The sequence below is a fragment of the Leptosomus discolor genome, chromosome 7 (assembly GCF_034619465.1).
Source record: "Leptosomus discolor isolate bLepDis1 chromosome 7, bLepDis1.hap2, whole genome shotgun sequence".
NCBI classification, from domain to species: Eukaryota; Metazoa; Chordata; class Aves; order Leptosomiformes; family Leptosomidae; genus Leptosomus; species Leptosomus discolor.
The window spans coordinates 24,837,839-24,982,017 of NC_141397.1; positions in this window are offsets into that span (position 1 = coordinate 24,837,839).

A 144,179-nucleotide genomic window follows, 5' to 3' on the forward strand; every position below is an offset into this window, starting at 1 on the left:
GTGCATGGTGAAGAACTTACCATTTTCAGTAACTGCATCATTAAAGAGGTAAAAAGCTTTGCTAATCACTGACCATTGTTAAATCTTTATATAGCCTAAATACTTTCACAGAATTTTAGCAACCTGCCTCTTCAATTAAAAAAAAAAAAAATAAAAATGCATCAGAGCACAGAGAATGATCAAGTGCAGAAAAGTACGGTTGAAAGTGGACATTGTTACTTATTTGAAAAAGTCACCTAATCAATGGGATCATTAAAGTAATGTATAATCAAGTAGCAGGGAGTGTTCAACAGCTTCCCTGTGCATGGAAGTTGTGAATAGAATTTAATTGTTCCAGGACTGCCATCTTGACCTGAAATCAAAGTGTTTCTTTAATAATTTTCTTTAACCGCCTTGACTCATGTTTCAGCCACACTATTGTATAGCAATCAGCCTAAGGAAAGGTTTGCTGATGCCTGTAGAGAAGAAGCAAACAAGAGATGAATTTCATATGTGTGTATAAAGTTGCTTTTGCTCAGAGAAGCTTCTTAAGAACTAAAGGGTAACACTTAAAGCTATCAAATCCAGGAATGTCAGTCGAGGAAATATATTGAGGAATATTTACTCTTTGTGCTGGATCGTTGCAGTATTTGAGAGCCATATAAGGAAATTCTAATGCAGAGCATCTTCTGCTGAAACCCATTAAGTTTTGGTTCAGTAAAGGCCCTCTTGATAAAGGCTGCTGTTCTGAAACAGTGGCTGTGGTGCTGCCTTTGTAGATAATCTTATGATATAATAGGTTATATATCCATTTATGTCACACTGAATTGTACCCTTGGAGTAAGCTCTCCGGAAACAATTCTGCTGATTTTTTTGTATAACGCTGCCACTGATTTGCATGGGACTTATGAATCTGTATTAAATATAGGATTGGTACCGAAGGAACCTTATGGTATTTCTGTAAAGCACTCTCTTCTGTAATGGCTACAGGAGATAACAGCAATGCTACCCACTTTATTTGTTGTGCTAAGCAACAGAGGTTTCTTTCATGGTTTGTTTTTTTTTTTTTTTAAGGTGCCCTGTGTTTCCAGCATTGAAGTCAGTATAACTTAATGGTAGATTCAGTGGATGTTCTAACTATTAAGTCCTATTGATGCTCTAGTGTAAGCATTCTGGTGGCTGTGCAATGCATGGATTAAGGATTTGGAACTGAAGGAGTTCTAGGGCAAGGAGTGTGCTTTTTATTGTTTTTTATTGTAAGTGGCAGATGTGGTCACAAATGGGCATTACTGTTATTTCAGTATATCCCCCCTGAAGTCTGTCACTGGATGCGGGAGGTATTTGCAAGGAAAAGATTGATGTGTACAACAGGCATGGCTCTGAGACGAAACTATTTTATAACTGGGAGTTACCAAGCTTGCGGTTGTCTGTCTCTTGTGAAGTAGTTATCAGAGCTTTTAGAAGACAGATTTTTCAGATATGGAAATGGAACTGGATATTAGTGGAATATATCATATGGCATTAGGAGATGCCTCTCTGCCTCTCAAAGCCACATCTCAGTAAGGTTTTAACTTTATCATACCTTGCCTTTATTGTGAACTTACCTATCAAATGTTAGCACTTTACTCAGAGTTTTTTTTAGTCAAAATGTTTCTCAATATTTTAAGTATAAGCGGGAGTAGAAAGGTGATTCAGTATTCATTTCTGAATGGAAAACTAAACTGCAGCAGTTTGTCTTCAGTGTGCAAGCTCTGAAGGGCAGAGAAGCATCTCTTGTTATGTAAAGAAATTTTTTGGCTATTGTGATTAGATTGTTATGAAAAAGCATCACAAACTGTAATGTAGAATTTTGTTAAATGCTAAAGCGCTTTTAAAATGCCACAAAAAAGTTGTTTGTTCTCCAATTAAAAGTTATTACTCTCCAGTTTTAGCTTGTCTGTGGAGTGAATTCCTTGGAACCTTATTTGCTTCATTCTATTAAATTCATCTAGACTCCTCCATAACGTGAAGGAAAGGAGACCCTAAGGAGCCTGAACTTACTCTTGGCTGCTATTTTTACCCTATCGGAGACTTTGAGTGAGGTGCAGTGTTATGTGCTGAGAATGAAATCTGTCAAGCAGTTTGGAAAAACGTGGCTAATTTAGCAATGTTAGATAAAACAACTCCTTTCGCTTTTTCCTCTGAGAGCAATAGTCTCTATTTTCAGCACAATTGGCCTTTGGCAACTGTTGGTAACATGGGAGGGTATTTTTGGAAGAGAAAGGAAATAAAAAAGGATTAAACCACAGGGAATTGTGAAGGGGATGGAATGATGAAGAACAGTACTGCTAAGGAAGAAATAGCTTTACAGCAAGTTCGTGGACTATAGATTTTTATTTTTCATGTCTTTCCTATATGGGTTCAAAATAGGTCAGTCAGACACAAAATGCATGCTTTATCTTACACACATACTCATAAGTAATACAGATATTAAAAGATATGTGTCTATACACAAACACTTAAAGAATGTATACGAGCACACTGTAAGAATATACTCAGCCTTTAGACTGTCATGAAGTTTTGCATCCTATTTCTCTCTTCGTACTTGCTGTTTGAACAACCTTTAAAAGATAATTTCATAGTCATCTGAGTTCTTGTTTATACAGAAAGTGTAGGTGCACTTGTCCATTCAGGGAAACTTTCAACTGGTCGCTAAGAACTAGCATATCCCAAGAAGTAAATGCGTGTAGACTACTGTTTCCAATCAGGTCATGGGTTTGTTTACTTTTTTTTTTTGACTGCACCGTATTTAATACTGTGAATAATGAATATGCTTATAGAAATAGCCATCTGCTCTTAGATGCTCTGGAAGTTCGAAAAGGCTATTTTAGTATTTGTCCAGTAAAGTATTTATTGAAAAATATTTCTTACCATTTAAACGGTAGTAAGAAGTGACGGCCAAACCAATTATGAATAGATTCAACAATCTATACTAGGCAATTCATATAGTACCTTGTCCTTAGTGAGGGAGGGATTGAATTGAATAGGGCAAATTTTAAAATTATTTCTTGAAAGTCAGTTTGACATAAGTTAATTTCTTATTTGCCGTGAATGTCTGCACTGAAAAATAACAACTTTTAGATTTGTAGCCATATTTTAATTCTGTTTTCAGGTTTCCCAAAAGACATCTTAGAAACTCCTGCTATTCTTGCACATTAAACAGCAGACTTGAAATGATAGCTGCATCTGTACTTTTCTTTTTGTTGTTGGAAGGGATTCAGCTGTGTAATCGTGAAACAGAACTTGTCCATTTTGTAGCTAGGTCAATGTTCAACAACTTATTGGGAGAGTTACTCAATTTTGTGGACTCCCAGTCTCCATTTTTCGAAGCACTGTTGTTTTTGTGATAAACTTCTTTTCTGCCAGAGAAAAATTGAAAGGCTTTGATGGATGTCTTGAAATTAATTTTCATGAACCATCTCTTTAAGTGAAGTCATTTTTAATGATCTGCTGCTAAGCTTGTCATTGTGTAAGGAGAATTGTATTAGGTGGGGAGACCATTTCCACCCATGGGCAATTCTGATGGACTCCAGTCTTATCAGTGCATGATTTTCCACTTTTGTTTCTTTGTCCAGAATTATGCTTAAAACAGCATACAGTATAAGTGGCCTGGATAATAGGCAGATATGATGTGAAACTGATTAATCTTTTAACAGTGTTTCATTGTCAGGCTTCAGTATTGCGACTGGAGATGCCTCGTAAACCCGAATGCGAGTATGCCGCTGCAGGATAATGATGGGAATCTTGGGCTGGTCATTTCCTAGTTGTGTTTTACTACATAGGTACAATTTACAGGTATTTTTACTACTTTAATTGGTATCATCTTCATAAGTACATAGTGATGCTAGTGGCAAAATCTGGCCAAATGTTGGTCATGGTAATCTCTCAACGAGCAAATCTGTCTCACTAAGCCCTTCTGTAAATTGTTATAAAAGATGTGTAGATGTGTCACTTAAGGACATGGCTTAGTGGTGGACTGGACAGTGTTAGGCTTGCTGTTGGACTCAATGATCTTAAAGGTCTTTTCCAACCTAAATGACTCTCTGATTATATCTCTTGAAAAAGGAAGGACCTTCACATTTTTTTCCCTTTTATTTTCCCCTGATAGATATACCAGTCATAAAGCAGAAGTCAAAGATTTATGTAATTCAGGTTTGTTTCTGGTTGGTTTTTTTTCCATTCAGTTTTGAAGTTCATAACAGTGCAGGTTTAGTGCAGAACCTGAATGAAGAGGAAACAGATGAGCAAATAAAGAGAAAGGAATTAGTCTTTTCATTGTTATGGAATGTGCAACTAGGACATCTTAAATTTTTAGCTCAGTTATGAACTTCTGGCATAATTCCATTTTGTATGTTTCTCAATCTTCAAAAATATGGATAATCTGATTTAAGATTAAAACCTATTAATATTTGAACAGCATGTTAATAAAGAATTAAATTCTGCTCTCAGTTCTGTCAACATGAGTCCAAAATAACCTTCTTTATTGGGCAAATATTGTAAGAAATCAAGCAGTACTACAAAGAATTGAAGGTAATTTATGGTGCAATGCTTTTGAGCTCTTCAAAAGTACCTTCTTGTAAGATTAGATCATTTTATTTCCATCTCACTAAATAGTTATTAACTGCACTTCAGTTTACACCAAATTTTTTTTATGAACAGTGATTAAATTGAACTTTCAACCAGAATGGGACTTCCTAGTTCCATATCCAGCAACTGTGGCTGAATTTAGAAATTAGCTTAATTCTGCAGAATGGCAATTTAGTGACTTATCTACCTGCTTCTATGTGGAAAAGAGGTATAGGATTTGACTTGCACGCTACAAGTAAACATGGCCTGATGCCAGATAAGCTTGGACCCTTCAAATTACTTTCATGTTAGCATTAAGCTGCTTTTAGGCTTTTATAAGAGTAGTAAGGGTCTCTCAATAAAAACAAAACCAAACCCCCAAAAACACCAAGCCCATCAAAATCCATGGGGAGACATCTTTTCTAGGCATTTTGCTTTTTGTTTTTCTTTTATTCCTTAGCAGAAGCAAGGCATACTGTCTCATTAGTCGACAGCACTTGGGTGTCTCCAAGTGTGTAAGCTGCTCCTGGAGTTCCAATGGCTCATTTCTTGCCATCTTGATCTACTAGTAGGTCTCAGCCTTTTTCCTTAAGGTTGCTCATTCTGCAAGGTTCAGTTACAGAATTGGAGTTGAAAAACTGCAGGAGTGAGTTACAAACAAATGGCTCTGTAGAGTTGGGACCATTTTCAAAGTAAGAAAATGAACCTGCATGGCTGCCCAGTGCTGGCAGCTCTGAGAAACATGGACTTTTTGCACATTCACTGTTGGTTGACCCCTGTCTCAACCGAGGTTAACAACGTTAATGGCTGTCTTTGGAGTCAGTATCATATGATTTAGGGAATTTCTGTCTTAGTCTACAAATGGCAAGCAGTATGCCCTCGTAAAGGTGCTGTGCATTCACAGGTTATTCTACAGCACCTGCACAATCGGCCACTCATCTTCATTGTGGATCAAAGGCATTTTTACAATGTAAATATTAAATATGTAATAACAATAAAGAGCTTCATAGCTTAGGCAAACCAAAAAATGTGAACTGAATTTTTCATTTTATCATGAGTGACTGACGCCTCTTAAAATTGGACAGGACCATCATGACTTAAACCAGACTAATCTATTTAGTGATCAGAAGCAGAATTACTGTTTTCAGTAAGAGATAATGATGTTAAATATCATTAGTGCAGAGCTGGTTTTCAGTACGAAATCCTAGTGTAGTGAGGTGAAGTGATATTTGCATATGACCTTCAACAAGATCTGCTGACAAACTCACCTGCTATTTCTAGTGATTAAAATAAATGCAAGATAATGATAAATAGGAATTTTAACATGTTTCTGATGTATTCTAGCTGTCTGTCATGATTGTGTTGGATGGAAATGCACTGATTTCTGATCTGGTCTCTATGCTACTACCTGAGCCTGATTTTGAAACTGGGTTATGGCTTAGTAAAGTTTCTCTTGATTAGCAGAAGTAAATTTTGTTCCCCAAATAGCCAATAAACTGTTTTTTTTGCTGCTACTAGAGATTCTCCTAGTAGTTAATTTCTCAGGGCTTTGCCTGCGGCTGAAGTGGTTTCTAACAATCCATCATTAACTTCTATGACAACCACAGGTAGGCTGTCATTGTCAGAATTAGTCATGACATACTGTAGGCCTCCTACTGTCATTCTAAAAAATGCAGTTACACCGCATTTTGCATTATTGCCAAGTGACCGGGTATGAGAATGAATGTGGAACTAGTTTATTTTACATGCTCTTTATGCTGTATTTGTTCAAACCCCTCCTTAATGTCTACTAGTGGAATAATCCATTCTTCAGTATCAGTGTCACATTGTCTTGCACACATCACAAGTGCTCCCATTTTTACCTGCAGCCATGTGCAAATCACTAGAGGGGAGTCAGAATCTACAAACAAACCTGATGAACTGGAAACAATCATAAGCATAGGATGGATTGCTGATCTCCTACTGAGAAGAAAATATAGATATACAGCTTTAGCTCCTCAAATTTAAAATTCATTTTTAAGCACATTTTGTATAAATATGTTTTAATAACATGTCATATAAATTGCTCCAGCTGTTAGTAACTTATGTATTGACTGTGTTTATATGTTGTAACAAGGACAGAGTTAGCATCACATACCTGATAATTCCTCTCTTTTCTGGAATAATTTCATAAGAAAACTCCAGTGTACTCCTTTCCATACCTCCCTCCAAACCCATCCAGATGTTTTTATTACTAATAGGTAACTATATCTCCAATGTGGTAAATCATATAATGTCATATCAAAAACATAGATCTGGCATCAATCATTTGAGTGGGAATCTTGCTTGAGAAAATGTCTTCATAACTGTGTTTATACTGTGACTTACTATATTTTACTTCTCTATTGCACAGGAAGGAAACCTGTACTTTGCTAGACTGACTTATTATTAATAAACAAAGTGTTCACACACCACAATCTGAAGAAAACAGTTTTTAATTTCTGTAAATAAATGTTGATATTTCAACATTTTACTTCAAGTTGAGAATTTGGTGGGTGCAGAAAACTTAGTACTTCTGTTTCTATGTTTAGTCATGATTGATAGGAAGGTGGTGCCTTTCTACACTGCTAGGATGCAAAACTTTGTAGTTATTAATTTGTTTGGTCCAGTCGTGTATGGTGAATGGAAAATACCTGAATGATAAAGAAGCTCTGGTATGATAAACTGAAGAACAAAGCATGTATTTGAGGAAAACAGAACACTTCAAGGGCAAACTGAAATACAACTGCAAGTGATGTGTCACCTATGTCAATTAACTGGAAATTATAAAGAGTAAAGATCGTGTTGGTATACAGCACCATAAATCAAAATAGTTCTTTCTGGGAAGACACGATGAGCTAATGCAGGGGTAAAGAGGTGGCCTTGAAGGCAGCCAAAAGTTCAACAGGCACAATTTTCCTATCTGTGTAACAAGTGCTGAAAAATCAACTACTTACCCACGGGAATTTTTAGCCATACTTGTAACTGTAGTGCATGAAATTGCCAGTTGTGAATCATGTTAAATTTAAAAAAGTAACACAACAATAATGTGAGGTATCAAAGGACTGTGAAAGAACCTTGAGTCTTCTAATCCGTACCTTTGTCTCTAAAGAGGATCAAATCAACTTAAAATCATTCCTGAATGCTGTTTATCTAATCTTTTTAAGAACAAAACCTCTCCAGCTGGAGATTCCATAAAGTCTTAGACAATCTCTGCAATACGTAACCATCCTTACTGCTATAAAGTTGTTTGGTTTTGTTTTTTGTCTTTTGGTTGGTTGTTTGGTTTTTTTTGGTGTGTTGTTTTTTTTTTTTTTTTCCCCCCCTGTTTTCCCTTTTGCTGTAATTTGAATTCTTCACTTACCCTATCTGCAATTAGGACAAGGAGACCAATTTATTCTCATTCCTTTCAGCTGTGCTTATATTATGCCTCTCTTCAGCCTTTTCTTGTCTAGGTTAAGTAACTACTATTCCTTCCCTTTTTCCATATAGGTAATACTTTGCAGACCTCTCACTTTCTCATCGATCTCTTCTGGACTTTGTCCAGCTGGAACGTGTAATACTCAGATGAGATCTTACCAGCTTCGCAATAAGCAAGATGATTACTGTGTGACTTGCCAACAATAGTCTTATTTATGCATCTCAAGATAGCGTTTGGCTTTTTTTTAAAAGCACAACATTCTTGCCTTATGCTATCTTGTAATCTAATCACTGACATCCTCTCTACCCCTTCTGCAAAACAGTTAATAAACTACTTTTCTTTTCCTATATTTGCGCAGTTTGATTATTTTTATAAACAGTTGACTTTCTTGATTAGCATCTTGTATTTTTAAATAACTTCTCCAGCTTGCCCATATTTCTGAACATCAAGCACGCTTCAAACATGCTTAAATCTCCTTTACGCTGATGTCATTTGCATGTTTAATGAACATACTTCTTATTGCATCATACAAATTTGATAATCTGCAGTAGTACGGGACCAAGACTAGTCTCTTGTGGAGTTTTATGTTGCTATGCTTTCTGATTTAATGCTGAGCCACTGATAAATATTCAGAGCATGGTTTTCTGTGGTATATACATCTGGTTTTAACAGTTTCATTTAACTCCTATTTTTTTAGCCACATAATATAAAAATGTTACATGAGAAAATGTCAAAAATCCTACTAATGGCTAAATGATGTTTGCTGGTTCTCCCTGTCTTCAGGGGATGCCCTGTATTCAGATATTTCTATCTATATGCATACATATACAATAAGATGGTATTATGCATTTATTCATAAATAGCATAAAACAGGGAAGGTGGTATTCCAAGCAGAGGTTTCTGCTCAAAGGGGACTTCTGGAATTGCTTTGTTAGTGGGGAAAGTAGTTCTGATAGAATATTAGAAATGCTGTTTTATTTTTCCAAGGTAAGGTAGTTGAAGTTCACATCATACTGCTTTGTGAAGGAGGGCAGCAATCTGATAAATAACAGCAGTGTCATTTTCCTGAGACACACATCTCTCTCTGTTTTTCTGTGTGTATTTAGAACTCCTGTTGAAACAAAAGAATGAAAAGTTAATGGGTTAGATCTAGAAACAATATCCTCTCTAATAAGTGCAGCTAAAGATACATAATCATTAGAAAATGTAAAGGGTTCTGTTTTTTTTTCAGCTGGGAACAGTTTTAACAAATATGAAGTAAATAGCTGGTTGTATAGAAAGAAGGCATTTGAAAGATGCAGTATGACACGTTAGAGTCTTTTCACCTTTGTACCTTTAGAATAGTACAGCTTGCGCACTGCACATATTGACCATGTGGTGTCACGGGCTTCAAGCAGCGCTGGACAGACATGGTTGCATGTGTGCAACTGCTCAGAAGTGGCCCCGGGGAGGGGACATTTGGCCATATTTGCTGTCTGCTCATCACTGCCGACCCACTTGGGTTGCTTCTTAGCTTCTCTGGGAGTACTCCAAGGGAATGTGTACACTATCCCCGCCACCCCCTGATGCTTTTAAACTTGCTACAAGTGCATGTATTTGCTATTTGCATCCTAAAGTCTGATCTTGGTCTAGAAGACTCTACTGATCTCCTCTGTATTTGTAATGATATAGCACCAGAGATTGGCAGGAGTGGCTTCGTGAGCCATTTTGTGAGAAAAAATGGGGCTTGTAAATTCATGCTCCACAGAGCGTCTTAATGAATGTTGAAAAGGTGGAGCTGTAACCATAGCAGTACGCCTCCTCCAAGCCTTTTCATAGGGAGCTAAATGCAGGTAATGTCTTCACAGCAATCTGTCCCTCACTAGAATTTCTGTTCTAGATGTGCTGTTGTTTATACAGATTTCTGTTAAATCAACATATAATGTACAGTAAAACGTATAAAAAGAAAAATGGAGGGGAAAGTCCACAAAATCTCTATAATATTTTTGTGAAATATACAGTGACATTATTTACAATAGATAACTATAGTTATGAAATCCATTATTCTTATGTATTTTCATTCAAGAAATACTTAACCAGGCACCAAATATTTATGATTTTTTTCTAATCTGGTATTTTTGGAGGTACAAATACTGCCATGCCCTTTCAAATTGTCATAGCAGGGAATCAGTCCAATGATCACTACTTATTTGGAAGAAATCGTTCTAAAAGTGCAAAATTACTTTTATAACAACTGTGATCCAGATAAGAGTGCTCTTGCTTATGTGGCACTATCCAATTTTAAAAATTAAATACAAGAATTGCAAAACCTAAGCTTTTCTAGATGCAGAATATAATTTTGCTAGTGTTCTAAAGTGCTGTAGCAAAGGTAGTAACATGAGTTAACCTCCCTGCTAGTGATAGTACTATGTAGGTAATGTAAATACTGGAGTATTATCTGGATTCATGTAGTACGCAGCTGGGTAAATCAGGTTGTTTATAAGGTACTTTTTACAGAGAGCGAAATTTCCCTTTCTGCTATAGAGAGTATCATAATTTGGTAGAAGTACTTTGGCTGTCCCAGGTGATGGGTTGGTGTGAGGGGAGAATTTTCCTGAGGGTGAATTGAGATGAGATTGGACAAACCTGCTGTTTCTCTCCATTACCACACTCTTTTTGAAGATGAGGTTATCTATGGGCAGGGGGATTGTATGTTTAAAGGGTATGTTGGCTTTTTTTCCTTTTCCTAGTCACATGAGTGTGTCTCGTGTATCTTCTAGTCATGTGGACTCTTCTTGTTTTAGATTTGATGTGTACCAAATCATAGGGAAATTCAGCATGGCACTTGGAGCTGTCCGATGTCATCCAGGAAGAACTGAAGTTGCAGGATAGGATCATATTTTTGAAACTGGTAATAGAGCCGAAGTGGTTAGTGTGGGTTTAAACCCTGGTGATTAAAGCCTAATATTGACAGAAGGAAGTGGTGCCATTGGCCTGTGGCTGTTGGGGACCCCATCTCAAATTGTGTTATTTCTGACTGGCAGAATCCCTGGTATGAGTGTGTCTAGTCTTTATTATTACTGATTATCATTACTTTTATTTTAAGAAGTATAACTTCTTTCCATGCTAGAGCAAAACCCAATTTTGAGACCTTAATACTTCTTTCAAATAGAATTGAGCTACAATTTCCCACTACACAATTTGCTATCAAATCACAGAGGGATTTATATTTGGTAGGAACTAGCCTTTACATGATGTTTAAAAGAAAGCTTTTTTTGCCTTTGATCCCTGTCTGTATTCCCCAGACCCATCCACAAGGGGGACATAGTTCTAAACAAATACACAGCTCACGGTTATTTTTGAATATACACATTTCTAACCTTTCTTAATTTAAATTATTCTCTTGGAATGCCTTGGGACAACCTCAAAACTGCGTGCTGTCAGTGGGGAAACTCTTTGACAGGAAGACAGAAAAATGCACCGTGGTTGGTTGGTTGGTTGTTTTTTTCTTTTGGGGAACTTTTTTGTTTACAGATGGAGATCTAAGTGCTGGGGGAAAATACTTTGCTCACCTGAGTGTCATCACTGACTTCATATTACTCATGTATATACATGTGCTGAAGAGATCATTATGATTTTTTTTTTTTTTTTAAAGAACATTACCTCAGTCTTTCTGAGAATGGATTGACATTTCTCAGTTTGTTTCAGACCTAGCTGAAGCTATGGAGTAATTAATCTAGAGGCTGTTGTAATGAGCATTTTCCCCTCCCTATGTCTGTCTGTCTCTTCTCTCCTAGTAATTAGTACTGTGTGAAACAAAGATTTGAATTAGAGGAAAACAATATATGGGTTTATTTACCAACTTAGCTTGACTTCGGTATTCCAGAAATACAGTTTTCAGTTTGCATTACAACTGTGTTCTAGTGCTCCTAGAAAAAACAGATGTGTAACTGAGGCAGAGTTCACTGCGGGTTCCACAACTCCTTCTAACCTTCTGGTATTAAAAACCAGTCCTACATGCAAGCAGAACCTCCTGAAAGAGAGGGGAGGTGAGCTAAAAATGCTATCTCCATTTTATGACGAAGTTTGAGTGGAACCCTTTACTTCCCATTGTCTGGCTAAGTTTGAATTTTGGAAAGGGAATTTGATATTTGGTTGAGCAGAACTGCCTTGACTACTGACTAAATAAAGGAAGCTCTCACTGTGGCCTGTTTCTTCAGCCACTAGCAAGCTTTGACTTTTCTTGCACAGTGTTAATACCAAATACCCTTGTACGCTTGGTATTCAAAGTGTAATTCTGCTTATATAGCTATCCAGTATCAGACATGAAAGAGCAAGATACTAACTCTCTTTTCACCTAGTTGTAAATATTATATTGATGAACGTTATTTTCCAGGATAAATTGCTGTGAGTTTACGTAAAATTACTCCCCACGCCCACTTAGATGACTCAGACATCATATCATCCACCGGAGACCAAATTAGTTTGTCATAAATAATGTGCTTCACATTTACGTTTATTTCTCAGCATCTTACTTGAAATTGTTCTTGTGAATGAATGATTTTTTTTCTATGTATATTTGAAGTTTGCTTTATTAGTTACTTTTCTACTTAAAAATCCCAAACGTCTAAGTACAGGCTTTTTCACCACCCTCAACAGGGTAAAGATGGCATTTAGAGAATTCTAGCCATGTGGGATTTCATGAGGTTATATAGCCCAATGCTTAAAATCTGGCAGTACCAAGCGTGTTTAGAATTGACACCACCTTGGCAAAGGTTTGTTAAACCTCTTCCCAAAAATCCCTATGGGTAAAAATCCATAGAGCCCCAAGTATCTTTTTTAATCCTTTGTAATCCTTGCAGTTAAAAAGCTCTTCCCAGTAGCTAACCTAAACCTTATCTGCTCTAAAAGTAGCTAATCTTTCATTGTCCTGTCTCCCCACTAGACATAGGAATGACTGGTTACCTTTCTCTTCAAAGCAACCCTTTGCCTTCTTCGTTGTATCTCTTCTCCTGTGATCCTCTTTAGTTTTCCTTTTTCCTCACAGATCTTAGTTTTTTTGTAGCTCCCCTCTGCTCTCTCATTTGGTTTCATCCTTCTCAGATCTGAATGCAGCATTGCAACCGAAATCTCAACAGTACTGAACAGAATAAATAATTACTGTCCTTATCTTGCGTAGGGTGTTTCTGTTAGTACATCTCAAAGTGATATCTGCCTTTATGTATCATCCTAGAAATGAGTCAGTGGTCTATGATCCTCTAATGCTTCAAATCCTTTTCTTCAGAACAGTTGCCTACGCTGGTTTCTCAGTTTTGCACTTGATTTAGCCTTAATAAATGCAGTACTTTACATTTGTCTTTACAGATTTTTTTTTTCCCTGCTGACATGAGATTATTTTTTTTTTCTTTCTTTCCAAGTAATAGCAAACCATTCCAGCTTGCTGTCATCTGTATGTTTTGTGTGGACTCTCTAATCCATGATCTAACTTCTTGATGAAAATAATTAATAGAACTGGGCTTCTGCAGGGTCTGAGCTGAAATGCTCTCCCAGCTTGACACAGAACTGCTGACAAATAATCTGTGTTTTAATTTTGGCCCTTTATTACCAACAGTAAGCGCTCTGCAGCATAAACAATTTCAAGCTGGCAGCAGCAAATCTTCGGTTTGTCGTCTGTGTCACCTAGTGCAATATTTCAAGATGGTGTTCTGCATGAAGGTACGTTTTATAGTCAACAGAATGACTCAATCAAAATCTTCATCATCAGTGGTTTGTTTGTTTTGAAAAAGTGTCACAGGCAATCTGAAGACAATAAGCCAGCCTAGATGTTCCTCAAGGGATTATGTTTGCCATGTGTCTGTAAAGTGGAGATTTGGCTTATTCAAATGCTTTTCCTAGCCCACGTTCTAAAAAGACTTCCACACTTCTTTTTTCTTAGCTCAATGACGGAGAAAGTTACAACGTGAAGAATGTAAGAACAGCTGTGCCAGGTCAGGCAATGTGTCCCTCTAGCCCACCATCCCATTCTAAGAGTAGTCAGTAGCAGTGCCTCAGTAAAAGCACAAGACAAAGCATACAGTAATGGTTGTTCCTCCTCACCTCTTTTCCTCAGGTAATCTCTCATCTTCTGATGGTTTATGGTCTCAAGAGCTTTCTTAAACAGAAGTAATATCTATTCCTGCTTTTGTGCCACTGTTTTGCTTGATTCAAATGCACAGTCTCGCATTTATCTGGATAAATCTTTGCTCATTTTGCTTTAGTCTTTGCTAGACTGATCAGAACAAAAGGTAGGATGTGTGAGTTTGACATTTCCAAAATAGGCAGTGTCAAAAATCTTCCCTCCCTGTGAATCTTTGCTCTATGCACTACATACTGCGGTCTCAAATTTTGCCTATTGATCTGGCCTGGCTTGTTTAATCTGAGCACAGGGACAGCAATATTGATGAGGAGAATATGAAATACTTCCTCCATATATGGCAGCTGCACCAGTAATTACACTCCCTTTCATCAAAATATGTCTGAATATTGTCACTGTAAATCCTGATTCATTGTCAAACGATTTCCTTGTTACTGTTGCTGCTTTCCTCCCACCTTTTAGCAACAGCTGTAAAGGGAGTGTTTTTTATTGAATTAATTTTAGACACTCTTTTGAACTTGTTTTTCCTCAGTTCCAGACCTTTTTGAATAGAATGTGTCATGTATTTTATACTGAACTTAGACATGCAAGCTTGAACTATCTGTGAAGAACTCTTCCCCGCCCCATCAAATTAGCAGTGAGACAGGGTGGCAAAGGCTTGTCTCTAGCTGGTCCCACCATTACAACCACATTGACAGAATCTTCCTTGCAGAGCTACCACCCAGGCAAAGGGAAGCAGACTGTCTTCTAGCACAGCTATATGCCATCTCTGACTGTCATAGCCTAAACTAAATCCTGCTATTTTGCAGGTGATTGCTTTGCTGGTGGGGATGTGGGGGTTGTGGCTTGCTTTTTTTTTCCTTTCCCCTTTGTTTCATTTTTTCCCTGCAGATTTATACTTTATAAACCTATCCTAGCAAAAGTTTATGATGGGGACCTGGTATAAAATTCCCCATGTTGATGATAAAATTACTTTCAGGTTATTGCATCTAATCACATTTTTTCTGTTAGTTTTCTGCTGGATTAGTTAATTGAACAGGCCCACTGAGGGGTCAGAGAAGTGCTAGAGCCAGAGCAAAAGGAAGGGAAGCAAAGCAAAATGTGACAGGGGAGAAAGGTAAGGAGCTGCCTGCTCCCATACCTGCCTGTGGTAGCAATAAAACTAAACGGGCTTTGCAGTCTTGTCAAACTGCACCCTAAAATATGCTGATTTACATGTTGGTTTTCCCAGTCACTGGAAATAATGATCTTCCAGGGAGTATTAAGCCACAGTGAACTTTAAGCCAATTTGCTTCTGAATGAGAGCATTCCCATAGGTATGTAATGTGCTTTAGCTTCTGCACGCTAATTTCATGCCTTTAAACTTGTAACTTCTCAGTGGTCCCCCATGTAGATCTGTCCCAGCTATGTTATTGTTTTCATTATTTTGAATTTAAAAATAAAGGGGAATCTGCAAAATGCAAATGCAGCTAGCGAAGTGCTTGAAAAGTTTGCAGCATTTACCACACCTCATCTTCCTCAGTGTCCAGGCACCGTGTCCAAGATGAACTCTTAAGACAGCAGCGGCAGATCACTGCCATCACGCTCTCTCTAGACAAATGTAGATTTCTGCTCAGCACAGATGTGCGTTACAGTATCTACTTAGGTTATTTTGACTTGATGCCATGTACTCCCTTTAACAATGGAATTCCAAGGCAAGTTAATCTCAGGATAACATGACAACAGCACTCAAAAGGCACTGCTGACCGGTGGTGTGTATTGTGCTCCTACTCTGCTTTTCTGCAGTGTACCCGGGTGGAACGAGGTGGGGGTGGTGGCAGCGGGCACTGAACCATGGTGACAGATTTGACGGCTGTAGAAGCAAGAAGCTTAAGCTTTGAGACAAAGCTCCGCATCCCAGCCATCTGGGAGGCAGCTCCTTTTCCTTGGCTTTGCTGGTGGGTGTTGCCACTCCAACTGCTGGGGCATGGTCTGCTGCCTGCGAGAGTGTGCGGGCTCTTCATCTGCTATTAGGTTGTGAGTATCTGCTTGCTACCATATGGCTGCATTAAAAAGAGACAGAGAGGAGAATAAGCTGTAAAGCAACTGTAAAAATTCTGTTCAATGCTATTCCATGGTGAGAGGGCTGCTGGCTCACCCTCTTCTTCCCCCAAGTCATTTTAGTTAAGGGTTTAAATAGATACACCTGCATCCATTCAGCCCCTATCATTTCCCCACTGAGCTGCTTGAAGCAGAGACACACTTCTCTGCTTGACGCTCTGAATCCTGTATAATTCAGGGTGCTTAGATAAAGGCCCGGTTGTATTTTTACTTTTTTTTTTTTTTTCCCCTCTGCTATTGATAACAGGGAGGCTAAGGATGGAATTAAGTGAGATGGGATTTGCTTTGATGGAGATGTTTTGGAAAAGTTGCCAAGCTTGCTGGATTGATCTGGTGAGGAAACGGGGGCTCTTCTGTCCTCTGCAAGAGGCTAATTCCATCACACCACAATAGGAGAGAATCATGTAGCAGCACCACCAACAATAGAAACAGGATATTTTGCAATATAATAATTGTCTGTATGGTTGAAGAAGAACAAATGCTTTCCTGGCTCCCAATGGAACTAATAAAGAAAGGCAAGTTGAGAAGCCTGGGATAATTATTTAGTCATCTTAAATATTTATGAGCTACAGAATGTGCTACATGCAATTTAACAGGGACTTGACAATTGCAGCATACATCATCTTGTTTTACAGGGGCTAAAAATACTTAATCTTACTCCTTTAAAATAAAAGCATTAATTCTAAATTCTAAATATGTCTTAAGCTGAGAACAAAGCTGTAAACTGGAAGAGGAAGGAAGAGAAGGGGTTTTTTTCCCATTGCAAAGGTGGAGGTTGGGGAAGACACTGCAGGAATAGAAGTTTTGTTGAGAGGATTCTATGTGAGCTTTCTGGGAGTGGTGATGGTGGTAGGGGGTGTTGTTCTTGGTATTAAATAGTCTGCCACTGGCTTCATCAAGATCTGGGGAATTTTGCTCTGCTTAGTAGGCTGGAAAACAGATAGACTTTCCAACATTGTTTTGGTGAAAATAAAATCATTGTTGCAAATCCAAAGGACCAGTTACAGTGGGATAAACTCTCCCCATGCCATCTCTTTACTGCACTGTGGAGCCACAAATCCAGAACACAAAGTCTTTTCTCTCACTTTCTCTTGCATTCACATGGGTTTCTGTTCCATGTGCGACTTGCTGATGCATAGTCAGTAGTAGATATTTCTGTAAAGTTTAAAGAGAAATTAATGTTGAGGGACAGATTCCATTGGCCACTGAATTTGGGCAAGTAGAACCTACATTTTCTGGAACATATTGGTGTATTTTATGTAGTAAATTTAAGTGCTTAAGCAGACGTTCTGAATTTGGGATGTCATAATTTCTGTATGCATCTGAATCTCCAAATTAGTAGCAGTAGTAATAATAAAACCTCAGTTACGTGGTCTTGTACTAGGTAGAAGAATGCTCTGTTTGTTCAGTTTGTTTTGGTGAGATTTACACTGTTGTAGAAGAGACCTATAATGTCTTTGTTTCTGATTTCTTCAGAAGTTGCATAATAGACAAGTTTGCAAGCATGAACGGATTCGGTCTTACGTATTTTTTCCCTGTTTGCAGCTCTCTGTGCAATCAGTATGCTTGAAAATGTTTCAGTAATGCTTTTGGCAGCCTACTTAAATTTTGGCTCTTAATTTTGGCAGTCTTCTTTATCCATTGTGATAGCTCAAGAGTGGCCAGGATTAGAGATACCAGGCATTTGGGTTTCCTCAGACATCTCTCTTCTGCCAGGAAATTTTGTCTAGGAGGAATTTCAATGCCTTGCCATTAGGACAGGATGCATCTCTATGTGTTCTCCCAAAGTAAATCCTCTTGCTTTATGATACATGGGATTCAGTGTGCACATGCAGATTAAATGTACAGAGGCATGTTCAGGAGGCCAAATGCTTTCAGACCACCCTTGCTGAACAGATGTACATTTGCTACTCAGCATCACAGGACATGTGCAAGCCGTGCATGCAGCACGAGCACTGAGGAGCTGCCTGATACTAGAATTCCCTGGCTGACTGCATATAGTAAGCACGCACATGGATTTATGCTCAGAAATCCATGGTCATGTTCTGAAGAACAGTCTCTATATTACATCAGCTATGACTTACACATATTGAACAACCTGCATTGGAAATGATCAAGGAAAACAAATGTTCTCTGCCCTAGCATCTAAAATACTTAATATCTTTCATGCGTAATGTAAAGTGTCATATGCAATAGCAGAAATTTAAGGGGTTTAAGTTATTGGAATGAAAATGTAGACAGCATGCTGTAAAGGGAAAGAGGTTGATTTTGGATCCAGTGTAAATTGTGTAGGTGGGCTGAATATACTGTAAACTGAACATCTCAGAGCAGGTAGCCTGGGAGGTTGCTTATGTTGCAGCTCGCTTTTCATTGCTGCAGAGTGGAGAGTTCCAAACAGGACACTTGCTTGGGCTTATGCTGGCTGCATGCTACGGTACATGCTCTCATTTTTCTGGCTCAGTGGCAGCAGCAATAGTAGAATCTGGACCTGTGAAAAAAGAGATTGGGGGGTGGGGGAGGGGGAATACGAGGGAAAGGGAAACATGCTTTCCAATTAGATAATGGCAAATATCATACTTTTACTTGTGGAAGGTCAGAAAGGTAACAGCCGAAGGAGTCAAATAATAGACACATTGATGATGGTAACTAAGAAAATATAAAAGGAACTCAATCTCTCTCTTACTGATAAAGCTGTCTGAGGTGCAGTAGATCAATTTAGCCATGGCTGTTGTTAGGAAATTGCTCTTGTTTGATGTTCCACAAGCAGATCATGCAGTTTCCTAGGAAACATCTTTTTCCACTTAAAATCTAATTTTCTTACATTGCTAGAACTGATGAGTCACCCTGCCTGACTTTTGCTTACTTCCCCTTACCTATTAAAATATACTCACCAGGTGGAAATCCAGGGATTTGTTAGTCTTTATCACCTGGCTGTTCGATTAACTCTTCTGGTTCCTCCCTGTTGTCAGACAGTGTGCTTGATATGACAAGACAGAAGTCATAAGATACATGATTTCTTTCAAATTTTGATTATCATCTATCTCTTAATGGGACATGCCTCCTAAACTGGGAAAAATTCCTGTACAGAATGGCTTTTCCATTACATGCCATTATGAAATGGTCTGTGTTCCCAGTAACATGCCACCATATTTTTATTACTGTTTTGTTAAATATTACCTTTTTCAACTGATTTATAGATTGGCTTAAATTTAGCAACAACAGTTACATCCAGTTACTGCAAGAAAATAGGTGGATTTTGTTACATACAACAAACCATGGTCAAAATCTAAAGCCTTAGTTCTTGGTTGTGATGCTGAATGTTAGGTTCATGTAATGAATGGTGTTTTGCCAAATGGAGAGTTGCCAGAGAAAGAGGCAAGGCTGTGGACAAAGGAACAGAGGCCAAAGAACAGGTTGGCCGCTGGAGGTTTTAGTGACTGATGGAATTAACTCCAGCTCCCTGATAAAAAGGCAAATGTTATCATTTACAGTTACCTTTTGTTTGGGTGATATATAAAGTCCTCGTAGTTTACAGATGCCTAATGAGCCCCTGTAGCTACACCATTAATAAAACGTTGGTCCAGCAGAATACAGCTTCCATGAAAATTCTCTGTGGGCTACATTTCTTACTCTCTTTCCATATGCAGTTGTGCCAGAATCAGTATTCCTGCCACTTCCCAGTGCCTCTGATGTCTCAGTTGTCAGTATACCACTGATGTGCCAAACACTACTTACTAACACTATGAAGCTTCAGCTACTGACAAACAGCTTTCTTAAAGGGCAATGTCTCTGCACGGGTAAGAGTGTGGCTCAGTGTGACTCTACTATCCCAATAAGATGGAAAATAGTTCCCAATCCTAACTTTATTTTAAAACTTACAAAACTTTTTGGCTTAAGATTTTGGTATTTACTTATAATTTGATTATGTACTTGTATCTTATTGTGTATCTATTTGTACTCTGCTAGCACATGGCTTGTTCAGCCGCAGCTGGTAAGTGGGTGGCCTTATCATCTAAAGCCATGCATAATGCTTAAAAAATTTGGTAGGCTTGTCACTTGCATTGGCTTGCACTGGTTTTTGTTTATGTTTCCTAAATACTAAAAGTTAGACAGAATGACCATGGGTTTTAAACAGCAAAGTTTCAAACTATGGTTTGAAAGCAGTTTCTCTAAATATCACCGAAGTCCATTGAAATGATACTTACATATCTGTGATCTTGTAGAACCTTTAGAGTGGTTTGCCTTTTTCTTAATGAAGAGCTTTGCAGCTTCATTTCAGATTATTAGTTCAGTTAAAATAGGCCTTTCAAGCTAAGTTTCAAGTTGTTGATGGTAGTTTTGAGGATTTAAGGGGCTAGGAGACTGAGTTTCAGCAGGACACAGGTGACAGAACTTCACCTGGCACAAGCAGTAGCAAGGTTCAAGCCATAAGCTTCTGGTTTGACTGCTGTGTTTGTACCTGAAAGGCACAGGCAATATCGACAAAGATGTTATGTGACCTAGACTACACTGAGTGTAAGTTGTTCCAGTACAAAAGAGCTGTCTGTATAGATTACACGTCCTCTTTGAAACTTGCAAATGTGAAAAATGACCTTCATTCAAAGTCTGGACTCTTGGAAAACTTCGTGTGGAAATGTGTCGGTGGCTTGGATTTTTTTTTTTTTTAATGAGTTACTGGCAAGGAGAGGCCAGACAGGCAGGGGAATAATAAAAAGGACATGCTTTAATGTTTTCATTGCTAAATGAAGTATTTGCCAAACATAAATATTCACCCAGGCTCTGGGACTCACCCTTGATGAGGCAAATACATTTAGCCACATTCAAGCCATTGACTGCAGACAGTCGCTGAGGCCTTTTCCCATGGATTAGCTTTCTGTGCTGTGCTACAATAACCTTCCCACTCTTTTGAATAAGAAAGCAGGATATATCAGAACTCTGGCAGCAGAATCCACTGCTTCCTAGTAAAGTGATGAAACTAATCGAAATTTAGAAGGAACTGGCTGCTGCACTCCCCTTGCGTTCTGCTGGTGATGTGTAAGTGCGCTTCCCTTCCTTTCATTCCTGCATCTAGCCCTCTGTCCCCTCCTTGATTAATAATTATGGTATACCACTGTGTGCTGCCTACGCAGCATCTGGTTCAGGTGTGTGTAGCTTCAGAGGCTGGCTGCATCTGAATGCAACATAAAATGCCAGCCTGATATCTTTTGTCCTGGTCAGTGGCTCTTCATGGTCTAAAAGTGAAGTGAGTTGAATTATAGGATTTATTTACTTATTGCTAGAAATGTGCTGAATGGCTCAGTGGAACATTCCTAGCAGGGAATAAAGGCTTTTTACTGACCTATGGGTCACCAGAGTAATTCACAGTCAAAACCCCTGATCCACTGCAGAAGCTGAGTCCCCAGATCACAATTTGTTATCAAGGAACACAGCACAGAAAGGAGGATAATTTATAAAACTTGTGCAAAACTCAGCACTCTTGGTTCTCCAGTTCATGCAAACTTTTTCCTTGTTTTGATTTACAGGAGTCATCCCTGTGTGTTAAGATAAAAATAAAACTGTTGATTTTCTCCCGATTCCTCAGAGAAAAATCCTCCTTCGTTTGCTTATCAAACCATTTAATGAGCTTCAGATTTGATGTTGCAAGACATGCAGAAGCCCCCAGCTTCTGCAAATTTGGGAATATTCATGCAATTGTTGACTGAGAACATACACCATGAATATGTGGGTGTAATTTATATGTATAGAACATCTAAATCCTCTTAAGCCGATGCAGTCTATTGATGAAAATTCTTACCATTCATTCCTGTCTTTTTGTCTACTCTGTTGGCAGGAAATCATTTAACCTAACACTAATGTAGCTCATGCCATCTGTGTATATTCTTTACCTATCTCACATTTCTGTAGTGAGAAGTCATTTTTGTCCAGAGACACACTGAGATTCTCAAGCTAAAGCCAGACTTTGCTCTTATGTATGCAGTATTGCTTGTGGAGAAAAATGGAACTATGCTTAGTGTGCTAATGATATAATTATGGGGTCTCTCTTCCAGGAGTAGAAGGAAGATATTAGTTATCATAATGTGCATGAGCTTGGACTTCAATGGAAAATTTATAAAGATTATATAAAAGGTTTGCTTCTACAAAATAGGGTAGGTCTTGGTGAATAATAGCATGGAAAAATACACTCAATAAATGTAACTTTTACACTCATGGAAGTGCTCGTTTTTGGAGGAAGATTGCCACTTACTTTTTTTTTTTGGTAAAGTCTTTTGCTGTATTGCTGATTTTAAGTGTTTGAAAGGTAGTTACTGAAATTTGATCTCTAGTTAGGGGTAGCAACAAATCACATACTGCTGTTTCTGCTTCCTGACTATATCAGCAGAATCCTTGTAATCAGTGTCCTGCCTTAGGAACGCTACTGGGAATTTTAATCTGTCCTGGATAACAGAAAAAACAGAGGTTTTGAAAAAAAAAAGTCAACCAATTTGTCAGTCCTGAGAGGCCAGACCTTTCCTGAAGCATTGCACCTTGAATATTTTGACTCCTTTCTGATATATTTATTGCACACGGAGTTTAAAATTTACCTTGTCATCATATTTGTACAAAAACATTACATAAGCAAGTATGGTTCTAATTGAGATAGATCTTTTTCTACCTTTTTAATTAGTTCTATAAAGGTCTTTAAAGGTGTTTACAAACTTAGATTATGCAGTGTCCCAATTGCATAAAATCTATTGCTTGCCTTGTATTCATATGCATGCTTAAGGTTACTTGTCTTCGTGTACATATGAGAATAGGTATTGATTCCTTGAAAGACCATGTTAAGCAAACAAAACCCCAAAGGAAATAAGTTTTCTAGCCTTTGTGACAGGCTTTGCTGCGTTTGCTGTGTTTAGAGATGAATAGTTTGAGATGAAATGGAAGAACCTCAAAGAATTAGTGAGATACCTTAGTTTGCGGCAAGGTGAAAAAGTTCAGGTATCTTTCTAGGTTTGTCCTGGAAGAAAACATTCTGAGTCTGCATAACTGAATGACAAATTTTACAGTTTAAAATGGATGCATTCAAAACTTTCTGCTTTTGGGATAGAGTGACAATATACATCAGCATTATTCTTCAAAATTTTGCTCTTAGCTTTTTTCACATTTCTTCCAGCCCTAGCAGTTGGAAGGTAGCATGGATTATGATCTCACAGGAACAACATGCACAGGCACCATACACAGATAATGCTACCATAAAGGATACGTTAAGGTTAGTACCTCAAAACCACTTTCAGAATTGGAAATTACCAAAATTAAGGATTTCCTAACTCACGAGGACTGACTTTTTAACCTTGATGACGCTGTTTTAGTAGTGTCCTTCTGACTTAAGACGTGCTTTTAAGCTTTTGCAACAGCAAATCAACTGTCTTCCTTAATTTTCTTTTCATTCTGTATCATCATACTGACAGCCATAAAAACCATCACCAGAGATGGGCTCTTCAGGCTGACCGCTCCAGAGCCTGCTACCAGAACAGAGGGGCACAGAGTCAGATCACTATTTCCTGTGTCACAAGTACCCAGGATGGGGGTGGAGCAGTCTCGGTGGAGTGGAGATCTACTGATGGCTGAGGATGGTGAGCCTCAGTGCTCTTTGTTTCTGATCCATGCCCAGGAGGAACATGCTGCTTGCATTTCTGCTCATTTTCTCCAGGTTATCTCTCTGCTGTCTCTTGTGCTTCTAGATTGTCTGAGTCCTCTTTATTCTAATGCCTAGCTGTATGCAGGGGACCCATATCAGCTCTTCAGTGGACAGTTTTCACTGCTTAAACCTTTCTTTCTAGTCTTGCCTTGCTCCTACTTGTCTGGAGGTTTCTTTTCTGATCACCCATATGTTGTTCCCCATTGCCTTCATGAAGTTTCTTCTCTCAGCTCCCTCCACTCTTTCCTCTTGTGTCTGTCACGTTCTACTTCCGCTTACCACACTAGTCATGTTTCTGGTTCGCATTTCTCTTGTCAACCTCCCTTCCCTTCTTGTTCAGTTACCTCCTCTAGGGACACCTCTTGGGTATGATCACCAGTTCTGTGTGTGATAAATGTTTATTCATTTACCACCTTAGATGGTTTGGTCTGATTTTGGTGAACTTGGAGGTGATCAAAGTGAGAGACCAAACTTGAATGAATTATTATCTAAACCTGTCTATTTGCTGCTACTAAGAAGCTGATTGTGATTTTTACTGCTTCGTTCTTTTTGCAAAGTATTTCACCAACTGTATCGTTTTATGTGGAGGCTGCTCTCAGTGCAACCACTTGTCTTGTCAATAGTTTTATTTCCCAGCCCAGATGGGAAATAAATGTCTGGCAAATGACCTTCCCCTAAGGGTCTTTTAATTTCTGCTGACAAAGCTAGAGTTGGAATTACAGTCAACATACCTACCAGGACAATGCTGTACCCAAGTTAACAGTGACCTACTAGGTAATGTGGCTATACTGCTATTTTTTCTCCATATGGCACTGCAGCAAATGCATAGTCCAGGTAGCACGGGACCCTTGCCCTATGCTCTGCTACAGGGTGTTGCAAAGTGTGAACTATGAATATTTCTTATGGGTGCTTCACCATTATCTTGCTTTAGGATTAGTGCAGTAGATATGTACTGAAGGCCCAGTATTAACAAATAATTCATAGCATAGGTGAATTATTAACAAAACATCCCATATCTCTGGTGCTAACTGTGCTGCAGAGACAAATAGGGTTAAAATCCCCAGGGCTCCCTTACTTCCATCCTGCCAAGTTCATGAAGTGGAGACCTTACTACATGTAGCATGACCATGTGCCTTTCCCCTGAGCCTCCTTGCAGGCATTGGGACTTTGGTCATCCTTTTGCCCAGGAGACTTTGTAAGCTTGACACCTCCATTGGAGGCACAGCATATGGAAATGAACTGCAATGCACCATGTGGTATGAAAAATGTTTTTAAATTCTGTCATTATCACAGTTTTTAGCATTGTGGTGTGAGCTTTCCCTTAATTACTCCCTAGAGGGAAAAAACTGCTGATACTAACTAGACTGAGGCCATCTACTAAACCCAATGCCCTTTTTTAATTCTAAAAATTAAATATTTATTGTTCACAGGAGCATTTTGTTTAAAAGTCAAGGGAAAAAAAAAAAAAGAGAGAAAGAAAAAAAAAATGGAGATTTAGTTCATTGCTTTATGGGTGTTGGTGGCAGATATGGATGTGCATTGCTTCCAGAGGCCAGACTCCCTATTGGCAACAGCAATCAGAGGTCTGACTCCAGGCCGCTTGAGAGGGTTTCAGGTGGAGCTGAGCAGCAGTCACTTGAACACTTGTCTGTACTCTCTCACTTTGAAGAGACTGTAATTATTTAAACCTCAACTGCATAGGACATTGCATACTAACTCCATAGACGGCAGAGCATTAAATTCACTCTGAATGTCTTTGCAAGAACTTAGGCCAGTATATTCTAGGCTTTATATTAACCTCTGCTTTCATGTCTCTTCCTGTATGATGATGAAAAGTTTTCCTGACTCTTCTGTGCTGCTCTGTTCATACCTTCCATTCCTCTATAATGCCACATACTCTTTTTCTCTCTGTCCTTTAAATAGTAATGCAATGAATAACCATCTTAACAAGGTGCATGTACTTTCCAAGTGAGAGCTGTCTTGTGGTTATCAGCACAGTCTAGCACTCTATTACTCTGAATTCTGCTTCTAACTAGGTGTACAATTTTGGGCAAATCTCTTCTGCTGGCATCTGTTTTTCAATGAAGGGGGAACTGTAACTGTAACTTGATCAGCAGTGCTAATTTCTGACTGTGGAATAACCTGGCATGGAGGGCAAGACCTGTCATGGAAGGCAAGAAGACCCAATTATAAGAAGGGGTTAAACTATCTGGAAGTAGTAATGCCAGAGACAGAACAGACTCCTTGCAAGGGAGGAGAGTTTCACTTGGTGATAAGAAACAGCCTCAGCGTTGTTTTGTAGCCATCTTGGAATGGGAGCATTCTTTCTAGCTTGGTAGCCTCATGGACATCAGCCTGAGGGAAGAGTAACAGCACCGGGTTTGTCCTTGGGAGCTGAGTGGCAGAGAAGGCATCAGGGACACCCAGCAGCTGTGCCCAGTGCTTGGCCACCAAGGGCAGGGACAGCCCCTGGGCCTCCTGGGCACAGGGCCTGCCTCGGGGCCAGCACCCCAAAGGCCTTCCTCCCAAGGGTGCTGGGCAGAGGGGCGGTGGGCGGGGCGGCACATGGGGGGGCCTGTCAGTCACCCCACGTCACAGTGCCGTCACCCGGCAACGCGGCAGTCACAATGCCCCGGGGCAGGGCAAAAGGGAGCACCCTGCCCCGTCCCCTGCCAGAGCTGGCCTGCGGGCAGCCCGAGCACAGCTGAGAGGAAACCCTTGAGGAGCCGGTGGGATCCCTTCCTTGGGGGGGGCTGAGGGAGGAAGAGCAGAGGCTGGATGAGGCTGCTGGATGTTCTCTGCTGCAAGGCCACCTCGCACCAGGGCCACTTTCAAAGCCCATCTGATGGATGGAATCCTTTTCATGTGGATAGCAGTGGCCAGACCAAGGGAGTGCCTTCTTGAGGAGCATTGCAGAGCTCGCTGGCATCCCCCATGGAGCCCAGGGCAGCAGCTGTAAGAAGTACAATGCAGAGATGTGCAAGGTGTCCCAGCGCTTTGGAGCACCCACTACACCCACCAGGCACAGGAAGGATTCTTGCCGCCAAGGTCGATCAGCCCGGGGGCATTTGGCCACTCTGGGGAGCCCCTGAGGTGGCTCCAGGCTGAGGGAGAACAGGGCTTGGGCATCTCTGGGGAGACGCGACCAGCCTGTGGGACGAGGGGGCAGGTCTTGCTCAGGTGCTCAGGGAGTAGCCGATCGCCAGCCAGCGCTGGGGTCAGGAAGGAATTTTCCCCCGGGCAGATTGGCACTGGGCCCTGGGGGTTTTTTGCCTTCCTCTGCAGCACTGAGCACGACCACTTGTCAGGGCTTCTCTGGTCCACTGTGGCTGCGTCACGGCCTGCTGCTCGTGCCCCACGAAGATGGCCTCTCGTGCCCTGTAGCTGGGGGGGGAAGGCTTTTTTTCCCCTCCAGGACTAGCAAGTGTCCCCGGGGGTTTTTTGCCTTCCTCTGCAGCACTGAGCACGGCCCCTTGCCAGGGCTCCTCTGGCCCATTTTGGCCAGGCACCTGCTGCTCGTGCTCCACGAAGGTGGCCCGCGGGCCCCGCATCTGGGGGGGAGGAAGCTTTTTGAGCCCCAGGGCAAGCCTTCGTGGTGGAGCCCGGGAGCCGCTTCTTTTCCTCTGCAGCATTGAGCACCGGCCCCTGTCAGGGCCCCTCTGGGCCCTTTCCCTTCGGTTCTTGCCCACTGCTCTTGCCCCTCCCAGGCACCACTCGTGCCCTGGCTCCCTCGGGCTCTCTTGCCCTGTGCAAGCTGGTAGCAGGGGCGAGCTCTGCTCTTCCCTTGGCTCCACTTCCCCGGGGCTTCTGGCTTGTGCACAACAGCCTGTGCTTGGAAGGGCTTCAGCCTTGCTGCCCCAGCCGCAGCTGCCACTTTCGAGCTCTCCCCTGCGTGCAATACAAGCCCTAGGCAGGCACGAGAGCCCTTTTCATGCATCACTGGTCAAGGAAAGAGAAAAGAAAAGGGAGAAAAGAGGAAAAAAAGAGAAAAGAGGAAAAAAAGAGAAAAGAGGAAAAAAAAGAGAAAAGAGAAAAAAAGAGAAAAGAAGGAAAAAAAGAGAAAAGAGGAAAAAAAGAGAAAAGAGGAAAAAAAAGAGAAAAGAGAAAAAAAGAAAAAAGAGGGGGAAAAAGAGAAAAGAGGGAAAAAAGAGAAAAGAGGGAAAAAAGAGAAAAGAGGGAAAAAAGAGAAAAGAGGGGAAAAAGAGAAAAGAGGGAAAAAAGAGAAAAGGAAAAAAAGAGAAAAGAGAAAAAAAGAAAAAAGAGGGGAAAAAAAGAGAAAAGAGGAAAAAAGAGAAAAGAGGAAAAAAGAAAAAAGAGGGGGAAAAAAGAGAAAAGAGGGGAAAAAGAGAAAAGAGGGAAAAAAGAGAAAAGGAAAAAAAGAGAAAAGAGAAAAAAAGAAAAAAGAGGGGAAAAAAAGAGAAAAGAGGAAAAAAGAGAAAAGAGGAAAAAAGAAAGAAGAGGGGGAAAAAAGAGAAAAGAGGGAAAAAAGAGAAAAGAGGGAAAAAAGAGAAAAGAGGGGAAAAAGAGAAAAGAGGGAAAAAAGAGAAAAGGAAAAAAAGAGAAAAGAGAAAAAAAGAAAAAAGAGGGGAAAAAAAGAGAAAAGAGGAAAAAAGAGAAAAGAGGAAAAAAGAAAAAAGAGGGGAAAAAAAGAGAAAAGAGGAAAAAAGAGAAAAGAGGAAAAAAGAAAAAAGAGGGGAAAAAAGAGAAAAGAGGAAAAAAGAAAAAAGAGGGAAAAAAAGAGAAAAGAGGAAAAAAGAGAAAAGAGGAAAAAAGAAAAAAGAGGGGAAAAAAAGAGAAAAGAGGAAAAAAGAGAAAAGAGGAAAAAAGAAAAAAGAGGGGAAAAAAAGAGAAAAGAGGAAAAAAGAGAAAAGAGGAAAAAAGAAAAAAGAGGGGAAAAAAGAGAAAAGAGGAAAAAAGAAAAAAGAGGGAAAAAAAGAGAAAAGAGGAAAAAAGAGAAAAGAGGAAAAAAGAAAAAAGAGGGGAAAAAAAGAGAAAAGAGGAAAAAAGAGAAAAGAGGAAAAAAGAAAAAAGAGGGGAAAAAAAGAGAAAAGAGGAAAAAAGAGAAAAGAGGAAAAAAGAAAAAAGAGGGGAAAAAAGAGAAAAGAGGAAAAAAGAAAAAAGAGGGGAAAAAAGAGAAAAGAGGAAAAGAAAGCAATTAAACTAAATTAAAATAGAATAGAATAAACTAAGATAAGCTAGGATAAAATAGAATAAATAAAATGAAAAAAAAAAGGAAAGCAATTAAACTAAACTAAATTAGAATAGAATAGATTAAATAAAATAGAATAAACTAAACTAAATAAGCACAGAATAAAAGAAAAGAAAAAGGAGAAAAGAGAAGAAAATAAGAGGAAAAGAAAAAAGAAAAGAGAAAAAGAAAGCAAATAAACTAAATTAAATTAGAATAGAACAGATTAAATAAAATAGAATAAACTAAACTAGAATAGAATAAAATGAAATACAATGAAAAGGAAACAGAAAAAAAGAAAAGCAATTAAGCTAAATTAGAATAGAATAGAATAAAAAGATAAGAGGTGAAGTGGCGAAGGGAGAAGTGGCGGAGGGAGAAGTGGCGGAGGGAGAAGTGGCGGAGGGAGAAGTGGCGGAGGGAGAAGTGGCGGAGGGAGAAGTGGCGGAGGGAGAAGTGGCGGAGGGAGAAGTGGCGGAGGGAGAAGTGGCGGAGGGAGAAGTGGCGGAGGGAGAAGTGGCGGAGGGAGAAGTGGCGGAGGGAGAAGTGGCGGAGGGAGAAGTGGCGGAGGGAGAAGTGGCGGAGGGAGAAGTGGCGGAGGGAGAAGTGGCGGAGGGAGAATTGGCGAAGGGAGAAGGGGGAGAAGGGAGAGGAGAGAAAAAATAGGAAAGAGGTAAAAAGAGAGAAAGGAAAGCAATTAAACTAAATAAAAATAGAATAGAATAAACTAAATAAAAATAGAATAAACTAAATAAACTAGAATAAAATAAAATAAAATAAAAAGAAAAGAAAAAAGAAAAGAGAAAAGAGAAAAGAAAAGAAAAAAGAAAAGAGGAAAAAAAGAGAAAAGAAAAAAAAAAGAAAAGAGAAAAGAGAAAAGAGAAAAGAGAAAAGAAAAGAAAAAAGAAAAGAGGAAAAAAAGAGAAAAGAAAAAAAAAAGAAAAGAGAAAAGAGAAAAGAGAAAAGAAAAGAAAAAAGAAAAGAGGAAAAAAAGAGAAAAGAAAAAAAAAGAAAAGAGAAAAGAGAAAAGAGAAAAGAGAAAAGAAAAGAAAAAAGAAAAGAGGAGAAAAGAGAAAAGAGAAAAGAGAAAAGAGAAAAGAAAAGAAAAAAGAAAAGAGGAAAAAAAGAGAAAAGAAAAAAAAAGAAAAGAGAAAAGAGAAAAGAAAAAAGAAAAGAGGAAAAAAAGAGAAAAGAAAAAAAAAAAGAAAAGAGAAAAGAGAAAAGAGAAAAGAGAAAAGAAAAGAAAAAAGAAAAGAGGAAAAAAAGAGAAAAGAAAAAAAAAGAAAAGAGAAAAGAGAAAAGAGAAAAGAGAAAAGAAAAGAAAAAAGAAAAGAGGAAAAAAAGAGAAAAGAAAAAAAAAAAGAAAAGAGAAAAGAGAAAAGAGAAAAGAAAAGAAAAAAGAAAAGAGGAAAAAAAGAGAAAAGAAAAAAAAAATAAAAGAGAAAAGAGAAAAGAGAAAAGAAAAGAAAAAAGAAAAGAGGAAAAAAAGAGAAAAGAAAAAAAAAAGAAAAGAGAAAAGAGAAAAGAGAAAAGAAAAGAAAAAAGAAAAGAGGAAAAAAAGAGAAAAGAAAAAAAAAAGAAAAGAGAAAAGAGAAAAAGAAAAGAAAAGAGAAAAGAGAAAAGAGAAAAGAAAAGAAAAAAGAAAAGAGGAAAAAAAGAGAAAAGAAAAAAAAAAGAAAAGAGAAAAGAGAAAAGAGAAAAAGAAAAGAAAAGAGAAAAGAGAAAAGAAAAAAAGAAAAGAAAAAAGAAAAGAGGAAAAAAAGAGAAAAGAGAAAAAAAAAGAGAGAAGAGAAAGTAAGACAAGATAAAATAAAATAACCCCCACCTCCAACATGGCTCGGGCAGGAGCCTGAGCTGGGACATGTCCCCTGGGCCCTTGGCAGGAGTCAGTGGGGCTGCGGGTCCAAGGGGAGGCCGGTCCCAGCCACTGAGGCCTATGAGCACCCCCAGGACCCCGACAGAAGTTGACCCACACTGCTCACGTGCTCTCCTTTAGACACTTATTGTTGTCCAGTTTGGAGACCGAGTATTGGGCCAGACGGACCTTCGCTCTGAGGGAGTGCTGTTGTCTCAAGCTCTTGTGCTTTCGTACATTTTTCAAGGGCAAACAGCTCAGGCATTTCTGAAAATGAGCTGAAGAGGTACAAGTATCACGCACCTCTTCTTTTGTGTGTGACTGGTACTGATCCTCGTTCTCGCTCTTCAGGAAATGGGGACTTCTTGGCCTGTGGTCATGCTGCCACAGTATTGGAGTTTTTGCATCCTAAGTGATACATGATGTTGGTTATTGTCCTTTCTTGTCAAAGGCTAAAGAAAAGAATAATTTAGAAATAAAAGAGAAAAAGTAAACTAGCTGTTGAATTTTTGGGGGGTTGTTTTTTTTCCAGTGCCAAAATACAAATTCTGCATGACAAGCTCTGGCCTAGGCCTGAGGTCTCTGTCCAGGAGAGCAGCTCTCTGCAGTGCAGGTCCCACACCCATCTGGAAGACACGGGCAGGGACGGGCACATCTCCAGCGTGGCTCAGGCAGGGACTGGAGGCCCTGAAATGAAAAAAGTTCGTTACTGAAAAAGGTTCATTACCGAATAAAGAGAGAAAAATCACATTCCTAAATGTTTTGAGATTTTTCTGCTGAGAGCCTTCTTTGTGCATCAGTTATGTGCTTTCCTGTTTCTGGCAAAGGTCAATATTTTATAGTTAATTTTTGTTTTTTCAATATCAGTTACATATTTTCAGAATTGTTGTATCATCTGTGGGTTGACCTAGAGTAGAGTCTGTCTCTGATTTGAAGGAGACTGGGTTCAGCTGGCACCTTTTCTTTCGGCTCCAGGCAGTCCCATTGTTTGGGTTATTCTATATGGCAGGCTTCAGGAAGGATGTGTGGTCAAAATACAGTATGTCATGTGAAGGAATGATGTTTACAACCGGCATGTTCCTTCCCTGCTGCGCCTGGGTGAAGGACATTCACCAGGAAGATAAACAGCCCATAATTCATGATATTGCAAGAAACCCTATGGACAAATTTGCCTGGAGAGGTGGGTTCATAGTAACCGTGCTGCATACTAACTGTGCCATAGTAACCGTGCTGGATTCTAACTGTGCCATTAACTCCTTGTCACAAGAGACATGTGAGTGAGCCAGAAATTGGTATTCCCCATGCAGTCTCAATAGCACACGGCTCTCCACAAGATGTAGGGGATTTGCAACTTTCTATGGCTCTCTGACTTTCCTTTGCCAGACTTCAAGCAACGTTTTTCAAGCTAAACTGAGGATTGCATCAGCCTGCTCCTGGCCACGCTTGTGCATTGTGTTCATGCTTGTGAGCATCAGCTCTGAAACAGAGTCAGAAAAATAAAATAAAATCCTGTTTCCACTTGTATCCTTTGGTTTATGCATCCTTGAAAGTGTTTTTGGAGCTGAAAAAAACCCCTGGCATTTCAGGCAAATAACAGTCTAATCATTATTCAGCTCCTCGTGAGTGCAGGAGAGTAGAACAGAGTAGTTCAGTTCAGTTGGAAGGGACCTACAACAATCACTTTGTCCAACTGCCTGACCACTTCAGGGCTGACCAAAAGTCAAAGCATGGTATTGAGGGCATTGTCCAAATAAATGCCTCTTAAGCCCTGACAGGCATGGGGCATTGACCACTTCTCCAGGAAGCCCGTTCCAGGGTTTGACCACCTTCTCAGTAAAGAAATGTTTCCTCATGTCAAGTCCTCACCTCCCCTGATGGATGTAGCTTTGAGCCCTTCCCACACGCCCTCGTACTGGGTACCAGGGAGAAGAGCTCAGCAGCCCCCTCTCCACGTCCCCTCCTCAGGAAGCTGTGGAGAGTAGTCGAGGTCACCCTTCAGCCTCTTTCTCTCCAAACTAGACAAACCCCCTGTCCTCAGCCACTCCTCAAAGGACATGCCTGCCAGCCCCTTCACCAGCTTTGAAGCCCTTCTTGGGATGCTTTAAAGTACCTTAACATCCTTTTTAAGTTGTGGCCCCCAATTTACAGGATTGCATTCTGGCAGGAAGGTCAGAGACAGAACAGACTCCTCGTGAGGGAGTGACGTTTCCCTTGGTGATGAGAGAAGAAACAGCCTCAGTGTTGTCTTGTAGCTGTCCTGGAGTGGGAGCACTCAGGGTCACCTTTGGGCAGCAGAGCTGAGGCCGGGCTGAGGTGCCCCATGCAACCGCTCTTTGCATTGGTGCTGGTGCAAGAGTATGTAAATCTGCTTGTGATGCATCTTTGGAGGCTCCATCTAGAACTGCATACTGTGGTAGTACTCTGCTTAATGTGTTGTTCATGAAATTTTTCTTCTATATTTAAGCACAATTGTATTTTTAATTTACCTCGAGGGCACCATAAAAATTTCCTAACATCTTTCTAATCAGAAACATCTATCTAATGTTTTCTAATGTTTGTGTCTCTTCCATGTATGGTATTCCTTTCTTGGTTTGAAGGATTGTTTTTTACCATAAGATCTTGATGTGGTTTTATGTAAGGAAAGCATGAACTTGTCTGGGGCTTAGTGCTGGTGGTTCTGATGGTGAATGACAACTGAGCAAAACAGATTGAAGTAAACAGGATTCACAAGATGATCTCAGCTTTTTATAAGTTAAACTAAACTCTCAGTTCAGTTGGCATTTTTTTTTTCTGAATTCAAATGTTTCTGCAGATCTTTTTAAGCCATGTAACTCTTAGCAAGCCCTTGCATGGAGAGTAAACTCATTTCCTGTCCCTGTAGACTTTGCCTATACATCTGTTTTTTTGGTTTTAACTTTGCTGTCTGAATAACAGCTCCTATGTAGATGAATCAGTTTTGATCAAGTTTAGAAAGATTACAGTTTGGGGCTTAACCCAAGTATAGGAAGGCTCAGGTAAAATGAAATTCTTGGAGGCTTTGAAGAACTAGTGCAAAAGGGAAGGGGTGCAATGAAACTAGATGTCAGCTTTGCCTCCACAAGAAAAGAGGCTACGGTTTATGTAGCTATAGTCACCCATTGCAAGATGCAATCCTAAGGAAGATGAAGGCATAAATAATTTCTATTTTATGTTGTTAGGCTGTTTCTCAAAATCCTTCCTTCGGGGTTTACCTTGAGGTAAGAGATATACAAAGCACCTTGTCTGTCCCAAGGCCTTTCTGTAAAAAAGGCGATGTTGTTTGAAATAGCCCTAGACTTACAGATCCTGTCACTTCCAACAATCAGGGCTTGTGTGCTGGACTTCATAGGTGTTTCTGGAAGTAAAGACAGGAAAGCTGAACTTAATTGTTTCATTTTATTTTCATAAAAATAAAGCTTGGTAATTTTCAGTGAGTGCCTTTAGGCGAGCTCTCAAGCCAATTTTTAATTATTTAGCAGAACATTTAAGCACATGCTTTGATCCACCCTATTCAGTAAAGCACCTGCTTATGTGCCACTTAAACAGGTTGAAGGAGATGCTTAAGTGTCTGCACAATAGGGAAAGATTACAAAGTCAGGACCTTAAGAGGGAGCCAAAAAAGTGTCCAACTCTGTCTGCATGGTGAAGACCTGAGAGCAGAGCTGGTAACACAGCAATGTGAATGGCTTCCTCCTGCTCCTCTCTTTTAAGCGTATTTCGTACACAGTCTTCAGCTGATTTTGCTCACAAATTGATTTTTGTGTGTGTGTAATTTCAGTGTCACCAGCCTGGCGTGCCTGACACTGCAGTCTTTTTCAGAAGCAATAAGCCATGCAGTCTGATGCAGAAACAAGTCTCCGTGGAGCTAATCGGCTTTGGTTTTCTGCTCTGAGCACTTGCCGGATTTTTTTCTTGCAGTGCTATTGGAGCACTGGGTTAACTCTAACAGAACTATTGATTGACAAACTGATGTCATGAAGTTGTCTTATAAGCTACACTGTGGGAGTAACTTAAAATCTCACTGTGTGAGAGGGGCAAAAGATAAATAGGCTCAGATAGTGGTTAGGATAAGCATAGCTGGTCTGTTTCAATGTTTAAACAGTAAATTATTTTAGGAATTCTGGCCCAGGGACTCAGCTGGAGGCACATCTCTGCCTTCGTGCTATGCTTTGTGCATCAGCTCAGGACTAATTTTTTATGCTGCCCTGGAACACAACGTGTATTTTTATCAAGTCACTGAGCTAGTTGCAGCAAGTCAAAATAAGCCAAGCTAAGGTGATACACTGAACTTGCCTATGCACATTTTCTGTCTGCAACCCCTATAGCCAAAACATATCTCCAGAGAGCAGCTCAAAACAAAACCATGTATGTTTGTTGCTCTGTCTTTAGCATTTTCTTTTGTTCTTGTGATTTCCTTTGGAGAAGCAGGGTGTTGTCTCTGCATAAGGGCTTAAAATTCCAGAGAAATGAAGAAACTTTTAACAATCAGAACTGCAATGAGAAAATTTGTCTCACTAAGCAAGCCAAGAGGTCAATGGGGTTTTGAACATATGTAGTGTGTCATATACGTTTAGGTAGGAGTTGAGGATTTTAAGAGGAGACATGGATATTTTAAAGCACACTGGAGCATCCATACAGACTTGGTGAAGACTTAATAATGAAACTTACTTTCAACAGCTTTGTTCGCAGTAGGCATAAAATTCCTCAAAATCAAAAGATAGGGGAAAAGAAAGCAAAAGATAGGTTTCCAGGCTAACAAAGGAGACCTGTCAGTCCATCAGTGGGACAACTACACCAGCTGACAGGCTGAGAGACTGCTTCAAAATCCCTGACACACCTGCGTCTGTGGAGCCACCTGTCATAGGAGTGAAAAATATGTCCTGAGTTACAGAACTGCGAACTCAGCAACACTTCTGCAAGTGATCAGAGTAGTGAAATGGCCCTCATGTTAAGTTTTTGTTGCCAGAAGGTTTCTCACCAAGGAGGAAAAAAAAAACCCCTAAACACTCAGAAAGCATTTTTTTGTTTGTTTTTACAGTATTAGGACTACTAGAATACATCTTACCATAGCAATGAAAAATGTCCGCAATTAAATGACTATGTATAGTGTATGTATATAAAGTTGGATTGGGTGAGTTAGGTAGAAATGCTCTTGCTTATATAGTGCTTTGTGTACAGCTCAGGATAATAAAGGGTGAGGTGCAGGGTGGACAGGCAAAGCAAAGCTTGCAGAGGGACCTAGGAAGATTCATTCCATATCCTGTACTCACTGTGGGTGGCGAATGATTCCCAGCCTCTCAAACTAATGCCACAACCACAATATGCTGCAGGAGAGATCAAGGCTGTGATCAAGGGCCTGAATCTGCATGGGAAACCTACTGGGTAAAATTCTCAGATGATTTTAGGGTACTGAGGGTACTGCAATGCGTGTGAAAAAAATGCTTATTGATCCAAGTAATCTGACTGTGGAGAAAATTCCTGCTTAAACTAATTTCTACCTAATTCCTGAGCTTATGAATGCTACTGTTTGCCTAAAGGAATTTAGTATGATTGGTGCACCAGTTTATGCAGCCCAACATTTTCTGTCTAGCTGTGGCACGCTGCAGTAGGAAGTGAAATAAACCCAGAAGAAACTAGTTGTGGAAGGGGGATTTTCCAGGCAATTGGTAGAAGGTTCAAACATAATCGCTTGTAAAAATGATGCAAACAAAAGATGACTGAATCTCCTCTCAGAGGCACTCAAGTTATCAGCACATCAGGTACCAAGGACTCAAATTAGAACTTTAATTTCTCATTGCTGGGATTTGTCAAACAGTCCTTTCTATAAATTTAGCAATCTCACATCTTCAAATGGCATAGATCCCTTCTCCTGATGACTCTTTTTAGTCATTTCATCACTCTCCAGATGACGGAAGTTTCCCATATTCATTTACCTCTAGCATAGTCTAGTTACTATCCTTCCGTTTACACTGTGCTGCCATCTTCTTATTTACTCCTACAGTATATTAATAAAGAATCATCATATAACTTTTCAACCTTTAGCTAAATTTGGCTCATGTAATTTCATATCAGATGTTTTGTTTGATGGCTGTTCCCACAACCAGGCATTAGGCATTTTCTTTACCTGCTCCAGTGAAAATTTGCTTTTGTAGTCATAGCTGACCATAGCTAATGTCCCCAAAGAAATTAGTGTATGATTTCATACAATGTTATTGTATGAAATGCTTCCATTTTAAAAATATCTTGCCTTACAAAAATATCCTAAAACCACATTAATTTTTTCACAGCTGTATTGCTGTAGTAAATGGTGAGCATTCACATTACCAGAACCATCAGATCTTCATTTTCTTAAAGCCTTCAGCTGATGAGTCTAGTCCCAGATTTATATCTTGAGGTATTTACATTCAAAGTACATTTAAATTTATTCATTGATGAATGGATAAATTCATACTTTGGGCTGTTCGGTCCTACCCCTTCACTCTTTTGGATTTTTTTTTTTTTGTGCTGGAAGGGAAAGGATATGTCATCTTCCTCCCTTTCTAGTGATGTTTCACAGGAGGGCCCACTCCCACACCTCTGAATGCCAGACATGGAAGCTGAATATTGGAATGAGAAAGATACAGGAATGGGGCATGTTTCATTGTTAAATGTTTTTATCTGTTGAAAAGTATGAATCTGAGCTAACTTAAACTGTTTATGAACTCACTTATACTCTGCCTTCTATATCCAACATATACCTTGAAAAATAATTTAAAGAACTGGAACACCTCATTTAAAAAAAACCTTAAATTTCTATTTTTTTTTAAAGTATAGTTCTTTTGTTTTGAAAAGAGCAATGCTTCCCTAACTTATAAACAAAATGGGGTGATTCGAAAATTTTGACACAACCTCAAATGTTTTTTTTAACAATGATCTCATTTTCACAAGAAAACCACACATTTTTTCCTTTTGGGTAACCTGAAACCAAACCCAGTCAGCAAGTGGAAAACAATGGTGTTTCTACAGCTTTAGCTGCTGCTAAACTACTCCTGTTTCTTGTGGTGATAACTGTGCAGAAGTTTCTTAGAAATCTCACCCTTTGTGCCATATGTTTCTTTTTGTAACTCTACTTCACTAAGTACAAATAAATTTCATTCTTTCTTAGAGATTTCCTGGTTGTTAATTTTCCGTGGAAACCCAAATTTTTGTCAGAAACTGTGGAACCACTGCATCTAAAATGTCCCCTTTAGCTTCTCTCCATTTTTAATCAACTTCAGCCAGAGCTAAGGCTGCATTCTACAGGAGTGGCACTTACCTTGCTGTAGCAGTTGAGTATGCTAGGAAATTATACTTAATTAGGAAGTCTCTCTTGGAGACACTTTTTTATTTGTTTCTTTGCTGTTGAGGTACAAAATGCAGAATATTCCAATATTTATAAATTCAGAACCTAAGTGTCTTGATAGCTGTAAAGAATAAAGTTTGTGTGGTAAATACTTTTGTCTGTGACAAAGCAAATCTCATTTCAGTTTTTGTCTGTAACACTGATTTCCAGTGTGACTTTGGTCAACCTAATAGATCGTTCTGAACTTAGTTCCAGTCAACTGTAATGGCATGAGAATAGTGTTTTCTTTCCTTCTACCTGTTGTGTAATTTATTACAAGCTCTTTGAGGCAGGAACTTATTATTTTTTCTATGCTTTTGTATGACACTGAGCCCAAACTTTGTGGAAGTTATTAGTTTTTCAGTTTGTGGTCATTCTAAGAACCAAAAAAATTTGCAATATTTGATTGCATTAAAAAGGTAAAAAAAAATGGTTTGAATAAATTACTAAGCATTTTTTTTCAAATTAAAAATTGAAATTGATGTTCAAATTAGTTGTAAGGAAATATAAATATGAACAATATTTTAATTAAATATAGACACTATTATAAGCATGAAAATTAGGTTTGAATTAAAATTAGATGAAACTTTTCTGACTAGAGGAGAGATTTTCAGGGTTTTTTTTCTGGCATGAATGCCTAACTGAAACATTAGCATTTTAGTTTTATAACAACATTTTTCAGGTGGTAGGTATGGCTGCAAAATTTGATCCAGCTGTCTCCAGCATGGTTAGATCCTGATTTTTGAAGGGAACTGGAGGTGTTCTGTAGCAGTATGAGAGACTGACCTCACCGCTTCTTAACCTCAGCCCTTCCTTGTGCAGATGTAATGGGGACTCAGAATCTATCCTGCTGATGAGGTAAGGGAGTTCAGAAGCCATTTCTTCAGCCTTTTGGAAAATTGCCCTTAAATTTGCTAGTGGTTTCCTGTGTGTATACGTGCGTATGTCCTGGCAGGGCTCAAACACTGAAATAATAAGCAGATACTGACTTCCGTCAAGATGTCTGCCTCACTGAGCAAGTGTTTGTCAATGGATCGATGCAGTATTAAAGCATCTGACTCCCTGTTAGGGGAGGGCTGCCTGCTAGTAGTGACTTCTCACTGCCAACCACAGGTATTTCATTGCAGAAGAGATGTTTCTGGGGTAAAGGGGAGGGGGGGAGCATACATGATTGTTGGAAATCAGGAGGACTTCTGTTTAATTATTTAAGAGACATCTTAAAAAATACATCAGTTTTATAATTTTAATTAATTTTGGTGGATTTTGTGCATGCTCAGCTTAGAATGTGTTGACTGTACTTTTAACCCATTAATATATCCCTTTAAGTCAGAAAGGCAACAAGCTAGCTGCAATACTAATGCCACAACTAGTCAAGGGGTGAAAAAGCTAGTATTGCAGTAGTAACGTTATCTCCACTCGGCTACACAAGTCGCTGTGGTCTTCATTCAGCTAAAGACATGACTAAAACACTCAAAGAATGAATATAAGTGCCAATTAAAGTCAAGGGACCACAGCTCCAGCTGCTTTGAATCAGTGTAATTCCACAAAAACCCACGTTGGCATTATGTCAGTTTATACATGTTGACCCCATGGGCTTGGCTCGGTTAAAAACTGCAGTTAAAATATGGATGTGGTGGCTTTCGGAGAACAGCCCTGCAGCATGCTTGGCAAGTGAATAGATAGATGATACCCCAATACAGAAATACTTGGATGTGTGCTTCAATTGTGTTACTACTGAAAGTAATTGTACATTTACATCCACGGGAGGCAATCTCTGTCTGAGCTCCCACATTGATTTCTGAGCATGGATCGCATATTTAACATATTTTATTACTGTTTTGAGGTAGATGTGTTTCAAAATGTCGAGTTTCTCTGGTGTTCCTAAGGAGACTGTTATCTGTGCATGAGTATTTCTTGCTCTGAGACGGTATTTCATGGCCTTGTATGACTCTTCAGTGCATCTGTTAATGGTTGCTGACATACTGCAGCCTCACACACTTAGCTGCTAACGAAATTGTTCAGGGTTTATGTGCAGACACATGTTACAGAGCAGTGCCTGGCTTCTGTTGTGTCAAAAAAAACCCTTTAGAAACAGTTCAGTGACAAAGCCACAAGTTAGAATTGTTTATCATTGTCAACAGACTGAACTAACAGCTTTTGTCATGAGAAATATTGCGATTAAATAAGAGGATGTAGGGGACAAAAAGTTGCTATCGTTGGGATTACATGTATGCATAGCAAGTGGGTCAGATAGCATTTCTTTTCATACAGTATGACATTCGAGTATGAGGAATAACTTAAAGGCTTGTTAACGTTACTGGTTTGCAGGAATCAGTACGGTTGGAAGGGAACACATCTTGCTGAAACACAGCACCATCTGAACTTCTTTAGGTTGTTTTAAAAGCAGGGCTCTGATGACATGTAGTCAGTAAAGACTTCAGTCCACCCCCTGTAGAAATTGGGTGTGTTAGACCGTTGGTTCTGGAGAAATCCCAACCGGGTCATTGCATTTCTCAGGCCCTTCTGAGATCTTCCTACTGTTTTATGAGGAAAATCCTGTTTCAGTTGCATTTGGGATTTTTCAGGCTCATTTTTGGTCTGTCATATTATGCTGCTATGTTTTCTTGTGCCATCAATAAGGTTGTATAGCAATGATGTGTGATGTGTTGTCTTGGTTTGAAAAGACAGGTGTCTGTGGAGGAAGGCAGGAGCCTCCCTTGAAATGGAGAGTGCAACCCCCTTCCCTCCAAACTATTATAATTTTGAAATTAACGGGCCTTCAGGCAAAGATATGGGGAATAGGAATAACAGTTCTTTACTAATATATATATATATATATATATATATATATATATATAACACAAGGCAGAGAAAAACAAACAACCCACTGGTTTACACTGACAGAGTCAGGAATACAACCTGACACCCTGTTAGGGTGGCAGTAGCAGTCCGATAAGATGCTGGCTGCAGTCCTCCTGAAGTGATGGGTGTAGTTCTGTGGAAGCAGCAATCAGGTAAAAGAGTCTGGTCTTCCTCCGAAGGTCCAGTGGTAGGTAGGTAGCTCTTGTCCTCTGAAACTCCAGTGGGGGGAAAAGCTCCTCTGGGAATCCAGTGGAAGAAAGGCTGCTAGGGTGTTCGAAATCTCAGTTTTTATTTGGCATGGACTGCTTGGCTCCTTCCCCCCCCTCCCCGGGCGGAGCATCTCACAATGGGATGGGGAGTCGTGAGGCAGTTCCTTGATGGGCCATTAACAGGAGATAGCCCAGGAGCGAGTTATCGATGGGTCAGGCGATAAGGCATTGTTGTGCCCATTGACAGGAGATAGTCCAGAGGAGGGAGGCAGGGAGCACCGCCCCACCTGGTCTCAACAGCTCCTGAAGATGGTAATAGAATATTTTTCCTTTTGGCACATTTTACACTGTAACCCAGGACATGTGTATAAGTTGTTTACTATGTGGATATGATATGAGAGAAAATGTGGACCTGAGAAGAAATAGGTCTAATCCTGTGACTGCATAATTTATCTTTTGCTATTGACTACCTTTCCTGGGATTTATTTCAAGATTTCCTGTTCAACTTTCGGGAGCAGCCAATCTTGTAATATTCATAATTAAAATTTACGTTCTAGGACTTACACCTGTATATATATGCGCACACACACGCATGCATATATCCTTTGTTTAAAAGCTACTGAAATAACAAGCTGTGCTGTTAGGCATGTGTTCCATACAGTTTGCAAAGTAGCATAGCACATGAGGTTTACTGGCCTGTGATTAGACTGACTTCACCATTTGTCAGCAGTGCAGCACACCACAACACTCAAATGAGTGAGATGTTCCTGGAGATACCAGCCTGAATTATTTTTCTTCTTTCTTTCCCTTCCTTCCCCTGTGCTAGTGTAGAGCTTGAGCATGCCCACACTGTGGCTCCAGCTGAAGTTCTGCAGTGTGCTATAGGATCCAGTTTGGCTCCCCACTGTGAAGGGAGAGGTCTGTGGGAAGACTGGGAAATGTGACTGGTGGTTTTTCCCTCTTCTGCCAAAATACCATGTGACTCTGCTGTGATGTACAGACAGGCAGGAGGAACTTAACTCCTGTCAGCAACTTGGAGCAAATCCTGCTGGAGCCTTTTTTTTCCTTTTTCAAAATAAGTGCACGTTCTTTGGTGCTTTGTTGATGGTTGGGTTTTTCTAAATCTATTTAAAGCCTTACTGTTTTTTGTGTTTACTTGAACCTCTTGCAAGTACAATAGATGGGTTTGTGGCACAAAAGCCAAGTGTATTTTCAACCCATCCATTTACCAAAACGCAAAGGAGGAAGGAAGAGTAGTGGTGCTCGAACAATGATTGTTCTAGACTCAAACCCATAAATCTTTGGTGTCGGACTGGTGCTGACACTTCTTTCTAGCAAGGGTTGTCAGACCAAGAGGAACTCTGGTAATACTTTGTATCCTAGTAGATGAGGGGGTTTTCTCTCCGCCCCTCCCTCCCCCGAAAACAAGTTGGCAAGGCTTAATCTATGCTGTATTGAGTCCTAAGCAGATGAATTTGCTCATGGAAACCAATAAAATGATTTGCTGTGTAGCCTCTCTTCTCCTCTTTCTGCCTTATCCTTATACTGGTGTCCTCCAGAAACCTGTATGAATTCTGACAGTTACAGTGGTGCAACTTCTGTGGTTAGAGGGGTGTAGATTTATTTGGGAACATGTAAGCAGGTTCCAAAGTTACCCTGTCTTCAGACTAGAAATGTTGATGCTGGGTGCAGGTTCCTATTATCTTCATGAATAAGGAAAATAACCAATGGGTTCAGAAATTTGGGATGCCAGGTGAAACTGCCTGAAACCAGGATAAAAGCAGCACACATCATGAAATAAACATAGAATCATAGTATACTAGGTTGGAAGAGACATCAAGGATGATCTGGTCCAATCTTTCTTGGCAAAAAGAAATCATGAAATAAAGAAGAGTTTGATGCAGTTCTGGAAAAAAAAAAAAAAAATCAACACAGCAATGTCTTGTAGCTCACCCTTTGTGAACTATTTTGCTGTTATGATTTTTTCCATGAGATGCCACTGCAATTACTTTTTTCTTTTTTTAAATTTGAATGCGGTATTCCTTTTTACTTATGCCACATTAAAACTAAAAGAATGTCAACTTTGTGGCAAATCCTTTTTATTACAGTCAGCCATATTCTCCCTTTAAACTTCAGTTCATAAAGCAAATTTAATTCTTGACATAAGCAGAGAAAAATCCTCCAGATTAATTTTTTTGTGAAACAGTTGAAAGAGAAGCTGGGCCCTGTGGTGAGTCCTTGTCACTTACCACAGGCCACATCCATCTGTGCTCAACGCATCCTCTGAACATGTATACCCAGGTGTTGCAACCGTACACACATAGGTCTGGTTTCCAGGCATAAATATCAGAAGCACAGCAAATGAACAGAACGAATTTTAAATATAAAGTAGTATTGTCACTACATTTTTTCAGAGATAAAGGCATATCCAGGGAAGTTAACAAGGATAAAGTTAAAGTGATTCTGCCAATTAATTTAAGTACAAATTGGATTTACTTGAAGTCTGTATAGAGAATGACTGTGGATTTTGTATTTAGCTATGTTTAGGTTCTTTGAAACTTCGTCATCAAAGTCACAGATGCTCTTAATTTTGATGCTACGAAGGGACAGAATAGCCAGCAGAGGGAGCAAAGGCTTGTTAACAATAAATCTGTGGGCAAGAACTATGTGACCTTAAAGGGTGGTCAGGAAGGAAACAAACCGCTCTGTGCAACTTTTGTCTCCCTGAGGAATGGAAGAAGAGGTGAGAGATGGAGGGTTTGCAGACTTAGAAAAGAAATAGAGTTGTGTGTTACTGTCAAACTTGAATTTAAGGCATACTATGTTCAAAAAATTGTGAAATCCAGCCCCATAAATAAAAAGCCACCTCCACTGGAAAGGAGTGAAAAAGGAAAAAGAAAAAAAACTACATGAAATTTAAGAACCTGGGACGTTATTTTTTTTTCCTATTGGTTCATTTTTTTAATGCCAAAAGCACTTTCATCTAATGGTCATGGAGTTTTATGGAATGTATCTTGTGGTTTTGGCCACTGACACAAGTTCTGTCACAGGGCTACATAATGACAATTTCCTGTTAATTGCTGTCTAAAATCGCCAATCATTGTAATTTCAGTACAATCGCATTCATAGGTCACCATCAGTCACCTTGGCCAATCCTGAACACTGGGGGAAGAAAATAAAATTAAAGAAGGAGGGAGAAAATACTGGATTTTTTCATGCCCTTTCTCCCCTACCTTTTTCTTTTTCCCCTTCCACCTGCAGTCCTCCTGGTTTACATGTAGATGATGCAGATCCTGTAAATTAAGACAACAGTTTGATATCTGGCTAGTCCCTGCCCTAAGCCTATCTCATCATCTATGGAACAGCTGCAGATTTTTGTTGCTGAGAGGCTGGACCAAAAGCATTGAAGAGCACATTTGGTATGCTTTCAAAGGGCTAGGCATACTCATCCCCAACCTAGAAAGCTGGGAAGGAGGGAAGAAGCAGAAACATCTCAAGGAAGGAGAAGGCCTGCTGACGTGAATCAGGATTTAATGAGCTGGCCACCTGCTCTTGAAATTCTCATCTACAAGATATTTGAGCCTATGAATTCAGACATGACACTTACAGGCTTTCAGCTAATCTTTCTGTCTGGCAGCACAGTCACAAAGAATGTGACCTCAGGAGTAGAGAAGATACCTCCTGGATCCCCTGGCAGAGCATGTTAAACACTTTAACATCAGCAGTGCCTGCTCAGCAGGCTGTAAGTTAGGAGGCACACAAAATTACTTTTTAGCTCTAATATTTATTAGGAATGGGAGCACTTAAATTTCAGGTTTTTGATTCACTTAAATCCTCAGTCTTAGTTGGTAATACACAGTGTAAGGGAAGAGAGGGAGGTGTGTACCACAACAACATTTGCAGAATCATGTCTGCAAGTATGAGATCGGCTTTTGCAACGAGATGGGCTTTTGCAAAGTAAAAGAGCGAGCCATCAAGGAGTGTCTCCCACTGCTCTGTTTTGACCTTTCTATACCTGTCTTCCTCTAAATCTGCTAAAAGTGAATGTCTCTACAAAATTAACTGTGTGGCACAGGTTTCCCCTCTGCCCTGTTATCATCACTGCCCTCCTTCTTATGCAACATAATCTCAATTAAAATAATTTAAGAGAAGCTCCAACTTACATCAAGTGGCTCTTGTACTTATGGAGCAGTGCACCAACTAAGACTTGCTAAAGAGCCCTAGAGTGCCTTTCCCAACAGGAGGGGTGTTCCTTCATGCTTGCAGAGGGCTTCCCCGTAGTGTACTGCCCACTGTTTTCTTGGTAGAACCCATTGCTATGGAAAGCCTGACTCCATCTGCTCCATTCAGCTGCAGAAAATGTTGCTTTTCAGATCACGAGAAATGTAAAGTCTTTGGAAGGATGGCTGGAATGCGGTATTCAGAGCAAGGCTTGTGCTTTTTCCTGCTGCGTGCCTCTACAGAGGAGGTTATGTTTCCTTAGGCACAATTTCCCTTGTTCAGGAATGTGAGTCCTTGTTATTTTTCTTATTACACAAACGTTACAAATTGAGCTGGCAACCCTTCCATTTTCTGATTGAATGGGAATGTTAGCTGTATGATTTCCTTCCAGGGGTTGATGGCCTTGATCCATTCTTGAATTCTGAATGTTGCAGTGTTAGCAAGCTTTCTTCATGATCTCTGTCTTTTGTATTTGCATCTTCACCTGTTCTTGCGTTGTTCTCATAAATACATGTGTGCCACTAATACGTAACTTAGCCTTTTTATTGAAAGTTAAGAACATAAAGCAATCTGAGAGTAAAACAGGAAGAGATCTGTAAGGTGAGTGGGGAAAAGAAGTTGACTTTTCAGCTACGCCACAGACATCTTCTGTGACTTGAAATATATTGCTTGGAACAATATCCTCCATACCATTTAGGTGCCTAAGTCATGGTTTTCAGAGCCCTGCAGGCTGCTCTGTGGTTAAATGTTACACAGAAACCCCTCGAACTCCATCTTAAAAAGTAGTTAATTATTTTGCCTTCGTTACTATTTAAAATCTCATAACTCTGAGGGTTGGACACATTCTTCTAATTTCTAGTCTAAACCTAATAGTTATTGTACCAATGTAGTTCTTTTGATTAATTCTTTTCCTTCTTTACTGTCCTTTCTCTCACTCTCTGATATATTTATAGGCAGCAATCATATCCCCCTTAACCTTTCTCTGGCTAGTATGGGTTAGCCAAGTTTTTTAGTTTCCTCTTGTAAAAGAGGGTTTCTCATTCCTCTGATCATGTTAGAAGCCTTTCACTGTACCTGTTCTGGTAATAGATTCATCTTTCTGAGCATGAGTGATCAAGTAAGTATGCAGTATTTCAGACAAAGTTTCATTAGTTCCCCATGCAATGATGTTCACCATTTCTGTTGGAAAGCTCTTTCACAATCAGATTTAATCCATTTCCTTAAAACAATGGAAATATTAGTTGTATTACTTTTGTATTAAAAATGATCACTGAAACTGTTTCTGCTGCATATGAACTTGTGGTGCAGAACGGTTGCTGTAGGCATGTCAAGCTTCTGAATAAAACAGGTTAGGGACCCTATCACTCACATGTTTTGTTCCCTTAGTAATTCCTTACCATCTACTCTGAGTGAAGAGTTTCAGGTGAGGGGGGATCATGTAAATAAAAACTATGTCACAGCACACGCACATCTGGGAGCTAAATTAAATGCTGCATTTTTGCATGCTGTGTTTTGCAGACACAACATATTCCTTTAGGCATCATGTGAGGTCCTGTAGGCTAAGGTAGTGCTGTGTAAATGTTGGATGCAGTTGGAACATTTGCTTTACTTCTGAGTGATGAGCCTATTTACAACATTATGCAGTTCATCCACATGAATGTCACTGAGGTCTTTAATGTTCATCATCATACCTTTTAAATACCCCTGTCTGATGTACATCACTCATTTTGTCTGTCCCACCAAAACACTTTGGTACTGAGATCTCATTCTTACAGTGGCAGGATTGTGGAAGGCTAGACTCTAAACGATGATAGTAGAGAAGGGAAGACAGCAAATGTGGAGGAGAAAAATGTTCCCTCTGATCAAAAGGAAAGGTTGCGTTTTTTGTGGATTTCTCTTTCCTTATTTATTACACTCATTTTAAATTGGAACTGTTTCATATTGCTCAAAGGCTCCAAGTGGTAAAAGAATTCCAATCTGCTCATTGACCAAATCTCGAAGAGTCCTTTCAAACACCCTTTAAACTTTGAGACAAACATGGAGAAAAGTCAAGCTATCCCATTCTCATTTTACATTACTATTATGCACCCTGGTGGATATAGCACAGCAGCTCCCTGGGGTAAGCTCCTCAACTTCTGCATGTTGTTTAAGCTCAGCTGATATAAGTGAAATAGTGGTGATTGATATGAGCTGACGACATGGCTTCTCAAGTTAGGAGGAGCTATTGCAGAACATCAGGCTCAAAAGTGTTTTCTGCAGGTTTTTTAGTTAAGCTGGTGGCTAAAGCAAGACTCTAGCTAATTAAGAAAAGGTTTCTTTATGTGTCTAAGTCCTTTTCCTTGAGAGACTCAGTAAGCAGTGTGTGTCTTGACTTTAACAGAAATGTGAAAAGATGACAGGTGAATGTTTATTGATTCCATGTACTATATATAGTGAGCATACATACTGGCAATACCAGTCTATGAGTTTGGCTGATGTGGTCCTGAGAGGAGAAAAATGTTTTGATTGCAGTAAAGTATAACCCGAGCTTTATTACAGATGTCAACTTCATTGAAGTGTGACACAAAGAAGGTTTTTGGGGTGTCATGGTATATCCACAATTCATGAAATAAAGTCAGAAACAAACTAAGGTTGTTTTCAGTCTCCTTTGTTAGATAAGCTGGAAAACAGACTCTTTTCCAAGAAGAAAGGATACTAAAAGCACTAATGGCTTCTTTTATCAAGACTGTTTAAGTTCAGGACATCCATTTGGAGAAAATATATTTAAAATGGTGTCTGGTTATTTATTTTCTTTGTTGCTGTGTTTGGTTGTGCTTTTTCTTTTAGAAAACAAAGCGTACTTTTTTTTTATGTTTACTTTCTTTGGGATGCAGAAAAGCAACTGAGTCTGGAAGTAGGAGACTAGACTTTTACTTTGATCCACAGCTTTAACTGGAGCTAGCCATGAAATTTAGGTCTGAATTGAGATCCGAAATTTCATGTTCACTTCCAGTGCTTTTCATCTAATTAATGTTTATGAACTAACAAGTGTTCAACAGTTTATCAAGCCCAGCCAGTAAAATGTGAAGAATGAGCTATATTTTTGCATAGTCTTTTAGCACATTAGGATGGCTGTCCTGCTTGTTAGGATTGGGACAATTAATAAGGATATTCTGGCAATGAGTTAACTTATCTGGAATATAAAATGATCTTTTATTCCATTTCAGAGGAAGAAACTAGGGTTTATACCGGTAATCTCAAAATACATGTCTGAACTGCTGATCCCATGGCATGCTGTGATTGTATGAGGTTGTTTAATTGGATATGCTGATCTGAGTTCACTGTTTACATGCGCACAGTTATTTTGGAAAGGAGCTTGTTAATGAAAGTAGAAGAAAAACTTTAAAGACAAAGCACATTTGGCACTTAACTAGCAGAAGATTTGCTTTCCTCATTAAAGTCATTATAACCAAGCTCAAGAATTGCTTATACACCAGGGAATTACTAGAATTAAGTTAATAAAGTTGTACTTTATTAGGTGTAAGGGGCCTGATTATTCTGTTAGTACCACGATACAGCCTGAGTTCAGATCTGTGGATTAGACCAAGCAGGTTATGAGGATGAAGCTGTGAAGCTGCTGTTGTGTGCACCTCTTCACCAGGGTGAAGAGGAAGGCTTGTTTCTAGTTTTTTGAGACAGGACAACATAAACCATGCTGCACAGGCTAAACCATTAATCAATAGTGTTTGGTCTTAGGAAATTTAGAGGAGAGCTTTTCAATTAGTTGGTAGAAACTAATGCTCCTCAACTCTGAACACATCAGGCCTTGGGAATACACAACAGGGTTTTGATGTTACTGCCTGCTATTTTCAGTGCAACTGGCTTTTGTTTGTTTTCTTCTTAGTTACTCAGTTCTTGAAGCAAGATGCAAAAATTAGTTTTATCTATTATAGCTGCAGAACACAGTGGACACTTGTAATAAGCTGCTTTCAAGCATACAATGTTATCTGTAAGGTGAAATGCTAGAGTACCAGCTACTTGCTATGTAAATATCTTGTTTGAAAAGTTTGAAAAATTTGCTAGTTAAGTTACTAGTGCATGCCTTTTTGATCTGGGGAATGATCTTAAAATGTTGCCAGTTTAGGTTAAAATTGATTTAATCACTGACGGAGATGAATCAGTCTTGGAGCCTGGCAAGCATTAGTATCACATGACAGTGAAGAAGTTGCCTGAAGTGTTGAGTCTGAATGATGCAACTGGAAGTCTCCAAACCCTCTTAATGAAAAATTTCGAGAACAGACAACAAGAGTTATTACTCTTAATATATTTTAATACAGTGAACTTCTTCCCAGTGAACACAAAATCTGCTTGCTGTTATTCACTACAAAACTGTTATAGTGTAAAATGTTTTGCTCATAGTGAAGACAATGGGTATTTTGTCATGGAATTGATCCTATGTTCAGTACTGAATGGACAAAATGGTTTAGCCTGACGTGTTAAGGAGTCAGCTAAGAAGTTAGCTTGTTGGGCTGATTGGCTTTTCTAGAATATACCATTCTTTATCAAATATTCACATCTGTAGGCCAGCAAAGAGTTAATGATCAATTGCTACTTAATGAACCTATAATCACCTTATTAAATCCATATTGAATGTGTAGTTAAGTGTACTCAGAGTATTTTAATTTAAAATGTTACCATAAAATCTGCAAGTGGAATTAGTGTAGTGCTTTTGAGATTACATTAGCAGCAAAACAGGGGGTGGATAGTTATTGTTAATTAAACCATACAGACAACATCCAGTGGAATCTTAACGGCATGTAAGATGCATCTATTTATTTAACATCTTACAGTTTCAAGACTCTCTGCCCTCCAACTGCTTTTATTTTTCTCCTCACTTTTAATTACCAGGGGAATTTTTGGGGCTGATTTTGTTATACTATAAGGCTGGTGAGATGTTGAAGTGAACCTTCCAATTGTCTCTGTAATGGGCTTGGCATTAATATGCTCCATGGAGGGACGGAACAATATTATTTCACTATGAGTTTGTTTATTAAACCATTTTATGGGATTTTTTTTTTTCTTCTATCTAACCAATCTCTGAGGAAAGATCTTGATTTGATTTCCTCTAACAAAAGTGTCCCCCTCATAACATACTCATGGCCACATGAGTCATGAAGTCCAATTTATTTTGCACTTCCCTGCCTAGGTCAAATACGTCAAAGAACCATCTTATTCCCTGGTCATTGTCCTTTCTCTTCCTCCTTTTTACACGCCTACTCTCGCAGTACATGAATATGAGAACTCCATTTGCATGGGATTTTTTTATTTGTGACAGACTTAGTGTTTAATCTGTGCTATAGTTCCTTCTGCCTTTTGAAGTAGCAAAACTTCACTTCTCTATGATTTCCTTCAGTTACACTCCCCTCATAGGCTTGTTTTCAATACCTGCTGAGCACTCAGAAAGGGAATAATGCTGCATACCTGTTGTGTTTTCACTGATATATTCCATCGTTTGGGTTGAAGACTGCAGGAGTCCCCCAGACCTGCCTTCCTGGTTGTTGCCTCTGCTGCTGTCATGCGGTCAGTGTCCCTGTGCTGTGCAGGCCTTTTTTGTCTAAAAGGAAGAGTCTTGCCCAACAAACCTTTGCTAATGTCATAAACTCTGGTAGAGATAAGGTCATGAAGGTTTTACATCTTGTGCCCATGATCCTTTACTGCTGTTACCTATCCCTTAGTATCTCACCCTGCTTTCCAGCCCTGACACTTCAGTAGTCCTACTCCCTTGCTGTTAGTTTCTGCTTTGACTTTTCTCTTTATGTATGACTGCTTTGTCAAAGGGCTTACATGGCTTTGTCCCTGGTCCTACATATTATCTGTCATGGATCACCCCTTGTACCCCCAAATCCTTTTTCCACAGACAGTTTCTTGCCTATTTCTTGTACAGGTATCCCTGGCAAACAGATGAGGAGAGTGCTTTACTACTTTGAGACACACAAACATTCCCAAGAAACAGCATTTGTGAAAGATTTTTTTATGTTATCCCTCTTATCTTAGATGCCAAAACCACACTCACTTGCCCTCATCCATTGTTGTAGAGAATTTAATTTAGACCCTTTGCATCACTCAGCACTGTTTTCAGTGCTCTGTAAAGGGTCACGCACCTCCTAGGCACTAGAAGAATATGACACAATAATAATGAACATGAGACTATCCTTTGGCTGTCAAACAGGCCTTTTTACTCCCAGCTATAAAAACCACGCTGTTACTCTTCATTTTCAAAAATGCCAGTTAAGTGACTCTGCTAAGCAAATCCAGTATACAGCGTAAAGTGTTCTTTCCCAGACACGCTTAAGACTACAATCCACTTTGACTCATTTGTTGCTTTATTTTAATCACATCGATCCGGTTTTAACTCTTCTTCCTTCTGCAAAGAAAGGGCATTACAGCTCTGCTTGCTGAAGGTCATAGCCTGGAAACCTGAAAGTTAAGTCAAGCCCCTGGCCCCTGTTAAGTCAACAGGTTCTCATACATTATTTGGTAATCCTTTCCATTTACTTTCTGTGTGTAGTAGTGCATATGTGTACAGGACACAAGTAAGGATTTGCAGAATGGAGCCCTCGTTTGTTTATAATTGAAAAACATTGTTGTAGAAACAATGATTCAATAACCTTTTCTGAGGCTGGCCTAATGTCTCTCTCCAAAGACCATGGTAAGCAGTGGTAAATTGATTTTAAAGAGACTACAGCATTTCTAACTCTTTATGCAAGACTGACTACAGTTTTAGGCTTCTACTTAATAGCTCTGGATAATGTGGGGCTCCAAGCATTAATGCGGAGTGTGTATGTGTATAGCAGGGGCAGACTGCATTATGATCTTCTTCAGATGTTTCCTACTGCAAAAGAAAAAGCCAATGTTGATATGAGTGAACAGACCATTTAAATGAAAAAATAAGCGGTAGTTATTTGTTTCCTTATTGTACACAATGGTGAGATACACAGTTTGGAGGCAGTTACCCTTTTTACATCTCTTGAGGGAGTTTATGTCTTTCCATTGTCACTTACTACTAGGCTGGCCAAAAGAGAAAGAATCGAGAAGCTCTAATCTGAGTGGGTGTGTGGGGGGAGAGCTTTCCTTCAACCATGTATGCAAAACAAAGAAAATCTTTCCTTTCTTGCACTATCATAACTGACACACTCATTTAAACACACATGCGCACTCATGTATCCTTTAATCTCAACATATGAAAAACTCCCAATGTACTCTGATGGAATAAGATTAGGTGGAGATGAAACTAGCAAGGATTGTGAAGGATGACGAGAAACTCTCCGGTATATCAGTACCGAAAGAAAGGCTGTTACTCAATGGGCCAGGACAGTTAATGACAAATGACAGGGAAAAGGTCAAGGTACTCAGTCCTTGGCTTAATTTTTTCACTGATAAGGTCTGCCCTCTGGCCTTTAATTTTCCTGGGTTTATTAGCAAGGCATGAGGGAGTGAAGCATTATCCACATTACAAGAAGGTAAAATAAGGAGTGCTTAAACTAATTGAGCATAAGCAAGTCCATGGAACTAAATAAGATGCAAATATCATTTTGAGGCCACTCTCTAACACCTTTGAAAGGTGATGGCAACTGGGGAGGGTTACAAAAAAAACCCAAACAAAACAAAAGGCAGGCATCACACCCATCTTCCAGAAGGGCACAATGCAGGAAACTAAAGACCAGGAAGCCTTATCTTAGTCCTGGGATGGTAACGGAGCAAATCCTTATGGGAAGCCATTTCAGCCGTATGGAAGGGAAGAAGGTGACTGGGGTCATCCAGAATAAATTTACAAATCCAGATTATGCCTGACCAACCTGACAGCTTTCTATGATGAGGTGAATGGCTCTGTAGATAAGGCGAGATCAATGGATGCTGTATACTTTGATTTTAGAAGATCTTTTAACATGACCTGCTAGTCTCCAAATAGCCAAACTGATGACATATAGAGTAGATAAGCAGATAATAAGGTGGGTGGAATATTGGCTGGACTATCAGGCTCAAAGTGTGGTGATCAGCAGCACGAAGTCCAAGCTGGCAGCTGTTTGCCAGTGGAGTCCCTCAAGGATCAGTACTGGGGCCAATATTATGTAGTGTTTTTAGTAATGGATGCTGGAGAGAGTGGGACTCTCATCAAGTTTGTAGACGATACCAGATTGGTGGAAGCACTCAATATTTTGGCAGGAATAGCTGCTATTCAGAGGGAACAGGACAGGTTGGAGAAATGAGGTGACAGGAGCCCCACAAAGTTCAAAAGAGGAAAATCCAAAGTCCTGCACCTGGGACAAAATAATCTCATGCCATAGCAGAGGCCAAGAGCCAGCTGCATAGGAAGTAGCTCTGAAGGAAAAAAGGGCTGGGTGGGTTGAACAAGAGTCAGCAGTGCACCCTTGCAGCCGAGAAGGCCAGACATGTAACAGGCTGCATTTGTAAGAGTGCAGCCAGCAGACCTGAGGAAAGTGATACTGTTCAGTGTAAGTGCCTTAACACAAGTGGTCCAAATCTCATCCACACTAAGGACTAGCTAAGTTGATTTTGATAATGACATAGATCAATGCAGTTCAAAATAATGTTGTTAAATATAAACAAGTTTTTGGGGGTGTTTTAGGTTTTTTAAAAGATTAATTTTACTTTCACAGTGTCTCTCGTATGTCAGAGAAACACCAGATTGTTAATTGCAGGGTCATTCTCCTCCTTTCCTTGCCAAAACTGGATCTGTAGCCTACAACATAAATTAGTTAACGTTATAAGAGCATAAACAGAAATCTTCTCTCCTGGTGATCATGCGATAGTCATGATTACTAAAGGATGGAAGAGAGGCAAACTTTGTGAGAACAGACCTGTTTTTAGATTAGTAGATATAGTTGGAAAAAACAGATGTGCTTTCAGGTTCAGAAAATGATCTGGTCTGTTTACGTAGAAGCTATCCCTAATCGAGGTGCAAGTTATAATTACAGCTGGGTGAGCTGGAATTCACTGAGGACAAACAAAAGAGCCAAGACTGTAATCACCATAGTAGCAAGGGGGGGTGGGGGGTGGGGGGTGGTCTTAACAGCGTAAAGTCAAAAGAAAACCTGAGAAGCTTAAAAACTTGTCCAATTTATCCATCTCAAGCAGCTGGTCCAGTAAAATAGTTTACCTCTCTTTACATACCTGGCTGCTTTGAATAATTGCAGAGAAGGTGGGTCAGTTGTCAGCTGGCATTAGGAATGTTTCCATTCCATTAACTTTGTGAGGTTAAGGCAGCTTATGCCAGCTGAAGATCTTTCGACCACCAGGTATATTAAATGTCCCATTTGTCACACTGCGCTTGCTTGTCCCATGTGGCAACTTCAGTTCAAGCAGAGAATGACTGGCAAAGCAAGGAGGGTGAGGACATCGGTCACATTTAGTGGTTGCTATTAGAAGAAAACCACAACCTGCCAGGGAGGCAGGAGGAGGGAATGGGTTTCATCCTGGTAGGGGGTGGTGGCAGGTGATGGCATCTCTTTGCATTATGTGACTAGTAGAGGTCATTGTTAATAGCTTGCAAATCAGCCCATGGCAGTTTTCTCTGGTATGCTAGGACAACGTGCAAGATACTGATAGGTGCTTTTCTCTCATTTGGAGTTGTTTAGAAAGCAAGTTGATATGCTCCCTGCCTTTCCTCTGCGAAGATATATGGGCTGTTATAGTTAAACATTCGTAAATACTTGAATGATACTCAATAATGCATTTTCAACTCCTGGACTAAACTATGATTTGGAAGATGTAAATTATGAGGGATTATACCACATATTTTTCTAACAGCCTGTATTCTGTAACAGTTTTATCTATGTTTTGAAAAAGTCTTCTGCAATGAATATACTCTGATGGTTCAATAAGTCCATTCAGAATTACTTTCCCCTTTGCAAGGGTAATTATCTTTATTAGTTCTGTACCTTGATAGTGTTTCAGCAGAGCATTTAGGAGTGTCAAATTCTATTAAGCATAAACTAGCTCATGGAGGAAATAATTTGGAACTGTGCGTAAATGATGATACCTTAAGAGGTTTAAGTGAGTGTTCTGCTAGGTGGTTTTGCCACTTATTAAAAAAAACCAAAACAAAACCAAACCAAAACTATAATTTTATTTATCTGGGGGGGAGAGGGCCTTGTGTCTTTGGAATGACAGCCTTTCATAAGTAAATATGGAAAATCTTAAAGCTTCTAAATGCAAACATCTGATCGCTAAGCAGACTGCTGCCAGGTTTTAATCATCACAGTTCAAAAGAGTCATTTTGTTGATATACTGAAGTTTGAGTAGTAAAGGAATGCTACGTGAACTACACTTTTCTGAAGTGCCTGTTCTTTCCAGGAGCTGAACTGCAGAAATCAGGCAGGATAAGCACAGCCAGTATTTGCATGGCTTAGCAATCCAGTTAAAGACACTTTTAGCTCATTGTCTGACATGTACTGTTTGTGAAAGCTGAAGTAGCTGTGGAGTTTTTGTGGAGCTACACTCACATGGACTGAGGAGGTCAATGAATTTCAAAATGGTCTGTCTCACCTGAACTGCAGGAGTAACTGTGTGAGAAAACCAAGGGACTCAGAGAAAGGATTTTGCTAGTGGTAAACAGGAAAATTAAACTCTAGAGGAAGGCTGTGATGGTGCAAAGTGTGTCCTGCTTGGTTTCCCTGGAAAGCTCAACTTCGTTGCATACCATTCGTGCTTATTCAAGACTGTGTATGTAAATCATGCTGGAACTGCTGTCCTCAGCTCTCAGGAAGTTTGGCTTCCCTCCCTCCACAGACTCTTACATCTCCAACTTACTTTTTTTCTCTTTTTGTCACCAGTTGATATTTGCCATGTGGTTAAAGGGGACTGATACGGAAAAGACAAATTCTCTGTACTAGCAGAAAGGACTTGCCCAAGTATTGTGAGCTAGGAGAGTGTTTCATTTTGCTTAAAGTTCTACCTTTCCCACTGCTCTTTTTCTTCTGTCAGTAGTTGTTCTGTTTTGGGGCATGCAATAATAAGGAGCACAGCAAGATGTCTGTGCTTAACACAGGTTAGAGTCATAACCTGGCAGTGACACAAAGGACAACACTTGGTGTGTATGACATCCAACTGGGGAAGCTGCTAAAAGTGCTGGTGGGCCAGGCTGGCATTAAAAGGGACCTTGACAGACTGCAGAAATGGGTTCAACAAAGGCAAATGCTGAGTCCTGCAATGGGGATAGAAAAGCTCCCTGCAGCGGCCCAGGCTGGGGGCTGATCAGCTGGCTGAAGAGCAGCTGTTGCAAATCACCTGGGGGTCCTGGTGGACCAGAAGTAGAGTGTAAGCCAGCAGTGTGTCCTGACAGCTAGAGTGCCTACCGCGCTGCCTCAGTATGGCTGTGGCCAGCAGGTTGAAGGGATTATTCACCTCTATTTGGAGCTTGTGACACTGTATATGGAGCACCATGTCCAGTTTTGGGCTTCCCCAGTACTAAAAAAGACGGTGGCAAACTGGTTTTCTGGATACTGCCATTTATACAGCTGGACCCTGCCCAGAGACATGGTGCTGTTTCTCTGTGCTGAAAACTACTGCATTAATAGCTGTTGAAGAAGCTTGTAAAGCTTGGTTCTTGCTGTCATTCTACAGCCACCTTACTTTGCTGCAAATTAAGACTTATGACTACTCCTGAGAAGAGAAATGAGGTTGCAAAATGTAGAAGAGTATAGTTGAATATTACATTAGAGAGGAAGACCAGGAGCAAAAAGTATTTCTGGCTTTAGAATGTTTGCCTAGGAGTAGTGCTATCTGCCTTGGAGTCAGGCCGAGTGAAGGCAGATGTTTTTGGCCATCAGAGAGAGTTACAAAGTAAAGAGTCACAGCTGGCAGAAGCTCTTGCCCTTGTTGTGGGAGATGAAAAGACAAGAAAGAGAGAAGCAGTTGGAAGAAGGAGGTCTGGTTAGGTTCACTGAAGTGAACATCGTTCTGCATTGTGCCTTTGTAAGTAGGTATCTGTTGCACAGTTTTGTCTGTTCTTAATAAGATGGTTTCTGGGGATGTTTCTTGGTCAAACCAGAAACACTTGTGCAACTCTGTGTGTGATTTTATGTGCATTTCTAGCTTACCCTTGCTTGGCTAGGCTGTGTTCTGGTGTCCTGTTTCAGCTGTTGCTGGCCTTATGAAGACATTATTCCCTCCAGCCTCTAGTGATTAACCTCCAGTTACTGCTGAGTTCTTCTGGCGTAATTTGATTCAGTCAGGATGACTTGGACTGGAAAAGGCTATTACGCCATAGACTGGTAGGTCTAACAAAATCTTCACTTCTGTAACACAGGTCAGGGATAACTCAAGGTAGTCTGGTAGTAGGAGAGAGCTGTGCTCCCTTCATCTGAGCAGAGCTAGGACAGGACACAGCAAAAATATCAGCATCATTCTTGTCTGATCAGTTTTTGGCCTTTATCATCCACTTCCTCTAACTTGCACTAACTAAATTGGGTGGTTTAACTGTTTTGGGTAACCCACTTTAGGCTGCAGTTGCCTGAAGCAGGCTAAGCCTCTTTAAAACAGACAGACACCAAGTTCTGTCAGCTGTCAGGGACTCCCATGCTCTCTGGGAGAAAGTAGTCTCCAAGTGGAGCAAGCACTACTCTGACCAGCCAGCTTGGGTGTGAAAGAGGACATCTGCAGCTGAACTGACTGATGGTTCAAACTGAAGCAATGTGGATCAATCTTAAAAGAGGAGAGTGCATATGCTAAGTTTTACTGGTGTGACTGTTTCCATTTAAGTGGTGTAATATTATGAAGACCTATTCATGTGTTAATGGACCTGCTCCATCTTACTGTAAAGAAACACTTGCTTTACAAAGCAATATTGATTCCTCATTTGTCTGATGGCAATTCTGTTTTATGCTCCTTTTCAGTATCCATTTTACAAAATCTTTTTTTTTCCCCTCATGCTTTTTCTTTATGTAAGCACTTAAACTTGTGCCTATCTTCATGTGTGTGAACAATAATAATGAGTGTTACCATCATAGTTTATATATTTAAAATCACTTACTTTTATTGTGCTAGTACAATTGCTGATTCAGCAAAACCTGGATTTTCAGCTTATCTTCTCTGGGAAATTAATGCAGGGTAATTGATGTAAATCAGATTAATTAAACCAGATTAAAGTCATGCAAGGCCTTTCTCATTTTGAAAAAAAAGAAAAAGCTGTCTTAATTCATTTTTCTTTCATTCGCTTCCAAATCAAGGAAAATATTCTGATCTAAAATAATTTTATATGCATGTGAGGAGCTGCTTTGCACAAGTAATTCAGTATACTACCTGTGTAGACAGCCCACAGTCTTTATTTCACATGTGCATGAGAGTTCCCTGACTCTTGCTTTTCAGTATCTGCTACTGCTGAGGAACATCAGCTTGTCTAGAATTAGATGGGGGCAAGTCTATTGGATTTTTGCAGTTGAACTACTACATATTTTAACTACCATTTTAACTACAAACCTTATGGATGAAGGTTTCGTGTTGGTTCCATCTTTGGAGGTTGAAAGCAAGGAAGACTGTAGTTCAAGAATTTTTTATAGTTTCAGAAATTTTTTTGTCAAGGCCAAAAACTTTGTTTGTCTGGCAATTGCTGAGTGTGCTCCTTTACTCTGCACCCGCCAAACATGGTAGAGCCCATATGTTCTCACAAGGCATGATACCATAAAGAAAAACTCAGCCATCCCAGCTAGGGCTGAACACATAAGGTGGTGGCAGATAGTACAAGCAGGCATGAAATGGGTAGTTTGCTGGAAATCTAATTTGATGGGTAAATAACCCTGAATGTCAAGAGCACTCTGTAAATATTTGCAGGATGGTGATTTGATGCTTAAGAGTTTGTGAGATCTTCATCACTGGAACTTTCTGAAAATACTGGAAAATTGTTTTGGGGAATGGCATAAGTATTGTTGACCCTACCTTGGCATAATCCCATTTTTCTATGATTCATCAGCATTATTTTATTAGAATAATTTCTTCAGATAAAATAAGAAAGAATCTTTCACATCTTCCAAACAGCTCGATTTATTTGTCCACCTCTACATTTGCAATGGAGACAAGAGCAATTGGATTAAGCAGAAATAGTAATTCACTTATGATTTTTGTAACAGAATAAATTGTAAACACCAGAAGAAGCTTTAGGAATTGTGAAAGCCTATCCTAAATTCTTGATCAGTTTTATATGACAAGAATATTCAAGATAGTTTGAGTAAGAGCGAAATAACAATACAGAAATTAACTGCAATAATTCAGAGATTAGATACAAAATTTTCTTTCGTCTCAGTTATCCTGATTCAGCCAGTGCAGTAAAATGTGGGCAAGCTATACTGCTATAAGTAAATAAATAGAATAGAATTTGATAACGCTCTTCCTATCTCAGAGATTGGACTAATACATGATTTGTATACAATTAAGAGGATGGCATTCTGACTTAAGACAACATGAAAGTATGCATTCGAGTCTTCAGTAGTCAGAGGAATGAAATTTTATTAAATGAAAAGGTCAGTATTTATTAGAATTTCTGCTCTATGGGAAACTTTGTCTTTTTAGTTTTTATTTACATTCTCAGAAAGTTTTTAAAAAGCCAAAACAGTACTAAAATAAATACTGCACAAAAGGTTTAGAAATCCTGCATTTAACATTACCATTTAATAATGAATTCAGTGTTGAACTTTATGTGGTGAGTTACCATATCCTGCTTGCTGGGAATGCCTCTTCCCATCTCCAGATGAAGCTTAACTACTAGAGTACATCTGCCTTATCTGCGCTTGTGGTTTAAGACCTTTTGTAAAACACCTCATTATCTTGGCTAGAGCAAAGTGGTCTAACCAGTGAGTCTGGATGGTAGATAAGGAAAGAGACTTGAGGCTCTCTGATAGCTCATGTCAGTTTGCTTTAATATTTCAATATTTGATTCTTAAAATCAAAATGTTTCAGCCCCAAAAAATATTTCCTGGAGAAAGTGGAAGACAAAATATTGCTGAAACTGTGGGGTTTTTTCATAGGAAATTGCTAGCTAGTTAAGCTTATTCTTAAGTATCTGCTTGAACAGACATGCCTTTCTGCATCAGGTTGTTAACTGTGTGCAAACCCCCTTATGATTCCTAAGAGTGGCACCACGAACATGATAGGTATCTTTAAAAGTCTGTGCTGCATTAGAAGTTACACAATTTTCTTGTCACTTGAGACAGGTAGAAACTTTAAGCTGTTGTACGTTTCACCTTTTCAGTGCTGCTTCTTGCCCTATTGCAGTGCTAACTATTATCCCTCTTATCCACCCTCTTTTTCTTTGACTGGTGCCTTGATGAATCTTGGCAAGCATCACATGCTTGTTCTAGATTAGTATTATAATGTAGGCCTACTAAGCTCCTGATGTGACACTGGTGGGGTCCCATAACTGACAAGAGGAGATAACACTGCCTAAAGTAATTGGAAGTAAATTCCTGTAGATTTTTTTTTAAACCGATTTTGAATGCAGAGTTTGGTGAGGGGGTGAGGGGTTGATTTTGCTCTTTCTAATTTAGGCAGCTTTATGAAAAAAAAAAAAAAATTAATGTCATCTCACAAAGAGCCTTAACAAATTCTCTTAAAAAAAAAAAAAAAAAAAAAAAAAGACAAGCACATAAAATGAGGGACTGAGGGACAGGAACCCACAGAACATTAAAATAAGTGAGACAAATGCCCAAAATGCCCAACTAAGATGTATGTAAGTAGTAAGAAATGCCCTTTTCTTCGAGTGCTTTACAATCAAACACCATGGCTCAAAGCAGAAAAAGGAAAGATTAATATCTCCATTTTACAGATGCAGAACTGATCTGTTATCAGCCACAACTGTACTAGACTGGGCATCACAAAACAGTGAAAAGCTGGAGTGGACTACTTAAAAAAAAAAACCTGTTACAGAAGATGCAAAGGATGGAACAATTCAGGAGAGGCACTGATGAAATACATGATTTGTCTCTCTTTCTTTAATTTCCTGAGAAGTTGATATTTGTGTGCTTATTAATGCAGATTGTAAAAAATTGAATAGAAATGTGAGCTCTTGAGGCAGTTATACTTACTTATGAAAGCTATCTGAGTCCCAAATAACAAGAGTTATCCTGATTTTCTGGAGAATATCCTCCCAGGCTGTACCTGCCTGTAGCCAGTGAGAAGATGCTTTTCCCCCACTCCCCTGCTGCAGTGAGGCTTTCAGAACATCTCTCAGACTGCTTTTGTTTTACTTTCCTTTTATGGTACCACTCGATCAGCTTTCCCAGTAATATAATTAACTGTCTTTTAATATTAAAAAAAATGCTGTAATAGGGATAATTTATAAACTCTTAGAGGAAAAAGATTGATCTTTTCACAGAATTTAGGAAATTATTGCTTTCAAAAGTGGATTATAAAACTTCTTTGATTGAGTGACAGGGGTGCATTGTATGGATGAATCTTTCTGAGCCTTGCAGTTGAAAAAGCTGTTCAGAGGTTAGAATAATCAGTCTCAATCAGAATTTTAAGCAGGGTTTTTTTCAGATCAACATACAAGCAATATACTTTTTTAATTGTTAGTGCGTTGCAGTATATAATGCTATATATAATGCACAAGGAGGGAGGTGAAGGGGAAGTTCTCTCTCTGTACTGTCTTTGCCCTCTACCCAAAAGCAGCTGTCAGGGCAATTTCTGGGACAAATAGTTGCTGATTTTTTAAATTTTTCTTAACGTGTTACTTGTATTAAGGGTCAAATTAACCTAGTTTATGAAGGCTATGTAAGATGCAATGAGTAAAGAACCTGTGATTGCTATTTTATTCTTTCAAAATGCAGTTTTAGATTAAGATGATAACAAAGAACAGTGAATAATGAATGGATCAATCCTTATGATGACACAAAGACCATACCTTTCTGAACAGGAAGGTTACAGCTAGATTTCACTCATTCCTTTTTAACTTTTACCATGTAACTCAGGTGCCAAATTTAGGAGGCTAAAATCTCTGGGCTCTCCTTAAAGAAAAAAGGGAAAGATCCCTTCAGACTAGGAATCAAACTTGAAGTGAATCACCCATAAAAAGCAAAGCGTCCCACTGGTGCTTGTAGCTAGCTGTCTCAGTTGCAGTGTTACTATGTGTAGGTGCTTCTCTTGGAATTTGTTTTAAAGTTAACAGTGCAATTATGCTGAAGAGTCTGAAATGCAGCATCCTTGATACAGGCTAATTCTCTGACATTGCACCTTGCCCGTCCTCTGTTGAAATGAATTGTTTTAGCTTAATAAAAGAAGAGTTGACTCGGAGTTGCTTGTATTTCACCAAACAAATCACTTAGGGTCTGGGCTTCTAAGAATTCATAAAATAATCAAGTATCTCTTAATGAATGTCTTTAGAATTATCAAGTCCTAAACAATTATTTCCCTTAGAAGTGTCCCTGCTAGGCTGTTAGTGTTGCTTAACTTGGGATCATCAGAGTCTCATGACAGTGTAAATTGTCTCTGTCACCCCTTCCAAAAATATACATTGCTATAAAGGATGAAAAAAAAAACCCAAACAAACAAAAGGAATTTTGGGGGATTTAGGAAAACTGTACCACTTCATGGCTTCTACCTTCAAATTTCTTGCTTGTTGCTGTTTTACTACAAGAACAAAGCACAGAGCTCTTAAAAATAGTCTATACTACTGGTCTGCTCATTGGGCAGGTTTTCATCTACCTAGCTACCCAAAGAAAACAGGTGCATGTACTTGCACTGTAAAGCCTAATAAAGAAATGTATATGCTTATCCAATGTTTCTTTCCACTGCCTCTTCTGGATTACTCTTGTGTTCTGTTGTGGCAAGCATAATGCAGATGTAATAAAAAGCTTAACCCAAACAGACAGTGAAATGAAAAATCAGGATTTCAGACGGTATCTGTCCCTTTCAAATACCATAATAATAAAAGCTCCTTCACATAGAATAAATCTATTTAACCTCCAAAGAGCTATCAGTGCATTATATCCCTACTGCTTATGAGAAAGAGATTCAACTGGCTCATGAGTTATCTGTCTTTTATGCTCATGACAGAAAGATAATCATCCTCAGGGGTGATATATGCTAAATACTGCATAACTATGCCAAACTGGCAGCAGCTGCTCCATTCTTTATAGGACTGCTATTTGCTCCCACCCACACTGTACAGTCTCTGGGCAACTATTGCTTTTCCTTCTGAAACCTATTTCACTGTATTTAAAACTGTCATTAAAAGTTCAGCTCCCTGAAGAGTTCTGTAAACTGGGCCACTGTTTGTAAACATGGTGATTCAAAATTAGTCCCTTAATTTCCCTGTAGTCTGCTAGAATGTGGGCCGATTTTACTCCCCGCCCTCCCCCCCCCCCCCCTGCTGCAATGAATGGCATTGCACTACAAAAGCAGCAGCGGCAAAGGATCAAATGAGAAGGGCACCAAATGGGGACAAATATGCCAAAAGTCCCACTGATTACTGCCACTGGCATTCCCGAAGGGCAGTTTTGGGTCTTAGCCTAGAACTGTAGGGGTGTGCTAGGATGCTCCTTGAGGGTCTGTGTTTTCCTGTATTTGTGTTGTTGGGCTACATGCACTGTTTCTGGAAACAAGCGTCATTTTATTTCTGTTTCAGTGTCTATCTCCTGGTAATCTGGGCTGGTGAATGGCACTCAGTCATCTAGATTGTCTAATTAGTAATTACAATGTTTTGCGGTTGTGTGACATGTTCGAATGGAGTCTAACCGGACAGAGCAGAGTATTTGCTTTTAGTTGCCTATTGTGAACAGGCATATGATTGTTTTGGTTTCTTTTTGACAGCTGTCGTTTAAGGAAATGGAAGATTATAAATAGTAAAGCAAAGGTACAATGTGAATGAATGATTCCTCTCAGGCCACTCTTTGGTTTAACCTATGAATATGCTGCCTTTTCACAATATATTGAGCATATTCATCTATTTATAGATGAAATCCAACAAGCTTTATTGACGTAGGAAAACCCAGAAGTTTTTAATTTTACCTGTTTGTTTCTAAATCTTTTTTAAGGATTCAAAAAATCTATTTCTGATCTTGATACCTTTTTTAAAATTCTTAGTGGATTTACAAGTAGCAGCTGGACACAAATGACAAGAAGGGGAGAAAGAGTAGATTTCTAAATGGAAACCTCATCCTGAAAATGCTGCTGGGGCAGTTTTGTGCTTATGTAGACCCTAGTAGGAGAGTGGAAAATGGTCTGTCACTCCAATAGCATGATCTTCTTTCTCACTTTGAGAGAGGCTTCTCCTTCCTTACAAACCCCTGGTAATCTGTGTTGGGAACCTGAAGGTAATCAAATATGTGATAGACCCTGTGCTGTCTGATAAGAGAGTTTGTATTAATCATGACAGCCTTGCGGCCTACCTGTCTTGCTTGTGACAACTTTATATAACTTGCATTCTTGTTCTCTTCCTCATTTCCTGTACTTGACCCACCACGGTGTAAGATACGTTGCACTGAATGAGTCAAATTCTTTCACTTTATTCATAAGAGGAATTTTTCATTCTTATTATGACCTTCCTCATCATCCTTGCTCATGCACGTTCCAGTTTGAACTCACCTTGTAACCATGCTTGGCCAGAGCTGTATTTCAGATGATATTTCAGCAGAACTGTTATTATTTCCTTAACTCCCAAGGAAGCCACTTGTGTCAGGCATCTTAAAATTGCATTTCTCACAGCAGTGGTACATTGATGGCTTGTAGATCATCCTGAAACATACTGCTACATTTCTTTTTACTTCTTTATATCTTTATATCTCCAAGCCTTAGCCGAAATGATTGATATTAGCCCTTAAATCTATGACTTTGCACCTAAAAGTATTTGTTTTCAACCCATGCTTATATCTGTTTCTCAGCCATTCAGCTCTTCCAAGATAATGCTAGAGTCCTTACCATTTTGAGATGCTTCTCAGCATTACATCGTTACTGGATTTCACCAGCGTGCTCTTACTTATGGTTAAGTTGTTAATGAAAACGTCAAATAGGGTTGGCCAAAGAGTCATCCTTCCTCAGTGGTATTCTTGTCTTCTCTATAAACAATCTTTTATAGGCCTTATAATATTTTTACTACCACCAATCTTCCCTAGTGTAATAGTTTCCCATGTGTCCCTGCGAGATTCTTTAATTAAGTCCAAATAAATGAGAATTGCATAGAAAATCAGGTTCGTTACCAAAAAAGATAGTAGTTTTATGCAGACTACACCCATGTACTGTTACATTTCAATTTTTACTTAGCCCATCTTTTAATTGTTTTTACATTCAGAATTTGTTTCAAAGTCTCTTCTATCTTTGCAATCAGACTATAGGACCCAAACAACTTTCCCCTCATTAACTAAAAAAGCCTAAATTTGCAGTTTTCCATCTACTGTCACAAACTTAGAGAGGTATAAAATATTGAATTTATACTGGATCTATAATTTAGGTTCTTAATTTCTAGGATGACAATTATCTGGTCTGTCCAATTTTAACTGTGTTTTCTAATATGTTGTTTGTGGCAATTTCCATTCCCATAGAGTTTTCATTTCCCTTAATATTTCTCTTCCTGCCTTCTGATAGTCTTGTCTTGCTGTAGCCTTGTTTATCTCATTTTTTGCCTTAAACTAGCCATGAAGATTACAAGTCAAATCTCTTCTGTTCTTGTCACCTCTCCTCTAAGCCTAGCATTCATCAGTCATGCCAGGCTTAAATCCTAAAGGTCATATACTCAGGGAATTATCCATCTGTCAAGAAGGGTCCTGTGCCTATGAATACTTTCTAGGGATTGGACATCCAAAATCTCTCTCTAAGTGCCAGTTCTCGAGCCCCATGTTGATCTTCAGTGTCTTTGTTTGCCATGACTGTGATGCTTGTAATACAAATGTGCTGTTGAGTGGAAGGGATTAGGACTTCTGATTTTTTATCTCCTGTGAAATAAGTCGTCTGGGAGTACAGGAGTACTTTCTCGAGGGATGGCTCTTCCACACTCAAAAAGAAGATTTCCAGTGAATGGATTTCTTTCAGGTGCTTCTCTGAGTATGCCTGTATATATGAAGTACCAGCAGCTGTATTAGTCAAGAGATAGAATTTGTTTTCAGTCTGATAGACACACAGGAACATGAAAATTTTATTTTTTTTAATTACAGTTTTAAAAATAATAATTTAATTATTTTTAATGTAAAAAATTTTGTATTTTTTTTATATTTTTGATGAAATAATATTCAATAGATATAACATTGCCTCAGTGATGTAGAAAAACACACAATATTTTTACAAGTTCCCCAAAAGTTATCAGCATTTACAATAAATGCATAATTTAGTAGGGAAGTAGTTGAAAGCAGTGCTTTTCTTGGCTTTTAGCACTGCGTGGTCTGTGATGTATTAAAAAGCTGGAGGGCAACTTGCATTACAACAGCAGGATCTTATGGTAGCTAGATAAATCAGAACAACTTATTCTACAAAGTGAGGAGAATCTTGAAATTAGTTCTCTTGCATACTAAAGACTCAGCTTTACTTGCTTTCTCTGGGCAGAAAAATACAGTCCGAAGCACTTGAGATAGGAAACTTCAGCCCAGTTGTGTTTCATGTTATCTTAAAGAGGAAGGAATGGTGTTATAAATGTACCTGTTTCTTCCTTAAGACAGTAGGATGACCCTGCCTGACTAACTTTCAGTAGCTCTCTAACTTTGAGAGGGTCATAGGAGATGAATTGTAGCATGTGAATATCGGTGGAATGTGCCTTTTTTTTTTAATTTATTTTTTCTGAAAGGGTGCAGTAAGGTAAATTAAAAGCTATTTCATTGTAAAAGTGCTAAAAAGAGATGTGGCATCTGTTGAGCCTGCAGAACTTGGTTGTCTGGTCATGAGCAAAAGCCTACACAGGTGCAAGAGACAGTAAGACACTTACATGAAACAAAAGGACAAACATCACCTGCAGCTACAAATGGTCACTTTGAAAATGTCTACAAAAATACTAGCTGTTTGAGCTTAGCATATGATCTCCCACAGCTAAGGCTTCATTTAGGAAGAAACTTCCTTAAAATTTGCCAGGAAAACTGTTCTAGATTTACTGACTGACTGAACATGTATAGCTGAGCTAGGCATCCTAGCGGATACAGCCAGACCCCAGATATCTTGGCATTTACTGATGTTATGTCATGCCACTGAATTCCTGAATGTGATGTCTCTCAAAGTAACTACATATTTCCCTGGTTTTACTGGAGTTTAATGTAGGTCAGCCTGTTCTACCCCATAGAAAAATTCACCCTGGAGCTATTGCTATTATGAAAAGCCCTGCTTCAGTGGCATTTAGGAAATAAAAGATGCTTTAAATAATAGCTACTTGAGATTCATTCTCATGTGATATCACTGAGGCCTCCTAAGTGCAATTATAGAGTTAGAATTCACAATTGCCTGTCAGGTATTATTTCTTTTGCTGTATAAATTGTCAGCAAAGTTATCCAGCTCCCAGTTCTTGAAGATACTAGATTATAACTTTAAAATTGGTTCTGGGAGGAGATGAGGTGATACTGTTGTTGATGCTTAATCATTTCAGGTAATGGTTCATTAAATGCTTCATTGACAAAAGAAGTTTTCTTTGGCTGGTGGAGCCAAGGCCCTCTCAGCCCAGTGACCTTGAACTGAACATCTTTCTTTTCCTGGGTGTTTCTTACATTACAGTTACCAACCCAGAGAAGAAAAGTGACATTTAAAGTGCATGAAATAATTTCTAAAAAAAAAAAAAAAAAAATTCCTTTTACAAAAAAATCCCCCTGAATCAGGATAAAGGAGTTTGGAAAGATTAAATGCTAAAACTGAAGCAGGTATGAAAAGACAGTAAGATGGAGAGCTTGCGATTAGTTTTAGGGTGGAGAGTCTATGTATGCTGCAGGCGAAGATGGGACTGTGATTCTTAGTTCAACTAGCTTTAAACAAGCTACCAATAGAGCTGATGGCAGTGTAGCTGCAGCAGTGCAGAGCAGGTTGCAGCTGTAACCATTTATGTATTTGCCCAGCTTCTGAGTGGTTTCTGTAGCCCATGGTGGGCTCAGTGATGTTGCAGCATGCGTAAAGCTCATTTTGTTGTGTCAGCTTGAGGAAAAGCGGCAACTTAACCACAATACAATTTCTCTGATGTGGCTCTGGCCAGGGCTTCTCAGTTCTCTTTATTTAGTGGCAGTTTAACATCTGTTATTGTTCATTGGGAAGATGGAGTGGTAACTGTGAAGGGGTTCTTGAGTCTTTGGGTTTTGGTTCCTTCCCCTCCCCAAGATAAAATGACAGAGCTGCTCAGCTGGAGAGCCTTCATAAGTCTATCAATTTGTATTTTATATTTTAGTGGAATTTGGGCTACCAGGGTCGAACAGGCACCATCAAATGCTGATGTCCATCACCTCAGCTCTCCTCATGACTGAGGTGTGTCACTTCAAATGGCAAAAATACTTTAATGCCATGTGTACCCCTCTGCAATGTTGCTCTTGTTGGGTTTTGTGGGTTTTTTAACTTTTAAAAATACTAATACTGTGGTTAATAGTTCAGACCTTTCCATCAGTGAGGTCTACAAGTGATCCCTTCTGTTTTGGATCTTGTTTGGTTTTTGGTTTCCTTTTGCTAAATGGATGGAGAGACTAATGGGAAGGAATTACAGTTTAAAAAAAAAGGTCAAGTGTGAGTGAGTCACAATGGAACCTCCCCCAGACTTGCACCAAAAATGCTTTAGTACATTGCTATTATAGGCAATGTATTTTGTTTCCTTAAAACAGTAGTAGAGATACTTCTGCTTTTTTTAATCACAAATGTCACCATTTTTTCATTTCTTTATCAACAAAGATAAGTAGATAACCATGTATATTTTGGTAAGGAACAGAAGACATACAGTTATGTGTTTTCTGAAACATGTTATATTCGTCCATCCACATAACAGATACACATAATCTGCTGCCTTGGAAAATTTCAGGGTTCCCCACCCTCTCTGGACACTGAACAGGATGGTTTTATTAGTTACAATCCTGGTAGAAAGTGTTGAGAGAACAGCAATCCAGTATTTTCCTATGTGTCAGAAAAGTTGCTGATTCTTCAGTAGAATCCAGTAGCAATTGTCATGCAGGGACTGAAGCAATTATCTCTTCATATCCAAGGTCTTCATCCTTTGCCATGTAGTATAACTCCTGGAAAATTGTGGGTTTGGAGATTTTTTAAAAACTGCACACAAGATATACTACTTATTATCTTTAACTCAGAGCAGTGTATGAGTTTTATACATAGGAAAGCCTATGCTGTGGGAAAACTGGAATGTTTTGGTTTGGGATTGTTTTTTTTGTGACGTCCTCCACCAGCTCCTCACTCCTTTGCATGCCACGCAAGATACCAAGGCAGGCAGGGTGGCATCTTCTCTTCACAGAGAAGGTCAGAGCAAGTGAGGCAGCACCGTGCCATATGGGAGCCTGACACTGACCGTTGTATCTCCATCGGTTGCGTAAAACACCTCTACCCAAGCAGAGGCTCCCAGCTCCTGCGGTGTGTTAGCTGTGGGGAAATTACCATAGGGCAAATGGCTTTCTTCACTGCCCTGGCAGGACTTGAACCAGTATTGAGAGCAGCTCTCTTGCATGAGGTACTGCCCTGCTTGTCAGTGCACCAACATGATAAGAAGGATGGGTCGCTTTTAGTACACTAAGGCAGCAAAAGGAAGAAACGGGTTGTGTTGGCTCCTGCTATGCCTCTCCATATGACTGGAACCACTTCATCCATTACTGAAACATCACTCTAGACCTGAGCATTAGTTGTTTATTTTAATCCAGTGACGTATATGATAAAAGTACAATTTTCCTAACAACAACAAAAAAAGTTAGCTCTGACATGTTGTATTATTAATTTATTGGTTTCCCTTCCCAGTTCCTATCAAATACATAAAAAAACCTGTTAAGAACAGTTTCTTGGAGCCAAATGATTTCTAAGTGGTCAGCATCAATCACGAGCAGATTGTTCTGTCATATGCTTGGCGGGATGTGTGTTGACATCCATCAGAGATGATTCAAGTCCTCCATGACACATTGCAGAGATGGTGGAATGGCAGTGTGTAGCACACACAGGTACCACTGTTAGGATTCAGGGACGCAGAAAGACAGATAAACTTTTTTTGTTTGCTTTTCTTTTTTTGAGGGAACATGTGCCTGTCAGTTGGTTGTCTCTGCTTACTATGCATCACTTGTGAAGACCGAGATTCCATGTCTCCCAGAAGTCAGGGCTGGACAGAGGTGAGATTTTGCTCATACTGATGATTCTCTCCCTGGAGGATTGTAACCAGGAGTCAGGGGACCATTTTTACAGATCGTAAAGATTTTTCTGACAACATGGGCTCCCAGTGGAAAACTAGATCATTAAATTGATTTTTTTTTAATCTCTCCCCGTATAGGAATGTCCTTACAGTTGCTTGTAAGGAATTTCTTTCTGATTAAAGCAAGGAGATGGAAAGTTGTGACTGGAGTGGGTAGATGGGAAAGAAAGGAGAGATCATAGGCATATCCAGAATAGACTGTATGATGTTCTACTTCATGTAAGGATCTACGCTGTCATTGGGACAGGAGATTAGAAACTTTCCTATGTTCCAGGCCAGAGCCGCCAGCAATGGACTGTGGATTAATCTGTTGCACTGGGTATAAATATTCAATGTATGCTACAGAGTCAAAGGAGCTCCGTCAAGAGAGACTGTCAGAGATCCATCACAGAATTGTCAACAGCCTGGTGTTTGGTTTTGATGATGGATTCTGAAGTTCAGACTTCAGTTGGACACTGGAAAAGTGAAGCTCAGGCATATGCCTACATTTGCCTCTGGTTTTCATGACAAACTGCATAAGATTTTTCTGAGGTACTATGAGAACATTTTTTTTAATTTTTAGAATTTCAGGCTTTCGTGAATGATGTTTTCCTTTTATTTTAATCAAGGTCATGGCCGCTTTGTCTTGAAAGAGAAGTTTCTAGTTGGTCCTGATGTAAGAAGGGAAGGTTACAGCATAGGAACAGTAGCAATGTGTTGGTCTGTCTCTAGAGAACACTTTTCTTACGTTCTGGTGCTTCTGAAATAAAAATACACGTTGAAACATTATGTTCATTTTCTGCTTGCTTTTATGGGATTAAGAGAGCGTGCAGTTCGGGTCAATTACAACAGTCCACAGCATCATCAAGATCTTCAGTTTCTGATCAGATTCTACATGATACAGTTCCATGGAGAGATTTAAAGTCCAATTTACGTTCTTTAATATGTATGAAAATTGGGAGTAGATCAGGACTGAGCAATGAACTGAGGGTATGTCCTGGGAAATGCTTAGAGTAAAGCATAGGTTTTCTGATACTTGCATGACTGTGAATGTTGATCCTGCAGTGTTTTGCATTCAAGAATCACTACAGTTTGATTTAGCTTGAGCAAAGTATACAAGAGCTCTCTTCAGAGTGGGACTGTTATTGCTTTGATAATTAAATAACCTTTACTTTTTTGGCATTTCAGTCCATCTAGTTAATTCTTATGATCTAATTAGCATTTGGTATTTGATAACTTAAGAGACTATCAAGAACTTCTAAATTAAGTATTTCAGAAACAAAATGTCCTGCCTGAGAATTAAACAAAATTTGTTAAAACAAAACAATTTTTCTTCTATTCAACACTGTTTACATTCTAGTTTATTCATTAATGTTTAATGCACAGAATCAAAAAATAATGACCCCAGCATGCAGCGGTTCACTTTGTCCTGAACTGCTCTTTGCCTTTTTTTTTTCCTCATTCATTTCTTGGGCAAAAGTTGACAGTCAGAAAATGTCCCCCATTTGCCATTGTCTAAAATCCTTGGGAATGACTGAGCAATAATCACTGGCAACAAATCATTTTCTGTCCGTCTTAATGAATGTCACCATAGAGATAATGACCATTGCTCATATGTCAGTGGATTGTGTGCCTGAATAGTTCGCTGTCTCATGCAATTATTTTATATTAGTGTACAGAAGTGCAGGGTAATCAATAGGATTCATGGTTTATGAGAAAAACTGTTCACCCCTGTATAGTGTCATTTGATAATTTTGCCTGCCATCTGACTGGTATGCCAAAGTGGGTAGCTACTTGCATACATTATACCTGTCATTTCATAATAATTACACATTTTTCAACAATTTAACACTGGTACTTAGTCAGCAGATGAAAAACTGTGGAGAGCTCAGCCTATTCAAGTTTGAGATTTTAGTTTAGGACCATTCTTTGCTTTATTTCTCATGAATAGTGAGAAAAAGTAGATGATATTCCAGGCAACAGGAAGCACCTTTTGCATCAGCTTTACAAGAATAGAAGTGAACCAAAAAGTAGTTATTCCTGTTTCTCTACTTTTTATCACTTTCTTCTTTGGTGGTAGGACTTAATTCTCTGTATTCAAGTTGAGGGACTTTGACCCTATGGCTTGCTGCTTGAGGAAAAGTGGTAATAACAGTTTATGTTCACGACAAAGGGAATATACTCTGAGCAACAGAGCAGCAGAATCTGAATGATATAAAAGAAAGGGAAGCATGGCTGGTGTGTGTATCTCTTCATAAGGTAGAACAAATTATCCCTGGGATACTTCCTAAAAGTGGGAACACTTCCTAAAAATCCGAACATGTTGCTTAATTTTTCTATCAGTGGTATGTGGAACTCCCACATGTGCCTAAGATTTTGTATGCCATGCAAAATAAAAACACAGGTACCCAGAACAGCTTGTAGTGCAGGCAGGAGAGGACACATCAACATAGATGGGTGAAGTCCTCCAAATGACAAAGTCTGAAGTAGAGCTGAGAACTGAACCATCATTGTTCAGTCAAAATCCATTGCCATAAACTGAAGATGTTTCTTTTTTTTTTTTTTATACACTAACTAAAAGGAATAGGAAGGTAGTAAAACTGAAATAATAACAGCCTGATCCAAGAAATACTAATGCCAAAGTGTTTGTTGTGCAGTTCAGCCATCCCTGATAATCTGTATTCCAAAAGATTTATTTCATAGTGAGCCTTTCCAGCCTTCAGATCTATTCACTGAAGAAACTGAGAACAAAACCACCTCGCTATGTGATACAGCTCAGGGAAAGAAGTGTAGAACAGGTATAGGGAAAGACAGGCTTCTTGCATCGCTTTCCTGACTGCTTGTCTGAAAGGGCTCCTTCCCCACGCTCCTGGTGCTTCAGTGGTGACTGTGGAGATGGAGAAGGAGTATGTTGTGTGTGGAGAAAGGAGGATGAAGAAATAGTGTTCAGGTGTGACTATTGCTGAGAGGTCACATTGGTAACAGGCTTTTACTTTCAGACTTTCATCACCCGTAGCTAAAATGTCTCTCTTAACTGGAATGAATCTATCAGTTGTCTTTGCGTAGATTATGCAGCATTCCACTGGGGAACATCTGATAATGCCTTTTTCCCTATTCTTCTCTGAACAAGTTAGTCATTCTTCTTTGCCCAGCAAAGCCTTCCTCTTCAGACTTCATCGGATGCTGTTCTTATCCTTGTTTTGCATAGGATGCCTTTTGAAGAAATTGTGCACCTTGTTGAGTATCTTCAGATTGCAAATAGCATGTTGATTTATGTCTGCTTGTCTGCAAAAACAAAGGACAATTTTCCTGTTGAGATAGTATGTGAATGATAAGCTTTTGATAAGGCAGAAATGATAAAGGTACTGGAGGAACAGAACCTGGTCTTACCTGGTTTTGAACGCAGCATCCATCACTGTTGTGTCTGACTGCCCCTCAAAATTATAATTGCAGCATCCTCTCTTCCTTCAAGAGGGAATGGAAGTTGTTGTTTTTTACTTTTCAGTGAGGGTATAATGAAAAGGTTAAGTGGGGAAATGGACTTACACGCTTCTGGGTTTTTCTACATCATCTTCTCTCCTGATAAATTCCACTTTACCATGAAACTTCTGTTTTCTGCTCACCTGCATTTCCTTCTTGAGCTTGACATGCACTTCTGTCACTTAAGTCAGTGTATCTGACTCCAAATGCAACTCAGCAACACATTTACAAGTGAAAAAGAACTATTTTTACCTCCTGTTACTTCAGATACTATTAAAAAGAATTCCTCATTCCCTTGTGTTTCCAGCATCAACTGTCAAGAGAATATGGAATAAGGAAATGATACCATGCTCTTTGATACCTTCTTGGCTTGAGTGGAAAGAAGAAGCTTGAGAGAGGCTTTTCATATGATGGTTCTTAAAGACAGGTATATGGCCACACAGAATTGTTCATTGCTAGCTACTGCTGATACTGGTCACAGCTCTTACTGCCTTTTTTGAAACAGTACAGTAATTTTTTATCATTGTGCAATTTATCTATTCTTTTTGCTAGGCTGCCATGAAAGTTAAGCAGTATGCTTTTCTACTTTCCCTGCAGATACATACACACAATCCCCCCACCAGAAAGTTTTTTTTCAGCTTGATGAATAAAGATTATTTGAACTTAATTCCAAGAAAATATATGGGAGAAGTACTATTACCTATACTACCTGCATGTGTAGCTGAAACAATGCCTGAACTTTTCTAGGTCACAGTTTTTACTTTTGCTTCACACTAGTGTATGAAAACCGAAAACATAAACCACAGAAAGAAAGGCTGGTACACAGGTGCAATAGTTGCTATTCAACTGAAAACATGGTGTGGTTTTTGTGGTAGTTGCCATAGCAACAAGATCATTTACAGAACATAATCCCATTAGGAGAAAACATTTTTAAACTAAGCTAATTGTACATGAGTTTATATTGCTTCACAACCTGTTTTTGGAAGATTTCATTTTTAGGGTACTAATAAAAGACTGATTAAAAGCATTACACATTGTTCTAAATTGCCTACAGAAAGAGAGGAGATAGGAATTATGTAAATTATTGCAGGTATCCTTAGACTGAACCAGTATGATCAAGTAAATTAATTCATGTGCTCATTTCTGTATTAAAAGTCATGAGATAGCAGCTGTACCTATATTATAGTATCAGCTTGGTCAAATTCTGATCTTTACAAAAGTATTCCTCAAATGGCCCTTTCCCTTAGAGACTGCGTTCATTCCTTTAGAGTTCCCATGTGTCCATTTTTTAGAAATTTTGGTAAAATTTACTCTGTGCTGACTTGTATGCTAAGGGGTGTAGAAATTCAATTGATAATTGACTGAAAGCAAGCTAATGGATTGTAAAAAAGCAGAATGAATAAAACTGGGATGAAATGTATTGCCTGTGGCAAGGCAAAGTTAGATTTAGGAAGAAAAAGGGAATTAAAAAGGAGTGCTGAGATCTGCAGGCGCTATAAGGAACCAAGGAATTCCAGCTAAATATTTTAAGAAGTCATGTTCAAAAGTTTGTCGTTTGTATTTTAGCCTCTCTTCAGACAAATGTTGCTGCCGCATACCTGCGTAATAGAAATAGAGATGTTGTTAATGGTTAAACAGCAGGATTGTTCCTACTGAATTATAGCTGATGGGAATATTCTGCTTAGTAACGCTTCTGGCCATCAGTCACGTTTTCATGAAGTGATCTGTGGAATTCATTGGCACTGCAAGTCAGGGAGGTCAAGAACTCAGAAAGTTTCAAAAGGGGTTTGGATATCTGTGTAGAAGCTAAAAATACCTGCAGTTACACAATATTGGTGATATGCCTCTTTGTTTCCTTTCCCTTTCTGTGCCCCTCCAAGCCCATTAAGGGCTTTTAATGGGTTCAGAAGAGATCTGGAAACTACAGGATGATAAACGTGATGTCTATACCAGGTGAAACAAATGGAAATGTCATGAAGAATAGAATTAGGAGACCTATAGTTCACTTGGGAGCCGTGAACTTGGCTTTTGATTAAAATACAAATAATTAAAAAAAGGTCTGCCTTACAAACTTTCATATCAACAGCCATGTGGACAGGGAGCTCCAGCTGATAGACTCCACTTGGAACATATCACTTGTATTTCCAAAGGGCAGTTCACAGGGTCCATCACCAGAAAAATTAAGGAAACTAGGAAACTGTGAAATAATAAGGAATGTCTTTCCCTTTATATAAGTTGCCAAAAGACAGGAAACAGATTAGGTGCAAATCACTGTTTCTTGTGGTAGAGAAGTTACCAGTGAGGTTCTGCAGGGAACTGTGCTATCGAGCATACATCTAAATGACTCAGAAAAGGTACTGAACAATGTTATGATTATTTGTGCTAATTATACTAAAGCATAGAAGGCAGCAAAAAAAGAAAGCTTACTGGGAAGAATCGCAGGAGGTCCTTATGAGACTGTGACTAGGTAAAAGGGTAGATGAAATTAATTACAAGTGTAAAGTGATGTATGGAGAAAACACAAACTTAGCCTATATATAAAATTACTTTTTCTGAGATGATCCTTAGAAATCAGAGCAACATCTTGAGATTATATCTGTAGAAGTTAAAAAACAAAACAGAGAAGAAAACAGAAATAATGATCTTTAAAAGACTCAAAGCTGGGAGAGTATTCAGGGCGTGTTTGATCTACATGTGCCCTGTGCTTTATAGGTTTTTCTGTGTATCTGCTTTTTGCTGGAGACAGAATACGATTCAAGGTACATTCTTGACCAGTTCCCTATAGCCATCACTAGTCTGAATGCTCTTTTTTCTTGGTTTGTATACATAGATTATATTTACAACGTTCTCTTTAGTCTTAAATTCCTCTTCAGAACGAGAATCCTCTTATGAATGGTTTTCAACTTAGGGAAGTAACTTTATGAAGTTTATTGTTCTTTTCTTTCTTCCTCTCACAAAACAATCAGTATACTAGTAGGTGGCAGTATATGTACAAATATCAAAGAGAATATTTGTTGTACTAATGGGATTCAAATATTTGTCCTCTCTTAAGTGGAAAGCATGGAAAATAGAAATAAAATCAGAAGAGCTTTCTTTCTCCTCTTCACAGAATGTTAGGGAAGAGGAAGACCAGGTAAAACTAATGTAATACAGCTGAAAAAAGACTGCAATGGATCCAGACAATAGGTGGTAATATTTTTGTAAGTGGGCATTAAACAATAAATAGACTCTGAATGTCTTATTTAGAAGGTTTTTATATAGTCAATGTGATATAAACTCTTGCAGTGGCACATTTTTTGTCATTATCTGCTACAGATTTCCCCAAAAATTCTTCAGCTATGGGTTTTGTGTTTTAAAGATAACATTTTTTTGCAACTGCAACTCTATGAAAGAGTAACTCAGTTCTAACAAAATTTCCTTACTACTAAAAAAAAAAGTTTCTAGTTTGCTGAAGTGTCCCACCTGATGTTTTTAAAATTTAAAATGAGGTAGCAGGTCTATAGAAAGGAAAAAGTAGGATTCTGTAAACCTTTTATTTAAAAAATTGTATTACACTAAAAAGCAACAGGTCCAAAGAAAACATGTGAAAGTAGCAAAATGAAATGGTTTAATTGATCCAAAACAAAGGAAAAACACAATTGCAATGATTGGATATTTTCACTTTCCATTATCTTTGAAATCTTGAAAATTATCACACTTTTGCCTAACTCTACTAGGTAATAAGTGGCATTTTGGATCAAACAATGTTTTCGTTTAATTGTTCACTGCACATCATTAATCTGGTTCTTTAAGGCAAAAGTGTAAGTGATTTTCTCTCTTTATTCTTTTTACTTCTTTTCTAAATCAACGAAAATCTCTAAACCCTGAGGGTAGCTATTATGCCTGCAGTAAGAAAAATGCATTGCTTGCAAAATAACTTTGATTCTTGTTTCCATGGGATTTTTTTACTCAGGTTTAACATTTCTGCCAAATCTGTGTGGTACTTAATTGATTTTGCTAGGTCATTTAAAAAAACCTTTAGATGAAATAATTTTAGTTTACAACCTTTCCAGATCATGATGCTCAGTCTGATTGTTGTTAACAATAAAATTTTACACAGGATTAGGATGGCAGAGTGGTGTTAACCCCTGCACTGCATGTTGTTCAATACTTAGGAGGAATGTCAGTGTCAGGGCAATTTTTAAAGTCAGGCTGGGTCTTCTGTGCCATACCACTATTTAAATCTGACACACAGTAAAAGACATACGAGACTGCTGCCCATCTTCCTCAGAAAGTTAGGAATTGGCTGTGAGAGTGTCTGGGTTTTGTATCCCTCAGTCATCTCAAACTGGATTGCTTTAGCTTGCCTACAGCTTCAAGCTGGCCAGGCACCGAAATATCCCTGGAGAGGCAGCATGGCCTCGTGTGAGTTTATTAAAACAGTTCAGTTTTTACCTTTAGAGCTGTTTCAGGATGCTATTTTATTTCCCACCATGCTTAAGTGATTGTTGTAAAAGTTTACCACTTCAAAGCATCGATGCCATGAGCATTAAACTCGACGAATTCATCATGTAAATTGTTATTAGGCATGAGGGATCTTCATCTGTACATTAAGGATTGGCCTACATTCTTAAATGCTGAACCAAAGATAAGCTCTTTCTTAAAGGTTATGGTGATTTGTGCTGTTCACTCAGCACCTGCTTTAATGGGGTCTTATTCAAATGCTAAAATAGAAAAAAAGAGGATATTTAATTCATTTTACCTTTTTGTAATCCATGCCCTTCAGTTGAAGGATTTTGCAGGCAAAGAATTAGTGCTGAGGGTCTCTCTTGTTCTTCTGTTTTTCCTGCTCCACAATTGAGCAAACTCTACTGACTCCTTTGGACACAGGTCTCCATTGCTCTGAGACAGGGTGGGGGCTCTCTGTGAAGGTGGAGGCAGGGTACCGATCTTTTTCAGTAACTTTGGGATCACTTTCTAGACTGCTGGTGCTGCTTTTCTCACTGGCAGGAGCCCGTTTCAACTTCAGCATTGGTTCAGTGACCAGAGTCACTAGCCATGTTATTTCAGATGAACCTGGTAACACGAGGTCCAGGAGACAGAATCACCCACTGATAAGAAACAAACTGGGCTGAACAGCTGCATATATTTATTGGGCAGCATTTAGTAGACACAGTCGTGATAGCTTAAAAAGGCTGGTGATATTTTCTCTTTATAGCCTTGCAGCCTGGCTGCAGCACCCATCCCTTGTTCAAGCATATTCTAGTACGTCTTCAATAATTTCCATATCATGGCTGTGGTATTTTCTTTATCAAGGAACTATGTATTGATCCTTCTGATGCCTGATGCTGACTTACCAGAACTTCATTTGTTTTGTTATTTGTGAGTAGTTTATGGATTTACAAAGGGTCTGAGTTTTCCCCCATCAGAATTTTGTATGGCTCAATAGTATCCTTTTGAAAGAATGTGTTGTCTTTTTAAATTGTATTATCCAGTATTCATCACAGTAGATTTTTTTTTCAAGTAAAATATGATCCGTTCTTAAATTGTGTCTCTGTAGGACTAGAGCTGGAAAAATAAAGTTCACCTGTATGATCCCTGGATGTTTTTAGAACAAAGCTTGAACCATATACTTTTCAGACTGTGAAATAGTCTTTTTTACATGTTTTCCTCATTCATTTCCTCCTCTACGTTCTTTTCCTTGTTTCAGTTGAGATTGGCAGCAGAAGCTTCATGAACTGAAAAGATTTCCTCATAATATTTACAGTCTAGTTCTGTGTTTTGAAGCAAAAAGACTAAACCTTAAAATGAAATGATTTGAAATTGTCCAAACCAAATCCAAGCCCCAAGTCTTATAAGGTTTCTGCATCAGTCTGTTAAAATATTTTTGTTTCAACATTTAATCAGTCAATTGTAAGCATGGAGCACCTCTAACTAGGAAGCAGAAATAATTTTCATGTTGTTTGGTGCCTCTAAAAATCTGTCTTTTGTTCTTTTTTGTGAATTCTCTGTGCCGGATTTTTTCAGAGCTGTGTATCATTGAAAGTACTAGATATGGATTCTGAGAGTAAATTAAATTTCATCCTGTTGCCTTCCATTTTATCGTGCTAGCAGTGAGCAGAGCAGTCCAGAAAAAGGCAGTGCTTATTTCCACAAAGGCTAAGTATGAAAGGACTTCTTGGGTAAATCTCTTCATTTTGGCTGGGTGTCTTCATCCTGTGCAATGCAGCAAAGTATCCAAACATCACCATGAGGCCACATCTTTTAGAAGGTCTCTGCAGACAAGGCTCTTCTGCAACACAGTGGGATGGGAGGGACAAGGTGCCAAGTCTCCAGTATGCTGGGAGGCACAAAGAGGAAGGAGATATAGCAGGCTGATGAAAAAGCAGATAGTGCAGGAGTGATGTTATGAAGGGCTGGGAACGAGGAAACTCTCAGTTGTGAAGTGAGTTGGAAGTGGATTACTCCATGCTTGGAAGTACTGATCTGAATTTAAATTTGATCCCTGTTCTAGTTCTGGGTGTTTGTATATAGCCTGATCCAAAAACTATGGGGAGGAAGGATACTTTGTCTCCAGCAGAGTTCAAATGAAATCTTTTTTCTTCTTCTCTCATCAGTAGAGACATCTCAATATCTTATTTTTAGTTTTGAAAGCAAACAAACAAAAAACCCCCACCCTTTTGTTTTGCCACTGTTCATTAATTTTCATAAAACAGCATTTGCTTTGTGTTGATTCTTATGGATTCTTGTTGTGGTAGCTACAATGATAAACTGATTTCCAGGGAAAGGGAGGCTACTAGGTAGGTACTACAGTATTACAATTAAATAAAGCTTGTGGGATTAATTGTGTGGTATTTTGCAGAGAGAGAAAAAAAAAAGCTGTATTTTGAGGCTACCCTTCACATGTTCCACTTTTCCAGCAAATGATAGGTATCCATTTTCATGCCAGACGCTGAATTTTCTCACTTATCCAAAAGAAGTCTAAGAAACTTCAGTTGTCCCTTGCTGTTTCTGAAGCAGTAATTTTAAAGAAGATATAATTACTGAGTTCTAATAAGGCTTGTGTTACTCCTGCCAAATGCTATGATAGGATCACTCCCCCAACACTAATGTATAGGATCTGATGCCACATAATTATTCAGTCCATCTATCTGAATCCTCAGCTTTCCTTCTTTTTCTTAAATTATTAAAAGTATACAAATGACGGAAAAAAGTCATCCCTCTTTACTTGAAGTTTGAAAAGCCCCTGTCTAAGCCCCACAGAGATTCCCTTAATGGGTGTTTTCAAAAATATACCAGGAAATAAACTTGTCCTTTGATAATCAGCAATGTTTTCATCAAGGTCAAATCTGTCTGACTTTCGTCTTGTATTTTAAAAATGTTCTTGTGGGAGGAATGGTAACGACTTTGAAAATGCTTAAGGAAGTGAATGTCACAACTGAGAATATCCAGTCTAAAGGTAAATCTGTTACACATTGGCTTTTGTGTGTGGTTCAATGAGTAAACTATTACAGTAACAGACCAGGAGAAATGTCCCCAAAGTGAATAGGTCTTTTCCAAAAATCTGGTAACAACTCTTCTTAAGCAGAACCTTTGGACTTTTCTGTGTTCAAAGGAAGAACATTTTGGAAAGCTTCATCTAAGTAATTTTCTTTCTCTTTTGAGTGATAATTATGTGTATGTATTTTTACAGTTGCCTTTTAGAGTCTCAGGTACAGATCAGTATACCCATGTTAGTGAACTCTGTTAAATATGGTGCTCTCAACCCAGAGGGAAAAAGGGATGAAAGTACCCTCTGTGTGTAACTGTGTAACCCAAACACTGAAAATAATCAGGCTTGTGGTAACCCAGAATCACACATGTACTTGCTTATGACAATCTAAATGAGAGGTTATGTGCCGAACAGTAATGCACTGGGACTCAGAAGGTTATCAGACAGGATGAAGAATGCTGTGCAAAGGTGTTCTTGGAAAAGAAAGGACAGTGCCATTTGAGGGCAATGTTGAAATGGTCCTTTCTTGGAATAATGAAAAGGAGCAATACAATGTGAAAAATCAGTTAATCAAACTATCTATCTCTAAATATAAGGCTTTGCTGCTTCTGATCTTTGCAATGCCTCCTCTGGGCATTTTCACTGAAGCTTCTGTTTAATAACTGCTGTGGTGGTTATATCTTTATTTTTTTGTTAAGAGCACTAAACCTTGCTTCTGATTAAGTAGTCCTACTGGTGTCAGCTAATAAAAATCTCTACGTTTGGAAGGAAAACCGGGTGCAAAAGGAAAGAGCTTTGGTGTCTTGCCAAGGGCAGAGAGTTTTTGGCATTTTTGGAGGATGCTTGAGATCATTATAGTCTGAATTTTTCAAATCCAGAAAAAAGATACAAAATCAAGTAACTTATTCAGTTTGTCCACTAATATTGCCATATTAGTGTATGTTGCCTTCAGATCCTGTCTCCAGAGGTAAAAAAGACCAAGGACAAGTTATTATTTTGAGATTATGCTGGGGAAACACCATTCCATAATTGTCTTGGTTTCTGTATTTTCACCTGCTCATGCATTACTAGCCAGCGTCAGGGTATGGTCAACACAGATCTTTTGTCTGACTGAGTATGGCTCTTCTTATAGTTTTGGTTGAAATCAAAACATGCTCCTGAATTTTTATTATTTTTATTTTAACATAGACAGCTCTGTCATAACAGAAAGGAAGAAAATAATATGCTTCATGATATCCCAGTGACAGAAAATGTAAGACTAGACAGTAAAGAATGGACAACTTTATGTCTTTGGATCCTCAAATATTCAGGCTGTTTTGAGTATCTTTCACAATTATTTCTATGGGTTTCTACTGGAGCACTTAGCTTTATAGGTGCCATTTTTTTTGACCTCTTTGGTAGTTCTGACAAAAATATACAAAACTGCTAGAGAAGGTATTGACTCCATACATTTGCAAGAGTATAAAATGTAATGATTTCCTTTTTTTTCTCTTTCTTGTTTAAGTGGTAAACCATGGGCATAGAATATTTTTAAGTAAGACCACATAAATAATCCTGTCTATCTTGCAGTGCCTGCTAGACATTTCTAGTATGAAATTAATGTGTTATCCACTTCAGAATATTTCTTGAAAACCACTTATGATGTATTCTTTGAAAGTTTGGGTCCATTCTGAAAAGTCACAATACTAGAGTGTCACCTTTTAACTTACCAGATCTGGTCCATATGTGTGTTCAGTGATTTATCTGCTGACTTCAGTGGCAAAAATATGTCTCTGCTGCTTGTTTTACTCTTGTTCATTCTCCAGAAGTGGCACAGCTCCATGAAGAGATCTTGATTCTGCCTCTTTCTGTGTATCTTTATCATTAGAAGTGTTTATTGAGTTTTAATTAAAAGGATATATCAGATAGCCTCAAGAGACTATCTGAATCAGTGACATTGCGCTAGTTCAAATATATATATTGACAGCAGAACTACTGTCTAAGATATGATAACAGACCTAATTAATTCTGCACAAATAGTATTCACTGATGGTCATGTAGCAGAGAGGGAGGATCGAGGCTGGCTTCAGGTGCACGGTGATTTTTTTTTAGAATGGCTACTAGGAGAGGAAATGGGAAGCAAATAGCCCATGTCTAATAGATTTGATCTGAAATTTCTGAGAGACATCAACTTCTGAACTCCATGCTGTCATTTTTACTGGGCTGCTTTTCTTAGAATAATTATTTGGATCCCTGGGCAGTGGAAAGGGTACCCAAGGGAAATATAAAAGGACATTAAGATAATTTTAAGGTTTTTCTTCTGACTCTGTGAACCTGAGCAAGGGTAAAGCAATCCTGTTCAAATTTCTGTTCAGAATTTTGCCAGAATGTCATTTTTAGCTTGCTGGTGAGGCTACTTTGTTTATGACTCATGTATGCCATGCTGCTGAGTACTTTTACTTATTTATACAGCTGTGCATATTCCATGAAGTGGACATTTCTCTGTCACCTTCATTGATGTTTGAAGCTCTACAGAGAAAAAAGCTAGCTCTAAAAACCACTTTCTTATTAGAGATGGACATGAGGAGTTCAAATACAAGCTTTTCTTTCCCTAGATCCAAGTTGCATCAAAGTCCTCAAATTGTCTTATGGGAGGAACTAAAATTCTGTAATTTACAATGCGTTAATATTTGGAGGCTTGTTCTCTATCCAAATTTCCTGGCTTCAATGCAGCATCAGTTTCTCACTAGGAAAAAAACCAACAAAACAGACAGCTAATCATAAACACATTCTTGTGATGCTCACATGCTTGGAAACTATGGTGATGAATGTTGTATAAATATATAGACAGAAAGCAAAACCTATAACAGGATTAAAATATAGAAAAGAAGCATTTCACTTCTTCCCCAAAGCCCTTCAACCTCCTGGAGTAGTACATTTGGAATTTTTAATAAATTAAACCAATAGCAATTACATTGGAAGGTTCATAGGATTATACTTAGGCCATGTTATTATTCATTTGAATGTAGTTTTAGAAATGAGCTATTACAGGATTTTCATGTTTTCTGCTTGCCTTGCCTTTATGTACCATTTAATTGCAAAGTGTTATCTAGTCCCTGTTAGTAAAGTTTTCACCTAGGAGAGGTCTGTAGGCTTTTGTGGGTAGCTCTGTTCCAGTCCCCTGGATGATCACTTATTTTAATGAGAGAGATAAACAGGGGAAAGGCTCTTAGGCAAATTGTTTCTATCTTGAAATACTTTTCCACATTTATGTCACCCTCAATGCGGCAAAACTGAAAAACCTTTCGTAATTGCCATGATATACTGCTTTTAATAGCCCAGTAAAAGAAGAAAAAATAAAATTGAAGTGCTAGTTCTTGGGAGTGAAAGGGTAGCAGAACAGCAAAAATGAGTGGGGGTGAAGAATCAGGTGAAGCCAGCTCAGCAATGTCTAAAGCCAACACCATATTGAAGCACAATGTGGGTGCGACATCCACAAAAGAAGTTACCATGTAAATCACACCCCTGTTGCTTTAAATACATTCATTTCTCGGGGGATTGCATGCAACTGATTTGATGTTTGAATAAATAAATGAATGCTGTGTTATTCTTGGCTTAGTAGACTATTATAAGGCTCATTGCTTCAGGCTGTTGACCAGCTTATTGATGATGTTTTTGTCCATGCATTAGGGAAAGGTGAATCAATATTGGTTATTAACAATCCTTTTATTGCTGTAAGCCTCCCATGCATGTGGGATACGACCACAGGATCAGCTATGCTGTTCCCAGCTCTGGTATTGATTCTGTGCATGAAACGGAAATACAAACAGCAGAAGCCATCTTCTGCCTCCCTCAAACCGTTTGCTATCTCCTGCTAGAAAATAACATGGACCATTTTGAAGGATCTCATTTCAGTTCATTGGGAAGAACTTCATTCTTCAGATGAAAAAAATCCAGCCATGGGCATTGCCATTGTTTTAGAAATACTCAGTCATCAGCACTTTCAGATGTCTCTGTATTTTGCTTGGATGCTGTCTCTTCTAAGAAATATTCCTCTCGTGTCTCCTCAAGGTCACAGTGCATAATCTGGTCATTTTTTCCCAGGGGCATGGGATTCATTTTACCTAACTTTAGCATTTAAACCTTAGGCATCGTCAAAAAATGGCTTCTAGTCTTACTATAGTCAATGGAGAAGACCTCTCAATAGGCATTTGTAGAAGATAGTTGTCTTAGATACTGAAGATAAATTGTTCTCTTGAGCATCTGTTTCCATTGACAACAGAAGCAGTCTAATCAGCTGGCTGTGTGTAGGTGCTTACTTTATAGCCTAAAGAAAGATGAAGCCAATTCTACTTAATATTGTCTTCTGAGATAGCACACTGACCTAGGCAACATGCAAATTGTAAAGCAAAACAAAAAATATCACAATTTAACCATACATGCAAAGAAACTGTATGCGAAAATATATGGATTACTTTCACTCTGATATGTAAAGATAAACATATAAATATATTTCCTATCTATCTATCTATGTATCTATCTCCTGACTTAATGTCTAGAAGGAAATGAATCTAAGGAAAATCTGAGCAATTGGTTCTATTATTTTTCTCTATTTTAAATGCAATATTGTCTCTACTACAGTATCTGAGGTGACACATGTATTTACTATATATGCTTATGATATTACTTAGAAGAAAGTAAAGGAATATGAGCCCCATTTCACAGCTGATAAAGTGTGACAGACCAACTAATGCCTGAATTTAGGCTCCTCTTTTTCTAATTTCAGTGTTTTTAGATGATGACAAATTGAATAAAACTAGAGAGGGACCTATAGCAGGGACTTGAGCTAGGTGGCTTTTTTTGATTTTTGTTTTGTTTTGGTTTGGTTTTTTTGCTATGTATGGTCTGAGAAAGTCTGCTTGCTCGTCGATCTTAGTTTAGAAGTTGTGCATTTTCTTTCTTTGGAAGGCCTGCACCAACCCATTAGACACAGCAACAGTATTTACCTACATCTCGAATGTAGCCTGAATAATCATCCAGTTTGCAGAAGAAAAGTGAATATAAATGACTTTATTTTTGAGGGGTGGGAGACAGGGGTATTTTTAACAATACTTTTAAAAAAAACTTTTTAAAAAAGTATTGTTCCTTTCTGCTGTCTTCCTTTTCTGAATTTTTCCTCTGTTTTTATTTCTGTCCCGATTTTTCTTCCTTGTGTCTTCTTTTTTTCTCCCAGGCATAATTTTTTAATGGTTCTAATATTGTATTTTTTCTTTGATTGTGTTTTCCTCATTTGGTACCACCAAATGTGTGCAATGAAACGCACATTTTTGTCTAAATCTGCTTTTTGGTGAGAAACTTAGTGTACAAAGTCTTCTGGTCATGATTTTTGTAGTAGTTGACTTGGTGGTTTTGAGACAAACTTTCTCAGTTGTAGAATCCTGGTCCAATTTGATGGTTTCTCTTCTCTGACCTGACATAATCACAACAGCACACTTAACTAGTTTTAGATGGTAAGTATCAGTTAAAACATTGGTAAGTCAGTGGAGAGCACAATTCAGAGTTTAGATGGGATGAACCATGCTCTGGAGACTCCTGTCTCTTTCTCTTGACTGTAGGAGGGAGCCAGTGCTTTGCTGACATGCCAAGAGTTAGGTGTGATGAAATCTGGGCCAATGAGTCTCTAGCCAATTAATTAGATGCTAACAAAGAGTTACCTGCTGCATAGGAATGGTTTAACAAGTAATTCAGGTAAAGATTACTCTTTTTAAATAAGTAGACCAAAGAAAAGTGCTGTGCATGCAAACACAGATACTGGATATGCTTTAGTTTCATTCAGAACTCAAATCACCACTGGTCTTCCTAAATCTGTCCCACTAACAATAAATATGTGTATCCATTTTGTATGGAATTAATCATGCTCCTACAGACATGATCAGAAGTTTCCTATTAAGTTCAGTGAAGTCTAGGTCACTTTCTGAGGTACCAAGGACTTAATTTCTTCTTTTGCTTATTAAGAAGTCAAATTTGTTAAGGATTTAATCTGGTTTACCTTCTTCCTTTTTGCTACCCCCGGAGTCATGTGATAGAAATGAAACTATTTACCTTGTATAGCCCAAGTTGTGCGGTACACATGGGCAAGTAGAAGCGGGTTTGGGACTTCTCCTCAAGATTTTCTACCAATTTGTGTTAAGTCTTTGGACATACTAATGCAGTCCTGGCTCAGGACTGACTGGCAAGTTTCACTCTGCTGTGCCAGTTGGGAGAGAGAGAGAAAGATCCCCTTTTCCTTTTAATTTCCCAGAATTTAGCCTTTGGTAGGCACCAACAGGGGACTTCCAGGATCCCCTAAAAGGTTTGAAATGTGTCAGCTCTCGAGACTGTCAGCAAGACCTGCAATCCCCTAAGACACTGCTAAAAATCTCTCCTGAATGTCTATTCTTATCTCCTGATGATGGTGGAAGGTTGCTGATTTTTTCAGAGCAGGTCCTGTGGTCAGTAAGGTGCTTGCCTTCCCATGCCCAAGGATGAGTATCTGTCAACAAGGTGATTTCATTGGCATTCTGCTGTGAAGATGGTAGAAATCTGCCTGTAGCGACACAGCAATGGCAAGGTCAGTGAAACCAAGGAGAGAAAGAAAAGAGTTTGCAAGGCTTTTGCTCTCAGTGGGGGAAATTAAAGGTGGCTTGTGTTATAAAATATTAAGTAGTGATTTAATCAGCAGTGAGATATGTAAGTGAGCTTAATTAGAAATACATATTATTCTTTGACTTTAAAGCACAAAATGAAAAATTAAAGCAATCTTAGAGGATATGTAATCAGCGAGGAATAATATATTGGAAAATGAGCCTGATGTTGTAATTGGTGTATGCAATTAAAATTAATTAATTTTAGTTAGCTTACATGCATGCAAATATGAAATCAACGAATTTTAGATATTAAACTCATAATTATAGTGATACTATTGCCAGAGCTAGTGACAGAGGAATTGACTTTTCAATGGTAAATACTTGCTCTTCAGATTTGAGGTCTTTTCTCTCGTGCTATCATGTCAAGCTGAAACCTAATGATTAAAACTACCTGATCAGCCATGATTAAAAAAAACCCACGTTTAGCATCCCTCTCATTTTGACTTGCACTTGGTAGCTTCTCAGTTATATCAGTCATATCCACCTATGGGATAACTGCAAGACATTTTTCCATCAAGAGCAATTTGAGTTTAAGCTCCCACCCACACACTTACTGGTTGATACACTGGTTGATATACCTCTCCCCCTCTAGATTGCTCTCCCTGTCTCTTTGCCAAAATAGGCTTGCACAACTATACTGTAAGTCGAGTCATGAAACGATACAGCTTTGTGAAAAGAAATCTTCCCTCTGTTTTCTATGCAGATTATTTCATTCTTTAATAACTATTTACCAAACAAAGTGATTTTTTTTGTTTTAATTTCACCTACAAATAAAACCCACAGTGTCAGCAACAAAATTGCTTCAGTGTAAGGAAATTATAGAGAGTAGCAGCCCCCTCTGCTCTGGTCAAAATTTGCTTCAACTCTTTACAGTTCCTTGCTTTGGAGCCTGACATATTGTTATGAAAACCTTCTGCTTTTCCAAAAGTCATCCAAGGTAACATAGGAGCAATTTTAACAGAGAATGATTATACTGGTACTGAAATAAAGAAGTCTAAACCAACAGAAGTATGATAACTCTAAAACTACAGCTATTATTAAACATTAGATAGGATACCTTATGCTCTAACATTTTTTGATCCAGTTTAGCCTAGCAATCAGCACCACATGACTTCCTTTCATATTATATATGCAGTCCAAAACAGTAAGAAGACCCCTATTGGCTCAAAGGATCATTAAAAAAAAAAGCTCTTTTAAAATAGCTTTAAAGTAAGCTTCCCTGTTTTCCCATGGTATAAACATACATGGAAGGAGAATTCAAGGACACTCTCTAAGAGAAACGGAAAGGAAAGATGCATGCATGAGTGACAAAGGCAGGTAGAGCTCCCCTGCTTCAACCCATGCGTACCTGTGTACCCAGCACACCGGACTATGCCTCTGCTGTGCCTTTGGTTCTCACTTACTCTGTCATTCTCTCCTGTTCTAGCAGCAATCTATTCACTGAAAATGCATTTCCTTACTAAAGCCTCCAGCTATTTAAAAGCACAGGGTATCTGTGAAGGCTCACCCAGGTTACAGGAGCGAGGTGCATGGAGAGGGTGTGGGAATATCTGAAAGACAATCACATTGGTGCCATTGCTGGCACACCTTTGTCCTCAGTGCCTGTCAACTCAGTGAGAGATGAAGCTGCTTTTACTCCAGCTTCCTCTGCCTGCTTTAGGTACCCGTAGGTTTGTATTCCGGTGTCCCTTCCCCCTCTTTCACATTGTAGCCTGTTTGTGTGTGTGCTGTATATTAAATGCAATTAATGTACTGAAGAAATGATGATTAGGTGATGCAGGTAGTTTGTGCAGAAAGATCATGTTTGTGTAAAAATGGAACCTGAGCAGACTTATACAATCACCAGGAAAATGTCTGATTTGTCTAAGCGTTACCACTTTTATCCATTGCACGCAATAGCAACAGGAATCAAAGCAGCTAACTTTCCATCATCTCAGGACAAAGGTGCCTGTTTGATTCAGCTTCAAGGGCTGCATGCACAATCAGACCCCTGGAGATACTGAAAGGCAGGAACCAGAGAGATGCTTCAACAAAGTTCATAGGGAGGAAGCTGCCTGCATGGAAACAAAGAGAATGAGAAGGGAAATGAAAAATGGAATGGGACATGAGTACGCTCAGAGGTCACAGAAAGGTCTAAAAGGGGAAGAAGATATTCAGAAAGAAACTTAGGCTGGAAATATGGTTGCTATTAAAACAAAACAGTCATTTCTTAGGTTTAATGAAGCTGAATTTAATCAAGAAGGAATTGAACAAACTGTTTGATGATTGCACATTGTAATGTAACAACATAGTGTGACAGAGCTTTGCAAAATCCTGCAAATTCTGTCCCTGCCTCCACACACACAGAGGTGGAGCAGGCTATCTGCACAGTGCCACAGCTCCTTTTGGTGTCAGGAAGGGTCAGGTCTCCAGGGCCCTCTTCCCTTGGCAAGTGTGGATCTCAGGTGCTGGCTTGGTGGGGTAGGAGAGGACTGCCTTGGGGCACCGTGTAGCAGTCAGCTAGAAGTGAGAAGAGTCAAACAGGGAGCAGGTGGGTGATTAAATCTGGTTTATTCACTGGGCCGCAGCTTTCTCAAAGGATCTTCTGTAAGTTTTCTCTGAGATGTCTGCCTCACCTCTCCCACCCAAATGTTGAATGTCAAGCATGGTCATCCCAAATCCTGGGTAGAGAACTGTGCCTCTGTGCATAGGCTTGCACTGCACAATCCGTGTTGGTCACAGGGATACAGAGAAGCAGACATCTAACAGGCTGCATGAACGCCCCAGCCATGCTGCTGTCACTTCCTGCACCAGAGAGTCACCCTGAGCAAATGCTTGAAAAGTAGAGTAATGCAAAAGTAAATACACAGCCACAGTCTTCTGGGGTCAACAGTCTGAGTCTGGAGAGATTCTTTGGACTGCTTTGTTTCTCAGTAACCATTCTGTAGCTTACTGTATTTATACATGCTTTAGCTGTTCCACTTCTAATAGCGTGGTTCTGTTTTCTGCTAATAAAAGGCATTGAAAAGGTACATGTATACAGGAGATCCACATGTCCTGCCTCCTGCAAGGTTATGGGAGGGTTAGCACACACCAGTGCAAAAAAAAGAGTGGTTTGAGGGGGGAACAATTCAGCCACACCAACGCTGCAGATCTGTTGCTCTGCCTCTTCAGGGCTGGCTCTCAGTCCAGTGCGCCATGCTGGCTGTGCTCAGTGCTGACTGGCATGACACTGTCTTTGGGTTTCCCTTTTGCCAGAATGGTGTCTCTCAGAGGAAAGCAGAATATCTGAGGAGGTGCGTACTCACACCATATTTCTGTGGCAGGAGCTTTTCCTGATGCAAACAGTAGTACAGATTGGCGAGGCTCCACAATGCGTGACTCAGTGGCCATAAAATCTGAAAGAATGGATGAAGACAGAAAAGTTTGAATTACTGTCTTTGTATTTGAGCAACAGGTGTAAAGAAGTTAGTGATTTTGGTTATAAAGGAATACTCTTTTTCTGAAATTGCACTTTTGAATGGAAGAAAGTATGAGCATAGCTAGGTTGTGGGTTTTGTTTTCTTTTTTTCTGTATGAGTGAAAACAAAAGGGACTCATCTCTGCTGCTTTAGGATGCAGATGTATTACTCTCATCAAATTTTACTATCAAAAGTCTGAAGGTAGAGTTTATGACAGGCTATTTTTCCAGTTTTATGCCCTGGTAACTTTCACGTAGTTCTTTGAGAAGGAATGCTTTTAAAGTCACCTTATTTTGCCCCCTTTTCCATCAACAACTGTTGTTGGTAGCTGCAGTAAAAACAAATTCTGATGTGTGAAAATAAATGCTCTGTTTGCTTTTCAACATTGAGAGATTAAAGGAAATAGTGTGATAATTATTAATTTTGCTCTTTTAAGTGAGTCTGCACACTTTTCGTCTGTTCCCACTCCTCGTTTTGCTGCAAAAGATGTTTTCTTTTTAACTCATATTCATCTGATAGCTGTATTTTGAGGCTGCAAATCCCTGTCCTATTCTTCTAACCAAAGCATAAAATAAATGCAGGAGACAGGATCTTAAATGCACATAAAGACCTGAGGAAGGAAGAGATGGGTCACTCTGTAACCTCTGACATCACAGCCTTTTATGAGAGCACTACTACAATTTGATCAAGAGAAATAAGCTTTGCTTGTCGTTTATTGAGTCACCTCAACCCTCAGCCAATACCAAATTTTTTTGTAGGGTATTGAAATTAAAGCTATGAAGAGAAACTACTTTATTGTTTGCATTACATTGTGTTGTGACTAGTCAGTGAGTTTAATCATCACCTTCTAATGTTAGGAAAAGAATATTTAAAGGCAAGGCGTTGTGGCATTAGTTCAGTGGTATTCTAGGAATCTAGCTGCTTTGCCTACTGCAGAGGTTTTATGTCTCAGCCCTGTGCTTAGACCCTATTGCCATAGAATAGGAGGGGAGGCTTTGGAGGCGGTGGAAGATTGCTCCTGGAGCAAATGTGCCGTGCATGCAAGAGTGAGATATTGGCAAAACAATAGGAGGAAAAGTTACATGGCTGATTGTACACTTATTCTTTGGCTAAGTGAGGAAGCCAGATGAAATACATAAATAGAAGATGGATTTTGTGTCAGTCAGGGATTGAAATGGGCCAGTATTTAATCACACTTTATTGTTACTTCTCAGAACATGAAACAGATGTAACGACATTTTCCAAGCATAGAGGCTGCAGGAAAAGTAGGTTTCATTAAGTACGTTTACATTTTCATTTTGACCCCAGGTAACAGTGGAGAACAATGGTGATCATGGATGTTGAAAAGCCAGGCTCCTGCCAATCATGAGATTTTTCAGAAATTGGTTGGGTTAATCTGTTTAAATTAAAACTGAATGGATCATTTAATCAGATGCCTCCAGGAGCAAAAAGAAAATGCCAAGTATTGTGTGACTAGTGAAAAAACCTAAATTTTGAGATTCTCCAGCCTGCATTTACTTAAATCCCTGGAGCTGAATTGCCTCTTGGAGAAGTTACTTCCTAACAGTGATGAGAAGTAAAGAGAGCGCTGGAGATAAAGGAACACAGATAGAAAGTATATTTTAAAAGAGGGAATTTAGGATTAGCAGGGAATTGCTTTCATATTATTGGCTTCCTTTTAAGTGATTTGTAGGCTGATTAAATAGTCTTGTGTCAAATCTGTGCCACGATCCTAAATATTTCAAGCTGTTCTGCTAATGTCACTGCTGAGGAAAGTTGCATGGTTTCTTGATAGGTCTGTGTGTCGGACTTGGAACATTTTCCAGTCCATGCTGCTGGGAGCTGTGTATGGATCTTCCCTGGGCCAGAATATTTCACTGGTGCTTGAGGGGGTATTCCAGCAGCTAAGTATTTCCAGAGAACAAGAGCCTTTTCTCTGGGGTGCACCTTCTCTCCAGACAGGCTTCGGGGCTAAGACAATGCTGACACCATACCTAGGGCAGCACCTCAGTATGCTGCTGAGTGTCTTTGCAGGCAGGTAACAGGAGAGACTCCAAGAACAACTGGAAGCGTTTCAACTGGCACAGTGCATCTTAAATCAAAGCTGTAGCCAAGGCATTTTCAACTGGTTAAAACAGGTGTACACACCAGATCCTCAGCTGAGCATATACTGGCTGACCTACCCTAATTTAAATTCACTACAGTCCTTGGGGCTGAAGCTCCAAACTGAGAATCTCACGCTTCACATTCAAGAGTCTTAGAAGCTTTGGATTAATTTTACATGCACTAAACAATAGTATTAAATCCTTGGAGAGCCAACCAAAGTGTACGAAGGACTTCCGCACCTGTGATGGTTTATTTAAAACTCTATCATTTTCAAACACAAAGGTGACAACACATCCCTTTTTCCAGTTGCTTGTAATTTCGCCAAACTTCAGCAATATGGGCAAAAATTTTTTGTGCTGGGTGTCTGCCTTAGGCTGATGGTTTAATAATTTTGCTGGTGCTTTGTTTCTGCTTTTGTTACTTAAAGTTTTAGGTATCTTTTTTTTTTTCCTTCTCCTGTTTTAACATTTCTGTTTCTGCTTCAAGCTGAATTTTTTTTTTGGCTATTTTTATTTTGTGCAGGAAGGAAAGCCTTTCATTGTCACTTAAAGGTTAATTGGGGTGTTCTTTGGGGCATTTGTCTTAGGATAGCAATGACCAGATGACAAAAGAAAAATGTCCTCCTTCCAAGACGTCGACCTGGCAAAACGATGGTCTTTGATTGGGCTGAGAATTCAGTCTGGTTTCCCTGCTTCCTTGAAACAAAGGGAGAAGCCTCCAGCTGCAATGCAGATTCCTTCTCCTGTGTTAGACCCACCTCAAAGATCACATCCAACTCTGCTCATACCTCTGTGCTTGTTTATCACCATGGATCTGATCACTGCCAGAACTTGGGGTCTTTAATCTGATAAAACTGACAGGAGATGCTTATGCATACCATTAGGAAGGCAATATTCCATATGCTCTCTAATTGGTTTGAATTTATCCTATTATTTCAACATTTAAATGTTGCTGAACGTAATTTAGATGTGTCAAGCTCATAAAGTGTAGGCTCTGGTGGGAGTTCATTATTGAAAAAAGATAAATCCACCAAGGCTTTTTCTGGCTCCAGGCCCAAACCCTCAGCATTTTGCTTACCTCACATGTGGCTTTTGTCCACTAGCTATACTCCTACATCAATGCTGAAGTCATCTCTGACACATTCTTTTTATCGCTTCCTGTTCAGTACAATATCTTCCTTTTCCGTATCACAGGGTGTGTATATAATTTGTTTATTTAAGAGAGTGATAGCTTGTTCAGAATGTGGACTTGCTGTAACCAGAGTAAACAAAACACTTTTGTGAGGATGCTGAAAAATGTGAACAGCATCCTCCATTTTAGTGACTGCCTGGCTAATGCAACAAAACCTGATAAGTCACCATTGTCTAATCCGGGTATTGTGACCAGTATCTAGTTGTGGAAACAGATGAAAAATGAGCTTGTCCTTCCCCTCATGGGAATACATGGACACTGCAAACACTGAGAGCTGTTCTTTCTCTTTAGTCCTATTTAATCTCTAATGTGACAATTCAGAAGTCAATATAAAGGTTTGGGGCTGCACAGTTTTGTGACATATTTCTATAACAGTAAAAGTTGCCCTGAAGAATATCTTGAGCACCATCACAGAACAGGTATGAAAGCATGCTCATACCTTCAACATAGGCACTCACACAGTGTGGCGGGTAATGACTGACTCAAGCTCCAAGGATTTTGTTTGTTTTCATCATTCATCTCTGTAAGAAAAGTTTTTATATAGTTGTCTTACAAATATTAGTAAGCAGAATTTAATCCATTGCTGCACTTAATGAGCCAAAAGGTTTATACGCATGCCACTTTATACAGCTTTCTGCTTTTATAAGGTGCAGGCATTCCATAATGGTTTATGGTCCTGCTTTGATGGTGGCCTTAATCTCTGAAAGAGGAACCAGTTTCCCTCTAGGCAGTTCCCCTGATTCCAGTAGCTTTGGGCAGCTTTTTTAGGACATCATCACAAAGCAGGCAGGCAGTAAGGCCAACAATGCCATCTAAGGACAACTAAGTAAGAAAAGGTTTGTGGGTAGAGGTATGACTTTTATTAGACTTGCACCAACAAAATGAAAAATAGGCAAATGCATGCCTGACAGCTTACCTTGCTTATGTTGACCATCTGATTCAATGAGAAGACGCCTACAAGAGGTGTGTTGTAGACACCTACAAAACAGTGACCTCTCAGGCATATGCATGGATTATGACAAATAGGATGCAAGCATGTTTGAGGCATTGGGATATGGCCTCACACCTCACATACTTTTCTCACATTTTTCATTGATTTGGTCTTGTTATGTGAGGAGGAAAGAGCTCTCTCTGAATGTTGAGAGGGAATATGTAACATACTTTCTGCCTTAACGTATACCATCTTGGTGTCGCAAGCAAACCACCAATGTTACATACCTTTTAACTGTTCTTGAATAGGCACTTTGGGGATAGTCCTGAATTTCTTTCCCTCGCTCTTGGTGAAGCCCCTGGTTTAAGTACACTAGGCTGGATTTCTTGAGAGTGAGGCAGATGTGGTGTTACCTGTTCCCCAAGGTGTCTGCCTGCAACAGTTATAGATGCATTTTGAGTCTGAAAATCCTTGCTCTCTGGGCGAGGTGGGATTATCAAGTAGAGAGAATAGCTGAAAACCAGGCTTCTTTAAATATTTTAATTTATCTAGCCTTAGGAAGCATATATGTCAAGGAGTTATAATAATAAAAGCCTTTCTATATATTTATTATTTTCTTGAAAGGTTTGGTGCATTACATAGCCTGCTTGCCTCCATCTCTGGGATGAATTAAGCAGTCTTCATTACTGGACATTATTTTTTCTATCTTTTCCTATCTCTTGCTGCATGACTCACTGCTGTCACTGACATTCTTGTTGGTAATTCTCTGGCTTGAGGCTCTATAACAGTTAAGTAACTTCTCATCCTGTGCTTAAGAATAGAAAACCATTTTCATGTCCAGGTAGACAGCTTTTTCCAAACTGGTGGCCCAGCCACGTCCTTTGGAGATAAACCCTTTGAAGCTGTTCACCTAAGCTGTTTTATCTTTGCCTGATTATGTTTATTTGTCATTTGTTTCCAGAGGATTTAAATTCTGTCCTTTGGTTTAGCTCTGGCCACAGAGGTGGGATAATATCACTAAGATAAACACATGATATAATTTTCCACACCAAATTACTGTAGTTCCTCCAGTGTGGGGAAAAGATTTTACACCAGTCTCCCTAAGAGTTCCAGGATGTATAAATATCTTTCCTTTATATAAGATAAATAAAAGCATGATACGATCTCAATTTGAAAAAAACTTTTATTTCACATGTCTTTTTTGACTGGTTGTATCATCTCCGTATCTTTGACTAATCGATTTAATCTGCCTTATGCAAACTACTTTCCTTTCAATATATTAGAATGAAGTGTATTGCTTTTGAAATTTGTGTTGCAGAATACCACCACCATCACCATTTGAACACTGTATTTCTAAAGGGTTTTCTTGGCGTTCACTTGGATTTACAGTCAGGTGAGATGTTTTTATTATTATTTTTACTTCTGAGAGATGAATGCACTGGACAATGCATAGATGTTATCAATGTGATACGTAGTGTCAGAAATCACAAGGAGATGCTGGAACAACTCATACTTTCTTCTATCTGGATAAAATTTCGTCTCTCTAGAAGCCTCTGTATATGAGTATATGTGAGTGGGACATAAACTTGCAAATAACTGGTCCTGATGTATGGGAAGTGAGTAGTAGTAAAGATTGATTTGTAAATAGTTATATACAGCAGGATTTGAAAATCTGTTTACCTGTGGGATATGCCAGCTGCTGAAGAATGAAAGTTCTTCCTTGGCCATGGGGCATGTTGCGTGCTGCAGTCAGCGTGAGCTGAATTTGACAGAAAGAAATGGCAGGAGAAACAGGCAGCTTCTTGGAATAGCAACAGGTTGATCATAATATTCCAGGCTAAGTGAAAAATTTACAAGTTACTAAGATAATTAATGGCTTTAAATGGGAGGAAAGGGCATTTGGATTTACAAGGAACCACAACTTATTTTTCAGTTTAAATTAATCACTGCTATTGTTTAAATGTCTCAGTGACACTAGGGAAAAAGATGAACTTATTTGTCTTTGGAATTTTAATAGCAATTACAATTCCTTATAATAAACGTAACCAAAATACACTCTCTTGTCAATCAAACTGACTAATGAGATCAGCAAAAGAGTGGATAGCCAGGTAACAATACCCACTTGACTGACAGGTGCCCACAAACTCCTTTGAGTATACAGGCAGCACAAAGAAAAATTCAAATATTTTCTAATTCTTTAGGGCAAAGATTGTAGAAAATCAGGGAGGTTTTATTCACAGAAGAATGATGTGAGTGAAGCTCATCTAAACAGTGAAAGGTGAGGGAGCTTTTCCCACGGAACGGGACAAATCTGCATGGGGACAACCCTGTGCGTATCAGCAGATTCTACTGGTCCTCAGTGCTGCGCTGGTCCTCCCCAGCGTACCTCGACAGTCCTCGGCACCACACCGGTCCTCTGCAGGGCGAGCTCTGCAAAACAGCCCCCCCCCCCCCCCCCCCCAAAAAAAACCAAAAAAACCCCAAACAACAACCCAACAAGAAAAAAAAAAACGAAGCCAAGGCAGACAAAATAGCAGACTGCCCTGCCAGGCAACGTTCAGGTGGCTGGCACCCCTCCCCGTACCCGGAGCTGTTCCCCTCGCTGCTTCCCCCCACCTCCCCCACCTCCCCCGCCGCTTGCCCCCTGCCTGCGTGCCTCCTGCCCCTCCCCCTAATGCAATGCCTACTGCGGGCACGGCAGGCGCGACCTCCCGGGCGTCCCCCCTCTGCCTCCCGTGAGAGACCGCTCGCTGCCAGGCGCTCGGGGCTCCCTGGGGCCCCGCGCAGAGCCCCCGCCAGTGCCCAGGGGCTTTGCGGAGCTCGCCGTGCGGCAGGGAGGACTGGCGGAATCTGCCGACCTGTGCAGACCTGTCCCCGTGCAGAGCTGGACATGCAGAGTCGTGCTAGACCCTTTTCCCAAGGGCCTCCAGGCAGTTTGACCTCTTATGTATTCCAAGGATGTCTTTTTGCACACTTAATCCAAGCTCGCCAGTGGCAGAAGGACAGCCTCCCAAAGAGCACTTACTTTCCCCATCAGCTTTTACCTGTGAGGTTCAATGGCAGTACAATTTGTCGGAGCGTGAGTACAAAGGTGAAATACAAAGGACCCCCTAATGTTTCTGAGTGTACTTGCATTCCCAAAGTGACTCTGTGTGTGGCAAAATGCCTTTTCTAAATGTCATGAAATGGCTGTTGGAGCTCTGTGGTCCCATGAGTGGCTGCACAGCTCTTAGGCAGTGCTGTATATTGCAGTGCTTGTGTCTCTTTTCATTTACACTGTTAAACGCGTTAAACCTCATAATGCAGCACAGGAGAGATTTTCACCCAAATAGATTTATTCAGGCAGCTCTATCTATCTTTGAATAGTTCTAAATCAAAAATGAGACTCCAAGTGTTATACTTTCTTGGTCTCGAAGCAAATAATTTGCAAAATCACCAGTATCACAGAATTTCCACAAGCAGCACAGGTATAGTAGGAGGTGATTGAAGTTTTTTCTCAAGATTACCCCGATTTCCTAAAAAAACCCAACAACCTACAAAAGCTGGCAAATCAGCTATGACCTCTAGGCTTGTAACAAGCTGGTTCTGCAGAGTTTGAAGGGTTTAGCTGTATGACATACAGAAAAAACAAGAGTACTTGAGCCGTTTGGTTCCAATCAAATACTGTAGTTTTTAATGCAGCCAGCTGAAAGACCACAAAGTTAGAAACAAACAAATGTAGACCATATGTACTGTATGAAATCTGTGAAATGTGTACCTCTGATTATGAGCAAAGAGATGCACATGAAGTACAGTGTAATGCCATAGGCAGAAAAATCGGATTTAATGATGGTTCATTTTGTGATAGTGCCTCTCAGATCATGTACATACTAGCAACACAGCCTCTGGCCCCAAATGTTCATAGTCTTCATATAAAATGTGAGTACAGTCCTTTGACTGCTGAGAATTGGAGTTATGAGCAGGACTGTGGAGGTGATGTTCCCTTTGTTATATAACATCTGTGAAATTGCTCCTGTGATCCAGTGCCAGGTTAAAAAATGCATCTCCAATTTCAGTCTTTTTCTATGTACAGAGGGAGCACCAAAAATGTAATTGCAAGTAAAGTACAAAAATGTGACAGCAAAGGTAATTAATCAGTGGGATGGATTACCAAGAAATGCAGTAGACCCCATGCTTTAGAGTTACAGACCTTTATTAATGTTATATTCTAGCTTAACTGTGAAGCATTGGGCTTCATTACAGGAATTACTAGGTGAAAATCAATATGATGCAGGAGGTCAGACAAGTTGCTCTCAGTAGTCCTGGCTAACCTTAAAATCTCTTGGTCTGAGGATTTTCCACAGCTGTAGTGTGTGCAAACACATGTAATCTTACTGATACTTCTTCCTGCAATCCTTTCTGCTGCTCATGAATAAACATAGAATCATAGAATCGTTCAGGTTGGAAAAGACATTTAAGATCACTGAGTATTATTATCTTAATATTATATATTAAGATTACCAACCATTAACCTAGCACTGCTGAGCCCGCCACTAGATTTTCCAATGCAAACAAATATGAGTTTATTTTCTGAATACCTGGAGATGCGACAGCTACTTTTTGACTCCCATTGAGAAGCTGTGACCACCCCCTTTCTCTCTGAACAGAGGGCAGAGGGTCTGGTCCTGGGACTTGTAAGATACCAGCCTGGTGCATGACTAGATTTGTATCTTCGTGGGAGCAGAATATGGAATTGCACAGAGGTGGAGGAAAAATATGTCTTCGGGAAGTTGTTTCATAGCGTATCTTGGTCTCCTGGGAAGTGTGGGTTGGGAAGTGAGAATTAGTCCTGAGGCAGATGGATTTATAGCCCGTCAAAGATAAAAGAAAGATGCAGTATGTAACAGAGTTGTGCTGGCTAATTATATGGTAGCGTGATTACTGAATCTCCCTTTCTCTAAGCAGCCATTTGACATGTGTGTGCATATGCTACCATGCAAATGCTTAATTTTGTGTGTACGCTGCTCAGCAGCAGAGTAAATAAACACCAACCTGCGTGTCCTCAGGTCACGCTTTTGTGTTGCACACTCTTTTCATGGACACCTAAGGACATAATATGACACACAACTTTGGAACAACATTAGCCTGTAAGAGCTGCAGTATAAAGCGTACCATGAGTGTGAAGATAATTACCTTGCTGGGGCTAATGCCAGAATTAATGTTGGCAAGCTAAACTAGGCCAAGGTGAGCTAGGGACGTAATCACGAAGGGAACACAACTGCTGTTTAACTCAGCAGTAAACCTAATAAGAGTCAAACCACTGGTGCTGACACAACTGTCAGTATCCTGTTTTCCTAACGAGGCAGGAGGAGGATGCAGTAGAGAATGAGATAGCTATAAATGGACAGCTGAATTAAATACGGTCCTGGATAGAAACTGAGGTCTTCCTTTCCTGCAGGTTTAATTCTTGTTAATAATTTGCCATTTCAAAACTGTCAGGGTTTTGATAAAGGAACACACATATGTTAATCAGGTTTCCAGAAAGTGTTTACTGTACTGGCTCACTGTTTTGTTACCAGGCCTGAGGTCACTTGGAGAACGGGGAGGTAGAGGATTTGGGAGGATATTTTTGGAGGATTCAATTTCCTCTTTTCTAAAATACAATTTTTTTTTAAATGTATATTTTCCCTTGTGTGCAAGCTCTTACATTTCTAAATTGCAGTTCCAAAAGATACAATAATATTTTTGGAAATAAGTCGTTTCCCTCAAGATACAGTTTCCAGTTCTTGCCTAGCTCTAGATTTGCAGAATGTCTGTGGGTGAAAGTGAGAATTAGGAGTTGGGAGAGAAGTTTCTGAGAAGTAGGTTATCTAGGGAGGACCATATTGGACTAACTGAGGTGTGGACAAAGACTTCAGCGATAGGGATATTTTTGCATGATGATACAAGTTGCCTGTAAACTCAATGAGATCTTAACTAAGTGAAGCCTTTTCTCTGAAGGGACAAAATGTTCCTCTACACTCCTCCCACTCTGTTAAGCAAAACAGTTCAGCTCCTCATTCAAACATTGGGTTCAGGTTCCCGTCTTTCATGCGTTCACAGACCTTTCACTCCCTTCTACAGTTCTCATTGACTTTGGTGATATGGGTTATGTCCTTGCACCATGGCATTGCTTCTTGTCCTGCTCGAATGTCACTTATTTAAGCACTAATATGTAACTGTTGTCAGAATAATAACCATAATAACTGCTATTCTGAGCTGATTCCTAGCAAACTGTTTGGTTTCTGCATGTGAGGGAAGCAGGATGCGTAGCCACCTTTTTGCTTGCACTGGGTAACAATTTCCTATGTTGCAAAAAGAAATACGACACAGTGCTTCAAAACTGAACATTTGCCTGGAGTACTCTGTCGTAGAATTAGTTAATGCATAGATATAGCAGGCCTGGAATGGAAAATAATTACGTCATTGTTGGGAAATGCTTGTTTTTAGTTGATACCTGTATATAAATTAAGTCAAATGCAGCATTTTCTGTGGAACCTCTTAATCTGAACCTGGCTCCCACCCTGTGAACAGTACTATGTTGTCATTGGAAAAATCACTACAGCCTTTTGCTTAAACTTTGTGAGCAAAGACAGTATCTGCAGTTTGTGCCCCAGGACATATAGAAATGCTGGTATCTGCTTGGACTGAGCAGAGCCTAGGGATGTACGCAGGTAAACTGCTTGCAACATAAACACCAGAAAGCTTGGTACTGGAGTCCACTAGGTGACATGAAAAATCTTAGTTCTAGTTAGCTTAGCAGTCATAAACTTAATGAAGTTTACTTGGCTGAACCTAAGCTGAAAACATTTTTTTTAAATAAAAATGCATATTTCTGCTCAGCCAGGACCATTTTTAATTATGTGGATTTGAAGAAATGTGTTCATTGTACAACATTGATAACATGGCTCTTGTGATATTTCTACGTGGGACTGCAAACTAATACAGCCATAGTAGCTTTTCCCTTGCATAACTGACAACCAAAGAAAGCTGCCATTGCCCAGTGTGTCATAACATTTAAAAGTAAGGTCCTTTAAAAAAAAGAAAGGTGGGAGAGGGGAGGAAAAAGAAACTCTGCTGCTCTGTCAGGAGAAAATTTCCTTTGTGTCTAATGCTTTTCCCCAGAACAATGCAGGCTGCCTCTGCAGTCACCAGAGCTGTGCTCATGGTTCTGGAAGATAGTCCTCTACACTTGGCACGAATCCTCTCCTCTCGCTCTTTTGCTTGGCAATGTTGGAATTTTTCTAACTCCATGAAACTTGAGCCAGGAATCTCTCCCTCCATGCCAGTTTTGTCTCTGTGCATCAAATTATCATTTTTTAAAAGGCACTGTGAAGGAAGAAAACATTTGCTTTAGAATGCCATTATATGCAGTATTACTAACAAAAGGCATAGTGTGAGCTAAAGATTAAAAAAAAATTAGAACTCATTCTGGGAAGGAGAGATATATAGGTTTTGGATTTTTTATTTTTTTTTTTTTTTAAGAAATCTAAGTATATGCTTCTGATAACTGTGAAAGAAGCATGAAGTAAATGTCTCTGGTCTCAGCCAAAACCTTTTTTGGTGCAAATTGCACATATGGTGTCAAAGAAATATCAACTGAATAAGTGCTGCTTTCATCAAGTTACAGGGCAAAATGAAGGGGAAGAGAAGGAGGTGCAGAAGGAGAGTTTGTAGGCCATGTAGCAACAGAGCCAGAGGAGGTGCAAATCATTTCGCTGTAGTTCGTTTTTCACAAGCATAAGCATGGGTATATCCTGCTTTCAGTAATGCTATTAGACAGGAAACTTCAACTTTTCAATGTAGTCATTTCCGTTGCTGTGTTTTGTGCATTAATCTAGTGGTGTTTCACAAGGGAGTAAGAAGATACGTTCATCTTACACGATGTGATCTCAAATTCAGTGAGTGCTTTCCAGGTCTTGGGGTTTAACTCAGTGAAGCTGAGCACTTCAGCTTTGCCTAATTAAGCATAACTAGCATATCCCCCCCAACCGTAAAATTAATCATAATGAACGACTTGGTGCGTATGACTAGATGGCTCCAAATTGCATTACTTCTATGTCTTTACCTTGCACCCAGAATGCACTTTCCCAATGATGGCTTTGTCAGCAGCCGTTCATGGAGGCGAATATTCCTGCTAACACTTGTGATTTCTCTGTCAGAGTTTGGGAATTAGCATTTCTTCATATAGTGTGGAAGTCTGCAGTTAGCAGGGAAAGAGCTGAGGAGAATACAGTTACCTGGTTAAAGAAATAATACCACCTGCATTTTCAGCATTCATTCAGTGTCCACTGCAAGGTTCCTCGCCAGCAGTTCGAAACTTGATTATCCTTTAAAAGGACTGAGTTTTATTTTTTGCATTCAGCAGCAACAACTGAAAAACCCGCAGTATCAATGTTTGTTTCCCCATAGCTCAGTTCGCGTCACCAAAACACAGAAGGGCATATTTCAGCCAGAAAGACAAAAGCACATGCAGAGAAGCCACCCTTTTCTGATGACATTGGCTACCTGGAAGCTGGCCGGCATGTGGGGTAAGCGGGAGGTCATGTTGGCTCCCTTCAGGCTGGCTGCGGATGACTTGGCAGGGATTAACTGGCTGCTGTTATGCTGCCAATTCTGGCCTGAGTGACAATTTGGCAGGGCGCTCAGGTGCAAGAAGCAGAGCAGCAATCTGTTCCCTTCCCCAGCCCTCCTGCCCAGAGCAACCTTATTTCTTCTCACTTGAGGCTGGCGCTGCCTCCCTTTGCTTTATATGTGTGTGTGAGTGCCTGCTCGCCTTTCCCTGCAGTAGAGGCATTTGTAAGACACCAGTGTTTGCTCCATCTGGCTCCTGTATCTACACTCCTTCTCATGGCAGTGGGAATCCAGGATAGATTTGAAAATAAATAAATGTTGTCACCACTTTTTCCTTCTGTTTTATTCTCTAATGTGTGGGTGGCACTGGGGTCACCATGCTACCTCCTTCTCTCTGAGACATGCTTGTGAGGAGGTGGTAGTCCACCAAAAATTAGTAAGAAGCCTGATCAAAGTGTTCACTGGCCAGGCTTCCTGCACCTTTCCACCTCTGGCATCCTTCCAGCCCCTGCCAGGGTGTTGAACCTAGAGCTGTGTGAGTACTCACTGTTGTCAGAAAATGCCAGTTTGCCAAAAATGAAACATTTTACAGAAGTGCAGTTCAGCCCTTCGTTGGCAAGGTGTTTTTTAGCTGCAGAGGGCAGTGAAAGGAGACTGATGAGAGGGCAGACAGGGAGATAAAAGTGTGAGAGACAAGAGAGGCTGGTGTCAGGAGATCACATTCCTTCACCTTGCAGTAGCTAGCATGTGATTTTTTTAAGGCGTGGGAGTGCTTTCTTCAAATCCCTTGTCTGTCTGATTTTCAGTAAGCTGTGGGCATATATGCATTTGGACTAAGGATGAGGGGGGAAGGCATGGGAAACAATTTCTAGTTTTTTCACAAATATTTTTGAAAGGTGTCTGTTTTCTCTACATCACAGTGAAAAAATTCTGATGACTTTCTGTATTCCACGACTCTTTTCACATCTTTTCCCTGCCAACTGTCCTATACTTTAGTAGTAAATATGACCATTTACACTATAGGTATTGTGAAGAAAGATCTAGCAGTAAGCAGCTAAAACCCATGACGATTAATCAGGAAACAAACATCATAAGTCAAACACTTGGAACAGCACATTTTTGGAGTGCAGGTTTTGACACTGATGTTAATGTAGGAAGTGACTGGTTGATGCCCTATTCTTTGATTAGATATGCTGAGATTACATTTCCTATTCTAATTTTTCTCACTGAAGATAATTTGATTTTCGAGGGGGGGGTATGTGGAAGAAAATCTTTTGGATTTCTTTGCCCTGAGACATTCCTACTACTGCTTGATTTCACTGTGACCAAGCCCTTTGTGCTACACCATTTTCAGAATTAAATTATTCAGGAATGTGCCTGGGTTAGACTGCAAATCTGCATTGTGTTACTCATTATGTAATTAATAATTGAAATTTCAGTCTTATTAATATTTTCTGAAATGCATTGCAAAGTTAAGATATAATTAACATATTCACACTCAGTCCTGTCTTCTTTCATGCAAGTCATCAGGATCATAGTGACAGTTCCATTCTAATGACATATCCATGGAAAAAATAGGCTTACAACATTCCAAAAGGACAGTCTCTGTAGATATTAAATGGCTAAGATAATTGGTTAGTGCCATTTTATAGGTTGCATTATGCAGGAGAAGTATGCATTTGAATGGAATTTGCAATCAGAAAGAGAAGACAAATACCGAGAAAAAGACATATAATATAGAGTCCCATGTATTAGAGAATAAAACCTTTTTAGGTCATCTGGCCCATCTGTGAGGTTAGGATAGTTCTCTGCTGCACCTCTTTTAATACATTCCCTGCTACACCTTAGGTGTTTCCAGTGAGAGACTTGTAATACTCTCCCAAGGCGTTTATTTCACAACATAATAGACAGCTGGTCTTCTTCTAATATTCATACTATATTTTCTGTCTTTTCTTACATTCAGTGTACTAAAGAAAAAGGGAGGTATGCTCCTGGAAATGTAAATAATATTTGAAATGGTGGTCTTCCTGAGAAATACTTTATGCTGTGATTGAAACAGTGGACCAAAACGTATAAAAATAAATAAGAATATGATCTTGCTGTGTGCTTCTCTGTCAAAGCTTGCTGATAGTTACTGCATAGTGAAGGCCTGGGAAAAAATCCATGAGCAATACAGAAAAAGGAATATGATCCATACATGACAATTGTTAAAGATATTTGATAGGGTTTCATTGTTGCATACTGTTGATGGTGGATGAAGTTTCAGGGAATAGGGTTTCAGCTCCAGGTTTTGCCATAGGTTTTGCATACACCTTTGGAGCACAGAGATGTTGATGGAATATGTAAGGAAGTTTAATATTCCCTCAAGAACAACCTCACTTTTCTGTGCCATAAACTGAAAAGGAAAAGCTGCTAATTTCAAGGTTCTAGGCCAAGAAAAAATATATTCATCATAAAAGTGACTGCAGCTAGCTTCAAAAATAATTGGCAGTTAATTTGTTCCCTGCTTTTTGTCATCCTGATGGAGTTCATGCAGCTGAGGGCAGACCACAGGTAAGAAATGATCTGTGTGGCTTCAAAATGACAATGCTCTTCTGTCAGAGGCCATACGAGAAATCAGGCACAGACATCCTGTCCAGGGCTCCAGTCCACTTTTTACTAAGTAAGTTCCAAGTAGACTAGTTATATGTCTGCCCTGGAAATAAAATGACAGTTGACCTGAGGTGTCAGAAATTCTCTTTCAAATGGCTCAGAAACTGCTTTTATTCCTGTCTTACTTCAAATACCACCTAAATGGCAAAGCAAGTCTATAACTAGACTCAGATAAACTCACTTTAGCAGCCTCTGTGTGTATCTTTCCAGTAACTGAAGCTACCTTGTCAGATCAATATGCAACAGAAGCCTTTACCTGATTTAATAGCTCATTAAAGAAGTCCCATATTCTTTTACCAGCTCCTTAGATGATTTCAAGAAATCTACTACCATGATAACTGCTTTGGCTTCCCAGCTGTGCCTGCGCAGAGGCAGTAAGTAAGGACCTTCCAGCTATTTACAGCCCAGTCTTTTAGTCTTGTTACACAGCATGCAACACACCTTGTATCTCACCATCTCATTCCCCATCTTGCTTTCCATAGAGCTTTCTTCAGTAAAGTGCCTGGAAAAATCATCACCCATGTACCATACCAATAAAATGCAAAGCCGACCTTGACCGCATTTAGCTTCATCAGTTCTTACTCACTTTTTCAGTAAAGAAATCATCTTGTTGTCTAGCAACATGCTTTAGGTTTTGCCAGACCTGTGATTCATCATGTCTCACCCTGTTTGACATACATGCTAAGGCTAAGAGTTGAACGAGAAGTGCTTTGTTCTATAAGCAAGCAAGCTAAATGTTGCATCTGATTACCCATTTTGTTTAGTAGCCAGCCGTTTTAGGAAAGGAGATTGGAAACAAGCATGGCCAGTTCCTTCATTCAGTGTATGGATGGGTGGGCAAAAGTGACTGAGTGACCTGTGCTTCTCAAGTTATTGCTTCTCATCTGATGTGTGGTAAATGGGCATGTTCAGTTACTGACCAGTTGCAGAGTAAAACCTGTCTCTTAAACTGATTGCATATATGCTTTTCACCTGAGCTGTGAGGTAGAATACCTTATCCCTTGGTGTGGTTTACAGTATACTCATTATTGTGTTTTATGTGTCTCAGCTGGTAACCAAGGGCTCAAATACTTTCATTCGCATGCAGGCTCTTCCATCTTCCACAGAAAAATTCTGATCTCTCCTAGTTGTAGGTAATATTTCTTCTTATATTGTGCTGTTTCTTTTGGACTAATGGAAAGAATTTATGTATATATATGTACACATATATGCATACATACATTCATACATAAATATATATAAGAACTGATAAGTGAATGTGGTATGAAAGAATTATATGCTGGGTCAGGGACTGGAATGCTGTGTTTGCTGGGTACACTTTTCTGAGTCTCTCTTGACTAGTCTTTCACACTGCTTTTGTCTGTGTGTGAATAAAAGCTTAGTTCTCCTGAGTTTAATGGATATCTGGAAATTTGACTCTGTTATCTGTAGAAGATACAATGTACAGACAGTAGCAAAGCAGGAATCCTTCCCAGGCTTTTTGAATAGGTGTGGTGTTGGAGCTGTAAGGGGTTAGAATATGAGCTTGGCGTTACGGGTAAATTCTTACTTCCTCCCTCGGTTACCGAACTTCTTACAACTAACTAGTCCCTAAAGAGAAAGCCAGTTTCCAAAACTGTTAATTCCTTGGTTTGTTACTGCCAGCAAAACATACTGGAGACTAAATTGATAGAGACACTTTTTAAAGACTAGAATGATGAGAAATGATGGCATGTTGGGCACCCGTTTGGGATTAGGATGCATGATTGCGCAGAGCCCAGGAGCAGAGCTCCCACATCTGTTTGTGCAGGTAGGAATGCTGTTTGACAAGGGCACAGGATGACATTAGTGTCACAGCATTATTGCATACAGCTTGAACATACTTGGCAATATCCCATGACCTTCTCTCCTACTCCAGGTTCTCCCCTCATAGTAGAACTGTCTCTGGCCATACGTTAGTTTTTCTGTTGGCTTCTGAAGTTTCTGGATAGAGAATATCAGTGAAGATGGCTAAAGAAAATGATAAAAGAAGTTAATGGTGAGCCCTGAATCACAGGCAGAAAGTTTCATTCTCCTTCCCTACTCCTATGTGGGCCACTTCAACAGAAGTCCAGGGGACTGCTTAAATCTCCTCTTAAATGGTAAAAATGTAAAGCTGATTTCCATTGACTGGTGTATTATGCAGTCACTCACACCAGGATAAAGCAGTTGGAAAGGTGTGGCATTCCGATTTGGTACAATTTTTATTTAATTTCCACTAGTTTTAATGAAATTACTTAAGGTTTGGGGCAGTGAAGAACTGGCAGCCATGGATCTGACTATGCCCCTGACTGCCTGCTACTGTGCACAGTAGGAACACTTTCAAAAGTCACCGTGTCTAATTAAAAACCACCAATGAAGTTCAGCCAGCAGCAGAAGTCTGCTTAGCAAATGAGAGGTACACATATGGATAGGGAGGTAGGAATACTAAGAATACACTTTGAAATTAAGAAAAAGATCATTAACTATTGCACATTGTCACTAATTGCTTAATAAGATAAAAATGTTAAAATACCAGAAAATTAAAAGTGATATAGTTCTGGTGTGACTTTGTGTGCCAAGCTAACAGAGGGTGAGCAGAAGCAGTAAGTTTTTTGAGCTTCCACAGAGCTGTAATCTCTAGAGATCACAAGTAGGAGAATATCTGGTCCAATATGTGTATTTATATGGATTTTAAAATATCTGGAGGAGGCAACTGCAGTAGAAATGAGAGCCGTAGAATCTGGAAAGTCAGCACCTGGTAGGCAAATTCACTGATTGCCCCATGAGGGTTTTTTGTAGCTATTGTTGCTTTTGTTTATTTTATTCATTTATTTAAAAGTAAACAAACAAACAAACAGCTTTATTTAGCCTGTTCCTCTATTCTTTGCTTAGGCAAAACCGCCAGCAAATTTTCAACATAGGAAGCAGGAGAGCTCGTATTAAAAAAGGCTATATGTTGCTATATGTATCCTCACAATACTCTGTGATAAAGATAGTCCAAGGAGATCAAATGATAGTTTTACAAAAATAGCTTCTGCCCTCCTTGAATTCCTGTGCTAGATTCTGACACCCCTGTCATGAAGAGCCCCACTGTAAACTCTGGGATTGTTGATGTAGCAGTAAGTACAGATTTCTCAAGATGAAGAGGAAAAGGACAGGGAAATACAGCCTTTATTTTGGCCCTATTAGCTATAATACTTTGCCTTATTTTATAGAAGAATGGCCGGATAGTATCTATTCTTTAAATTCCCTTTTTTCAGATCTAATCTTGTTTCCATTTTTAAATCAGCACTTTGTAGGAATTTATGAACACTTGGAAATTCCACAAAACCTGGGATTCAGATAGTCAGGGAGGAGAATTAAAGTAATGGAAAGCCTGGGAATACTTAGGCAAGTCACATAGATGGGAGGGAAACAAGTGTTTTAAAGAGCATTTCTGTCTATGTGTGTGCCATGTGGAATAATTTTCAGCAGATGCATTGCACAATGTGTGAAGGAATGGGCTCTTTGGTTTGGCTCCAGCCAAAATCTGTAATTGTTGCTATTCTGATAGCAGCTAAGCAGTCCGTGGGAAATGACTTAGTGGTCTCACGCCAGTCTTAGAGTATAAAAGTACTCATGAGCTGAGCAAAGAAGAAAATGGTGGAGGGAATTGTGGAGACTGAACCTCATTTTACTCTGCATTTCAGGGCTAGGAGGTAGAGGCAGGGTCAGAGGGAGTGTGGAAATTGAATGGAGCAGAGCTACAGCTCTTGTGCGGGTAACTTGGGTATTTTAGCCATTATGGATGACAGTTTGGTACATCCTGCAGGCGTCGAAATCATAGGATGATGGGTGATGATGGCAACAACTGCTTCAGCCTGGTGGTGTCTCTGGACATGGATGTGACCAGCTCTATGCAAGTCGAGATGGTGCCAACTTGGCCACCTGCCCCTTGAGGCATGTACTGCTGCCCATGGCAGGCCAGCAAGTTGGCGGCAGGACGTTGCCAGGGCAGGAGTAACGTGGTGGGGCCAGGCATCTAAAAGCAGGGCAGCTGGGCAAAAAGAGCAATAAATACAAAGACAGAGGAAGATGAGGTAAACCATGCTCCCTCTTTAACCATGGACTGCCACCAAGCTAACGCAGCTTGCGCTTCTGTTGAGATTTTCAGGTGCAGCAATGCCATGGTCAGTTCTGGGGGCATCTTTTTCCCAGCTCCTTATGGAGCCTTGGTCTCTCAGTTTTTAGCTCCTTACATGTCTGAGAAGGGAGAAGGGTGAGAGGTGCCTCTTGGCCAAGAGCCCAGGTGCCTCCTAGGGGCAGCAGCAGCAGTGGCTGTTCCTACCTCTGTTCCCCACCGGCTGAAATCCTTGCAGAACTGTCTGGTTTTGGTGCCAGTAACCCTTTCTGTAGGGACTCATTTGTGTTGCTTACATCATATGCTGGATTTAGAAAACCTCCAGTGTTACCATGGCAACAGTTTCTGCTTAAGTATAGGTGAGAATGTAAGTTAATTTTAAATAAGGTGGTATGAAGGAGGGGGTGAAAAAAGCTCGCACAAAGCATCTGAAACCACACAGATTTATCTGTCTAATCAGTTTTGTAAGAAAGTGTCTGAAGTTAATTTCGCATCCCCAAGGTTACATCCTCCTCCTAACAAAAAAAGTTAAGGGCCTGTTACTTTCGACTGTCACTGCTCAGGGTGGTGGCAGACCTGGGAAGTCTTCATCTCTGTCTCTTCTCCATGATCCCTGTGTAAACGTTGCCAAATACTCTGTGTGTGGTGGGGTCGGAAGATGAATAAGACCTAGAAACAGCACATCTAGTTGGCTGTTTTGAGACTTCATGGAGTGTGGGATTAATGCAATTTTGCTGCTGCTGCTGGCTGTTAGCAGGAGAAGCCAATATGCTGTCCTTCATATTGTGGCCCGAACTGTGCCCTCAGCAGTATCCTTGAAACCTGCAGCCTATGTGTAAATATATAATGTATGTATACATATCTGTATGTGTGTATGTATATGTATGTATATTTATTGTGTTCTATCATTGGAAATGAACAAAACCAAAAAAATATAATCTCCAAAATAGAAATGTTCTGTTTGTTATAAAATTATCTGGAGAAGAAAAAAAATTTGTTTGATAAATCACTGGTATGAGGAGGGCTGCTCACAAAAACATTATAGGATTACCCCTTCTTGCTTTTTACCAGCCCAGTCAGAGCACTCTTTCTCTCTCAGCTCCATAATTGGCACTTATCACCATTGTGTGCTAGTGTCTAGTCTATTAAATAAATACCAAGGTAACAGTAAGATATCTAGAAGCACATTTAAACGTTCACCTAGTTGTCTAACGCTCTGTGAGCCATGCTTTGTAAAAGTTACCTTCTTAATATACACAATTTACAGCTTAAGAGTGGACAACTTCAGAAGAAGTGAAGGGTGGTTAATGTGAACCCATTCATGACATCAGTCACACTTACACTGGGAAACACACTGTCTCCTGAGTGTCCTGACACCACCAGTGGGGGCTGACACTTCTGTTCTCAAATCTGAGTAACGAGAGGATGCTATTTAGATTTTTGTCATAAACAGTTGCCTGGTAACCAGCTTTTGTAAATCTTTTGGTGGCATTAGTAGCACAAATGTCTGTGCTCAGGTGTTTGTTCCTTCCATTTACCTGGAAGCAACAGCCACACAAGCAGAAATAAGAGTGCTGCTGCCTATTGGCCCATTCATGGCCAACCATTTACTAAGCAGTAAGACACAAAAGACTGAGGTAAAATTATGGTGCTGATTAATAAACGGTGTAATGTTTTAAAAATTTGCTTTCTTTGCCCTGATTTTCAGAACTGCTTTTTCACTTCTTATCTCTGTTTCATTTTGTTTGTTTTGCCATGAGTCACTTCCCTGCTGCTTAGAAAAAACCATCTCTTTTCTGGAATCTGAAAAAGCAAATTTCTAGCATATAAGCTCTTCGGTAGTACAGAGCTGTGTAATGTTATGAATCACTCATAAAAGTGTTTCCAACTTTTTGCTCTGGATTTCTTCAGTTATGTTTGGTGAACTGATTTATGGTTTCATTTATGTTGCTGATGAGATCTTATATCTTTATGCAGATGTGTGATATATGCAGAAGGCTTAATTAGAGAATCATGTGACTTCAAGCCAGTCACAGTTAAAATCACAAGATAGAAAGGAGGTGGCTGCTGACATAATGATTATTAGATTTCTAAAACCATTTGGATTGCACAGTGAGTTCATGTGGGTGGGGCTGCCCTGTGTGTGCAGCCCGAATCCCAACTGCTGATTTGCAGGGGGCAGATAGCTTATTGCATGCCTCACAGAGAGGCACTCCTCAGCATTATATTTGTGTGGTATGTGTTTTAGCAGGTATTCTTACAGCCTAAGCAGTCAATAGATAACTGGAATATCAGTAATCTTAATGGAAAGAGGTTCTTTGTGTAGCTAAAATGTTATAAAAAAGGATCTGAAGGAAGGAAAGTAAAGCAATGGTGGGACAAATCAAATACAGGCCTTAAACACAAGGACTGGTGTGAATTAATAACGGGATAAACTGAGGAGATGGGTGGCTCTGAGGGTCAAACAGAAAGCAGTAACAATTGTTATTTTCATGGAAATGTAGAATCCTGTTGACAGAGAGCTCTGTTACATGGTACTGACAGTGTGAAGGATGCTGGTGATGCTGCCTGAAATGTCTCACCTAGGAAGGACAATATGGGGATTATTTTGTGCTGTGTCCAGAATGTTCCTTCCACTTATGGTATATTTTCTGAATGAGTACATCCATATGCAAGGCTATAGCTATACCACAACAGCTGTCCTCCTAACACAGCAAGAGAAGAGGAACTTGCCTAGGTGTGATGGAGGCCATCTGAAATTTGCTAATCAGATAATGGAAAAGTTCCCTAAAGGAAACAAGTTGGAGTTTCTTCTTTACCTGCGCCACATGTGTGGCAGGAGAGAAAGGCATCAGTATGGAGTTTTGAAGGTGTGAGTGTGGCTCTCTGGTGGTATCTGCCAATTACTTCCATATGTTTAGTGAAGGGGAACTAAGAAAAGCATGCCTGTCTGTAAACTCAAACTCTGTACCCAGTGGTCTACAGCTATGACAGAAAATCTGAGTCTACTGAAAGCTGCTAACATCTACTGCATTTATTGCTACCGCGAAAAAGATCCCAAAGGGACTTTATATTACATTCATGATTGCTTGCCTTTGACAGTGCTTCCACTGTTAGTCACCCTTACCACTTCTTATACACAAAATCTACTATTTAAGGAATACGTAAGGGCCTTAGGTAATTTCTCTAACTGTGTTGGAGTATACTTCTCCTCTAAGCAAAGGCTACATAAGCTGGAAAGAAGTCGAAGTCCTTGATTTTTGCTTGCCATTGCTGGTAACTCATATAATAATACAATATAAACTGAAACCGTATCTTTCTCTCTGAAGATGGCTATCTCAGACTACATAAAATTAGTCTGTCTATGGATCGTATTTGAGAGAGGGTAAAATTTATGGGAAAAACAAATCATCTGATGGGGGAGCTTGATGGCCCCCAGCCCAGGCAAGGAACACAGACAAGAATGGTAGTTGAGAAGGAACACAGAATAGCTGTTCTTAAGGGTGAGGGATGCATATCTGGATTAGGAAGAAATAGGAATTGAAACTACTGTCTGGCGTAATGAGTGGAGAATAGAATGGGTTTGAAAAGAAGACCACATAGAGAAAGGCTCCAGCATCTTTTAGAGCTGTATTTCTAGTGTAGGAAGCAATGAAAAAAGGAAACTAAATAGTAACACCAAACCTGCTGGGCACGCTAGCAGAAAGAGAGAGGCAAAACCCCCAATTGAAAGTTTGTGCCTCTAATACGTTGTCCCACTCATGGCAGGGGAAGAGAAGATGTCTTCTGTTAACATATGTTTTGCTATTTGCTGGAACGAGCTATTCAAAAGCATTTTCATAGTGTCAGACTACAGACAGTCTTTGGGTCACATGGTGCCTTTCCTCTGCGGTAATTTCTTTCATGCGTAGGATTTTGGAAGGATACAGGAGTTTATCGAGTAATTTCCACACCACCTCTTCCATTATAGTGTGGAGAGATGGAGGGCAGAGATCGTCTTGAGTCTGTAGGAAGTGTATGTATGTTAAAACTAATCACAGAATATGGAGCAAAAGATCTATTAAAATATTAATGAATTGGGGGAGATGTAAGTTACCAAGAAAGTAAATCAACAGGAGTACCTGAAGCCAGGAACTGCAGCTCTTGTGAGCAGTATGGTGACGCTCGTGGATGTAAAGTAGAATATTGATCCAAACCAATAGATTTCGTTCAGGTAATTCTCAGGATGTAATGGTGCAGAAAAATGTGGGTAGATTCTCATTTGGCATTTCAAGCAGGACAGCATTAGTGTTTATGCCAAATGACACCATATAGGATTTTCACAGCTGAAAGTCCGCCTAGATAAAATATTTTTGCAAGGAAGAGGTCTGTTTCATTTTCTGATGATATATCTTCATTTTGTTCTTGTTGAGCAGTCATAGAGTGTCCAGTTTCATTGCCTCTTTGTGCTATGCAGAACTTTGATGCTTCAAACAACCATTTTGTAAAGACTTTCCATGATATTGCACAGGAACACTAATTCATATCCACAATTGCAGCATACTTTTTCCCTTTAATTCTTGTATGACATCCTTCTAAGTGTATTACGTATTTCCTCTCCCACAGAATTTCATGTCATACCAGAGAGGCAAAACAGCTCTCAGGCTGTTGGAAAAGGCAGTTTGGGAATAGTGGCTGGAGTCTACCCTACTGCTGAGTCCCTGTTGCATTGAACAGAGTGGAATCCCTGTTTCACTGGATGTTCCTGCCCCTCTCAGCTATAAGCCCATGAGGAAATCCACACATTACTCCAATACTGAGCTGATTTCCACACTCCCTTGCACATCTTAGATATGTTTCTTATTAAAGAACCTGTTGTAAGAATGCATGTTGCTTGTGGGATTGCTCACAGAGTTTTAAAAGCCTGGGGTAATCGTAAACCTCCTTTATAATATTTCTGTCTGTAGCTTTCCTTTCCTGCTGGTGGAATTAACAAATACCTCTCTGAATCAGCAGAAGTTATTCACTAGCTTTAAGGAGGGTTGTAATTCTTTTGAACAGAGAGCTAGAAAAAGCGTTTGCCCCATTGCACAAGGTCAGAGATCTTGCCTTCATTGTTCTGTGTTGCTGAGCCATTCTTCTCAGTGGGGTTAACAGTGACTGATCTATACTTGCTCTACTTTTGTAGAGGACTTGAGCTTCATTTCCTTCTCACTGACTTTTAGATCACCCATCCTCTCTGAATGAGCCTTTCCTTTTACTGAGCACCGCCAGCTCCATTACTTCATGCTTCCACTCTGTTCACTTCTCTAAGTCCAAGGTGCAGGAAAAGGTATGGATTTTTTGTGTGTTATTTCCTGGAGCAGTTCAGACTATATTAATTGCACACTTACTCCCCACGACTCACCTTTGGTTTGCAGTGCTCTGTGAGAGATAACACTGTGGCCAGCATCATTCTATCTTTTCTTCAGTGTTTGCTGCACACTTCCTTATTCAGGCCCCTGAAGATACTTGCCCTTCCAACTTGCAATCTTTTATTGTATGTTTTCCTTTGTCTGAGACACTCCCTGGCTTCAAGGAATATACCTGTATGACCTGGAAAGCAAGAGGGGAGTTGAAGAATAGCTTGCCAAACAGAGAGAGTGGGAAGGCATTTATTCTCTGTCCTTGCTTGGTGACATCTTAGTCCTGCAGGACCAGGGACAGGTGTTTTGAAGAAGCAAAACCTGAGGAGCTCAAATTACTGTCTGAATGATACGGTAGACTGGATACTAAATAAGGCTGGCTCCTTATGCCATGGCACCGGTTCTGCCACTCTATCTGCAGCAACATACCAAAGTATCTAGTGAAGCAGGTCAGCTTTCCTTTCTCTTGGCCTGTTCCCTCCTTACCAGGGACCAAAAGCAGGGAGGACTTTAAATATTGAAGATCTGACAATAAAATAAAAGCCTGAGTGAAAATGCATATGTTCTATTGAAAGATACAGCCATGAGTTGATTAAAGGCTGGCCTCGACATGAAATCAAAATTGCTGAGCCTGGGCAGCGATTCCTTTGACGATTCCTTACACCAGTGTGGTCCCAGCTGCTTTTCATATTCCCTTCTGGCCTTTCCTGTCACCATCAGCAAGGATTGCTAGGATAGCAAAAAGAAGTGAAACCTACAGTGTGTTGCAAAGCCTGCCAAACCTCAGGCACATGACACCGAGGTTTACAATGTGTGACATGTTTCAGTCGAGGAACTTGACTGAAAACTGTGTTAGAGAAAATTGAAAAATTATGTGAGGGTTTCTTTCATGCGATAGCATCTCTGCAATCTCATTTTAAGAAGAGATGGATGGGAACTGGTGTTTTTTGTATCCAAATGTATATGAATCCAATGTTTTTGAGCTTGTTTTTGTCTTTTCCCCTTTAAATTCACAGAGGGAATGCAAAAAGTTGTAAGAAGCTAAAGAAATGAAATTTCAGGAGGGGAGCTGGGTAGAGAAAGGCTTGTGCACAGTGTTATTTCATATGATGTACCAAATGAAATAGAAGAACTTGAGATGAAAATTGGCTTTGAAAATGGATAATCAAAACTATGCATTCTCAGAAAGCACCAAAACAAAGTGTTCTCAAAATCAACATGGTTCTGTGCTACATTTAGCTGTCCACAAGTTGGCATTTCCTACTAAAAAAAAATTAAATTGCAGCTAGTTTTGTGATTCCATGAGATTCCCAAAGCTGCTGGATGAATTATCCAGCTGTCAGGTTCATATTTGTGCTCCAGCTGCATCAATATTTTGTGCTAGCATGGTACCTTGAGCACAGCACACAACTGTTTTCCCTCCCTGGTCTTCTTGTTCCCCGGTTTCCATGGGAGGTGACTAAGACAGATGAACCAGAAGAGAGCTAAGGCACAGCAGCAGCCAGATCCCTGATGTGATGTGGAGCACATCTAGACTGCAGTGTAAGGGACGTGACAGCAAGTTCCATACTTCAGTGCTTTTATTATCAGAAACTGCAGATTCAAATTACAGTACTGAGCTGAACAATTACAGTACTGAGCTGAACAATTACAGTAATGAGGGAGCATAGATGTTGGTTGTAAATGAGCGCTATAGCTCATGACATCCAACTGAAAGAGAAATATTTGCCTGCCTTGAGATGGAAGGCAACTGTGCAGGCAGGCATGTCTTCTGGACCCCAGTGGGACAGAAGAAGGAATATCTCCAACCCCAGTCTCGCAGAGGTGAGAGCCCACACCTGCCTTCCTTTGGTCATCATAGCCTCTTGGCAAATGATGTGTGCCATCAGAGCATTTAAGGTTTGCTTTACTCCAGAGCTATGTCAAGTTATAGCTCAAGCACTGCCGCTCACTAAAGACTTATCCACATAAAAAATCCACACAAATATCCTTTCGTTTGAGTGCTGAAGTTTTTGACACAAGCCTAGGCTAAACCTCAGAAGATCCTAACATGTTTATACTCTCCACACAAATTTGATCTTTTTGTGTGGTCATCTGGTTGCCTTGTGCTGCTCAAGATTTATGTCACATGCATCTGCCTTCACCTTGATCTACATTGACTTGTGTGAATTAGCTCAGCAATGAAGGCATATCTTTGGAGTCAAAAATTGTGGTAAGGGAAGATCAAACCAGATTACAGAAAATACTAGGAGCTAAACCTAGCCATTTAGTATTAACTCCATATGCTTCTATGTAAGGGCTAAGGATTAAAAGAAATAATGGCAGTAATTCCTGTAAATGCTGGAAAGTGTAAGAAGGCATGGCTGAGCACACAGCCAGAACACTTGTCTGCCACAGTCTCCACATTTGTTCTCTTTGTGATTTCTTTGCTGACCTTTGGAACATCAAAGAGTTGAAATTTCTCCAACTCCTCAAGAAGGAAAATCCTGATGACAGGTCACATCACACATTTCACAGACCAATACAGTATTGTTTCCTCCAGCTGCTTCCTTTTTTCCTTCTCTTACGGGATCACCTAACTCCCCAGCCTCAAGCTTCAACTTGGTAGTTAAGCCAAAAAAAGCTGAAGGAGTAACTTGTACTAGATGGCAGAAACTGAAAACAGAAATTACATTCATTTATTGTACAAAGAAAATGAAAAATTAACTCCTATATCATGTTATTGTCCTATCTAAATTTTAGACATCAGAGAGGAGTTACTGACAGGAGCAGGGGCAAGAGATTAGAGGTCTTCATAAATGGTACTTGCTGTGTTTCTTATGTTAATATTGGGTGAAATCCTGAAAATTTTGCTGCTGACCTCAGTGAGGCCAAGAATTCAGTTCTAAAAACCTGGTGACCTGTTACTCTTTGTTTCAGTTCTTCCATTGTTGTTACTGTTTCTGAATATAATATGCATTATAACTTATATCTATCAAATTCTAATTTTTTTTTCTGCGGTCCTGATCCTGATGTCCGTTATATCAATTTGCATGATATATCCCATCCTAAAATAAACATTTTCTTTTAATTCCATGTTTTCTGACATTGGCATCAGTAAAATTAGCTGCGCATATGGTACAACTTGTGTTTTTTGCAGGATAGATGCTAGAGTAGGATCTTCCATGATGATTCAGCTGGTTGTTCTGCATTGCCTTAAATACAGTGGATATTTCAATTAAAATGTAGCCAGGAAGCTCTGTGACCTCACTTCTGAGTATGTCATATCAGATATGTTTGACAGAACCAGTTTGGCATTGCATTCATTCTAGTGTGCATGTGAATGCAATTATGTGTCAAACTCTGTGAAATCTTCGGAGAACTCAGGGCAATCTGTATTAGACCAACACTATACTGTTTTATACCCCAGATTTTTATCCAGACAGGCTCACCTAGCATATTCTCAATTTTCTCTGTCAATTAAATGTAGTTAATAATTTTTGATGAGAAGTTTTTCAGGTAGCTTGCTATTCAGAGAAAATCCATTTGAAGACATTTCTTCCTGATAATATAATCTGAAATAAAAGATGCCAAAAATATCTGTTAAAAATATATTGAAAGCAACTTCTACAGCTCCCACATATATGGCTGAATTACACCAGTGAATAGGCTCCACATAGTATTAAAAGTCCATTATCCTATTCAAAAATCAAACCTGTTGGTTGAGAGAAAGTGTCAGGATATATTTTAAGTGGGATCTAGACAGTCATTTCACTTGCCTACTTGAAAGATCACAAAACTTACAGAAAATGGAACAATGTTCTTGCCTTAAAAACCCAATGATCCCCTAATCTCCAGACTTCCTTTAGAGATCATTAAGGAAATTCAAAGTAACCAAGACCTTTACTTTCACACATTTTCCCAATTAACATTTCACATATGCGTTTGTGCTTTTTGAAACCAAATTATTAATCGTTTTATAGTGGAAAAGGTATAAATACAATTGCTAAATATATTTGTATTTCCTATTTAGTATACAAAACCCAGAATAAATTCTATGTTGAAAGATCTTCAAAACAGGGTCTGATAATTTCTCAGTTTTTTGGTTGATGCTTTAGTATATCGCTATGTCATTATAATATATAAAAGCCCTATATCTAAGGATATATTCTGCTAGGCAGTATCACCCTTCTTCCTTTGTGATCTTATGCTCTTGAACAGGTTTGCCAAAGGACTTCAAGGCTAGAGGGTTGAAGCAGAGATTTCAAGCAACATTTCTGGGCATAAAAGTTGAATCCTGACTCTCATACAGTGCTTATGGATAAGGACTAACTTTTCTTTTGCTGGACCTATTACTTTTGCAGAGCAATGTATTACAGGGCTGGGTGATATTACAAGTAATTAACATACTGGAATTGCAGAGCAATCCCTTCGGTATTCTAGTCCTCTTTTATTTCTTTTTTTGGTGTGATTTACTGACTTCTTTGCATTTTCATATCAGTTTTGTCTAGAGAAAAGGATGCAGTACAATACCGTAGAGTATAGCAGATGGGTGCTGAATGGTTTAGATATCACTTGTCCAAACTTAGCTACTCCTTGGTAACTATAATGGCATGTGTAGCTATTCTTTACACATCCGAGTGTTGTAGGTAGACATGCTGTGGTGCCCTACTGGTCAAAGAACATTGAAATTGCAGGTAATAACAAGAAAATATTTTGTTGTTATTTCAAATTTTCAGTATCTTTTAAGACTATTACAGCATGTAATCTTGTCTTTTCGTCAGTGAAAAAGGCACAGAAGCATCTCTGGTAGCTCAGGATATCCATCTAACCATCACTGTTTATTTCTCTTTCCCTTCATCATGCTCTGGCCCTTTCAAGTGCTGCGTACCAGCACTGCTGCTCTGATTTCAAAGGAGCTATGCTGAGCAGCAGTGAAAGAAGGCTTCACCTTATTCTCTATGCTTTCTTTCCCTTTCAGTTCATTGTTTTATTTCTTCTCTCAACTCTTTCAAGAGACAAGACACCTGACAGATGGATGCCTTTTTTCTCTTAATCTTTTCTGAAAATTCCCTTTCATAAGGAGTATATTATGGTCATGACACTTGTTTTGCATTGCTGGATTTGAGCTACTGAAAGCTAATGTAAGTGGTAAGCAGCCGTCTTCTGCCTACGTGCACTCAAAGTCAGTACAAATTCCTAAATTCAAAGCTGAATTCACATGCTCAGATATACAGTTGCTCTCACTGTAATCCATAAAATGTGTTGCTAGCTTCAGTAAGTTGGTTCGTTTTAGGGAGATGAGAATCTGGCCTGGGGTGTTTGATTGCTTCCTGTGTGTTGCAGTTTATAGGGAGGCGTGTTATATCACTTCAGTTTTTAACAGAACCTGCACAGCTCGCTTTTCTGACAAAGAAATGTCTCCACCTGCCATTTGAAATATTATGGACTGTTGCAAACCCACTCCACAATTTGGTGTGATTGACAGTCACCGCTTGGAGGCTGCGAGAGCGGGGATACAGGAGGTCAAACAGAGCTGCATTAGCGGAGCCACAAGAGGAAGCTGGCAGGCTCCTCGCTCAGGGCAGGAATCCCCCTCCCTTCCCTGGGCTGGGAAGCGGGGAGCAGCAAAGAAACAGATTGAGCGTGTTCTTAACCTCCGGGGTGCTCCACCAGACTCTCATAAAAGACTTTCACCCTCCCACTAAATGAGTAAATGAGAGGTTGATTGATGACTCGGAAGTGTATTTATTCAACTTCTGTTTATCTGTAGCTACACAACAGCTTTCTGAATTTCCGGTTCCCCGTAGTTACAAGAGTGCAAGATGGCACATATATGTTGCAATATGTTTATCCCCTGTAAAAGCATTAGAAGAAGAGGTTTAAGTTTCCTTACTGGTGGAGTCTACAGTGAATTCCCTCTTCAATGATTATTGCTTTTCTGTACTAGGGCATGCTGTGGCACGTATTCTCCAACATGCTGCATATGTTTTACTTTATTTTTTCTGTTTTTTTTTAAGCAAGCAGAACCAGTTTACCCCACAACACCTGTGTCTAAGTAGATTTGGGTTTTCTATCCATCCTGAAAGGAAACATGGTTGCTATATATCTGCTTAGCTGTTTATTGGGGAAATATGTATCAACTGACTGAACTGTTTATGCTTTTTCTTTATATTAACAGTAGTTCCTGTTACTTTTTCTGTATTAACAGTGACACAGAAATTGAGAATCATTTTAGTTTAAAGAAAAATTTTGCTGTAAATACTGCTAAAATGCAGCTGTTTGTAAGCTACACAGGGCTACATCTTACATAGAAAGTACAATCTACTCTTAGCTGCAAATGTGAGCAGTGTGCCTGTGTTCATGTGTGTGCACATATGATAGACATTTCTGTTGGCAATTACAGCTGAAGTAAGCTTCAGCTGGCATTTACTACTTTTTTTTTTTTCCTGACATATAAACACCTTTTTAGCACTTCAGCTTTTCAGATCTTTGAGAAATAGTAATAGTGGTTAAACGTAATTTGTGTTTACAGATATTTCTGATATGACTCACAAAAAGGTCCCACATAAAAAAAAAAAAAAACCAACAAAGAAACCAAAGTATTTGGGATTTTTGTAGTCCTAACATGCATTTTAATATATGCAGATTGGACTTGTAGATAGAAATTATCATTTGCAGTTTCTACAGAACAGCCCATCTGCCTGTTCTTTGAAGGATACCCCCATTGCAGCTATTAAAAGACCAAAAAGTGGTCCTTAGTGCTCTGTGCATTCTCTTTTGCTCAGTGTTTCTTTTCCTGCTAGTGTGTCTGTGGGTGTTGACTAATTTTGATTCAGCAGTGTTATTACAGATGTATAGAAAGCTATCAATACTTCTTGCTTACATGTGCCTTGACAGGGGTGAGGTTGGTGGATCGCTGTCCTGTAGAACTGAGTCTGCACCACTGTATTCACAGAATCATGGAATGGCAGGGGTTGGGAGGGACTTCTGGAGATCACCTAGTCCAACCCCACTGCTAAAGCAGGTTCACCTAAAGAAGGTCACACAGGAATGTGTCCAGACAGGTTTTGAATATCTCCAGAGAAAGAGACTCCACAGCCTCCCTGGGCAGCCTGTTCCAGTGCTCTGTCACCCTTAATGTAAAGAAGTTTTTCCTCATGTTGAGGTGGAACTTCCTGTGCTCCAGTTTGTGCCCATTGCCCCTTGTCCAGTCATTGGGCACCACTGAGAAGAGCCTGGTCCCATCCTCTTGACACCTGCCCTTCAGATATTTATAAGTATTGATAAGGTCCCCTCTCAGCCTTCTCCAGGCTAAAGAGCTCCAGATCTCTCAGCCTTTCCTTGTAGGAGAGATGCTCCAGTCCCCTAATCATCTTAGTAGCCCTCCGCTGGACTTTCTCCAGTAGTTCCCTGTCCCTCTTGAACAGGGGGGGCCTCACAGACCTCTAAGATGAGACCTTTCTCATGTGGAAGATCTGGCTTTGTTGCTAGTTGGCCTATGATAGAGTGGTCTTGCTACTCTTCTGTTTGCTGTGAAGTCCCAGAATAAATCATCACCAAATCTATCAGCATCTCTGTAAATATTCTCCCCACATATCTCTTCATGCTAGCGTGTGTAATCTCTGTAGGAAAGGATGTCTCTGTTTTCTCTTATTAGCCAGCCACTGGAGAAATAGTCACTATGAATCTTCCTTCTCTTCCACTGAGTTATGCTAATAACTGGTTTGCTTCATTGGTCTGGACTGTAACTGCACCTTCTGACAGAAACAAAGGCACAGGATTGAAACCTGAAATGTGTAACTTGGAAGTGTTTTGTGTAAATGAGCTGGTAGTTCAAGGTCATTTTTGCTCATTAGTGCGAACAAGGCAATCAAATTCTCCTATAACAGGCTAGGATAGGATTTATGGGGTAGCTCATGTCGCCGCAGCACTACATTCTGGGAAGTCTGCCCTGAAAGTCCTAGCACACAAGTCAATGCAGCACACCAAAAGTCAATGCAGCACCTGTGGATGGCATTTTAGAGTGATCTCAGTGAAGCCAAACTACCCAAGCTTGGATGCTGAACCCATGAGAAAAAAGCAGTGTCAAACTAACAGTTTAGAGAGCTAATACACAGGTAACATTGGCTTATTTTGTTTTGTAGCACTTACAATAACATTACTTTCAGATTTGTTGCAGTATGGATGCTGTGGTTAAGACTATTTTTTTTAAGCCTTCTTGCCTCCTCAGAGGAAAGAGGAGAGTGCAGTAAGTGAGTTAGTAAATCAAAATGTGTCATTTAAGTTTGGTGGAGAAGGCATGATCCTGTGAGTAAACAGGAGTTTTGTCATGGACTTTAGTGGGGTCAGGGCTTCAGCATGTGGCAGACCACAACTCGCCCCGTCATCTTACATGTGACAGGTGAATGAAACAGGGCAAGAAGAGAAATTAAAAAGCCTAAGATTTTTTGGCTTCTCCTGGCATTAGTTAGTTGATTGCTTGAGTAGGTCAATGCCTTAGTCATGCTATTACTAAGTATACGTTGTTATTCTTTGGTTAAGTGAACTGGTTGCTCATTAATGGATTCTCACTAACAAATCACTGTGGACAGGCTATGTAGCAACCTTATCCCTTAGTCTATCTATGAGTATTCAAGGTCATCCTCAGGTTTTGGTAGGAATGGCATCTTGGAATCCAGGATCTAAAAACATCCCCAAGGTTCCTCTGATCTTCTGAAGTCCTGGGATCCCGTAATGAACCCATGAACCCTTTCATCAGGCTGATCTCCTAATACTCAATAACTGTATCCTCAACTTCTTCAGAGTGCTCAAGAGTGCTCATTCACACAGCTTTCTTATTCACTCACTCTCCCTTTCTTTTTTTTTTTTTTTTTTTTTTTTTTTTTAAAGAAAGAGGCAAACAAATAGGATAATCTTGTGTAGTCTCTGAATGGCACATGAATATTTCTTTAAATACAGCTCAGCAGTTGTCAGCTGTTTCACTATAGGGGTACTTCCTATTAGTCTCCAGGTTTTTAACTTTTACTTTTGTCTCCTCAGAAAACCGAATCTTTGGAAATACTATGAAAATATGGAGACCTCAAACCTCTGTTTTGGATTTTAAAAAACATTTTTCATGTGTGAAACCTTCTGTGTCTTTTTGTATGTCTGCCATATTCTGTCTGTCTTCTCTATATAAGTACTATAGAGTTTGAGTTAGTACCAAGTCTAGCGCAAAATACACTTCATGCCAAACTAGTATCAATAGTTTGAAGGTAAACTGCCCCCACCTTCAAGTCATGGGTATTTAATAACTCACTGTGCCATGAAGCTTGAGCATGCTACCATTCAACCTGCTCATAACTGTGTGGAGTGACCTCCTTTCAGGCTAAACTGATTTGTAGCTCCAGCTCTTTCAAGAGATGATGTCAGCCTCTAAACAGAGAGCCAAGTTGGCACCAGGCTGTAGGTGCATAGCCAATCTGCTTTCCATATTGTTCTCTTGGCTTTCATACATCATGAATAATCTGTTCAAGACAGTCTGAAAACCTCAGTGCAAGCAGGATGCACTTTGTATCCCTAAAGTCACTTTTCACATTTGCATAGGCCTCGTGCCCAGCGAGGAGCCTGTATGTATGAGAGGGAGAAATGAGAGAGATCTCACAGAAAACAGTTCTGTGATTTTATTTATTTATATGATATTTTTCAAAACCATGACTGAAGACTCTGATTTTTTCCACTGACATATGCATGCAATTTTTCCTGAGATGTGGGAACCAAATCTGTCAGCCTCCTGATGAGCATTACAGAGAGAAAGACACCCAGGATAATTTAATTAGACCCCAAGAAATAACCCAAACTGAAGGACATTTTCTGGTTGTCAGGGACTAAATTCATCTTTATAACAGGCAAAGCCACCACCCTGATTCAGAGACTCAGACCCTGCTCTCTGATCACCTCTGAATTGCTTTTCCTCTGTGATGCTGAGAGTTCCCTGACCCTGCCTAGAGATTTGCTTCAAGATCCTCAGCTGTGTTAGATCTGTAGTACACCTAAGGAAGTAAGGAAAAAAGTGACCTTGTTCTATATAGTCCTTAGTAGTATAAAGAATGATCCATGTCCAAAGAATAATTTAGGGCAGCTTCAAAATGTCTAAATTACCCTGACCTGCATTAACCATTGAGGACTGGATGCAATAATAAATGATGACATAGTTACTTAGGAACGGCTGATTCTTTCTCATTTTCTGTATAGTTCCCAGCTCTGGAAGAAGGTATAATGCTGCTTTGGTAAGTTACGGATTATTTGTAGATTTTCACTACTTTGTGGTTATTTTTGACCCCTGGATGTGAGTTTAGTGCAGTGGGGGAAGCGCATAGCAGTCTGTCTTAGACAAAGTAGAGTCAGAGGAAGGGAAAGGTAGAGGAAGGAATAAAAATGAATAAGTGGAAAGATATATCTTCCTTCCTTATCACAGCTGAGGGATGCTTTGTTGCATTCCTGAGGAGTATCATTGTTGCAAACCAGGACTGATGGTCTGTGACCCTGAAGGTTTCTCATTATGGCTTGATCCTGTGTTGCGTTGCTTGAAACCTGTGCTGCTAAGCACAGATGCTGGCTGAGCTCAGGAATACGGGGTCTGTTCTTACCTCTGCTAATGATTCCTAGTCTGACCTTTGCCAAACTTCTGCTCGATTTAAAGTGAGACTTTCTGATCTGAGAATGATGGAAATAAGACCCTCTTCTAAATATTTTTATATCTTCAAGTACAAAACTGTTGTAGAAGGAGCAAGCTGGCATTTTCTGCACTTAGGAGATTCTTTCTCTTCTGAATAAAGCAAGAGCTTTGCATAACTGGATCTGAATGTGTCCCTTTACTGAATACATGAGAGTTATGCAACTTGCCTACTGGGAATAATATAGTTACCATTATTAATAATTATATGTAAAATAGTTCATTAAGCCTCTATTTTTCAAAAACTAGTATATTAACTAACTAAAAATTATGTTCAATGACCCATCTGCTAATTACCAAAATCAGAATTCACCCTCCATCTGCTCAGAAACATACACAAAACAAGGCACTTAAGTCATCAAAGAATAATTGATGGGAACAATAATGATAGATGCAGCTTTGTAAACTTCACTGGCTTATCACGAGTAGTAGAATCATATCAAATAAATGTTGTTAATTTGTGCCAGGAAGAGCTGTTACACAAAATGTTTCAGATACTGTTCTTCTCATTGTAAGCATCTTTTTTATCCCTAATACAATTGATTTACATTTTATGCTATGTTGGTTGTGTAATTTAAAAATTGAAGCTGAGTCCTGTATTTTCAGGATTCCATTGGTGGGATTGGAATCTAGAGATCTGTTATCTGGGCAATTTAGATGACAGTTTTAAAATGTTTGGTATAAACATAGAGTATGGCGTAAGTCAACCTGTTGTTCACCTGTGCAGTATAAGCATAACTGGCACCCATAATGTAGTATATGCTCAATCTTCTATGTGTAGATTCAGAATAGAGTACCCTTTGCTACTTTCTATGTGTAGATTTGCCCCAAAGTGTTAAACTTGAATTTATGAAAGCTAGGAGATAGCTTTGAAAGTGGATTTACTGACAGATTTAGCAGTGAACATTTTTTTAAAGTTTAGTGGGTAACATGAAACAAAGTGTAGGATCTGATTCAGTATTATTTTGTGAAGGAACTGAGCAGTGGTTGGAGAAGATGGAGTGACATGCACATTAGGTTAAAGCTTATAGTATTTAGCACCATTTTTAAAACTGGATGCCATTTATAGACTGTAGAGGGAGGTGCATTTAGGAGGAAAGAGCCCAAAACTAAACTGGTTTGTAGCACTAAAGAAAAGATTTTTCTTTCTTATGCTAGAATATACTTGGAAATGGAAACAGCATGTTTTATCTTTTCATATGTCACTTCTTCGAATCCTTTTCAGGGATGTACGCTTTATGTAGCCAATAGTGCTTATTTAGACTAAGCAGAAGTCTGCTGTGTGGTGACTGTACCGTGCAGAAGCTGCAAGGTGACTCCTCAGCAGCTTGCAGGCATTGATGGACCATGGTTTTTAACTTCTTGAGTCAAAATTTTGAAAGTGATTGGCATGTGTGAAATTAAATCAGCAAAAGCTTACAAGCTTATTGAATCATAGCACAAGCAACAGCCAGATGATCTTCTGCAAGCCTGATATTTTGACAACAATTAATATCTAATCATACTTTACTGAAACCAGGGAAAAGAAAGAGGCTTTCTTTCTGAACAAACAGAGCCCAGCTATACATTAAGGTATGAAATCTAGCTCACAGAACAATCATAAATAGGAAACAAATTAATGTCTTCAAATGGTAGACACAGTTTGATCTTCTTTTTTTTTCCCCTTTGGAGTTACCTATACTTAACCTTTGCTATTGGTGATATTGTAGCTTATATGACACAAAGCAGTTTGCCCCTGTCTGTGTGTGCTAGTCATTTGTGTGTGGCACTGGCATATTTCTGAGTTTTGGCAGTCATTTGGATACATCAGAGAAATAGATTGGGAGAGAAGTGAAGGAAATAAATATGACAGAAGTTGGAGACAAGTTCATGGGCTCTTCAAGTAAGCATGTGATCTTAATTTTTTAGTTTAAACTATAGTTTGACAATAATAAACTGAGAAATTCATTCCTTAAACTTTGAACAGGATTACTTGTGATTACTTCTAATATAATTTTTGTAATAATCTCAAAAGGAAAAATTTCTATGAACCACAAAAGGAAGTTGGTAAACAATGGAGAAAATTGTTATTTATTATTTCTTATGACTCATGCTGTACATACATGTTTATAATGTAGAAAATGCCCAACACATCTGTTAAAAATACTTGGAAATGTGACTCATATTCTCAGGGGTATTTCTGAAGTACATAAAAATGATTTTTTTTTTTTTTTGAAGAGCTCATTAATGACTAAAGATTAAGGATACTTTTAACGTGGTAATTTCTAGATATTTATTGAATGGACTTGGATATGTCTAAGGCAGAGGCCATATTTCAGCATGAAAACTTCAGGACAGGACCTCTCCATGTACACAGGAAAGATAAAGAAAGTAAAAATCATTCCTTCTCTTCTATAATGTGAATTTTCAAAAAAGTAGTTAAATAAAAATTACTTTTAAAGGCTATTTTGATTAAAGCTTAACTAAACTACTGTTTATTTTAATGAAATTTTATTAAAATATATAGTGCTTTTGGAATTGTTCAGCTGAAATTGTACTCTTTCCTCCAATTAACCTTCATCGCAAGGAGTTTCCCTCTCTTTGACCCAGCTCTATCTGCTAACAACGTCAAACTTTAAATGTAAAATGACAGGCTTAATAATGAAATCTCAAGAAAATATTGTTTCTGCCAGGAAAAATCTCTCATTATTTCAAATGGAGATGGTGCTGAATAGAAACAAAAAAGGCAACCATGTGCAGGACAGGTCTTCCTTAAATGCAGGCCTCAGGTTTGAAGGTTATGTGGTATGAAATCAAAAGTGTGTGGCTCATTTGGGAAAAAGTTTCCCACCTGTATTTAATGGCAGGTGACTTTGTCCAGTCCTAGTTCAGTAAGCCAAATGATACCCTGATTTGCACCAAGTGCAAATGTAACCTGGTGATTTTAATGTACCTCGTTTGTGTAATGTGTCCACCCTTCTGTTCTGGGTACCATCTGCCTATGATGCATTTTGCTGTCCTCTCTGCACTACCCTGGATAGGCACCGCACAGATTTAGAGGTGATTCCATTGAACGTCTGCCTGTGGTTTTGCCTCAATCCTAATATGTTATCATGGGATTGTTAGAAGTTAGCCAGTGAACTACTTTTCTTCTAAATTTGCTTGCTCATCTCCTTGCAGTATAAGAGAAACAGAAAACAGGTCTATTCTCATACAAAAGAGTTTATTTTCATTGATACTTTTCCTGTCCTTACGTGAGAATATTTTATCTTACAGCTTAATTGATAGCTGACCTTTTCTCCGTCTGCTCTAAACCAGGGAAGTACAGTGTTTCTCTTGTAATTACATTTCTGCCACAAGGTATTTTTCTTCTTTTAGGAGATCAAAACCATTATTGACAGCAGGATGCGGTCTTTTCAATATTTTAATCAAGAAGCCCACTATGTTTGTCTGATGTTTTAGCCTGCCAACAGGAGTTTAATAGTCTACTGGAGCATTAGCAGCAACTGATCATTGTTCAGAAGATCTAACTAGCCCTAGGTTATATCAACCTGGGAGACAAGACGTTAGCTGAGGGCAGCAACTCTTCATTAATTGTTTATGCAGGTGACCCTCTGGTGGAAAGGTGGGCATTTTGTGATTTTGCTTGGGCAGTGTAAACCAGCCTGAAACAGCCATTGCAATTACAGGATGTTAATGAGGAAGCAAAGAGAGAGCGGGTGGCATGGAGAGCGCTACTGCGAGCACAGCAACAGCAGGGGTTTCTTCTTGTTCACACTGCAGCCAATGGTCAAATCCCTGTTGATTTAAAGAGAAGAGGAAGTCGCGCTCCTGGCTGAGATGCAGCACGATAGCTTCCCGTATCTCATATAAGCTGCTGTCAGGGCACGATGGAACGATGTTCTGTCCTGCATGAGGCTGACATAGTGAATGACTGTTCTTTTTCCAATTACCCTTACTTCAGACATTTGGGTTGCTAAAGATGCAAAGAGAAGCTGAACGTTTCTCTGACCTATAGTCTTTACTCAGAGAGTTGAGAACTGAGAATATCAGTTGGTTCGTAGGTTTTGAGCTGTGAATGCTGAGATCAGCAGTGGGTGGGTTTTTTTTTTCCCATCTGCTGGAGGAGATGGTATATACTATTACACTTAAAATCCTCTAGTATCCACAGTCAGAGTGGCCAGATAGCCTGAAGGGAGTGCTTCAGCACTTTACCATAGCAAGCTGAATGGACTGAGACATCTGAATTTCCCCATCATGGAATTGTTTTGGGGAAGAATTATCGGGAAGAAAACAGGTAGATCAAGAATAAAATCACCATGGGATCAGGATGACATCCCTGTTGGCAGAACTGAAAGCAGTGTAAAAACCACTTTCTATCTTGGGAAAAATCAATCCTTACTTGCTTTTGGTTCATTATATGAGATCAGAAAAGCGAAGAGCTACTGCTTTGTTTTGGGTAAAGGTGACAACAAAGGGTAACTTTTGCTCTGTTAAGCAGTGTAAATCTAACAGTATTCCTTTCTGAAAGTAAAATCAAATTTGTTTATGTCAGAGTCTGATTTGACACTGGAAAAGTTGGTACCATGCAATTCTGAGAAGATGTTATCAGGAAGAAAATAAATGTGGTCAGCTTAAACTCGTGTCAGGAAGAATGTGGAAAATGAAATCTCTAACTACATATTATATATTTTTAATGTGTAAAATTATAAAACTGTTCCAGGTATCTTAGCTTTAATTTTTAAAAGCTTTTTTTCTCTGTTCCTGGAAGATTTCAAGTTGATAACCAGAGATTAAAGTTTCCTAGGAAAACCATTGACCAACTCACTGACGCGGTCTTGTGCTAATGGACATTGTGCTACGTCCAGAAGGGCCATCTGTGCAAGAAAGTTTTGTGCCCTTGCAGTTCTCCTCTTCTTTGACAGGAACTTGAACTATGATGATCCATGCCTTTACTTCATGTATTTATATAGACAGTTCCTTTCCTGGATCCAAATAGGCAGTCCTGAGCACTTGAGCTCCCTTTAGTGTGTCAGCTGTCTTGTGTACCTGCAGAGTCTGAATCTTCAATCTGGGGGAGGAGCTTCGTTTTAGCAATATAATGGGGTTTTGCTAGGTACAGTTTGGTTGTGTTTGGGTGAACTGGCTGTTAAAATCAAAACTGGGGGCTGAACTAGCTGCTAAACATCACCTCTAGCAAATGGTTTGCTTTTCTGAGGAGCCTTTTTACTTATGCTCTGTCCTTAGATGTCCTCCTTGGCAAGAGGGCAATCCCCTTTGGCCCATCCCCAGGCTCTGCCCTGTGCTCTCTAGCATTGCCACTAGACCCAGCCAGCATTCAATGGACAGCACACTGGCAGATAAAAAAATGGTACATTTAAGAGAAAACATAGTTAACCAGTAAGACGAGTACTGAACATTGTACAAAGGCTGAAACTGGAGAAAGACAAAGTATTTAATGGTAAACAAGGCCTTCCTGCTGACAATGTCATGTAGGTAGCTCTTGTCATCCTTCAGATAAGGACATTTTCCTGATGCAAAAGGTGTCTTCCCCATTTCACCTCAAAAGCATCTATTTGTTTGATAAATGTTATTAATTAAAACCAAACACTTGCCTTACACCTGCCTAACAAGACCAGATCTCTGCATTACTGAAGCTGAGATAAGACTTTCCTTTTTTTGCTTTTTGTGATTCTGCGCTGAACCTATGAAGTGACAACTGGCTGCATTGTGTCTTGGGTTGCATATTCAAAAAACAGGCTGAGGGAAGAAAAATTCCCTGTACATAATCCAGAAACAGTGAAGTGAGATGTTTAGCCTGCTCGGATCGTTCTCTCTGCACTCAGCTGGAAGCACAGCTAGTCTGATACAGGGTAGGCAAGGGGAGGTGGCTAATAATTGCCAGCTAGCCTGTACCTTTCAGTAATTTACTGTCAGACAAGAGCAATGAGGAAGCACAGGGGAATGGTGACTCAGCCATCTGTGTCTGAGTCACAACGCCTCCTGGGCCTGCTCTGCCAATGTTTTAGTGCAGGGTTTTAGGATGTTTTTTTCCTAGCACTTTTTCAGAGCTGTGCCTAGAATCAGGGACTGGCTGTAGTGCGAGTTGCCTCCTAACGCTTTCTTTTATCTGCTCTACAAATGACTGAGCTGTGTAAGGAGAGGTGAAGAGGTTTTTCCTTAGCATGGCAGTAGTAATACAACTGATTCAGCTATAGCTGCTTTATACTGTAGACTGAGGTTAAGTACAGTTACTGGTTTAATCAAACAGAAATGCAGGAATTAATGTAAATGGGCATCATAAATTGGACAAATCCTAATCTGTCATCTTTAAACAGATAGTACGTATGAGACCGGTTCTCTGCCACAATAGTCTCTAAACTGTGGTCCTTAAAGAGCTGGGAAATGGTCTCAGATTCACCAGACCAAAATTCCAGGTAGCCTCCTGTGCCAAGTGTTTATTAATTCCTGTGGCTTGAAGAGCTTGAACGAGACAGTGCGAAACACTGTGCACAGGGTATGAGTAGGTCAGAGGCCTGTCGGAGCTTGACCATGGTTCTGGCTTTTCTTTTTTTCTGGTTGTATTTCTAGTCCAACCCCTTCTATTCAAGAAAGTACCTAGATGGTTATAAAAAGTATCTGGAAACAAGAAGGATCCTTTGTTGTCTTTATTCATCTACAGCTATTGCAGAAAAGGAGAAAACTATAGATGCTGCTAGTGACACAGTTAAAATACCTGCAAAATTCTTACATTTTCTCTGTTTACACTGGTAACAGAATACTGCACAGTCATGTGTGGGTGGATAGGGTGTCTTTTGTCAGGTAATGAGGAAGGAAGGGTGTTGTGGCCCATTTGTGTTAATGCTTGCACGTCCTTTGACCTTTTGCATATACAACCCCCTCCAGCATCATTAGCAGGGTACTTGGACCATGCAGCCTGTATGCTTCCCTGTGAGTGGCACGTGACCATGTGGCACATGAAATAGGGATTTGAGGATACCAGGTGTGACTGTTTTATAATCCCTGTTCCTTCATACTTCAGCTTTCAATCCAATACATAGATATTGAACTCTATAACATATCTTGAAGGCTTGGGCAGAGTTAGGGTGAAGAGGAATGTGATCATTCTTGTCCATGCCCTCAGTTCCCGTAACTGGTGGTTTTGCATAGACTTCTCTGTTGGCACAGGATGGGGATGATGGGATAGCGCTATGATGCTGGCAAGGCAGGAATCTAGAACAAACTCCTGATCTCCTGATTTCATTTCATGATTTCATTATAAATTCTTCATGTATCTGCTGTCTGAGCTAAGGCAACAGCTTCTGCTGTTGCTTCTTATGTGGGCTTGGCTTAAGTGACTAAACAGGCTGTAAAGCTGGCAACTGTCAGAATAATCTTTCCATTAAACTGATGGTCCTTTTTAATGTAGTCTGTTTGTTTTTAATGGTAGATGGTATAGCAGTGCAATGGAAAGCAAATTATTTTTTTCTTTTTAGTTTAATCTTCTTAGGGAAAGAGGTAATCCTCTGCTAATTTCCTCCATCAGAGCAAGCATATGTCTCAATCACATTTGTAGCTGGAGCAGAACAGCACTCAGCACTCAAATTATGCTAATAACCATTTAGATTACTTCTTCTCTGGCGTTTATTCATATTGGGGATGCAGCAAGTAAGTCTTTCCACTGTGAATTTATGTGTTAAATCCACATTATTTTCATTAATACCTCCGCAAGCTTTGGCATGCAACTGTCCAGCTCCTTGGCTTCTTGTCAAGTAAATGTGAAGTAATGCTGCAGTAGTAGAATCATAGAATCATTTTGGTTGGAAAAGACCTTTAAGGTCATCGGGTCCATCCATTAACCTAACACTGCCAAGCCCACCACTAAACCATGTCCCTAGGCACCACATCTATATGTCTTTTAAACACCTTCAGGGATGGTGACTCTACCACCTCCCTGAGCAGCCTGTTCCAATGTCTAACCAGTCTTTCAGTAAAGAAATTTTTCCTAATGTCCAATATAAATATCCCCTGGTGCAACTTGAGGCCATTTCCTCTTGTCTTGTCATTTGTTACTTGGGAGAAGAGACCAGCACCGGCCTCACTACAACTTCCTTTTAGGTAGCTGTAGAGAACAATTAGGTCTCCCCTCAGCCTCCTCTTCTCTAGGCTAAACAATCCGGGTTCCCTCAGCTGCTTCTCATAAGACCTGTTCTCCAGACCCCTCACCAGCTTTGTTGCCCTTCTCTGGGCCATCTCCAGCATTTCAATGTCTTTCTTATACTGTGATGCCTAAAACTGCACACAGTACTCAAGGTGTGGTCTCACCAGTGCTGAGCACAGTCCTACCCCAATGCATCTGAACCCTGAACCCTTACTTCTTAGTCTTTTCTACTTTGACGTAGCAGAGACAGGTGTGAGAGGGACTGCCAAGTGTTGCCTCACACAGGGAGTATGTTTTATTTAAAATGTTATGCAGGTAGATGAGATTCAAGTCACGTGGTTATGGCATTCATGTGAGACAGTATCGTTATGTCATTCAAGCTGTTAAAGTAATACTGAGAATGGACTACGCTATGTATACAGATGCATATAGAAAGCCAGAAGAAACCTTATAAAACATGAGTTATAATCTGTGGTCTATATTATTGATTTCCATGTATGCTGAACACTAGTTTTGGAGCATTATGCTTTTATACAATATAAACTTTTACAATTTCATTTGTTCTGTGCCTAAACTGAAAATTTGTCTGTTCTGCCGGGTTTTCTTATCATATCAATGTATGAACACTATTACATGCATGTATATATAATACAGTATGTTAAGAATGATTGAGGCTAAGTCAATAGCTTTGTCACTTATGTTTTGATTTACCTTTCCCTTTCTTGTCAGCTTTCTCCTCTGAGCAATTCTTGATAGATTTGTTCTTCTGCTGATAAGCACAACTGAGTAGTAGCTGTGAGAGTGACACTAAATACAAATTTCTCTGCAGCATCTCTTTAACAATGCAGAAAAACAGATTTTCAGTCATTTGGAATTATGTTCTTTGGATGGAAGATATCCTTTAGCATTGAGGTGCGCATGAATTGCTGAACTCAGATATGATGATTGTAAGGATCAGTTGTCATAATCTTTCCGTTTTATTTTTTAGAAACTGGTGGATATTGGAAAACTGACCTGAGTGTTTCATGCAATTGTGTACACCTCAGAAATGGATGACTGGAATTTAGGGAGTATTTTCCTTTACTCAGAGTAGGCTTCCAAAAGTTACACTGAAGCCCGTTACAAGCTCTCTGTGGAGTGAAAGGTTCCTCAATATAGATCTGTGTTTAGAGCGAAATTTAGGTCTATTTTTGCACGTATACTTCAGGTCCTTGGCATTTATGCTTACAATAGAAACAAGGTGTATTCTTTGGCCAGAAGCTGGAGACTAGCTCTGACCAGAGAAAAACATGCAATAATGATACATCACTACCATAGTTAATAGGAGGGTTGCCTGTGAAAGCAAGATGAGAATAAGTCTTTGCAAATATTTTTTTTTAACCTCTGTTTCATCTTTGCTACCTAGTTTTTTTTTCAGAATCAACCATTTGAAATCTTAATTGAATAATAGTTTCTTGGCTTTTTTTCATGCTTAAGTTTGAAGTTAATTGAGACATATGAAAATAGTTGGGATGCTATTCTGCAAATAATTGTTGCTTAGCCTTCTGTTTCCCACATAATATTCAAAGTCAAATCTTCAACATTAGGAAGTATTTTCTTAATTAAGCTATGAAGAAAGCATTTGATATACTTTGTTGTTAGTGTGGCTAAGCTGTGAAACTATTATGTATTCCCTACCATTGGAGCAAATCTTCTTCTAAGACTCAAGATCAACAAAACACTTAAGCAGCTGCTTATGAGATGAAATCCCATCCCAAGGCAATTTTTTAAATACCACTTTTAATCATCTTCTCTGGGATTCTCCATTACTGTTTTATTTAGGCTGCTTGAAAATGAAGGAAAACAGAGAAAACTTTGTGACAGTGTTGAAGCACACCAACAGTTTTCAGTTTCATTCCAGTAGTGCAAGGTTTTGATGAATGGATGTTGAAATACAGGGATAATTTACTGAAGCAATTACTCTGTTCATTTTATTATTTTTTCCAAATATGCCATTGGGCCAGTCCACTAATAACTTCATCAATGATATTCTCTGTGTCTCAGTCACTAACCTAATTCTTCAAAAATGTGGTTTTGCAATAGAAGAATTTGGATGAGGGATGCATTGTCAGAGGTGATTTATGTTGCTTTGGTATTGATTCAAAGTGCTTAGATATACAGCAGAAAATACCTTTCTCTTTCACGTGCACAGCACACAAGGAATCGCCTTCTTGCATTCTTGTGTGTTAACAAATCATATCCATTATTTTTATTAATGACGTTACCAAAGTAGTTAAAGGCTCTGTCTAGTAGGAGGGGTAGTGAGAGATGACCCTGGTTCTGAAGAACTTTTAAGATATACTGGCAAGAAGTGGTTAGAGAAGAAAATTAGAGAAATGGCTTGTCTAAAGTCACAGATAACTGGCAGAATTCAGGTTCCTGACTCATAGTGTCTTCTCAGGGCACCGTCTGTTTTGGACAAACATGTATTTGCATCTGCATCCACACTTGACCTATGCTAGTGTGCAATCCTGTTCTTATAAATTGTTCTTTTTCTGAATGTTGTAAGGATAATGGCATCCTTAAGAAGATGACTCAAATACCCAACGATCTGTTAGGGGGTGCCAATTAAAGTTTTAATGCTGTGACACCTGTTGTCTACTTGTAAATGTTTCTCCTAATTTTGGGATTTTCCGTTAGCACGTAAAACAGTTTGTTAATAAATGTGGAAGTCCCCAAGGAATTCTGTGCAATAAACTTCAATAACTGAAGAGTGCAGAGGAATAGCTGAAATAAAAATGACTGCATTGTGGAGCAACTTTTAAAATGTGCCACATCTACTGAAGGTACCATAAACTCCTATGATACAGCATCTATTTTGTTTTCTTTCTTCTGGAGTGATGACTTCTCAAATTGCCGAAACAAGTTAGCCAAGATAGGTTATTAGGAAAAATAAAGTTCCCCTTAAAATCTCTTTGTGTCTAATAAGATATTCTGTTACTTTCCAGTCCAGATCTACTAGCTTTGGCAAAGCTACAGCTCTTTACATCACCTAAAAACTTGGCCTGCTGTATGCATAAGGCTTTCTATCATAAACTATTCAACTGGTGTCTTGAGCAGTTTCCTTTCAAGTCACCTTTTCCCAATTTCTTGAACTCCTCACATCAAGTAAAATTTGACACAGTGCTGGAAAATGCAGTCTAGGTGAGTGAGTAGCCTGTAAATGATATGAAATATCCAATGATGAGGATTACTGGGGGCAAAAAAATTCCATATTGTAAGATACCTAGACGGAAGATTAGAACGCCAAGTTTTACCAAGGATTCAGATGACCAGCTTTCCGTAAAAGTGTTTTTTACAGTAGGCATTTTACCTACTTTAATATTTGCAGGGGCTACAGAGGTATATGATAATAATTTCAACAGTAATATTCTTAATAATAGTAGTAGTAATAATAGCAATAATAATAAACAATATATACTACTATGAGTAACATAACAAGAGCAACAACAACAATAATAAGATATTAAAGGATGTAAAGTAACCAGATGTAATAAATGAAATCCTGCGTATTCCATGCTAGTGTGATCTGCAGCCAGCATAGGACTTTTGTGGGGCTGATCACTGTATTAGCAGACACCAGCCTCATCCTATATTATTGCTGTTCTCTTTGGGCCTTGCTGGCTGGCCACAATATTTTTTCTTCACAAGTTTGTTCACCTTTTATTTCAGAGAAGTTAGCAGCACTAGCTATTGCACTAGATCTTGCACCTCTGAGTTGTTGCTGAGGGACCTCGGTATATTGCATGTCCATCAGTGGCTTCAGTGTGATTTTGATTTAGATGATTCGAACTGGTGCGTGTCTTTCCCACTACAGCATTCATTTGTATACTGCATCACCTCTGTCTCTAGGCTAGTCACATATATTATGCATATAGTACATCCTGTCAAATCATTGCAGGGCCCAGGGGTAACCTCTCTCAGTTTTAAAACTGTGTGTGGTTTGTGCACAAGTGGTTTCTCCATCAGGATCAGTGCCTGAGTGGATCACCATCCATAGTTCCTGACAGCTTTGCCCCCCTCCCCAGGACACTTGGGAGGAGAAGCAGCCTGGGCTTCCCCAGCAAGCAGGGGCAGTGGCATGGGGCACCCCTACTGCTCCCTCAGAAGATCAGCAAGAGATCTGCTGCTGCGTTGCCCAAAGATGTGGTGTGTGATTGAGCCGAGGTGGGCTGGAGCCACATGCTTCTCCATGTTATCAAAAGCAAGCACTTGAGAAGCTGCACTGGCAGAGGTAATCCAGAGCAGTGGCTCTCCACTGGAACATATGGGGAGTTTCATCTCTTCAGAAGCAGTGTGCTTTGTAAAAATCATTTGAATGCCAGGTTTCTAATTTTGCATTAAAGCACATGTTTAGGAGTGTACTTTCTTGTAGGGGCTACACAGAAGAAAGAGACATGTCTCTTAAAGTGTAATGCCTTGTAAAGATAGACCAGTCTGAATTGAGCGGACATCCATAGTTTCTTAGCATGCTATAGAGGATATTTGTTTGGGCTGATCTCTTTGGCTTGAGCACCAATGTTCCTTCCTATTTCAAATGGCATTTAATTGCACACTTTAAAAGCTTTTACTTTGAAAAGCAAATTGTTAAAGAAATAACTTGATGAAGTAGGATTTATTGGACTTTTTTATAGTTAGAACAAAAACAAATCAGCACAACAGCATAATTATGAGTTAATTATTCTAATGACTTTTACTTTCATTTTTATTTTTAATCTTGATTTCTTTTTCTGTGCTGAAGAATAGGAGACAATCTAAACAATGAATTAATTAATTACTCTAAGCTCCTTGATCTCTTCTGTGTTCTTTCCACCCCCTCTTTTCAGATCATTAGAATTATGAGATAATCAGGGCAGGATTTAATTTGCTAGCTCCTTCCTTTCTCCCAACTGCTCCAATATTTTTTTTTCTCCTCTAAATCAATTTTTTCTCACTCTTTTATGCACACCTTCTTATCTGTATTTAGGTTACTTCAAGAGCAGGTAGAAAAGGAAGGGGAGTAAAAAAGACTTAGTTTCTCAGTGGGTGAATTTCTGCAGTTTTTGCTGTAGCCTATTGAAGTCAATGGAGCTCTACTGAAATGGTCTTGGGGATTTCCTGACTCCATTAGAGTTGTTAGAGACATCACTATGCTTTGCCATTTGGACCTGCTGCATCAGCAATACGGTATTGTGTAGTACTGAATGCAAGAAAATCCATGCCCCCCACATGGTTCATAATTAGCAGCACTCCTTCTTCCTACCTGCTGCAGCTTTCACCCTCGACTTCCTCCACTCCCTGGAAACTGGGAATTAAATCTGGTGATGGAGAGGGAATTATCTGCTGCCTGCAGCTTTGCAATGCAGGCTTATTCAGATACATCAGATTAAAACTTCCCTTTTCCGAGAGAAAGCAGTGAGGAATTGTTTCTGGTGCTATACAGGACTGAGGGGTCCAAACAGGATCTGGAGTGAGATGTTGCTGTGATGAAGATCTCCCAGTGCAAATAAACCAGACCAGTGACGAGTGACAGGAGAAAAAGACAAAAGGCTACATTTGCATTGCCTTTTGTATGCTCTGCCTGTTGCTCCAAGTGGACTAGAAGCTAATATATTTTATGTTTTGATGGACCTTTGATGCTTGCAGGGCTGACTGTAGCCACATGCTTCTGTTTCATAAATAACTTTACAGTCAGGGGCTTGGAGTTGCTTGGGTGGAGCAAGTTCATGCCTGCCTCCACAGTAGGGACCTGAGCACTGTGGGGCATGAAGATACCTATTTGTCAGTGTAGCAACAGCATCAGGGCCAGTGACTGAGCTCTTCTGAGGCACAATGCCATTATCTCTTTTTTTTTTTTTTTTGCTATGCACATCATAAATAGGTACTCATGTTTCTCATCCACTGTTTTGACATGCTGTTGTCTATTGTTACTTGTATCTTGAGATCACTTGAAGAAACACAGGCCCTGATTGCTCTGGGTCGTTGGGTTGTTTTTTTTTTTTTTTTGTTTGTTTGTTTCACAAACTCTTTAAGCTGGATCAAACAATTGTTTCCACCAGTGAACAACGTACTTTGCTCTCATAGCAGACATTAGTTCCTGACTTCATGTTACTCCCTTTCTTCAGCAGCACATTTATGCAGCAAGTTGAATCAGAGAACCAAATCACATTAGAAACCATCCAGCAAAAAATGGTTAGATTGACTTCTTTTAGCAGCAGCACTCATGTCATCTCAAAGTGTGCATGAAAATATGGTTATAGTTTTGCTAACTAGGATAATGATTAAAGATCCCAAAAGTTTTCTGTTTCCTGTTAGCCCATGCTTTTTTACTGGGTGCATTGAAATATATGTCTTTAATGTAATGAATTATACTCCTGTAAGCTACTTAATATTTGTAGTAATACCTAATGATGCAGACATTCTGAGCCTATTACAGTCAGAGAGATTTTTGGCATTAACTTCAGTGAAGCTAGGATTTCACATGAAATTTCAGTATTAATGAAAAACAGATGAGAATAATAATGATAAATTCTGCTAGTAAATGGTGAAATTTGTAAATCCTACTCAGCATTTACTGTAATGTATTTTTTGCCTGAGTAAGATTTGCAAGATTTGACTCAGATGCATATTAGCTTGCAGTGTTGTTTTGATATATTTTCATGGTCTTACAAAACTGTCATTATACAACTGTATTTTTTTCAGCTCCTTAGCTTGTTCTTTGCACCTTTCTCACTTTCCTGTTTGAGCCTATGGGAATATTCTTTCTCTCTTTTATTTCTTTGCTTTCTTCACCTTTTTCCCTCTTCCTTATCCTCATCCTGTCCCTATTCTTCTCCCCTTCCCACTTGTGCTGCTGCTAGGAGAACATGCATACCTGTCTGCTAAACCCACTGCAATTTCTAGTATCTGAATAACTGTATGTCTTGGTTTGAAAAGACAGGTGTCTGTGGAGGAAGGCAGGAGCCTCCCTTGAAATGGAGAGTGCAACCCCCTTCCCTCCAAACTATTATAATTTTGAAATTAACGGGCCTTCAGGCAAAGATATGGGGAATAGGAATAACAGTTCTTTACTAATATATATATATATATATATATATATATATATATATATATATATATATATAACACAAGGCAGGGAAAAACAAACAACCCACTGGTTTACACTGACAGAGTCAGAAATACAACCTGACACCCTGTTAGGGTGGCAGTAGCAGTCCAATAAGATGCTGGCTGCAGTCCTCCTGAAGTGATGGGTGTAGTTCTGTGGAAGCAGCAATCAGGTAAAAGAGTCTGGTCTTCCTCCGAAGGTCCAGTGGTAGGTAGGTAGCTCTTATCCTCTGGAACTCCAGTGGGGGGAAAAGCTCCTCTGGGAATCCAGTGGAAGAAAGGCTGCTAGGGTGTTCAAAATCTCCGTTTTTATTTGGCATGGACTGCTTGGCTCCTTCCCCCCCCCTCCCCGGGCGGAGCATCTCACAATGGGAAGGGGAGTCGTGAGGCAGTTCCTTGATGGGCCATTAACAGGAGATAGCCCAGGAGCGAGTTATCGATGGGTCAGGCGATAAGGCATTGTTGTGCCCAGTAACAGGAGATAGTCCAGAGGGGGGAGGCAGGGAGCACCGCCCCACCTGGTCTCAACAGCTCCTGAAGATGGTAATAGAATATTTTTTTTTTCTTTTGGCACATTTTACACTGTAACCCAGGACACTGTATTAACTGTTTTTATATGGTTCTGGCATGTTCTGTGAACAGCTACACCTGTACAAATCACATTGATGTGTGTTTTTTAGACATTGGCTTATCAATGCCTCTGTCTACTGATAGTTATAGTCCTGCAAAGGGCTGAGCATCTCCTGCAAGTTGCTGAGCATTACCAAATCCCATTGGTGTTAAAGAAGAGACACAGAAAATCTGAAAGTCACCTAAAACTTCCTTCCACTCCTAATCAGGCTGAAACGTATGAAACAGCACCCTTATCAATTCTGGTAGATCTGTCGCATTTAAATTATGATGTGTTTATAGGTGGCTTTGTTTGTTTTAAAAATTAGTCTATGAACTTTGGGTTGCTCTTTGTAGGCGATTAAAATGGCAGGTTATTTTTGGATACGTTTGACTTCAGTCTAAAGGTATATATCAAATAACGAGGTGCATGTTTTCTTCTCCACTTCTGTTTTACATTCTTCCAACATACTTCACTGGCATAATTCAGCTTCCCAATCTGGCTCTACGGTGAGCAGGCAGCGAGCAGTAAACATTGAAAGAAGGCCGTGATTGCTGCTTACAGAAGCTGCATCCAACCAAGGATTGATTTTAAAGTTAGGAAGAGTCTGCTAAGATGACGGATAACTACAGCTCGGCTTCTGAGCCCTT